Consider the following 144,179-nt stretch of genomic DNA (forward strand, 5'->3'; position numbering starts at 1 on the left):
ACATGTTTAAGGACTTGGCCCATTATATAGAAGAGAAGGTTTACTTTAGACACATTATAAAGCTGGTAGAAAGTTTAATTCACCTGCCAAAACCTGTGGCCTTTCCTATAACAGCAAGTTAATTTATTGTGGAAGTCAGTACCTAATAGGACTGGGACAAAGCCCATTTTCTCCTAATGTTAGCTTCCTGAGAAAGAACTCAGTGGGGACTTTTCAGGAAACCCTGCCTATAGGTTTTGCTGTCACCTGGCTGCCCTGCTACTGCCTCACAAACAGGCTTTAGCAACAAGTGGGAGAAACAGTCTCCCACCAACTTCTCTACCGGGGCACTATGCTTTCTGTACCCCAATTCCCTTAACATTTGCTTATATGAGACAGGATTCATAGATGGCAAAAATGAGCATCTCCCACGGGACATGTCCAACAGAACCTATAGAACTGAGGAGAGAAAGGATGGCCAGTGAGCATTCTGGGGGTGTCCACTGAGAGTACAAGGGACCCAGCCTGTTTCTGTAATGGTTATTATATCTGAGTTAAAGATCTCGGATGGAATTTCAACCCAGTCCCAACCACTCATGCTCTGGTCAAAATAGCAAGCTATTGAGCATCACTGGGACTCGGTTTTCTTTTCTAGGAGATGAATACTAGTACCAATGTTGGATGGATATTTTTATACATTCTGGCACAAATAGTTGGTGTTGCCTGAACTTGTGCAGATGTCTCCATCAGGCAAGATGTGTGGGAAGGATAGTGCTGAGTCTGTGAAGCTGACCATAAGAAGTTAACTTCTCTTTTCTTAGGTACAGATTAAAGATAGAAAAATGCTCCCACAAGTGCTTGGAACTTAAAATGTCCACATTGTACTCTTCAGGCCTCTCGGGTATCAACTCTATCTACACTGTGAGATTCACATTCTTAGAAAAAAATCACATGTGTTTGGAGCACATGGAAAGGATAACATATACTTTTTCTCCTTGGATTCCCTGATATGACTACAGCACTCAATTCTCCTTTATACCAGTCCTGCTTTCAGGAAAGTGCATCAGAATTAAAGCCTGCCTTATTGGCCACAAACTGAGCAAGGAGACCAGCTATAGGCTCAGAAACAAGTGGCTAACTGTCTCTGGGATTGCTCCTTATGGTATGTTATGTGAAAACTCATGGTCATGACTCTGGAACCTAATACAAGCTAAGTACTAGCCGATGACAAAATGAATGTAAGGACATAGATGTTAGTGTATATCTTTATCCTCTTTGATTCAAACTGTTCCTTCTCAACTGTTTTAGGACAAAGAATCACCTATATACTAAGTTTATCTTATGTTCTCTCTGAAGACATGAATTAGGGGGTCTTTTTCTTGCTCTCTTTCTCCTCTTCATCTTCTGAAATAAGATATCAATGACCACATTTGGGGGATTGAGGGAGGTCTGCCTGTGCAACCTAATGGTCCCTGACCTGTAAGTAGGTAGGTGTCAAGTTTAAACTAGATTAAAAGAACTTCTGTTCTACTTTTACTAACAGTATATTCTAGGCTAGTTAAGTCCTATTCACCTTCCAAAGGGGAGACACATTCCAGCATTCAATGCAAAGTGATATCCATTTCCTTCCAGATTGCTTTCACTTTTCTGTTAGGAGACAGTTAAGGTTCTGGAAAGAATTCCCCACAGTGAAGCACCTTAACACTGAGGTTAAACTGGGCTGGCATTCAGTGGACTATGACATTTGTAATGGAAGGGACTAAGGGATTAAAACGGGCTTTATCAATATCAGAAAGAGGACATAGAGGAAAGACAGGATGGACATTTTCTGTCCTCATATGGGAGACATTACACTAGGAACAGAAACCTACAGAGCAAGACAGATACATAGGGATTGCTGTGCTGTTTCTCTACAGCCTTGCCCATAGGGTCTGAGCATTCATGGGCAGTTTAGACATGGGATTGGATCAAGGTCTCCTCAGACAATGAGATGAAAGCTCAGGCTTTGATCATATTTCTTTGTTAATTGTGGTTTCCTGTGGAAAAACATTTTGTAAATAGTTTGCCTTCTCCTGTGCTGGACAGAGAGCTCTATACTGAGTAAATGGTTAAACTGCTGTGTAGTAATATTTCAAATATATAAATCCTAATGACACATTCCTGGTATTGTCCTCAAAGAACACACACACACACACACACACACACACACACACACACACACACACAGCATTTATATTTTGATATGCCTTAATCAGCACAATGGCTGAGGAACTTCCTCACTTACCTCCTATCAAAAACCCCGAGTTATTACAAACTAAATTCTATGCTTTATTATTAATCATTCTATTTGTTTACATTTCAAATGAGATCCCACTTTTCAATTACCCCTTCCACCAACCCTCGTTATCCCATGCTATCCCACTTCCTGGTTATCGCTCTTCCAGACCCCCCCTAACATCCACCTTCCCCCTTTTCTCAGCCTGTATGAGAATGCTCCCCCAAATATCCACACTCTTCCACCCCACTGCTCCAGCATCTCCCTATACTGGGGCATCAAGTCCCCCCAAGACCAAAGACCTCTCCTCCCATTGCTGTTAGGCAAGGTCATCCTCTGCGATCTATGTATCTGGAGCCATGGATTCCTCCAGGTATACTCCTTGGTTGGTGGTCTAGACTTTGTGAGAACTGGGTGGTCAGGCCAGACTGTGTTGTTCTTCCAATGGGGTTGTAATTCCCCTTTTCTCCCGCAGTCCATCTGCCAGCTCCTCCACCAGGTTGCCTGAGCTTTGTCTAATGATTGGCTGCAAGCATCCACATCTACATTCGTCAGTTGCTGCCCAGACTTCCTGAGGAACCACCACGTCAGGTTCCTGTCAGCAAGTACCTCTTGACCACTGCAACAGTTTGGTGTCTGCACAGATGATGGATCCCCAGGCGGGACAGTCCCTGGTTGTCCCTTTCTTCACTCTCTGTTCCATATTTTTCCCTGTTCTTCTTTTGGACAGACACAGTTCTCGGTTAAAAACTTTGAGATGGATGAGTATCCCCATCCCTTGACCCAGGTCCATGCCTATCTGCTGGAAGGGGTCACTATAGGATCTACCTCCCCTATCTCTGTGCATTCTGGCTAAAGAAATTCTTCTTGCGTCCTTGGAACCTCAGTGTTTACCTGGTGTGGGGGACACTCTGGGGGGGTAATCCCCACTTCCTCATCCCCCCAGCTATATATTTTTGTTCAGTTTCCTGACTTTCTGTACCTCTCTCACTTCTCTTCCTGATCCTGATGCTACCACCCTTATTTCCTCCCCTTCTCTCCCTAGCTCCCCTTTCCATCCACATCCCACAATCATCCTGTTCTCCACTCAATGCAGGACTGAAGCATCCACACAATGTTCTTCCTTTGTTAAATGCTCCATATGGTCTGTGGATTTATTGTGGGTATTGAACACCAATGGCTTATGCTTTAAGAGCAACAATCAACGAATGGGACCTCATAAAATTTAAACACTTTCGTAAAGCAAAGGAAACTATCATTCGACAAAACAGAAACCCACAGATTGAGAAAAGATATTTACCAACCTTACATCTAATAGAGGGCTAATATACAAAAATATACAAGGAACTCAAGAAGTTAGACTCCAGAGAAGCAAATAACCCTCTTAAAATGTGGATTGCAGATTTAAATAGAGAATTGTCAACTAAGGAATCTTGAATGGATAAGAACCACGTAAGGAAATGTTCAACATCTGGGACATGCAAATCAAAATGATTCTGAGATTCCATATCACACCAGTCAAAATGGCTAAGATAAAAAAATGCAGGTGACAGATGTTGGCAAGGATGTAGAAAAAGAGGAACACTCCTCCACTGCTAGTGAAACTGCAAGTTGGTAAAAGTACTTTGGAAATCACTATGACAGTTCCTGAGAAAATTGGAAATAATTCTACCTGAGAACCCAGCTATACCACTCCTGGGCATATGCCCAAACAATTCTCCAAAATATAACAAGGACACATGCTCCACCAGGTTTGTTGCAGCATTATTTCTAATAGCCAGAACTGGAAAGAACTCAAATGTCCCTCAACAGAATGGATAGGGAAAACGTGGTACATATACACAACGGAGTACTACTCAGATATTAAAAACAATGACTTTATGAAATTCCCAGGGAAATTATTGAACTAGAAAATATAATCCTGAGTGAGGTAACCCAGACACTGAAGAACAAACATGATATGTACTTACTAATAAGCAGGTATTAGACCAAAATCCCACAATGCTCATAAATTCTATATTCTATCTTGGCCACACTGGACCCAGAGAGGTGCCCAACTGGGCTGCACTCTCCCAGCTCCTGCACAGTTTGGCCACACCTCCCTGTCCTCCACTCCTCTCATGCAAGGTATCTCCTCACCTCCACCTCTCCTGGCTCCCCTGGCATTGTGGATCTCCTACTTCTTTCTCTACATCCCAAGCCCAGGAATGCAAAAAGTTCTGTCACTGTCTTCCTTGTCCAGCCATTGGCTGCCTGCATCTTTATTTACCAATCATAACCATATAGGGGACAGGGTCCCTTTGTGTCTTACATTTGGACATGTGAACTCTCTCCAGCAAACAATTTTTGTGACCCAAATTATCATAATACAAGCAGCATTGTGTCAAACCCCCTAAATTGAAATCTGGATTTCCTACCGGATTATTCATTTGGCTCTGTCTACCATCACACTCCAGTACTGTGTTGCATGATGGATAGATCTTATCCCTTACAAGAAGAACATTAAAAAGGATCTATCTAAGGCAGTGGTTCTCAACATTCCTAATAGTGCAAACTTTAATAATATTCCTCATGTTGGAGTGACCACAAAACATAAAATTACATTTGCTACTTCTCAACTCTCATTTTGCTAATACAATGTATGGTATTATAAACATTTGATATGCACATGGTCTTATGGACCCCTGTGAGAGGGTCATTTGATTCTCTGTGGAGTCACAATTCATAAATTGTGAAATGCTGCTCTAATGGCCTTTTTATTTTATTAATTATTTTATTTATTTACATCATCAATGCTGTTCCCACTTCTTGGTGCTCCCTACTTAGTTCTTCCCTCCATTTCCCCTCTGCTTCACCTCTAAGGGGATGCTTCCCCATTATCTCCAACCCTGAGGCATCAAGTATTTACAGGATTAGGTGCATGCTCTCCTACTGAGGCAATCCCCTCCAGTTCCTTCAAACCTCCCCTAACTCTTCCATAGGGGCCCCTGATCTCTGTCTTGATCTGCTTTGCTGTGAGTATTTACTGTTTTGATCATATGTTGGTAGGGCCTTTCAGAGAACAGCTGTGACAGATTCCTGTCTGCAAACACAATATAATATTGGTAATAGTGTCAGGAATTAATGTCTGCCTATGGGATGTATCCCAACTTGGGTGAGACTGTGGTTAGAAATTCCCTCAGTCTCTGTTCCAGTTTTGTCCCTGCATTTTTTTTTCAGACAGGAGTAATTTTTGTTCAAAAGTTTTGTAGGTAGATTGGTGTCCCCATCCCTCCACTGGGGGTCCTTTCTGGCTACTGGAGGTGGTATCTTCAGGTTCCACACTCCAAATGTTGAACATTTTGGCAAAGGTCACTCACATTGAGTCCTACGAGCTTCCCCAACCAAAGTCTCTGAGACTGTTGAGAGGTTCCCTGATCCTTACCCCTGAGAGCTGCACATTTCCATTCATTCTTCTGGTCCTCTAGGACCCTCTCCTATCTCTCCCCATAACTGATCCTGTTCTTTCCTTCCTCTCTCCCTCCTCCCTCCTACTCCAGTTCCACACTTCTTCTTTCTCCCATGAGCATTTTTTTCTTCCTTTTAATTGGGATTTAAACATCCTGACTGGATCCTTCCTTCTTTTTTGACTTCTTAGGGTCTGTGGGGTGTATCATGGGTCTGTACTTTTTAGCTAATATTCACTTTCAGTGAGTACATACAATGCTTGTCCTTTAGGTCTGGGTTACTTCACTCAAGATATTTTCTATGGCTCTCCATTTTCCTGCAAAATTCAATTTTTTTATATCTGAATAGTATTCAATTGTGTAAATGAACCACATGTTCTGTAGATATCATTTGGTATGTAACCTCAATTAGTTTCACTGTGTCTCTCTTTAGTTTTTGTTTCAGTGACATGCCTATTGGTCAGAGTGTGCTGTTGAAGTCTGCCACTAATATTTGTGGCATTCAATGTGTGCTTTGAGGTTTAGTAACATATTTTTACAAATATGGGTGCCCTTGCATTTGAGGCATAGATGACCATATTTCTCATGGTGAATTTTTTCTTTTGTGAATATAAAGTGTCCTTTCCAATCTCCCTTGATAACTTTTGATTGAAAGTCTGATTTATTGAATGTTAAGATGCCAACTCCAGCTTCTTTCTTGGGAACATTTGCTTGGATGATTTTCTCTAGCAATTTACTCTGAGGTGCTGTTTGTCTTTGTTATTGAGGTGTGTTTCTTGTATGCAGCAGAATGCTAGACCCTGTTTGTGCATCCAGTCTGATAGCTTATGTCTTTTTATTAGGGAATTGAATCCGTTGATATTTAGAGATATTGAAGACAGATGATTACTTCTTTTTATGTTTATTGTAGGTGGTATTATGTGTATGGGATTCTCCCCTTTGTTGTGAGGCTGTTAATATTTTGGTTCTTTCTTCAATATGGGTACCCTGCTTGTGTTGGAGTTTTCATTATAGAATCCTATGTAGGAGTGGATTCTAGATAATGTTTAAATTTGGTTTGTCCTGGAATATTTTGTTTTTTCCATCTTTGATGATTGAGAGTTTTACTGGGTATAAGAGCCTGGGATGACATTTGTGTTCTCTTTGAGTTTGCATGATCTCTGTCCAGTACTGCTTTTATATGTGACTTAGCCATTTTGCCTTGCATCTTTTAATAATCTTTCTTTGTTCTGTGCATTTAGTGTTTTTACCATCATGTGTCAAAAGTACTTCTTTGTTGTTCTATCTATTTTTTATACTAAGGATTCGTGTACATCTTTAGGTTGGGAATCTTCAGTCTTTTCTATTTCTAGTATTCTTATATTTGGTCTTTCCATTGTGTCATGAATTTCCTGGATGTTTTGAGTTAGGAGTTTTTGACGTTTAGAAATGTTTTTGACTCAGTGTCAATATTTTCTACACCTGAGAATCTCCTTTCTATGTCTTGTATTCTGTTCATTATACTTACATCTGTAATTCTGGATCTCTTTGGTAGGTTTTCCATTTTTGATTGCCTCCATTTGTGTTTTCTTTTTTGTTTCTACTTCCTCTTTTTGGCCTTTGACTGCTTTGTTTAATTATTTCACCGGTTGGATTGTGTTTTCTTGTATTTCTTTAAGGGATTTATTGGTTTCCTCTTTACGTGCTTCTACCTGTTTGCCTGTGTTTTCCTGTATTTTGTTTATTGTGTTATTTATATCCTTCTTAAAGGATTCTATTATCTTCATGAGTTAGGATTTTAGCTCAGCATCCTTGTTTTTAGGGTGTTGGTACATCCAGGGCTTGCAGTGATGGAAGTACTGCTTTCGGATGATGCCAATATATTTTAAATTCTCTTGTTTATCTCTGGACATCTACTTACCTCTGGTGCTAGCTGGTCTGGGTGTCTCTCTGAAGCCTGCCTCCCATGTCTCTAGGTTGCTCCAGGTCTCCTGGGAAGCCTGTGACTCTGGCTATAGTAGTCTGTCCCTACAGAAGGCACGGGTTGGATAGGGCATGGAGTTTGAGCTGGGGAGGGCATTGGGATGGGTCCCAAGTCCCCCAGGCTCCTCAGGGTTTCCAGGTACTGCTGTAGTTTGGGAGGGTGTCTTACGTGTTGTCCTACATGCAGCAGAACTGTGAAATTTTATACTGCGGGGTCTTCAGAGGAACAGGCAAGGTGATGATCTGCCCTGTGGAAGTTGCAGATAGGAAGAAGGCTGTGTATGTGCTTTAAAAACTATATCATCTTCATAGAACCTCTTTGGCAATTGGCATTTTTTGGTACTTGAAGTTGTCTAACCTTGCCTACTTTCACATGATCTCTCAATGAAACAGACACATTAAATATTTTTCATAGATGGGTATGTAAACTTAAAAATATGATTTTAAAATCTCAGTTCTACAGAAGTCCTCACTTCTATGAGAAACATAATAGTTGAGCCAGAGATAGACAGCAGAAGAAGTGAACCAGGAGTTGACGAGTCAGGGGAAAAGGATTCAATAAGAAAGGATTTCAGAGCAGATAGAAAAGATTTTGGTGAGGTGTAATGGGGAGGGGATGCACCAGACGGTAAGTATAATCAAGTCTAAGTGCTGTGTATTTCAAAATCTCTTAGAACAGCAGTTCTCGACCAGGGGCTTGCAAATTCACTGAGGAGCAAGTGATGATTTGGCAGGGGTACTATAAAAACATCTGCACATCTAATATTTAAAATACAATATATGATAGTACCAAAGTGACAGGTATAAAACACCAAATATAATTTTATGTTTAGTGGTTACATCAACATACAAAACATTATTAAGGCTTGTAGCACTAGGAAGGTTAAGAACTGCTGTCTTACATAATCCCCTTCACATATCCTTATTCATTTAAGAGATGAAGTTTTTGAGAGAGAAGATTGAGGAGTCCTGTAAGAAATCCAGATAGTAGTATTTATCCAGAATAGAGCTTATGACCAGGATAGGAGGAAGTAAACCATGTAAAATGTGTTTCTCTACAGGAAACCATAGTCAACAAGGAAACATAGCTTAACCCTGGCTTTCAAAGCATTGTTGTCAGGAAACACCTTGAGCCAATATCATCTCAAAGCTTCCCATGAATGTGTTGACTCTGTGGGCAAGGATATAGAAAAATATCTTGATGATTCACATTTATAAGTCTTTCTCTTCACGTTTCTGGTGCCAGTGAAATATCTCCAACATGAGGGCCGATAACTCCTTCTCCTTTCTACTGTTGTTTCTGCATCCCTTCCATGTGCTCAAATTGTGTATAAGAATGCGAATCTCACAATGCAGAGTTGATACCTCAAAGGCCAGAAGAGAATAATGTGGACATTTTATGTTCCAGCCACTGGATGGAGCATTTTGCTGCTTTTATCCTGAACCTGAGAAAGAAGAAGTCATCATTTTATGATCAGCTTCACTGACTAACCACACAGTTTGCCCAATGGAGACAACTGAACAGGAGTAGTCAACACCAGCTATTGGTATTGGGACTAACAGGCAGCAGGTCTGCCTTGCTGCTGTGCTACTTGGAGTCTTAGTGTCATGCTGCTCAAAGAAGAAAGAATGCTGTCCATAATGGGGTCCACAGTCAGTGTTTTGCCAGGTGGGACAAGGTGGAGTACGATACTCTTGCTGTGGTTCACAAACTCCTGTGTACTCAGAGGCTGCTGGTGTATATCTTGGATTTGGATCAGGGTCCTTGGCCCATGCTTTCCCCCAGGGTATCCACATGTGAGGCAGAAAGGGGAAGACATACCCAAGAATGGCCCTAAATGATGTGATTTTGAGTGAGTGTCAGGAGTATGGAGAGGCTGTAAGAGGGAAGGCTTTCTCTGGGAAATATAGACATGACTCTTGAAGACAAAGTACACCCCCTTGCTCCTTCAAGGTGATCTTTGATGAAGAGACAATTCTTGTTTGCTGAAAGTGCTTTATAAGATACAGCCTGTGAATGCAAAGGCCCTATTCAGTATGCTTAAATACTTTTTGCTGGAAAATGCCCACGAAGAGGAACTCATTGGCTGAACGTTTGGGGGTATATCTACATACCTCATTAGCATAGAATTTTATGCTATTTGACTGATTGCTATGATCCTCGGTAAGGTATTATAGTTATGTGTTCCAGAGTAGGTAGAGTTAGGCTGGGAGTTGGTCCTACTCCTACCATTCTGAATTCTGAGATTTACAGGGTTTGGGCCCAAACTTCTCAGTTCGTCTATCTGCTGACAAGGTCCAATTGCTACATAGACGACCTATACAAATATCCTTCCAGGTGTTGGGGATACAGCTCAGTGGTAGAGTGCTTGCCTAGCAAGCACAAAGCCCTGGGTTCGGTCCTCAGCTCAACAACAACAACAAAATACCCAAAACCAAAAACAAAACCTAAAAAAACAAAAACCAAACCACCATATATCCTTCCATATTTGGTCAGTAATATTCACCTCCCAGAGGAGAAAACTAAGTTCCAGAGATGCTAAATTGCTTGCTGTTATAGCCAGAGCATGAGTGTTGAGGAAAATCTTTCAATTCCAACCCAAAACTTTTACTCAGATAGGATGACTGTTGTGCTAACAGGCTAGGTCTCTTGTAGTCATTTGTTGTAGGCAATTCTAGAATGTTCACTTGCCATCACAGCTCTCCTCAGCTCTGCATGTTTTATTGGACATGTCCTGTGTCAGATGCTTATTTTTACCATATACTAATCCTGTCTCATATAGGCAAATGTGAGTTGGGGTACAGGAAGGCAAAGTGCCCTGATATGAACAAGTTGGTGGGAAATTGTTTCTCCTTGTTGCTAGAACTTGTTTATGGGACAGTAGCAGGGCAGTCAGGAAACAGCAGTTTCCTGAAACTTCTGACAGAATTTCCCGGAAAGACCCCACTGAGTTCTTTTCAGTAAGGTTACACAAGGAGAAAATGGACCTCGTCCCTTCCTCATTAGGTACTGAGTTTCACAATAAACCTGCTTTTATTGGAAAGGCCACAAGTCTTGGGCAGGTGAAGTAAACTTTCTGACAACATCATAATGAGTCTAAAAGAAGCCTTTTCTTTTACATGTCTGGCCATATTCTTAAATAGGTACCCAAAAATTCCTGTCCTGAAGATGTGTATACTTGGCCTAAGGGATAATGTAGGGGGAGAGTATCCCCCACCACCTCATTTCGAATGAAAGACTTGCATGTCATTGCCTGAGCTCTAGAGGAGCTCATAGGCTGAAAACAATATCAGGAGGATGTTCTTTAGAAGACAACGAAATGGTTTCTCTTCTAGAATCCATTCCCAGAAAACTATACCAAATTGTACTATCAACAATATTTGGGCACTCAATAGTAGGATGTCTTTGTAAAAGCCACCTAGTGTGTAGATACTGTTGACTCTTGCACAAAATGAATACTGTTTGCATGTTTTCAGTACACAAACCTCACCTGTGCCTCTCTTCTCACAGATGTCCAAGAAAACCTGCCTGAACAGATAAAGAAAGTATCTCAGCAGTGTCAAGAGATGTGAATGGGGATCTCTTTCTGGCCTCTATACTTGACCTCTTCAGAAGGAAAATGGACATGGGCAGAAAGTCCGGGGCTACTGTTAAAATAAATAAAGTAAGGTTAAGGTCATCCTATTGGACAATCTCTTAGTGATATTGAATAGATACTATTTACAAAAATCTTGGAGAACTTATTTAGAATTTCAGCATAATTACTTAAAATTTAATTCAGAAACTTCAATACATGACTGAGAGAAATCCAAATATGTATGAGCTCTTGGATGCCCACATTCCTATTCTTGATGTAAACAGTATTTACACTTCATCTATAGACTCAGTACAACCATTTTGATAGCCACACACCACTTTTAACAATCAACTGGGGATAAACCAAAAGGAGAAGAGAACAGTGGAGATTCCTAGAGGTCCTGCATTTCATTTTTCCAGTACATCCCACAAAGCCTCAGATATACAGAAAGTGCTACGGGAAAGTACAGAAAATGGACATATGAAATAGAACACAAAGCCCAGCAAGATATGTACCACAATCAGGTTAGATGATTTGGTCAAAGGCACCCAGGGAAAACAAAGAGAAAATGGTCTATCCACAAAGAAGACAGAAGCAGTATAGACAGGAAACAATAGGGAACCAACTGAAAAAGAGAACACAGTCAACATTGTTACAAGTGACTCCAAACCCAAATTCTATGATTTTCATGTAATAGTTACATAAGAGGTCTACAAGAGTTTATGTCTCATAAGGAGAAAGATCAGAAGGAGAATGGAGAAGATGAACTTTGAAAACAGAAGCCCTGATGCCACTAGCAATAAAATGCTGAAGCTAGACAGTTGCTGGAGCAGAAATCTCCCTAGTGACATCTAGAGGGAGTCTGGCACACAATATAACCCAGGAGACAACAAATCTGTGTTCTACCAGAGATTATGGTCCACTGTTTAGCAGCAGTAGAGGAATATCCTCTGACACTCATGCTTGTTCACCCATGCAACTGCAGATTACTCCATGAAAAGGCTATGGAAACAGAAGGATCACTATTCAAGCCTAGGTGATCAATGTCCATTTTGTTCTTGACTACAAAATTTCTCAGATCAATAGAGGGAAGAGGTTGAAAATGGAAAAGATATAGGACTTGATGGAGCTGAAGAGTCTCCATGCTGCTGCTCTTGGAGACTAGAAAGTTTAGAGCTGCAAGTGCCCATGAGTGCTTCACATAAGCTGCTAGATCTAAGTCCATGAAGAACCTACCACCTCATGCTGCTCCATGATCCATGCAAGGGAATAGTATGTACACTCCATATGCCTCCAGGCTACTGAATGTGAGGAACTGAGAAAGATTTGCCTCCTGCACACCCCATATACTCCTAGTTAATTAGCCTTGCCCTCACACTTTTATTCATTTCCTATACATACGTATACCAATGCTCCATACATAATGTAACCTCTCAGTTCTGTATGCTTCTCTCCCATTACCCTAGTCAACCCACACCAGTACGATTCAAGACCTGACAGATGTTTCCTCCTCAGATGCTGTGCTCAAACACCATTGCTAGTAATTGGAAAACCAAACACTCCACCCATGACATCACCACCCCAAAATCATGACCAAGAAACAGAAACAATGTAATTCCTCTCTCCCATAATGCTCCATTTACCACCATCCATCTCAGGCCCTGTTGATAACAATCATGCAGCCCTACACACCTCACTTTTCCTATTAATTAAAATTTTTATTCTCTTTGCTTCATGAATGCAGCACTGCCTCTCCTCCCAGTACCTTCCTTACAGAACCCTTTTTCCTCAGACTGCCCCATCTCTGAAAAAGGGAGGCCCCCTTGGTTATCAACCCACTGTGGCACATCAAGTCACTGCAGGACTAGGCTCATTCTCTCCCACTGAGGCCAGACAAGGGGCTCCCTCAGTCCTACATATATTTTGTATCAAATCTTGATAGACCACCATCCACACACCTCATATGCAGAGAAACTTCACAGTTCCTACTAACAAAATGGACCCTCATTACCACTCAATCGTCATTGGACAGGCCATGTAGAATGCACCTCTACTTCTACTTCTGCTTTTTACTTCATGTTGTGTGGGACCAGAGTAAAATGTGCTGAAGAGTCGGAAGCCTAGCAGTGTATATGGTGCAGAGAATACACAGTGCAGTGTATCTTGTGTGCAGTGTCAAGTATAAGCTGAAAACTCACACTGTAAGCATAGTGTGAGCTCTAGACATGACTAGCCACAAGATTGGATAGCCTAGAAGATTACATGGGAAGCAGGGGTAGTAACTTGGTGTATCCAATAAGGATTGAGAAATAGCAGTGTGTACTGAGTGATAGTGGTATCTAGTATTGATTGATGCATAGCCTTTTATGTTGAATGAAATAAATGTCTAAATAACCCTTCATTTACACCAAACATGCCACACACTTTCCCATATTCATATGGGGAAAATGTCACGTTCTTGTATTTATCTCTTCTATTACAACTATATATGACCTACTAGCTAGGTGTTGTGGCCTGCTAGGTAAGCTTTCCCCCACAGCAAAAGCCCAAGTTCACACACAACATGAACACACACACACACACACACACACTCATATAAAATAAATCATGAATTCAAGTCTGCAGGAACCCTCACTGGGCTTTGAGGTTCCACCTGATTTCCTCTAGTTCTGTGCCTGGAACTTTGTCTTTAGCGGAGGAGGGACAGACATAGCAGGCCACACCTAGCCATTTAAGTGTATAGGAATTTGACTCTAAGGGAAGGCCTATATTGCTATACATGGTACATAGTCTTGTTTGAATGTGGATGCTTTTACCTATGTGTATGTACTTATAGCTCCAAACCTAAAGCCAAATCCCTTATATACATATATGACTAAAAGTAATGTCTGCTAGATAAATTCTCCCTTACTCTGAAAGCCATACCTAAACAACTCCCAGAACCTGCTAGCTATATTCCTCTATATTCAAAGGCCTCCATACATAACTAAGTTTTATATCATCCTTAGTAACATCTTTCTTTCAGTAATATGCCAAACATACTCACGTGGCTGTGTATCACCTTATGCTATGTTCCGCTTCCCCAACAGTCAATGTTACACATAAACACTGAGATGGTGTTATGATGTGATGTCTGTCCTCCCACCTACAGAGTTCTCCATCTGTCCCTGTCACCCTCCTTCTCTTTCATTCAGTTATTTATAGATCGTATGTCAAGAAGATAGATTTGAGACTCCTGTTGAAGCTAGGGGAGGAAATAGAATTTATTTTCAGTTTGTTCAGAACCCACAAGTGGATACAACCAGAAAAGTGAAACCATCTAACTTGATAGGTAATCATGGAACATGTGAGTAGTAATGTTTTTCAGGCTCTTCTAGACACCTCTGCCACTTCCATGTAGAATCTAGGAGTTATCAGTCCTATATTGTTATTTTGGTCGAGATTCCAACGTTACATTCAATGATAGACCTCAAATCTTACCAGCATCCCACCATTCTGCTGTGCAATACATTAGTACACAAGGCTGGGTATAAATCATGGCTGCAAATTTGAAGGACTTTGGGGCAACAATACAGGTGAAAGAGTGAGGCTTCATACCATGCACAATATACAGCTCAAGACTAGAGGGTCTAGAAATATATAACATACAGCAGTGGATAGGGTCTCAGGTAGGTGTACAACAGGACTTGAAATCAAGCAGTATGTTCCAGGCATAAAGAAGGGGATGGAATGTTTAGGGTGCTAGATAAATAGTAGTGCACAAGGGTATTTTGCAACAAGATTGGAGGGGTCTAATAAAACCTATAGTGGGGGAAGATCCTGATACTGAGATAATTCTACGCAGGATTATCAAAGAGATATTCTGTAGTGTCTTATGAACACAGCAGTGTGTGTTGTGTGACAACTATAGGAGGATGTCTGGTTCCAGGACCACATGACACATAACAATAGCAGTTTATGTGGAACAGTGGTGATGATGTCAATGTTATACAGAGCAATGTGTGTGTGTGTGTGTTTGTGTGTGTGTGTGTGTGTGTGTGTGTGTGTGTGTGTATAACATGCTGACTTGCCTTCACCTGCAGTGAACGTGAAGTCTGGTGTATTGTAGATAGCAGGGCATTTTAGATTACATCAGTGAATTAATTTAGTGTTGTTTATATCCTGATATCAAGAAGTATATCCAAGCTTGGAAAGCAGTTGGATAGACTGTAGTCTGTGTGAATTTAGCTGTGTTTCTATGGAATATGAGCTGTCAAAGCCTGATAACTAGAAATTCATATGTATTTGAAAATACCCACATAAATTGCTAGGTTTCTCACAGCCATATTCATCCAGCACCTGCAATACTACATTCACTAAGTCATAGGCCCTCCGTCACAACAAACCACTGCTAAACCATAGTGTTCAGTATAAGCTCCATTTGTCATCTCTGGCACCAATGTGGATATATTACATTGTTCCCTGCTGAACAAATGCATCTCACATCTGTAGAACTTCACATATAATGGAATGTGGGGGACACACTTAGACTGGACTTTCTAGGTCCAGTATTCCCTGCTAGATAAAAGAACATACTGGAAACCACTGGTTGGCACATGTAGGCCCAGACGTAAATAGGTGTCAGTTTTTTCTAGTTGTTCTGTGCCTTAGAGGTAAAGCTGCAGATACACTACAATGGGTCAGGTCATGCTAATGTACCTCCTAAAACCAAATACTCATACAGGTCTAGGTAGCCAATTTCTCTCTGTCTGCCCCAACTCTAGTTAAAGCCACAAACAAATGACAATCAGGTTATCCTATATGTGCTCCTGTATTCAAAGACTTACATAAACTTCTAGGTATAAGGTACCTTCCACACAGTAAAACACACCCACACACACACACGTGCACACAAACACACACACACACACACAAACACACACACACACACACAAACATAAAGAACACATAGGCATCCCTTGCTTTAGTTCTTCGTACCTACTAGGTAGCCTCTTCTCTCTTACACCAAATGCCCAAAATACACATACAGTTCTGTGTATAAGATACTGCTACAAGATTTTCCCATCTATCTGAAACCCACATATAAATTATCAATCAGGTGTGAGAACCTTCTAACCCCTTCTTGAATATCATAGCTCTCCAAATTCATACAAGACAAAGGTCAGGTTTTCTTATTTCTTTCCTCCATTGTAAACAAAGCTTCACAGTACGGGCATGGTTCTGTGTTTGTTCCTACACAGTAGCCCATCCTCTACAACAAAAAAATCTATGATCACGTAATACACCAGTGTCTAGTCCTACTATGTGTCTCCTCAACTACAGTGTACCTCTCACTCACAGATGTGTCTGTTCCAGCTAGGAACATACTTCCCTATTATGGAAGCACATATACAGAAATTCTTATGCAGAAGGAGAGATGCTCTTATTGCAAGCTATCAGGTTGTGCTAGACACAAATTTCCTTGTAAATACACACATACATATCTAAAGACATGATTTCCTTTCTGGTCCTGTCTTGTACAAAGGTTTTCATAGACACACACATACCAACAAACAAACAAGTATACACACATACATATTCACAGGGAGGTATCAGTTACTGCTAGATAGATTCCCATTCAATTAATGTTCCACATTGGCATATAGATGGGGGTCTAGGTGTCTATTCCTCTGTATCTAAAAGTCTCATACAATAAATGTCTCTGTCTGCTTCTCTGTAGTGTTTCCTCCATAACAGCCAAAGACACATATAACATATACAGAGTTCAGGTTCAGCTCCTGCTAGTACCCCATTTTCTTACAGGAAATGCCTATATACCATTGCAAGCCTATTTATTTATTCCTGGTTGGTAGTCTCTACTCTACAGCAAAAAAGGTTAAAAATACAAAAAGCAGCGTCCAGTTGTCAAGTCCTGTTACTTAACCCCTCTACTATCTGTTCATCCATATTTTATATAAACATCTAATGATTGCTCTCTCTCTCTCTCTCTCTCTCTCTCTCTCTCTCTCTCTCTCTCTGTGTGTGTGTGTGTGTGTGTGTGTGTGTGTGTATGCAGAAAATATAAAATATTTATGGTGTTTTTCTGTGTATGTCTCTGCCACCTGAGTTAGTATAACGTTTTCCTCATGTATCCATTTACTGACAACCCTGGCTCACAAACTAAGAGGTTTAATTGGCTGAGTGTCTGAAAATAGGCTAAGAATTTGCAGTTAGTGGAGCGTTATAGGACCCATTGTCTTGATTAATGATATGGGAGATACCAGCCCGCCTTGAGTGGCTCCAACTCTTAAAGTTGGTCCAGAGTTGTATATTTATATGTAAAGCAACCCAGCCATGAATAGAAAGTGAGAAGCCAGCATTTCCTCTATGTTCTCTGCCTTTCCTCCTGCTTAAATCCCTGGCCCAACATCCATTAATGAAGGCATTGATCACCACAGGTAAGACAAATAAAAATAAAATCTTTAAGCCCCCCATTGATTTTTGTTATGATGTACAGATAAGGACAAACAATACCAGTCTCAATTTGGGAATCCTGTGCTCCAACATATGAGTGCTGGTTTACAGCTATATACTATAGCACTACATATATAAATAGAAATCTGAAGATGAAATAGATGTCCTGGTGAAAAATTAAGGTAAGTCAATTTCTTGGGAGAAAAGATTTACAGGGTGAGTATGCTTCTTTATTTCCATGCATTTTTATTTATGTCCTGATGGTTGTTTTCCCTCGCTTTTCTCCTCTCAATCTTACTTCCAAAATCCCTTCTTACCATGCCTACACACATTCTGTTTCTCTCCACAAAAGGCCAGCTTTCCTATATCAACCTGCCATGACAGGTTTCTGGCACTCCAGACAGAGTCACAGGTGAGCTCCCCCTCATAGCATGGATTTAAAGGTGAACCAGTCAAGGGTTCTTCATTCCCACAATATCTTTACCAACTTTAACCAGCCCATTCTTGTAAGCAAGACAAATTGAAGATTGAAGGTTTTATGGCTGGCTTGGTGTTCAATACCTACACTGCAAATTTTGGCTGGTTACTGGAGATAACCAGTTCAGGGTTTACATACTCATTCCTAAGACTCTTAGACAGAGTTACCCTCATGGATATCTGAGAGTTTCCATTGCCCTAGGATTCAAAATTGTCTCAGAGGTGAGCAAAGCTCCCATTCCAATGGTCTCTTTCAGTACTCTCTCCCTCAGTCCTCCCCACACCTGATCCTTCCTGTTCCCATCCCCAAACCTATACATACGCAGCTCACTTTCCTCATGGACCTGGTCTGTCTATTTTGGTTTCTCTTCTTAGTGAGAATCATGTGTCCCCAGGGGAGTCATCCTTGTTACTTAGGTCCTTTGGGTCTTTGGATAATAATATGGTTATTACTTTAAGGATAATATCCACTTACAAGTGACTAGTACCTTCTTTATTAGTGTTCATTCTTTTGCTGGCAAGTTTCATGTTGGTGTTGTTTTTAACAGTTGACTTATGCATCATTCGGTAAATTTACCATATTTCATTCATCCATCTTTCCATTGAGGGGAAATATAAGTGGTTTCCAGTTTCTGGGCATTATGAATAAAGCTGCTTTGAACAAGGTGAACAAGTGTCCTGATGGTATTGTAGAGTGTTATTTGTGTATATACATAGTAATGGTATACCTGGTCTTGAGGTAAATAAATTCCCAATTTTTTGAGAACATGCCATATTGATTTCCAAAGCGACAAGCACTAACATATATAGGATCCAATTTTTCTTAATATCCATTAGATGGTTTACCAGAGATTATTATCTTATGCGTATTTTGACTCTGTCCTCTTCCTCCAACCATTTTGAATCTTTATGCCCATAAATTTATTGTTTGTTACAAGTGTTCATATTGAAAATTTTGTGAAACCAGTTTCTCCTTATTTCTATTGATATGTGCTATCTCTGACCTTCAAGTTATAACTAATGCCAGATGAACTTTGATTGTTTCAATTCCTCATAGCAGTTGTGACTGCTATTATCCGTAAGTCTATTATCCATAAGTTGCTGACTGCTGGACCATTTGCTTTTAACATCACCTCTTTGATTTATCAGCTTTCTGCACAAGGTAGTGTTTCTACACTTAGGTAATTTATAGGAATACTTTCCCATCTTTTTTTGCTTCAAAATTAAGTGAAAATTCATTTTTAGATTGAGAGGATGCTTGTTACAATAAAACCTTTGATTTAAATATGGAAATGCTCTCAGGTATATTTATTTCCTTCTATTTTAGAAATTGGTAATTATTTGTATTAATGTATTTGTGATATATCACATATTTAATTGGAGTATGAATTATTGATAAGGCATTTTATTCAAAGCAAAATTATACTATGCCCTCAGTATTGTTTTGAAATGTTTCATGTACTTGAGAATTTGGCAGCTTGCTTTGGATACTTTTGAATTTTTTTTACTAAAAGATGCAGAGATAATATTTGTCTCTGATATAGTTGCATCACAATGAATGCAAAATGGAAGATGCAGCAGTACAAGAGTCTATGACAGAAAATACACAAATAAAGCAGACACAAATGTTGCAGAAAAGAAGTGTAGTGGTACAGATGCACTTGGGTAGATCTTACAAGGCAATGGACTGTCAACATTTTCTGAGTCTACTTGGAGAATAAATATGAACTAAATATCATGAAGATGCATCTATGTATGAACACATTCAGGCTTATGTTTCCCCTGTGAGAATGAAGGAATATCTTCCCTGACTGTACCTTTCTTCCCTTAGGAAAGATATAAGATTCTGACAGATTTGACTGTGAATATCTGCAGTTGAATACTTACATAAAAACTTTAATACATACATTTTAAAATCCATCTTGAAAAAATTGAAGGTATTTAAATCACTCTTTTAGCAATGTCTTCCAATCCATTTGCGGTGTTTCTAAAGTCTGATGCTTCATCAACAAGAGCCTATTAGTATGCAAGAATAAGCAGCACTCACAACAATACACTACCTTTCAAACATTTAATTAGAAGTCTACTTTAGACAAGATAGTTCCTGTCCAGAAGGCTAAAGCTCATACAAGCTTTATAAATAATAGCCAGAAATTGGAAAAAGCCTACATTTCCCCTCAGTGGAAAGATGGATAAAGAAAATGTGCCAAATTTATAGAAAGAAGCATAAGACAACTGTGAAAAACAACAACAACAAATTTGCCAGCAAAAGAATGGACACAGATAAAGAACATATTAGTCATTTATAAATGGATATTACCCTTAAAGAAAAGCCAACCATGATTTGTGTGTAGCAGAGATGGGGCAGACTTCGCCATTTAAGTGTAAATGAATTTGCCATTAAGGGAAGGACTATATTGCTATATGTGATAGGTAGTGCTGTTTGCAGGTGTGTGTTTTACCTATATGGAGGCGATACCAAACCAGTACTCACAACTCCAAACCTAAAGACATATCCCTCAAATACATATATGACTAAGAGTAAGATGTACTAGATAAATCATCCATTACTCTCATCTAGAGTGAGATGCAGCTTGGGTACTGTGTCCATTTGCTACCTTGTATTTCCAGATCCAAAGGACTGGGGCATACTTGTCAACTTGGACTTCAGTCAGCAGCTGAACAGGGAGGGGTGAGGAGGGCCACTGTTGCATGCTTGAGTGAGAGGCTGTGTTTACCCTGGTCTTTTTGACTGTGCTGAGACTATCTGCAGAAAGTGGATGGGTCGCGAGAACTCGAGTTTTCCATGGAAACACAATCCTGGGCACAGGTTGCAAAAGATTTCCTGACACCCTCGTGCTACTTTCCACCAGAACTTCCATCCAGATCAAGAGAGAGTGGCTCATGATCCTCCACTTGACCTACTTCCAGCAGTTCATAAAGGAGGAGCTCTGGAGGGACTGAGCGGGTTGCTTGAGTATATGTCTCTGCTTGGCATGGTTCTTCTGGCTGTGAAATTGGGGATGGTGGGATTCTCTGCAGGAGGTGGGCAGTTCACTAGAGCTCGAGTACTCCATGACCATACAACCTGCAGCAGCAAGTGGAAACAAGATATCCTGGGCTGCCTCATGATCCCTGCTACTGAGACCTCCAATGCCATATCCTGCACTGCTGAAGCAGGCAGATCTTGATCTAGAGCTCGGGCTTGCCGCGCTCTTCTGTTCTGAAACCATATGTGGATCGTGTCCTCAGGCAAACCTATCCTCTCACACAGCTGCTCCCTGGTAGCAAAGCCTGCCATCCCCATTGCTTCCAGCTTCCATTCTCCTAAGGATTCGATGCCAGGAGTCCTCAAACTGGAGAATATAGTCAGGACCGCTCCAGAGCAAGTGCAAGCTTCAGCAAATTCCAGTCGTAGGGCTGGGACCCCTGCCCTTAAATACATCTGCCTCTGCTCCAGGAGCTCCGCCGATGCAAAAGGAGCCGTGGGCTACAGACGTCCTCCAGAACTTTGAATCAAGGTCATGCCACGAAGCTCTACACCTGCCACGCCTCCCACCTGAGAACAGGAGACCAGGAACAAGACCTCAGGAAACCTATCAGACTCAGGAAAGTCTCTCCCAAAGTCTCGCAGTCCCTTGCATGCCATTCTGGACACAGAACAAGGAAGCACAAAAAATGTCCTAGGAATCAAGAATCCAGCAGAGAGATCGTCCAAGGAGGGAGCACCATAGGTCCTTCCTGGCTTTGGGCAGAGTATCCAGGAAATCGTAGAGGTGGTAAGCAGGCTTCAGAAGAGGAAGGCAGAGTGGAGTGTGACTTAGGTGGTGTCACTAGCAAAGTGGAATCAGTGCTGATCTCATCCCATCTGGATCTACACAGGTTGGAAAGAGAAGACCCCCCAACTGAGGATCCCAACCACTGGTCCTGAGACCCAAGGACATCACTTCCAGGGTTCATGCAAGTCATGGCACTTCGTTGCTGCTTGTAGGGCTATATGGTAGTTGGGAGCAACAGAACTCTATTGAACCGAGGGAAGAGAATAGCACATGCAGAAAGAAAGTCGTTTACATAGGCAAATAGGCCAAAAAACAATACTTCATGTAGAGATTCGGGAATGCGAATTCATGCATTTCCTGCCACACCCCTTGGTCCAGATTTTCAGGAATTCCCACAATTAACATGTTCCATGCAAACACAGGCACAAACAAACACACACAAACACACGCGCACACACACACAGACACACATACACATACAAATAACACAAATAGAAATAGCACACACACAACAAAGCACACACACGCACACAAACACACACACATACACACACAAATAACACAAATACAAATAACACACACAACACAAGCACACACACACAGAAACTCACACACACATGCAAACACACACACATATAACACAAATACAAATAACACACACATAAACACACAGACACACACACATACACACACACAAGCATACACAAAAACTCGGCCAGCAAGTCTGACATGTGAATATGGAACAAAAGACACAAAACTTGTGCTGAAAGAACTGTATAAACCCTATGCTCCTTGAGGAAATGTGCTGCATGCACCCAAGGCCAACTGCCTACCTCTAGGCAATTGCAGTCTTCAGGTGGGTTCGGAGGGACCTCACATTAGGGAATGCAGGGCTGTGCTAGGCTTGGGAAACTCAAGGTTAAAAGACGGATACCTGAGAGTGTGCGAGACACCTCACTGTGGGAGGAGGAAGGTATTCGGCTTGTCTGATTGAATCAGTGTCAATCCTGGAATGAATTGTTTACGATACTTTGGTTGCACTCCATTTCCAGGATGATGTTTGTTTACAGTTTTGGGGCCTTACACACATTCTTGTTTAAGTTGACATTTTCCCCACTTGTTTGCTTTAGCAAACACTGCCATGTCTGCATTGAACACTGATGAGCTTTCCTTGTTATTTCCCTTTCAGACCTCTCATCCCCCGTCACTGCCTTCCAAAGTCTTACCACCCTTTGAATTGGAAAGCTCATGCCTAAACCAAACAGCCTATTCAACCACACCAACAAACACACAAGCAAACAAGCAAGCAAACAAACAAACAAACAATGCAAATCTTTATTGAATACAATGGGAGATATAACAGAGCAAGACAAAACAAAACAAAAGTAAACTAAACAAATGTGCTAGGAGTACATATAGAATGGGTGGTTTGTTAGTCATCTCACAGCTAAGCATAAGGCATTGGTAAGAAGAGCAGCAGTTCTTAGCCCCAAGGAAGAAGTCTTCATAACTCCTTCATGGTTTAGTGTCCTGATGTGTAGCCTATACCTGGTGACCCATGAGATTTCCTGGAGTCTGATGGAGCCAGTCCAATGTTGTGTTCTGTCAGTTGGGCTTTTCATTAGACCTCCTTGTTGTTTTAGGAGTCCCTGGTGATCTTGCCCTCTGCCCCATCCGCAGAATCCCATGCTCAGAGCCCGGTTCCTCGTCCCAGGGTCCTCATGTAGGCACTGCACATGGAAAACCCACGTGCATTTCCTCCTTCTAGTAAGCAAGATGCTTTGCATCGAAATCAGCCACTGTAATAGTGTTTTGATGCATATACTTTTTGGGCTGTATACATTCTCAAGTGTGGATTGCGGGTGTCTTCTGGATAGGAGCTTCCAGGCTGGGACTCAGAGAATATTCAGGAGATCCTCATATTCTTCTTGAGAGAGAGGCAGCTAAGGTGTTGCATCCATTTGCTGCCCTGCACCTTCCAGATGTACAGGGCCTGGGGAGAGCGTCTCCACATGAACTTCCAGCAGCAGTTGATCCAGGAAGAGTTCCAAGGGGCCCGTGTTGCATCCCTGAGTGAGAGCCTGTTCTTGGCCTTGTCCTTCAGGCTGTGCCCATTGTGGTAGCTGAGACTCTCTGGAGAAATTGGTTGGGTCGCTATAACTCGAGGAATCCTTGGAAACACAGTCCGTGGCAGCCAGTTGCAAGATGGTTTCCTGGACACCCTCGTGCTCCTTGCCACCAGAATTTACATCCAGATCCACAGAGAATGGACTGTCACCCTCCACTTGGTCTTCTTCCAGCAGTTCATCAAGGAGGATTTCCAGAGGTCCTGCCTCGTATGCTTGAATCGCTGTCTGTGATGTGCCAGTTGGGGTTGCTGGGACTCTTTGTGGAAGTGGGGCTGGTCGCTGGAGCTCGAGTTCTCCATGCCCACACCTCCTGCAGCAGCCATCGGAAACAGGTTGTCCTGTGCTGCCTCATCCCTGCCACTGAGACCTCCAGTTTCCACATCCTGCACTTGTGAAGCATGCACATCTTGATCTGGGGCGCGGGCTTGCCGCGCTCTTCTGTTCTGAAACCATATGTGGATCGTGTCCTCATCAAACCTGTCCTCTGGCCCAGCTGCTCCCTGGTAGCAAAGCCTGGCAACGGGTTCCTCTCAAAGGCTTGCACTAGGATCCTGCGCTGTTGCAAGGTGAGTCGAGTGCGAGGCCTCCTGCTGTCCGAGGGCATGCTGCTATCTTGTGACCTGGAGCCAAACCCTTCCTCGAGCTGTTAGGAGGCTAGCGGAATGGAGCCTCTGCTGGACCGCTTTGGGCCGTGCCTCACCTCTCCAGTGTGACATCTTCGGTTCTGAACCACAATCGGATGCGGGACGCAGGGAGGTGTATTTGCCTGGCCAGTTCCTGCCTGTCCCAGAAGCTCGGGTATTGGTTCTTGCTGAAAGCTGATAACAGGGCCTTCTTTTGCCAGGCCTGACAAATCGTCTTCCTGCGCCGGGATTCCCGCAGCACACAGCTGCTCTCCACATTGCTGCCAGCTTCCATGCACCTAAGGATTCGATGCCAGGTGTCCTCAAGCTGGAGAATATAGTCAGGACCGCTCCAGAGCAAGCACAAACTTCAGCAAATGCCAGCCGTAGGGCTGGGACCCCTGCCCTTAAATACCTTTGCCTCTGCTCCCGGAGCTCCGCCCACTCGAAAGGAGCCGTGGGCTACAGTCGACTCCAGACCCTTGAATCAAGGTCATGCCACGACGCTTACACCTGCCACACCTCCCACCTGAGAACAGGAGACCCGGAACAAGACCTCAAGAAACCTATCAGACTCAGCAGAGTCTCTCCCAAAGTCTCGCAGTCCCTTGCATGCCATTCTGGACACAGAACAAGGAAGCACAAAAAATGTCCTAGGAATCAAGAATCCAGCAGACAGATGGTCCAAGGAGGGAGCACCATAGGTCCTTCCTGGCTTTGGGCAGAGTATCCAGGAAGTCGTGGAGGTGGTAAGCAGGCTTCAGAAGAGGAAGGCAGAGTGGAGTGCCTTAGATGGTGTCACTATCCAAGTGGAATTCGTGCTGATCTCATCCCATCAGGATCCACACAGGTTGGAAAGAGAAGACCCCCCAACTGAGGATCCCAACCACTTGTCCTGAGACCCAAGGACATCACTTCCAGGGGTCATGCAAGTGATGGCACTTCTTTACTTCTTGTAGGGCTAGGTGGTAGTTGGGAGCAACAGAACTCTATTAAACCGAGAGAAGAGAATAGCACATGCAGAAAGAAAGTCTTTAACAAAGGCAAATAGGCCAAAAACCACAATAGTTCATGTAGAGATTCGGGAATGCGCATTCATGCATTTCCTGTCAGAACAGTTGGGCCAGATTTTCAGGAATTCTCACCATTAACATGTTACATGCAAACACAGACGCAAACACACACACACACACACACACACACACACACACAAACGGACACACATATACACACAAATAACACAAATAGAAATAGAACACACACACAAAAAAGCACACACACACGCACACACAAACACACACACATACACACACAGAGATAACACAAATACAAATAACACACACACAAAACAAGCACACACACAGACACTCACACATGCACATGCAAACACACACAAATAACACAAATACAATTAACACACACACAAACACACACACACACACACACACACACATACACACACACGAGCATAAACAAAAACTCGGACAGCAAGTCTGACATGTGAATGTGGAACAAAAGACACAAAATTGTGCTGAAAGAACTGTATAAGCCCTATGCTCCTTGAGGCAATGTGGCTGCATGCACTCAAGGCCAACTGCCTACCTCTAGGCAATTGCAGTCTTCAGGTGGGTTCGGAGGGACCTCACATTAGGGAATGCAGGGCCGTGCTAGGCTTGGGAAACTCAAGGTTAAAAGACGGATACCTGAGAGTGTGCGAGACACCTCACTGTGGGAGGAGGAAGGTATTCGGCTTGTCTGATTGAATCAGTGTCAATCCTGGAATGAATTGTTCATGATACTTTGGTTGCACTCCATTTCCAGGATGATGTTCATTTACAGTTTTGTGGCCTTACACACATTCTTCTTTAAGTTGACATTTTCCCCGCTTGTTTGCTTTAGCAAACAGTGCCATGTCTGCATTGAACACTGATCAGTTTTCCTTGTTATTTCCCTTTCAGACCTCTCATCCCGCCTCACTGCCTTCCCAAGTCTTACCACCCTTTGAATTGGAAAGCTCATGCCTAAAACAAACAGCCAATTCAACCACCCATACAAACACACAAGCAAACAAGCAAGCAAGGAAACAAACAAACAATGCAAACCTTTATTGAATGCAATGGGAAGTAGAACAAAGCAAGACAAATCAAAACAAAAGTAAACTAAACAAATGTGCTAGGAGTACATATAGAATGGGTGGTTTGTTAGTCAACTCACAGCTAAGCATAAGGTATAGGTAAGAAGTGCAGCAGTTCTTAGTCCCAAGGAGGAAGTCTTCATAACTCCTTCCTGGTTCAGTGTCCTGAGATGTGTAGCCTATACCTGGTGACCCATGAGATTTCCTGGAGTCGGATGGAGCCCGTTCAATGGTGTGTTCTGTGACTTGGGCTTTTCATTAGGCCTCCTTGTTTTTAGGAGTCCCTGGTGATCTTGCCCTCTGCCCCTTCAGCAGAATCCCATTCTAGGAGCCAATTTCCTTGTCCCAGGGTCCTCAGGTAGGCAGTCCACATGGAAAACCCACGTGCATTTCCTCCTTCTACTAAGCAAGATGCCTTCCATAGAAAGCACCCACTGTAATAGGGATTTTGATGCATATACTTTTTGGGCTGTCTACATTCTCAAGTGTGGATTGCAGGTGTCTTCTGGATAGGAGCTTCCAGGCCTGGGACTCAGAGAATATCCAGCAGAGCCTCATATTCTTCTTGAGAGAGAGGCAGCTCAGGTGTTGCGTCTATTTGCAGAAATGCACCTTCCTGATGTACAGGGCCTGGGGAGAGCGTCTCCACTCGAACTTCCATCAGCAGTTGATCCAGGAAGAGTTCCAGAGGGCCCCTGTTGCATCCCTGAGTGAGAGCCTGTTCTTGGCCTTGTCCTTCAGGCCGTGCCCATTGTGGTAGCTGAGACTCTCTGGAGAAATTGGTTGGGTCGCTATAACTTGAGGATTCCTTGGAAACACAGTCCGTGGCAGCCAGTTGCAAGATGGTTTCCTGGCCACCCTCATGCTCCTTGCCACCAGGATTTCCATCCAGATCCACAGGGAATGGCCTGTCACCCTCCACTTGGTCTTCTTCCAGCAGTTCATCAAGGAGTCGTTCCAGAGGTCCTGGTTCGTATGCTTGAGTGATTGTCTGTGATTGGCCTCGTCCTTTGGGCAGTGCCACTTTGGGATGCTGGGACTCTTCGTGGAAGTGGGGTTGGTCGCTGGAGCTCGAGTTCTCCATGCCCACAACTCCTGCAGCAGCCATCGCTAACAGGTTGTCCTGTGCTGCCTCATCCTTGCCACTGAGACCTCCGGTTGCCACATCCTGCACTTGTGAAGCAGGCACTTCTTGATCTGGAGCGCGGGCTTGCCGCGCTCTTCTGTTCTGAAACCATATGTGGATCGTGTCCTCATTCAAACCTGTCCTTTGGCCCAGCTGCTCCCTGGTAGCAAAGCCTGGCAACGGGTTCCTCTCAAAGGCTTGCACTAGGATCCTGCGCTGTTGCAAGTTGAGTCGAGTGCGAGGCCTCCTGCTGTCCGAGGGCATGCTGCTACCTTGTGACTTGGAGCCAAACCCTTCCTCCTGTTGTTGGGAGGCTAGCGGAATGGAGCCTCTGCTGGACCGCTTTGGGCCGTGCCTCACCTCTCCAGTGCGACTTCTTTGGTTCTGAAACCACACTCGGATGCGGGACGCAGGGAGCTGTATTTGCATGGCCAGTTCCTGCCTGTCCCAGAAGCTCGGGTATTGGTTCTTGCTGAAAGCTGATAGCAGGGCCTTCTTTTGCCAGGCCTGCCAAACCGTCTTCCTGCGCCGGGATTCCCGCAGCACACAGCTGCTATCCACATTGCTTCCAGCTTCCATGCTCCTAAGGATTAGATGCCAGGAGTCCTCAAGCTGGAGAATATAGTCAGGACCGCTCCAGAGCAAGCGCAAGCTTCAGCAAATGCCAGCCGTAGGGCTGGGACCCCTGTCCTTAAATACCTTTGCATCTGCTCCCGGAGCTCCGCCCACTCGAAAGGAGCCGTGGGCTACAGTCGTCCTCCTTTAATCAAGGTCATGCCAGGAAGCTCTACACCTGCCATGCCTCCCACCTGAGAACGGGAGACCCGGAACAATACCTCAAGAAACCTATCAGACTCAGCAAAGTCTCTCCCAAAGTCTCGAAGTTCCTTGCATGCCATTCTGGACACAGAACAAGGAAGCACAAAAAATGTCCTAGGAATCAACCATCCAGGAGACAGATCGTCCAAGGCCGGAGCAACATAGGTCCTTCCTGGTTTTGAGCAGAGTATCCAGGAAATCGTGGAGGTGGTAAGCCGGCTTCAGAAGAGGAAGGCAGAGTGGACTGTGCCTTAGGTGGTATCACTAGCCAAGTTGAATCCGTGCTGATCTCATCCCATCTGGATCCACACAGGTTGGAAAGAGAAGACACCCAACTGAGGATCCCAACCACATGTTCTGAGACCCAAGGACATCACTTCCAGGGGTCATGCAAGTCATGGCACTTCCTTCCTCCTTGTAGGGCTAGGTGGTAGTTGGGAGCAACAGAACAATATTGAACCGAGAGAAGAGAATAGCACATGCAGAAAGAAAGTCTTTTACACAGGCAAATAGGACGAAAACCACAATAGTTCATGTAGAGATACGGGAATGCGTATTCATGTATTTCCTGTCAGACCAGTTGGGCCAGATTTTCAGGAATTCTCACAATTAACATGTTCCATGAAACACAGGCGCAAACACACACACACAAACACACACACACACACACAGACACACATATACACACAAATAACACATATAGAAATAGCACACACACACAACAAAGCACACACACACGCACACACAAACACACACACATACACACACAGAGATAACACAAATACTAATAACACACACACAAAACAAGCACACACACAGACACTCACACATGCACATGCAAATACACACAAATAACACAAATACAATTAACACACACACAAACACACACACACACACATACACACACACGAGCATACACAAAAACTCAGACAGCAAGTCTGACCTGAGAATGTGGAACAAAAGACACAAACTTGTGCTGAAAGAACTGTATAAGCCCTATGCTCCTTGAGGCAATGTGGCTGCATGCACTCAAGGCCAACTGCCTAACTCTAGGCAATTGCAGTCTTCAGGTGGGTTCGGAGGGACCTCACATTAGGGAATGCAGGGCTGTGCTAGGCTTGGGAAACTCAAGGTTAAAAGACGGATACCTGAGAGTGTGCGAGACACCTCACTGTGGGAGGAGGAAGGTATTCGGCTTGTCTGATTGAATCAGTGTCAATCCTGGATTGAATTGTTCACGATACTTTGGTTGCACTCCATTAACAGGATGATGTTCATTTACAGTTTTTTGGCCTTACACATATTCTTCTTGAAGTTGACATTTTCCCCGCTTGTTTGCTTTAGCAAACAGTGCCATGTCTGCATTGAACACTGATGAGCTTTCCTTGTTATTTCCCTTTCAGACCTCTCATCCCGCCTCACTGCCTTCCCAAGTCTTACCACACTTTGAATTGGAAAGCTCATGCCTAAAACAAACAGCCAATTCAACCACCCATACAAACACACAAGCAAAAAAGCAAGCAAGGAAACAAACAAACAATGCAAACCTTTATTGAATGCAATGGGAAGTAGAACAAAGCAAGACAAAACAAAACAAAAGTAAACTAAACAAATGTGCTAGGAGTACATATGGAATGGGTGGTTTGTTAGTCAACTCACAGCTAAGCATAAGGCATAGGTAAGAAGTGCAGCAGTTCTTAGTCCCAAGGAGGAAGTCTTCATAACTCCTTCCTGGTTCAGTGTCCTGAGATGTGTAGCCTATACCTGGTGACCCATGAGATTTCCTGGAGTCTGATGGTGCCCGTTCAATGGTGTGTTCTGGACTTGGGCTTTTCATTAGGCCTCATTGTTTTTAGGAGTCCCTGGTGATCTTGCCCTCTGCCCCTTCAGCAGAATCCCATTCTCAGAGCCAATTTCCTCGTCCCAGGGTCCTCAGGTAGGCAGTCCACATGGAAAACCCACGTGCATTTCCTCCTTCTAGTAAGTAAGATGCCTTCCATTGAAAGCACCCACTGTAATAGGGGTTTTGATGCATATACTTTTTGGGCTGTCTACATTCTCAAGTGTGGATTGCAGTTGTCTTCTGGATAGGAGCTTCCAGGCCTGGGACTCAGAGAATATCCAGCAGAGCCTCATATTCTTCTTGAGAGAGAGGCAGCTCAGGTGTTGCATCTATTTTCAGAACTGCACCTTCCTGATGTACAGGGCCTGGGGAGAGCGTCTCCACTCGAACTTCCATCAGCAGTTGATCCAGGAAGAGTTCCAGAGGGCCCCTGTTGCATCCCTGAGTGAGAGCCTGTTCTTGGCCTTGTCCTTCAGGCCGTGCCCATTGTGGTAGCTGAGACTCTCTGGAGAAATTGGTTGGGTCGCTATAACTTGAGGATTCCTTGGAAACACAGTCCGTGGCAGCCAGTTGCAAGATGGTTTCCTGGCCACCCTCGTGCTCCTTGCCACCAGGATTTCCATCCAGATCCACAGGGAATGGCCTGTCACCCTCCACTTGGTCTTCTTCCAGCAGTTCATCAAGGAGTCGTTCCAGAGGTCCTGGTTCGTATGCTTGAGTGATTGTCTGTGATTGGCCTCGTCCTTTGGGCAGTGCCACTTGGGGATGCTGGGACTCTTCCTGTAAGTGGGGCTGGTCGCTGGAGCTCGAGTACTCCATGCCCACAACTCCTGCAGCAGCCATCGCTAACAGGTTGTCCTGTGCTGCCTCATCCTGGCCACTGAGACCTCCGGTTGCCACATCCTGCACTTGTGAAGCAGGCACATCTTGATCTGGAGCGCGGGCTTGCCGCGCTCTTCTGTTCTGAAACCATATGTGGATCGTGTCCTCAGGCAAACCTGTCCTTTGGCCCAGCTGCTCCCTGGTAGCAAAGCCTGGCAACGGGTTCCTCTCAAAGGCTTGCACTAGGATCCTGCGCTGTTGCAAGTTGAGTCGAATGCGAGGCCTCCTGATGTTCGAGGGCATGCTGCTACCTTGTGACTTGGAGCCAAACCCTTCCTCCAGTTGTTGGGAGGCTAGCGGAATGGAGCCTCTGCTGGACCGCTTTGGGCCGTGCCTCACCTCTCCAGTGCGACTTCTTTGGTTCTGAAACCACACTCGGATGCGGGACTCAGGGAGCTGTATTTGAATGGCCAATTCCTGCCTGTCCCAGAAGCTCGGGTATTGATTCTTGCTGAAAGCTGATAGCAGGGCCTTCTCTTGCCAGGCCTGCCAAACCGTCTTCCTGCGCCGGGATTCCCGCAGCACACAGATGCTATCCACATTGCTTCCAGCTTCCATGCTCCTAAGGATTCGATGCCAGGAGTCCTCAAGCTGGAGAATATAGTCAGGACCGCTCCAGAGCAAGCGCAAGCTTCAGCAAATGCCAGCCGTAGGGCTGGGACCCCTGCCCTTATATACCTTTGCCTCTGCTCCCGGAGCTCCGCCCACTCGAAAGGAGCCGTGGGCTACAGTCGTCCTCTTTGAATCAAGGCCATGCCAGGAAGCTCTACACCTGCCACGCCTCCCACCTGAGAACGGAAGACCCGGAACAAGACCTCAAGAAACCTATCAGACTCAGCAAAGTCTCTCCCAAAGTTTCGCAGTCCCTTGCATGCCATTCTGGACACAGAACTAGGAAGTACAAAAAATGTCCTAGGAATCAAGAATCCAGCAGACAGATCGTCCAAGGAGGGAGCACCATAGGTCCTTCCTGGCTTTGGGCAGAGTATCCAGGAAATCGTGGAGGTGGTAAGCCGGCTTCAGAAGAGGAAGGCAGAGTGGACTGTGCCTTAGGTGGTATCACTAGCCAAGTTGAATCCGTGCTGATCTCATCCCATCTGGATCCACACAGGTTGGAAAGAGAAGACCCCCCAACTGAGGATCCCAACCACTTGTCCTGAGAACCAAGGATATCACTTCCAGGGGTCATGCAAGTGATGGCACTTCTTTCCTTCTTGTAGGGCTAGGTGGTAGTTGGGAGCAACAGAACTCTACTAAACCGAGAGAAGAGAATAGCACATGCAGAAAGAAAGTCTTTTACACAGGCAAATAGGCCAAAAACCACAATAGTTCATGTAGAGATTCGGGAATGCGCATTCATGCATTTCCTGTCAGAACAGTTGGGCCAGATTTTCAGGAATTCTCACCATTAACATGTTAAATGCAAACAAAGGTGCAAACACACACACACACACACACACACACACACGCAAATACACACACAGACACATACAAATAACACTAATAGAAATAGCACACACACAACAAAGCACACACACACGCACACACAAACACACACAGGCACACACAAACACACACACATACACACACAGAGATAACACAAATACAAATAACACACACACAAAACAAGCACACACACACAGACACTCACACATGCACATGCAAACACACACAAATAACGGAAATGCAAATAACACACACATACACATACACACACACACACACACACACACACACACACACACACACACGAGCATACACAAAAACCGGGTCAGCAAGTCTGACTTGTGAATGTGGAACAAAAGACCCAAAACCTGTGCTGAAAGACCTGTATAAGCCCTATGCTCCTTGAGGCAATGTGGCTGCATGCACCCAAGGACAACTGCCTACCTCTAGGCAATTGCAGTCTTCAGGTGGGTTTGGAGGGACCTCACATTAGGGAATGCAGGGCCGTGCTAGGCTTGGGAAACTCAGGATAAAAGACGGATACCTGAGAGTGTGGGATACACCTCACTGTGGGAGGAGGAAGGTATTCGGCTTGTCTGATTGAATCAGTGTCAATCCTGGAATGAATTGTTCACGATACTTTGGTTGCACTCCATTTCCAGGATGATGTTCATTTACAGTTTTGTGGCCTTACACACACTCTTCTTTAGGTTGACATTTTCGCTGCTTGTTTGCTTTAGCAAACACTGCCATGTCTGCATTGAACACTGATCAGCTTTCCTTGTTATTTCCCTTTCAGACCTCTCATCCTGCCTCACTGCCTTCCCAAGTCTTACCACCCTTTGAATTGGAAAGCTCATGCCTAAACCAAACAGCCAATTCAACGACCCATACAAACACACAAGCAAACAAGCAAGCAAGCAAACAAACAAACAATGCAAACCTTTATTGAATGCAATGGGAAGTAGAAGAAAGCAAGACAAAACAAAACAAAAGTCAACTAAACAAATGTGCTAGGAGTAAATATAGAATGGGTGGTTTGTTAGTCAACTCACAGCTAAGCATAAGGCATTGGTAAGAAGTGCAGCAGTTCTTAGTCCCAAGGAAGAAGTCTTCATAACTCCTTCCTGGTTCAGTGTCCTGAGATGTGTAGCCTATACCTGGTGACCCGTGAGATTTCCTGGTCTGCTGGTGCCAGTTCAATGGTGTCCTCTGTCAGTTGGGCTTTTATTAGGCCTCCTTGATGTTTTAGGAGTCCCTGGTGATCTTGCCCTCTGCTCCTTCAGCAGAATCCCATGCTCAGAGCCCGTTTCCTCATCCCAGGGTCCTCATGTAGGCACTGCACATGGAAAACCCACGTGCAATTCCTCCTTTTGGTAAGCAAGATGCCTTCCATCGAAAGCACCCACTGTAATAGGGGTTTTGATGCATATACTTTTTGGGCTGTCTACATTCTCAAGTGTTGATTGCGGGTGTCTTCTGGATAGGAGCTTCCAGGCTGGGACTCAGAGAATATCCAGCAGAGCCTCATATTCCTCTTGAGAGAGAGGCAGCTCAGGTGTTGCATCCATTTGCTGAACTGCACCTTCCAGATGTACAGGGCCTGGGGAGAGCGTCTCCACTCGAACTTCCATCAGCAGTTGATCCAGGAAGAGTTCCAGAGGGCCCCTGTTGCATCCCTGAGTGAGAGCCTGTTCTTGGCCTTGTCCTTCAGGCTGTGCCCATTGTGGTAGCTGAGACTCTCTGGAGAAATTGGTTGGGTCGCTATTACTTGAGGATTCCTTGGAAACACAGTCCGTGGCAGCCAGTTGCAAGATGGTTTCCTGGACAACCCCGTGCTCCTTGCCACCAGGATTTCCATCCAGATCCACAGGGAATGGCCTGTCACCCTCCACTTGGTCTTCTTCCAGCAGTTCATCAAGGAGGAGTTCCAGAGTTCCTGGCTCGTATGCTTGAGTGGCTGTCTGTGATTGGCCCCGTCCTTCGGGCAGTGCCACTTGGGGATGCTGGGACTCTTCGTGGAAGTGGGGCTGGTCGCTGGAGCTCGAGTTCTCCATGCCCACACCTCCTGCAGCAGCCATCAATAACAGGTTGTCCGGTGCTGCCTCATCCTTGCCACTGAGACCTCCAGTTGCCACATCCTGCACTTGTGAAGCAGGCACATCTTGATCTGGAGCGCGGGCTTGCCGCGCTCTTCTGTTCTGAAACCATATGTGGATCGTGTCCTCATTCAAACCTGTCCTTTGGCCCAGCTGCTCCCTGGTAGCAAAGCCTGGCAACGGGTTCCTCTCAAAGGCTTGTACTAGGATCCTGCGCTGTTGCAAGTTGAGTCGAGTGCGAGGCCTTCTGCTGTCCGAGGGCATGCTGCTACCTTGTGACCTGGAGCCAAACCCTTCCTCGAGCTCTTGGGAGGCTAGCGGAATGGAGCCTCTGCTGGACCGCTTTGGGCCGTGCCTCACCTCACCAGTGCGACTTCTTTGGTTCTGAAACCACACTCGGATGCGGGACGCAGGGAGCTGTATTTGCCTGGCCAGTTCCTGCCTGTCCCAGAAGCTCGGGTATTTGTTCTTGCTGAAAGCTGATAGCAGGGCCTTCTTTTGCCAGGCCTGCCAAACCGTCTTCCTGCGCCGGGATTCCCGCAGCACACAGCTGCTATCCACATTGCTTCCAGCTTCCATGCTCCTAAGGATTCGATGCCAGGAGTCCTCAAGCTGGAGAATATAGTCAGGACCGCTCCAGAGCAAGCGCAAGCTTCAGCAAATGCCAGCCGTAGGGCTGGGACCCCTGCCCTTAAATACCTCTCTCTCTGCTCCCGGAGCTCCGCCCACTCGAAAGGAGCCGTGGGCTACAGTCGTCCTCCTTGAATCAAGGTCATGCCAGGAAGCTCTACACCTGCCACGCCTCCCACCTGAGAACGGGAGACCCGGAACAAGACCTCAAGAAACCTATCAGACTCAGCAAAGTCTCTCCCAAAGTCTCGAAGTCCCTTCCATGCCATTCTGGACACAGAATAAGGAAGCACCAAAAATGTCCTAGGAATCAACCATCCAGCAGACAGATCGTCCAAGGCCGGAGCAACATAGGTCCTTCCTGGCTTTGGGCAGAGTATTCAGGAAATCGTGGAGGTGGTAAGCCGCCTTCAGAAGAGGAAGGCAGAGTGGACTGTGTGTGGTGGTATCACTAGCCAAGTTGAATCCCTGCTGATCTCATCCCATCTGGATCCACACAGGTTGGAAAGAGAAGACACCCAACTGAGGATCCCAACCACATGTTCTGAGACCCAAGGACATCACTTCCAGGGGTCATGCAAGTCATGGCACTTCCTTCCTGCTTGTAGGGCTAGGTGGTAGTTGGGAGCAACAGAACAATATTGAACCGAGAGAAGAGAATAGCACATGCAGAAAGAAAGTCTTTTACACAGGCAAATAGGACGAAAACCACAATAGTTCATGTACAGATACGGGAATGCGTATTCATGTATTTCCTGTCAGACCAGTTTGGACAGATTTTCAGGAATTCTCACAATTAACATGTTCCATGAAACACAGGCGCAAACACACACACACACACACACACACACACACACAAACAGACACACATATACACACAAATAACACAAATAGAAATAGCACACACACACAACAAAGCAGGCACACACAAACACACACACATACACACAGAGATAACACAAATACAAATAACACACACACAAAACAAGCACACACACAGACACTCACACATGCACATGCAAACACACACAAATAACACAAATACAAATAACACACACATACACACACACACTCACACACACCCACACACACACACACACGAGCATACACAAAAACCGGGCCAGCAAGTCTGACTTGTGAATGTGGAACAAAAGACCCAAAACCTGTGCTGAAAGACCTGTATAAGCCCTATGCTCCTTGAGGCAATGTGGCTGCATGCACCCAAGGACAACTGCCTACCTCTAGGCAATTGCAGTCTTCAGGTGGGTTCGGAGGGACCTCACATTAGGGAATGCAGGGCCGTGCTAGGCTTGGGAAACTCAAGGATAAAAGACGGATACCTGAGAGTGTGGGATACACCTCACTGTGGGAGGAGGAAGGTATTCGGCTTGTCTGATTGAATCAGTGTCAATCCTGGAATGAATTGTTCACGATACTTTGGTTGCACTCCATTTCCAGGATGATGTTCATTTACAGTTTTGTGGCCTTACACAAACTCTTCTTTAAGTTGACATTTTTCCCGCTTGTTTGCTTTAGCAAACAGTGCCATGTCTGCATTGAACACTGATCAGCTTTCCTTGTTATTTCCCTTTCAGACCTCTCATCCCACCTCACTGCCTTCCCAAGTCTTACCACCCTTTGAATTGGAAAGCTCATGCCTAAACCAAACAGCCAATTCAACCACCCATACAAACACACAAGCAAACAAGCAAGCAAGCAAACAAACAAACAATGCAAAACTTTATTGAATGCAATGGGAAGTAGAACAAAGCAAGACAAAACAATACAAAAGTAAACTAAACAAATGTGCTAGGAGTACATATAGAATGGGTGGTTTGTTAGTCAACTCACAGCTAAGCATAAGGCATTGGTAAGAAGTACAGCAGTTCTTAGCCCCAAGGAAGAAGTCTTCATAACTCCTTCCTGGTTCAGTGTCCTGAGATGTGTAGCCTATACCTGGTGACCCATGAGATTTCCTGGAGTCTGCAGGAGCCAGTTCAATGGTGTGTTCTGTCAGTTGGGCTTTTCATTAGGCCTCCTTTATGTTTTAGGGGTCCCTGGTGATCTTGCCCTCTGCCCCTTCAGCAGAATCCCATGCTCAGAGCCCGTTTCCTCATCCCCGGGTCCTCATGTAGGCACTGCACATGGAAAACCCACGTGCATTTCCTCCTTCTAGTAAGCAAGATGCCTTCCATCGAAAGCACCCACTGTAATAGGGGTTTTGATGCATATACTTTTTGGGCTGTACAAAGTTTCTACATTCTCAAGTGTTGATTGCGGGTGTCTTCTGGATAGGAGCTTCCAGGCTGGGACTCAGAGAATATCCAGCAGAGCCTCATATTCTTCTTGAGAGAGAGGCAGCTCAGGTGTTGCATCCATTTGCTGAACTGCACCTTCCAGATGTACAGGGCCTGGGGAGAGCGTCTCCACTCGAACTTCCATCAGCAGTTGATCCAGGAAGAGTTCCAGGGGGCCCGTGTTGCATCCCTGAGTGAGAGCCTGTTCTTGGCCTTGTCCTTCAGTCTGTGCCCATTGTGGTAGCTGAGACTCTCTGGAGAAATTGGTTGGGTCGCTATAACTTGAGGATTCCTTGGAAACACAGTCCGTGGCAGCCAGTTGCAAGATGGTTTCCTGGACACCCTCGTGCTCCTTGCCACCAGAATTTCCATCCAGATCCACAGGGAATGGCCTGTCACCCTCCACTTGGTCTTCTTCCAGCAGTTCATCAAGGAGGATTTTTAGAGGTCTTGCCTCGTATGCTTGAGTCGCTGTCTGTGATGTGCCACTTGGGGTTGTTGGGCCTCTTTGTGGAAGTGGGGCTGGTCGCTGGAGCTCGAGTTCTCCATGCCCACTCCTCCTGCAGCAGCCATCCGTAACAGATTGTCCTGTGCTGCCTCATGCCCGCCAGTGAGACCTCAAGTTGCCACATCCTGCATTGTGAAGCAGGCACATCTTGATCTGGAGCGCGGGCTTGCCCCGCTCTTTTGTTCTGAAACCACATGTGGATCGTGTCCTCAGACAAACCTGTCCTCTGGCCCAGCTGCTTCCTGGTAGCAAAGCCTGGCAACGGGTTCCTCTCAAGGCTTGCAGTAGGATCCTGCGCTTTTGCAAGGTGAGTCGAGTGCGAGGCTTTCTGCTGTCCGAGGGCATGCTGCTACCTTGTGACCTGGAACCAAACCCTTCCTCGAGCTGTTGGAGGCTAGCAGAATGGAGCCTCTGCTGGACCGATTTGGGCCGTGCCTCACCTCTCCAGTGCGACTTCTTCGGTTCTGAAACCACACTCGGATGCGGGACGCAGGGCGCTGTATTTGCCTGGTCAGGTCCTGCTTGTCCCAGAAGCTCGCGTATTGGTTCTTGCTGAAAGCTGATAGCAGGGCCTTCTTTTGCCAGGCCTGCCAAACCGTCTTCCTGCGCCGGGATTCCCGCAGCACACAGCTGCTCTACACATTGCTTCCAGCTTCCATGCTCCTAAGGATTCGATGCCAGGAATCCTCAAGCTGGAAAATATAGTCAGGACCGCTAAAGAGCAAGCACAAGCTTCAGCAAATGCCAGCCGTAGCGCTGGGACCCCTGCCCTTAAATACCTTTGCCTCTGCTCCCTGATCTCCGCCCACTCGAAAGGAGCCGTGGGGTACAGTCGTACTCCAGATCCTTGAATCAAGGTCATGTCACCACACTTTATACCTGCCACGCCTCCCACCTGAGAACAGGGGACACGGAACAAGACCTCAAGAAACCTATCAGACTCAGCAAATCTTTCCCAGAGTCTCGCAGTCCCTTGCATGCCATTCTGGACACAGAACAAGGAAGCACAAAAAGTGTCCTAGGAATCAAGAATCCAGCAGACAGATCGTCCAAGGAGGGAGCACCATAGCTCCTTCCTGGCTTTGGGCAGAGTATCCAGGAAATCGTGGAGGTGGTAAGCAGGCTTCAGAAGAGGAAGGCAGAGTGGAGTGTGCCTTAGGTGGTGTCACTATCCAAGTGGAATCCGTGCTGATCTCATCCCATCAATCCACACAGGTTGGAAAGAGAAGACCCCCCAACTGAGTATCCCAAGCACTTGTCCTGAGACCCAAGGACATCACTTCCAGGGGTCATGCAAGTCATGGCACTTCTTTCCTTCTTGTAGGGCTAGGTGGTAGTTGGGAGCAACAGAACTCTATTAAACCGAGAGAAGAGAATAGCACATGCAGAAAGAAAGTCTTTTACTCAGGCAAATAGGCCAAAAACCACAATAGTTCATGTAGAGATTCGGGAATGCCCATTCATGCATTTCCTGTCAGAACAGTTGGGCCAGATTTTCAGGAATTCTCACCATTAACATGTTACATGCAAACACAGACGCAAACAAACACACACACACACACACACACACACACGCAAACACACACACATACACATACAAATAACACAAATAGAAATAGCACACACACAAAAAAGCACACACACACGCACACACAAACACACACAGGCACACACAAACACTCACACATACCCACACACAAATAACACAAATCCAAATAACACACACACAACACAAACACACACACACAGACAGTCACACACGCACATGCAAACACACACCACACATATGACACCAATACAATTAACACACACACATACACACACACACACACACACACACATACACACACACAAGCATACACAAAAACCTGGCCAGCAAGTCTGATATGTGAATGTGGAACAAAAGCCCCAAAACTTGTGCTAAAAGAACTGTAAAAGCCCTATGCTCCTTGAGGCAATGTTCCTGCATGCACCGAAGGCCAACTGCCTACCTCTAGGCAATTGCATTCTTCAGGTGGGTTCAGAGGGACCTCACATTAGGGAATGCAGGGACATGCTAGGCTTGGGAAACTGAAGGTTAAAAGACGGATACGGGAAAGTGTGGGAAACACCTCACTGTGGGAGGAGGAAGGTATTCGGCTTGTCTGATTGAGTCAGTGTCAATCCTGGAATGAATTGTTCACGATACTTTGGTTGCACTCCATTTTCAGGATGATGTTTATTTACAGTTTTGTGGCCTTACACACATTCTTCTTTAAGTTGACATTTTCCCCGCTTGTTTGCTATGGCAAACACTGCCATGTCTGCATTGAACACTGATCAGCTTTCCTTGTTATTTCCCTTTCAGACCTCTCATCCCGCCTCACTGCCTTCCAAAGTCTTACCACCCTTTGAATTGGAAAGCTCATTCCTAAACCAAACAGCCTATTCAACCACCCATACAAACACACAAGCAAACAAGCAAGCAAGCAAACAAACAAACAAACAATGCAAATCTTTATTGAATACAATGGGAAGTAGAACAGAGCAAGACATAACAAAACAAAAGTAAACTAAAGAGATGTGCTAGGAGTACATATAGAATCGGTGGTATGTTAGTCATCTCACAGCTAAGCATAAGGCATTGGTAAGAAGAGCAGAGTACTTAGTCCCAAGAAAGAAGTCTTCATAACTCCTTCCTTGTTTAGTGTCCTGAATTGTGTAGCCTATACCTGGTGACCCGAGAGATTTCCTGGAATCTGATGGAGCCAGTCAATGGTGTGTTCTGTCAGTTGGGCTTTTCATGAGGCCTCCTTGTTGTTTTAGGAGTCCCTGGTGATCTTGCCCTCTGCCCCTTCAGCAGAATCCCATTCTGAGAGCCCATTTCCTCATCTCAGGGCCCTCAGGGAGGCACTCCACATGGAAAACCCACATGCATTTCCTCCTTCTACTAAGCAAGATGCTTTGCATCGAAATCAGCCACTGTAATAGGGGTTTTGATGCATATACTTTTTGGGCTGTCTACATTCTCAAGTGTGGATTGCGGGTGTCTTCTGGATAGGAGCTACCAGGCTGGGACTCAGAGAATATCCAGTAGAGCCTCATATTCTTCTTGAGAGAGACGCAGCTCAGGTTTGCATCCATTTGCTGCCCTGCACCTTCCAGATGTACAGGGCCTGGGGAGAGCGTCTCCACTCGAACTTCCATCAGCAGTTGATCCAGGAAGAGTTCCAGGGGGCCCGTGTTGCATCCCTGAGTGAGAGCCTGTTCTTGGCCTTGTCCTTCAGTCTGTGCCCATTGTGGTAGCTGAGACTCTCTGGAGAAATTGGTTGGGTCGCTATAACTCGAGGATTCCTTGGAAACACAGTCCGTGGCAGCCAGTTGCAAGATGGTTTCCTGGACACCCTCGTGCTCCTTGCCACCAGAATTTCCATCAAGATCCACAGGGAATGGCCTGTCACCCTCCACTTGGTCTTCTTCCAGCAGTTCATCAAGGAGGATTTTTAGGGGTCTGCCTCGTATGCTTGAGTCGCTGTCTGTGATGTGCCACTTGGGGTTGCTGGGACTCTTTGTGGAAGTGGGGCTGGTCGCTGGAGCTCGAGTTCTCCATGCCCACTCCTCCTGCAGCAGCCATCGCTAACAGGTTGTCTGTTGCTGCCTCATCCCCGCCAGTGAGACCTCCAGTTTCCACATCCTGCACTTGTGAAGCAGGCACATCTTGATCTGGAGCACGGACTTGCGTGCTCTTCTGTTCTGAAACCATATGTGGATCGTGTCCTCAGACAAACCTGTCCTCTGGCCCAGCTGCTCCCTGGTAGCAAAGCCTGGCAACGGGTTCCTCTCAAAGGCTTGCCCTAGGATCCTGCTCTGTTGCAAGGTGAGTCGAGTGCAAGGCGTTCTGCTGTCCGAGGGCATGCTGCTACCTTGTGACCTGGAGCCAAACCCTTCCTTGAGCTATTGGGAGGCTAGCGGAATGGAGCTTCTGCTGGGCCGCTTTGGGCGGTGCCTGACCTCTCCAGTGCGACTTCTTCGGTTCTGAAACCACACTCGGAGGCGGGACGCAGGGAGCTGTATTTGCCTGGCCAGTTCCTGCCGGTCCCAGAAGCTCGGGTATTGGTTCTTGCTAAAAGCTGATAGTAGGGCCTTCTTTTGCCAGGCCTGCCAAACCGTCTTCCTTCGCCGGGATTCCCGCAGCACACAGCTGCTCTACACATTGCTTCCAGCTTCCATGCTCCTAAGGATTCGATGTCAGGAGTCCTCAAGCTGGAGAATATAGTCAGGACCGCTAAAGAGCAAGCACAAGCTTCAGCAAATGCGAGCCGTAGCGCTGGGACCCCTGCCCTTAAATACCTTTGCCTCTGCTCCCGGAGCTCCACCCACTCGAAAGGAGCCGTGGGCTACAGTCGTACTCCAGATCCTTGAATCAAGGTCATGCCACCACACTTTATACCTGCCACGCCTCCCACCTGAGAACAGGAGACCCGGAACAAGACCTCAAGAAACCTATCAGACTCAGCAAAATCTCTCCCAGAGTCTCGCAGTCCCTTGCATGCCATTCTGGACACAGAACAAGGAAGCACAAAAAATGTCCTAGGAATCAAGAATCCAGCAGACAGATAGTCCAAGGTGGGAGCACCATAGTTCCTTCCTGGATTTGGGCAGAGTATTCAGGAAATCGTGGAGGTGGTAAGCAGGCTTCAGAAGAGGAAGGCAGAGTGGAGTGTGCCTTAGGTGATATCACTAGCCAAGTGGAATCCGTGCTGATCTCATCCCATCTGGATCCACACAGGTTGGAAAGAGAAGACCCCCCAACTGAGGATAACAACCACTTGTCCTGAGACCCAAGGACATCACTTCCAGGGGTCATGCAAGTCATGGCACTTCTTACCTTCTTGTAGGGCTAGGTGGTAGTTGGGAGCAACAGAACTCTATTAAACCGAGAGAAGAGAATAGCACATGCAGAATGAAAGTCTTTTACACAGGCAAATAGCCAAAAACCACAATAGTTCATGTAGAGATTCGGGAATGCCCATTCATGCATTTAAGTCAGAACAGTTGGGCCAGATTTTCAGGAATTCTCACCATAAACATGTTACATGAAAACACAGGCGCAAACACACACACACACACACATGCACACACACACAGGCAAATACACACACATACACATACAAATAACACAAATAGAAATACCACACACACAACAAAGCACACACACACGCACACACAAACACACACAGGCACACACAAACACACACACATACACACACACAAATAACACAAATACAAATAACACACACACAACACAAGCACACACACAGACACTCACACACGCACATGAAAACACACACCACACATATAACAAAAATACAAATAACACACACACACACACACACACATACACACACACACACAAGCATACACAAAAACCTGGCCAGCAATTCTGACATGTAAATGTGGAACAAAAGACAGAAAACTTGTGCTGAAAGAACTGTATAAGCCCTATGCTCCTTGAGGAAATGTGCCTGCATGCACCCGAGGCCTACTGCCTACCTCTAGGCAATTGCAGTCTTCAGGTGGGTTCAGAGGGACTTCATATTAGGGAATGCAGGGCCGTGCTAGGCTTGGGAAACTCAAGGTTAAAAGACAGATACAAGAGAGTGTGTGAAACACCTCACTGTGGGAGGAGGAAGGTATTCGGCTTGTCTGATTGAATCATTGGCAATCCTGGAAAGAATTGTTCACGATACTTGGGTTCCACTCCATTTCCAGGATGATGTTTATTTACACTTTTGTGGCCTTACACACATTCTTCCTTAAGTTGACATTTTCCCCGCTTGTTTGCTTTAGCAAACTCTACCATGTCTGCAATGAACACTGATCAGCTTTCCTTGTTATTTCCCTTTCAGACCTTCATCCCACCTCACTGTCTTCCAAAGTCTTACCACCCTTTGAATTGGAAAGCTCATGCCTAAAATAAACAGCCTATTCAATCACCCATACAAACACACAAGCAAACAAGCAAGGAAGCAAACAAAAAAAATGCAAATCTTTATTGAATACAATGGGAGGTAGAACAGAGCAAGACAAAACAAAACAAAAGTAAACAAAACAAATGTGCTATGATACATATAGAATGGGTGGTTTGTTAGTCATCTCACAGCTAAGCATAAAGCATTGGTAAGAAGAGCAGCAGTTCTTAGGCCCAAGGAAGAAGTCTTCATAACTCCTTCCTGGTTTAGTGTCCTGAGGTGTGTTTATCCTATACCTGGTGACCCATGAGATTTCCTGGAGTCTGATGGAGCCAGTCCAATGGTGTGTTCTGTCAGTTGGGCTTTTCATTAGGTCTCCTTGTTGTTTTTGGATTCCCTGGTGATCTTGCCCTCTGCCCCTTCAGCAGAATCCCATTCTGAGAGCCCATTTCCACGTCTCAGGGCCCTCAGGTAGGCACTCCACATGGAAAACCCACGTGCATTTCCTCCTTCTAGTAAGAAAGATGCTTTGCATCGAAATCAGCCACTGTAATAGGGTTTTGATGCATATACTTTTTGAGCTGTCTACATTCTCAAGTGTGGATTGCGGGTGTCTTCTGGATAGGAGCTTCCAGGCTGGGACTCAGAGAATATCCAGCAGAGCCTCATATTCTTCTTGAGAGAGAGGCAGCTCAGGTGTTGCATCCATTTGCTGCCCTCCACCTTCCAGATGTACAGGGCCTGGGGAGTGCGTCTCCACTCGAACTTCCATCAGCAGTTGATCCAGGAAGAGTTCCAGGGGGCCCGTGTTGCATCCCTGAGTGAGAGCCTGTTCTTGGCCTTGTCCTTCAGGCTGTGCCCATTGTGGTAGCTGAGACTCTCTGAAGAAAATGGTTGGGTCGCTATAACTCGAGGATTCCTTGTAAACACAGTCCGTGGCAGCCAGTTGCAAGATGGTTTCCTGGACACCCTCGTGCTCCTTGCTACCAGAATTTCCATCAAGATCCACAGGGAGTGGCCTGTCACCCTCCACTTGGTCTTATTCTAGCAGTTCATCAAGGAGGAGTTCCAGAGGTCCTGCCTTGTATGCTTGAGTCGCTGTCTGTGATGTGCCACTTGGGGTTGCTGAGACTCTTTGTGGGTGTGGCGGGTCGCTGGAGCTCGAGTTCTCCATGCCCACACCTCCTGCAGCAGCCATCGGTAACAGGTTGTCTGTGATGCCTCATCCCTGCCACTGAGACCTCCAGTTGCCACATCCTGCACTGTGAAGCAGGCACATCTTGATGTGGAGCGCGGGCTTGCCGCGCTCTTCTTTTCTGAAACCATATGTGGATCGTGTGCTCAGACAAACCTGTCCTCTGGCCCAGCTGCTCCCTGGTAGCAAAGCCTGGCAACGGGTTCCTCTCAAAGGCTTGCACTAGGATCCTGCGCTGTTGCAAGGTGCGTCGAGTGCAAGGCCTTCTGCTGTCCGAGGGCATGCTGCTACCTTGTGACCTGGAGCCAAACCCTTCCTTGAGCTGTTGGGAGGCTAGCGGAATGGAGCCTCTGCTGGACCGCTTTGGGCCGTGCCTCACCTCTCCAGTGCGACTTCTTCAGTTCTGAAACCGCACTCGGATGCGGGACGCAGGGAGCTGTATTTGCCTGGCCAGTTCCTGCCTGTCCCAGAAGCTCGGGTATTGTTTCTTGCTGAAAGCTGATACCACGGCCTTCTTTTCCAAGGCCTACCAAACCGTCTTTCTGCGCCGGGATTCCCGCAGCACACAGCTGCTCTACACATTGCTTCCAGCTTCCATGCTCCTAAAGATTCGATGCCCGAAGTCCTCAAGCTGGAGAATGTTGTCAGGACCGCTCCAGAGCAAGAGCAAGCTTCAGCAAATGCCAGCCGTAGGACTTGGACCCCTGCCCTTAAATACCTTTGCCTCTGCTCCCGGAGCTCCGCCCACTCTAAAGGAGCCGTGGGCTACAGTCGTACTCCAGACCCTTGAATCAAGGTCATGCCACAACGCTTTACACCTGCCACGCCTCCCACCTGAGAACAGGAGACCCGGAACAAGACCTCAAGAAACCTATCAGACTCAGCAAAGTCTCTCCCAAAGTCTCGCAGTCCCTTACATGCCATTCTGGACACAGAGCAAGGAAGCACAAAAAATGTCCTAGGAATCAACCATCCAGCAGTCAGATAGTCCAAGGAGGGAGCAACAAAGGTCCTTCCTGGATTTGGGCAGAGTATCCAGGAAATCGTGGAGGTGGTAAGCAGGCTTCAGAAGAGTAAGGCAGAGTGGAGTGTGCCTAGGTGGTATCACTAGCCAAGTGGAATCCGTGCTGATCTCATCCCGTCTGGATCCACACAGGTTAGAAAGAGAAGACCCCCCAACTGAGGATAACAACCACTTGTCCTGAGACCCAAGCACATCACTTCCAGGGGTCATGCAATTCATGGCACTTCTTTCCTTCTTGTAGGCCTAGGTGGTAGTTGGGAGCAACAGAACTCTATTAAACCGAGAGAAGAGAATAGCACATGCAGAATGAAAGTCTTTTACACAGGCAAATAGCCAAAAACCACACTAGTTCATGTAGAGATTCGGGAATGCCCATTCATGCATTTAAGTCAGAACAGTTGGGCCAGATTTTCAGGAATTCTCACAATTAACATGTTCCATGCAAACACAGGCACAAACACAAACACACACACAGACACACACACACACACACACGCAAATACACACACATACATACAAATAACACAAATAGAAATAGCACACACACAACAAAGCACACACACACACACACACAAACACACACACATACACACACAAATAACACAAATACAAATAACACACACAACACAAGCACACACACACAGACACTCACACGCATATGCAAACACACACACACATATAACACAAATACAAATAACACACACACATACACACACACACACACACACACACACATACACACACACAAGCATACACAAAAACCCGGCCAGCAAGTCTGATATGTGAATGTGGAACAAAAGACCCAAAACTTGTGCTGAAAGAAGTGTATAAGCCCTATGCTCCTTGAGGCAATGTTCCAGCATGCACCCAAGGCCAACTGCCTACCTCTAGGCAATTGCAGTCTTCATGTGGGTTCAGAGGGACCTCACATTAGGGAATGCAGGGCCATGCTAGGCTTGGGAAACTCAAGGTTAAAAGACGGATACGGGAGAGTGTGGGAAACACCTCACTGTGGGAGGAGGAAGGTATTCGGCTTCTCTAATTGAGTCAGTGTCAATCCTGGAATGAATTGTTCACGATACTTTGGTTGCACTCCATTTCAAGGATGATGTTTATTTACAGTTTTGTGGCCTTACACACATTCTTCTTTAAGTTGACATTTTCCCTGCTTGTTTGCTATGGCAAACACTGCCGTGTCTGCATTGAACACTGATCAGCTTTCCTTGTTATTTCCCTTTCAGACCTCTCATCCCGACTCACTGCCTTCCATAGTCTTACCACCCTTTGAATTGGAAAGCACATTCCTAAACCAAACAGCCTATTCAACCACCCATACAAACACACAAGCAAACAAGCAAGCAAGCAAACAAACAAACAAACAATGCAAATCTTTATTGAATACAATGGGAAGTAGAACAGAGCAAGACATAACAAAACAAAAGTAAACTAAAGAAATGTGCTAGGAGTACATATAGAATCGGTGGTATGTTAGTCATCTCACAGCTAAGCATAAGGCATTGGTAGGAAGAGCAGCAGTTCTTAGTCCCAAGAAAGAAGTCTTCATAACTCCTTCCTGGTTTAGTGTCCTGAGATGTGTAGCCTATACCTGGTGACCCGTGAGATTTCCTGGAATCTGATGGAGCCATTCCAATGTTGTGTTCTGTCAGTTGGGCTTTTCATTAGGCCTCCTTGTTGTTTTAGGAGTCCCTGGTGATCTTGCCCTCTGCCCCTTCAGCAGAATCCCATTCTGAGAGCCCATTTCCTCATCTCAGGGCCCTCAGGTAGGCACTCCACATGGAAAACCCACATGCATTTCCTCCTTCTACTAAGCAAGATGCTTTGCATCGAAATCAACCACTGTAATAGGGGTTTTGATGCATGTACTTTTTAGGCTGTCTACATTCTCAAGTGTGGATTGCGGGTGTCTTCTGGATAGGAGCTACCAGGCTGGGACTCAGAGAATATCCAGCAGAGCCTCATATAATTCTTGAGAGCGAGGCAGCTCAGGTTTGCATCCATTTGCTGCCCTGCACCTTCCAGTTGTACAGGGCTTGGGGAGTGCGTCTCCACTCGAACTTCCATCAGCAGTTGATCCAGGAAGAGTTCCAGGGGGCCCGTGTTGCATCCCTGAATGAGAGCCTGTTCTTGGCCTTGTCCTTCAGGCTGTGCCCATTTTGGTAGCTGAGACACTCTGGAGAAATTGGTTGGGTCGCTATAACTCGAGGATTCCTTGGAAACACAGTCCATGGCAGCCAGTTGCAAGATGGTTTCCTGGACACCCTCGTGCTCATTGATACCAGAATTTCCATCCAGATCCACAGGGAATGGCCTGTCACCCTCCACTTGGTCTTCTTCCAGCAGTTCATCAAGGAGGAGTTCCAGAGGTCCTGCCTCGTATGCTTGAGTGGCTGTCTGTGATTGGCCTCGTCCTTCGGGCAGTGCCACTTGGGGATGCTGAGACTTTTTGTGGAAGTGGGGCTGGTCGCTGGAGCTCGAGTTCTCCATGCCCACACCTCCTGCAGCAGCCATCGGTAACAGGTTGTCCTGTACTGCCTCATCCCTGCCACTGAGTCCTCCAGTTGCCACAATCTCCACTTGTGAAGCAGGCACATCTTGATCTGGAGCGAGGGCTTGCCTCGATCTTCTGTTCTGAAACCATATGTGGATCGTGTCCTCAGACAAACCTGTCCTCTGGCCCTGCTGCTCCCTGGTAGCAAAGCCTGGCAACGGGTTCCTCTCAAAGGCTTGCACTAGAATCCTGAGCTGTTGCAAGTTGAGTCGAGTGCGAGGCCTTCTGCTGTCCGAGGGCATGCTGCTACCCTGTGACCTGGAGCCAAACACTTCCTCGAGCTCTTGGGAGGCTAGCGGGATGGAGCCTCTGCTGGACCGCTTTGGGCCGTGCCTCACCTCTCCAGTGCGACTTCTTCGGTTCTGAAACCACATTCGGATGCGGGACGCAGGGAGCTGTATTTGCCTGGCCAGTTCCTGCCTGTCCCAGAAGTCTTTTACATAGGCACATAGGCGGAAAACCACTATAGTTCATGTAGAGATTCAGGAATGCATATTCATGCATTTCCTGTCAATCTTCAACACCCAATTCTCGTCAATAGACAGATCATAGAAACAGAAACTAAACAGAGACACAGTACAACTAACCACAGTTATGAACCAAATGGCCTTAATAGATTCTTATAGAACATTTCATCTTAAAACAAAAGAATATACCTTCTTTTCAGTACCTCATGTTTCCTTCTCCAAAACTGGCCATGTAATCAGTCATAAAACCGGCTTCAACAGTTACAAGAAGATGGAAATAATCCCATGCATCCTATCAGATCACCATAGACTTCAATAACAGCAAAAATCACATAGAGCACACATACACATGGAAGTTGAACAACTCTTTACTCAATGCTAACGTGGTCAAGGAAGAAATAAAGAAAGAAATTAAAGACTTTTTAGAATGTAATGAAAATGAAGGCACAACATAACCAATCTTATGGGACACAATGAAAGCAGTGCTAAGTGGAAAACTCATAGTTCTGAGTGCTTCGAAAAAGAAACCAGAGAGAACATACACTACTATCTTAACAGCATACCTAAAAGCTCTAGAACAAAAGATGCAAATACATCCAAGAGGAGTAGATCGCAGGATATAATCAAACTCATGGCTGAATTCAACCAAGTAGAAACAAAAAGATCTATACAAAGTTCTTTGTTGATTAACAAAACCAGGAACTGGTTCTTTGAGAAAATCAACAAGATAGGTAAACCCTTAGCCCGTCTAACCAGAGGGCATAGAGTATCTAAATTAGAGAAATTAGAAATGAAAAGGGAGACATACCAACAGATTCTGAGGAAATTAGTGCAAAAGCCTATATTCAGCAAACCTGGAAAATCTGGAAGAAATGGACAATTTTCTAGACAGATACCAGATTTCCAAGTTAAATCAGGATCAGATAAACCATCTAAACAGCAGCATAACTCCTAAAGAAATAGAAGCTGTTCTTAAAAGTCTCCCAAACAACAAAAGCACAGTAACAGATCAGTTTAGTGAAGAATTATATTAGACCTTTGTAGAAGACCTAGTACTAATAGTGTCCAAAGTTTTTCACAAAGTAGAAACAGAAGAAACACTACCAAATTCCTCCTATAAAGTCACAATTCAGCTTCTACCAGACCATACAAAAAGGAGAACTTCAGGCCATTGTGCCAAAACCAAACTACAGATTCGTTGCAATCTCCATCAAAATTCCAATTCTTCATGGCGTGAGAGCAATTTGCAAATTCATATGGAATAACACAAAAGCCAGGAGAGTGAAAACTATCCTCAAAAATAAAAGAACTTCTGGTGGAATCACTATCCCTGACCTCAAGCATTATTGCAGAGCAATAGTGATAAAACCGGTATGGCAACGGTACAGAGACAGGCAGGAAGATCAATTGGATAAAATTGTAGACCCAGAAATGAATCCGCACACCTATGGTCACTTGATCTTCGAGCTAAAACCATCTAGTGGAAAAAAGATAGCATTTTCAAGTAATGGAGCTGGTTCAACTGGAGGTCTGCAGGTAGAAGAATGCAAATGGATCCACTCTTGATATTTTTTTGGAGCTGGGGACCGAACACAGGGCCTTGTGCTTGCTAGGCAAGCGCTCTACCACTGAGCTAAATCCCCAACCCTTGGATCCATTCTTATTGCCTCATACAAGTGCAAGTGCAAGTGGATCAAGGACATTCACATAAAACCAGATACAGTGATACTAGTAAAAGAGAAAGTGGGGGAAAAGCCTAAAACACATGGGCACAGGGGATGTTTTCCTGAAGAGAACATGAATGGCTTAAGGTCAAGAATTGACAAATATGTCCCCCTAAAATTACAAAGTTTCTGGAAGGCAAAGGACACTGGCATTAGGACAAAATGGCAACCAGAAGATTGAGAAAAGATCTTTACCCATGCTACACCAATAGAGGGCTAATATCCAATATGTACATAGAACTCAAGAAGTTAGACTCCAGAAAATCACATAACCCTATTAAAAATGAGGTACCGAACTGAACAAAGAATTCTCAGCTGAGGAATATCAAATGACTGAGAAGCACCTAAGGAAATGTTCAACATCCTTAGTCAAAAGTGAAATGCAAATCAAAACAACCCCGAGATTACACCTCATGTAAGTCAGAATGACTAAGATAAAAACTCAGGTGACAACAGATGCTGGTGAGGATGAAGAAAGAGGAATACTCCTCCATTGTTGGTGGGATTACAAGCTGGTACAACCACTCTGGATGTCAGTCTGGAGGTTCCTCAGAAAACTCGACATCATACTACCTAAGTAACCAGCTATTTAACTCCTGGGCATATAACCAAGATATGCTCCAACATATAACAAGGACACATGTTCCACTATGTTCATAGCAGCCTTATTTATAATAGCCAGAACCTGGAAAGAACCCAGATGCCCTTCATCAAAGGAATTAATACAGAAAATGTGATATATCTACATAATGGAGTACTATTCAGCTATTAAAAACAATGACTTCATGAGATTTTTAGGTAAATGGATAGAACTAGAAAATATACTGAGTGAGGTAATCCAATCACAAAGACACATGGAATGCACTCACTGATAAATAGATATTAGTTCAAAACCTCAAATTACCCAAGATACAATCCCCAGACCACATCAAGCTCAAGAAGAAGGATTACCAATGTTTTGATTCTTCAGTCCTTCTTAAAAGGGGGAATAAAATATTTGTAGGAGGAGATATGGGACAAAGTTTGGACTAGAGACCAAAGGAATGGCCCTTCAGAGCCTGCTCCACCTGGGATTCCAACACATATACATACAGCCACCAAACTCAGAAAATATTGTTGATGCCAAGAAATGCATGCTGAAAGGAGCCTGATATAGCTCTCTCCTGAGAGGCTCTACGAGAGCATGACAAATACAGGGGCGAATGTTCACAGCCAATCATTAAACTGAGAATGGGGTCCCTATTGGAGGAGTTACAGAAAGGATTGAAGGAGCTGAAAGGGTTTGCAATGCCATAAGTACAACAATACCAACCAACCAGAGATCCCAGGGCCTAAACCACCATCCAAAGTGTACACACGAATAGATCCATGGCTCCAGCATATGTAGTAGATGATGATCTTGTTGGGCACCAAGGGGAGGAGAAGCCCTTGGTCCTGCTAAGGCTGGAGACCCCCCACCCCCAGTGTAGGGGAATGTCAGGGCAGACAGTTGGGAAGGGGTGGGTGGTTGGGTGGGGAACACCCTCATAGAGGAAGGTGAGAAAGGGTTGGAATAGGGGGGTTATGGATCAGAAATCAGGAAAGGGGATAACATTTAAAATACAAATAAATAATATCCAATAAAAATTAGGGTTAAGTTAGTTATGTTCAGGGTTAGTTTTGTATTAATATATTTAATAAATCCTAGCATGGATTTGTTTCCAGTTTTAATGATTCATGTTCCCAAATAAAAAACACATGTTCAGGGTTTATATTTAATATGCCTTATGTATCACAATAGCTGGGAAACTGCCAAGCTTCCATGTTGCTAGAATCTATCTCCTACTAATAATTTGAAGTTATTACTTACTAATGTCTATGCCCCATCTTGGCTGCTTCTGCCACAGTTGAGCAGCCATCTGTGCTGCACTCTCCTGGGCCCTTTTCATCGGGGCTCTATGTCTCTGTTCTGCATGTTCCTTAGGCATGGTGCCTCTCCTTTCTGTCCTCTCCCTCATGTTCCCAAACCAAGGAACCCTAAATCTTGCCACTCTCTTTCCTCCCCAGCTATTGGCTGTTGGCATCTTTATTTATGAATCAGAATTTGCAGGTTCCCATATAGCAGACCCTCTTGTGAAAAATAATTTGTTAGATCCAATTGCATTAGAAAACAAGCAGCTTCTTTTTGTCCAATTAAAAAGGCTCTTTACTCTCATATATACATTGAACACAGTTATAATAATTATACAAATTGTAAGGTATGATAGAACTTATAACATCTAATTCATGATGTTTGACAACTTAAATAAAATGTTCATCATCTATTCTAACCTAAAGAGTTTATAATTTTGTACCTCAGTTATGTTTAATTTTTAACTTACATTACCATCCTTTCAAATCTGGAACACCTTCCTTAATTTTAAACAGCTTAAGTTAAATTATGAGATTACAATTAGTCTTAAACCCCATCAAAGATCTGAGAGAATTAAATATTGCTTGAAAATGTAGGGAGTACAAAAACAAAGCTTGCAAAACTTGTACAGTTTGTAGAGATAGCTGACTTCCTGGAGAGTTCCCAATATTCCTGATACCGTTGAAGCATCTGTCTTCAACCTCTGGCCCATAATGATCTGACATACCTTAAGAGAAGCAGGAATTCTGAAGGACTAGATGACCCTGTATTGGCAGAGCTTAGCATGTATCCTTTAGTTTTTTTCTAAAACAGTATTTTGTCCAAAGATGAAATTAGGGTATTTCTTACCCAGTGGCTTGCTTCCACAATTTAAACAACTCCACCTGGAGGTAATGTTACTCAATATCTTCTTTGAAGTGGGATGGGGGTACTGGCAGGAGGAGACATATCTCCTAATCAACAGATATGTTAATAATAAAATGTTTTTAAAAGTCATATTTTGTGGCTCTCTGATGTTTTTGGAGACTGTCCGTAGATATATAGTATAACTAAATTGTTAAATATTGATTATTCTTAGCTATTTACTATATGAATAATCTTGAAAACATTTTATTGTAATTAATTCAGATTCTAATATGATCATGAGTTTATTATCTGAACATTAGCTTTATTTAATTATTCCAAATAGTTTTTAATAGCAGCTATTAGAAGGACTGGGTATAAGCTTTGTATTCTTTTTTTTTTAAATTTATTTAATACTTAATAATAATTCTTTGGTTTCCGGGCAAACATCCCCCTCCCCCTCCCCTTCCTTATGGGTGTTCCCCTCCCAACCCTCCCCCCATTGCCACCCTCCCCCCAACAGTCTAGTTCACTGGGGGTTCAATCTTAGCAGGACCCAGAGCTTCCCCTTCCACTGGTGCTCATACTAGGATATTCATTGCTACCTATGAGGTCAGAGTCCAGGGTCAGTCCATGTATAGTCTTTAGGTAGTGGCTTAGTCCCTGGAAGCTCTGGTTGCTTGGCATTGTTGTACATATGGGGTCTCGAGCCCCTTCAACCTCTTCCAGTTCTTTCTCTGATTCCTTCAACGGGGGTCCTATTCTCAGTTCAGTGGTTTGCTGCTGGCATTCGCCTCTGTATTTGCTGTATTCTGGCTGTGTCTCTCAGGAGCGATCTACATCCGGCTCCTGTCGGTCTGCACTTCTTTGCTTCATCCATATTGTCTAATTGGGTGGCTGTATATGTATGGGCCACATGTGGGGCAGGCTCTGAATGGGTGTTCCTTCAGTCTCTGTTTTAATCTTTGCCTCTCACTTCCCTGCCAAGGGTATTCTTGTTCCCCTTTTAGAGAAGGAGTGAAGCATTCACATTTTGATTATCTGTCTTGAGTTTCATTTGTTCTAGGCATCTAGGGTAATTCAAGCATTTGGGCTAATAGCCACTTATCAGTGAGTGCATACCATGTATGTCTTTCTGTGATTGGGTTAGCTCACTCAGGATGATATTTCTAGTTCCAACCATTTGCCTACGAATTTCATAAAGCCGTTGTTTTTGATAGCTGAGTAATATTCAATTGTGTAGATGTACCACATTTTCTGTATCCATTCCTCTGTTGAAGGGCATCTGGGTTCTTTCCAGCTTCTGGCTATTATAAATAAGGCTGCGATGAACATAGTGGAGCACGTGTCTTTTTTATATGTTGGGGCATCTTTTGGGTATATGCCGAAGAGAGGTATAGCTGGATCCTCAGGCAGTTCAATGTCAAATTTTCTGAGGAACCTCCAGACTGATTTCCAGAATGGTTGTACCAGTCTGCAATCCCACCAACAATGGAGGAGTGTTCCTCTTTCTCCAAATCCTCGCCAGCATCTGCTGTCACCTGAGTTTTTGATCTTAGCCATTCTCACTGGTGTGAGGTGAAATCTCAGGGTTGTTTTGATTTGCATTTCCCTTATGACTAAAGATGTTCAACATTTCTTTAGGTGTTTCTCAGCCATTCGGCATTCCTCAGCTGTGAACTGTTTGTTTAGCCCTGAACCCCATTTTTTAATAGGGTTATTTGTCTCCCTGCGGTCTAACTTCTTGAGTTCTTTGTATATTTTGGATATAAGGCCTCTATCTGTTGTAGGATTGGTAAAGATCTTTTCCCAATCTGTTGGTTGCCGTTTTGTCCTAACCACAGTGTCCTTTGCCTTACAGAAGCTTTGCAGTTTTATGAGATCCCATTTGTCGATTCTTGATCTTAGAGCATAAGCCACTGGTGTTTTGTTCAGGAAATTTTTTCCAGTGCCCATGTGTTCCAGATGCTTCCCTAGTTTTTCTTCTATTAGTTTGAGTGTGTCTGGTTTGATGTGGAGGTCCTTGATACACTTGGACTTAAGCTTTGTACAGGGTGATAAGCATGGATCGATCTGCATTCTTCTACATGTTGCCCTCCAGTTGAACCAGCACCATTTGCTGAAAATGCTATCTTTTTTCCATTGGATGGTTTTGGCTCCTTTGTCAAAAATCAAGTGACCATAGGTGTGTGGGTTCATTTCTGGATCTTCAATTCTATTCCATTGGTCTATCTGTCTGTCTCTGTACCAATACCATGCAGTTTTTATCACTATTGCTCTGTAATACTGCTTGAGTTCAGGGATAGTGATTCCCCCTGAAGTCCTTTTATTGTTGAGGATAGTTTTAGCTCTCCTGGGATTTTTGTTATTCCAGATGAATTTGCAAATTGTTCTGTCTAACTCTTTGAAGAACTGGATTGGTATTTTGATGGGGATTGCATTGAATCTGTAGATCGCTTTTGGTAAAATGGCCATTTTTACTATATTAATCCTGCCAATCCATGAGCATGGGAGATCTTTCCATCTTCTGAGGTCTTCTTCAATTTCTTTCTTCAGTGTCTTGAAGTTCTTATACAGATCTTTTACTTGCTTGGTTAAAGTCACACCGAGGTACTTTATATTATTTGGGTCTATTATGAAGGGTGTCATTTCCCTAATTTCTTTCTCGGCTTGTTTCTCTTTTGTGTAGAGGAAGGCTACTGATTTATTTGAGTTAATTTTATACCCAGGCACTTTGCTGAAGTTGTTTATCAGCTTTTGTAGTTCTCTTGTGGAACTTTTGGGATCACTTAAATAAACTATCTTATCATCTGCAAATAGTGATATTTTGACTTCTTCTTTTCTGATGTGTATCCCCTTGACCTCCTTTTGTTGTCTGATTGCTCTGGCTAGAACTTCAAGAACTATATTGAATAAGTAGGGAGAGAGTGGGCAGCCTTGTCTAGTCCCTGATTTTAGTGGGATTGCTTCAAGTTTCTCTCCATTTAGTTTAATGTTAGCAACTGGTTTGCTGTATATGGCTTTTACTATGTTTAGGTATGGGCCTTGAATTCCTGTTCTTTCCAGGACTTTTATCATGAAGGGGTGTTGAATTTTGGCAAATGTTTTCTCAGCATCTAATGAAATGATCATGTGGTTTTGTTCTTTCAGTTTGTTTATATAATGGATCACGTTGATGGTTTTCCGTATATTAAACCATCCCTGCATGCCTGGGATGAAGCCTACTTGATCATGGTGGATGATTGTTTTGATGTGCTCTTGGATTCGGTTTGCCAGAATTTTATTGAGTATTTTTGCGTCGATATTCATAAGGGAAATTGGCCTGAAGTTCTCTTTCTTTGTTGGGTGTTTGTGTGGTTTAGGTATAAGAGTAATTGTGGCTTCATAGAAGGAATTCGGGAGTGATCCATCTGTTTCAATTTTGTGGAATAGTTTGGATAATATTGGTATGAGGTCTTCTATGAAGGTTTGATAGAATTCTGCACTAAACCCGTCTGGACCTGGGCTCTTTTTGGTTGGGAGACCTTTAATGACTGCTTCTATTTCCTTAGGAGTTATGGGGTTGTTTAACTGGTTTATCTGTTCCTGATTTAACTTCGGTACCTGGTATCTGTCTAGGAAATTGTCCATTTCCTGTAGATTTTCAAGTTTTGTTGAATATAGGCTTTTATAGTAAGATCTGAAGATTTTTTGAATTTCCTCTGAATCTGTAGTTATGTCTTTCTTTTCATTTCTGATTTTGTTAATTTGGAAACACTCTCTGGGTCCTCTCGTTAGTCTGGCTAAGGGTTTATCTATCTTTTTGATTTTCTCAAAGAACCAACTTTTGGTTCTGTTGATTCTTTCTATGGTCCTTTTTGTTTCTACTTGGTTGATTTCAGCTCTGAGTTTGATTATTTCCTGCCTTCTACTCCTCCTGGGTGTATTTGCATCTTTTTGCTCTAGAGCTTTTAGGTGTGCTGTCAAGCAGCTGACATATGCTCTTTCCTGTTTCTTTTTGCAGGCACACAGTGCTATGAGTTTTCCTCTTAGCACAGCTTTCATTGTGTCCCATAAGTTTGGGTATGTTGTACCTTCATTTTCATTAAATTCTAAAAAGTTTTTAATTTCTTTCTTTATTTCTTCCTTGACTAGGTTATCATTGAGTAGAGCATTGTTCAATTTCCACGTATATGTGGGCATTCTTCCCTTATTGTTATTGAAGACCAGTTTTAGGCCGTGGTGGTCTGATAGCATGCATGGGATTATTTCTATCTTTCTGAACCTGTTTAGGCCCGTTTTTTTGACCAATTATATGGTCAATTTTGGAGAAAGTACCATGAGGAGCTGAGAAGAAGGTATATTCTTTTGCTTTAGGATAGAATGTTCTATAAATATCCGTTAAGTCCATTTGGCACATGACTTCTCTTAGTCTGTCTACGTCTCTGTTTAATTTCTGTTTCCATGATCTGTCCATTGATGAGAGTGGGGTGTTGAAATCTCCCACTATTATTGTGTGAGGTGCAATGTGTGTTTTGAGCTTTAGTAAGGTTTCTTTTACGTATGTAGTTGCCCTTGTATTTGGGGCATAGATATTTAGGATTGAGAGTTCATCTTGGTGGATTTTTCCTTTGATGAATATGAAGTGTCCTTCCTTATTTTTTTTTTGATGACTTTTTTTTTCAAAGCTTTGGACCACAATCAAACACAGCATCCTTTTCAACAGAAGCAGAAGCTCATCTGAATATGCTCAAGGATGCTGACATCAACATTTAATCATCTCCTCACTCATCCAGGAAGAAGGGGATATCAGTTACTACTGTACTTTATTGTGTTCAACCAAATCACCATGTTACAAAAATAGCAAGCTGCCATAATAAAAAATAAGGCTCCTCTATCCAGAACCAGAGAGCATCATTTTACTTTCAAGGCTAGAAATTGCACACTTGTATATAAACCAACCAAAGAGGAGGATTGAGAGTTCATCTTGGTGGATTTTTCCTTTGATGAATATGAAGTGTCCTTCTTTATCTTTTTTGATGACTTTTAATTGAAAATTGATTTTATTTGATATTAGAATGGCTACTCCAGCTTGCTTCTTCAGACCATTTGCTTGGAAAGTTCTTTTCCAGCCTTTCACTCTGAGGTAGTGTCTGTCTTTGTCTCTGAGGTGTGTTTCCTGTAGGCAGCAGAATGCAGGGTCCTCATTGCGTATCCAGTTTGTTAATCTATGTCTTTTTATTGGGGAGTTGAAGCCATTGATGTTGAGAGATATTAAGGAATAGTGATTATTGCTTCCTGTTATATTCATATTTGGATGTGAGGTTATGTTTGTGTGCTTTTCTTCTCTTTGTTTTGTTGCCAAGATGATTAGTTTCTTGCTTCTTCTAGGGTATAGCTTGCCTCCTTATGTTGGGCTTTACCCTTTATTATCCTTTGTAGTGCTGGATTTGTAGAAAGATATTGTGTAAATTTGGTTTTGTCATGGAATATCTTGGTTTCTCCATCTATGTTAATTGAGAGTTTTGCAGGATACAGTAACCTGGGCTGGCATTTGTGTTCTCTTAGGGTCTGTATGACATCTGTCCAGGATCTTCTGGCCTTCATAGTTTCTGGCGAAAAGTCTGGTGTGATTCTGATAGGTCTGCCTTTATATGTTACTTGACCTTTTTCCCTTACTGCTTTTAATATTCTTTCTTTATTTTGTGCGTTTGGTGTTTTGACTATTATGTGACGGGAGCTGTTTCTTTTCTGGTCCAATCTATTTGGAGTTCTGTAGGCTTCTTGTATGCCTATGGGTATCTCTTTTTTTAGGTTAGGGAAGTTTTCTTCTATGATTTTGTTGAAGATATTTACTGGTCCTTTGAGCTGGGAGTCTTCACTCTCTTCTATACCTATTATCCTTAGGTTTGATCTTCTCATTGAGTCCTGGATTTCCTGTATGTTTTGGACCAGTAGCTTTTTCTGCTTTACATTATCTTTGACAGTTGAGTCAATGATTTCTATGGAATCTTCTGCTCCCGAGATTCTCTCTTCCATCTCTTGTATTCTGTTGGTGAAGCTTGTATCTACAGCTCCTTGTCTTTTCTTTTGATTTTCTGTGTCCAGGGTTGTTTCCATGTGTTCTTTCTTGATTGCTTCTATTTCCATTTTTAATTCCTTCACCTCTTTAATTGTGTTTTCCTGGAATTCTTTCAGGGATTTTTGCGATTCCTCTCTGTAGGCTTCTACTTGTTCTCTAAGGGAGTTCTTTATGTCTTTCTTGAAGTCCTCCAGCATCATGATCAAATATGATTTTGAAACTACGTCTTGCTTTTCTGGTGTGTTTGGATATTCCGTGTTTGCTTTGGTGGGAGATTTGGACTCCGATGATGCCATGTAGTCTTGGTTTCTGTTGCTTGGGTTCCTGCGCTTGACTCTCGCCATCAGATTATCACTAGTGTTACTTTGTTCTGCTATTTCTGACAGTGGCTAGACTGTCCTATAAGCCTGTGTGTGAGGAGTGCTGTAGTCCTGTTTTCCTGTTTTCTTTCAGCCAGTTATGGGGACAGAGTGTTCTGCTTTCGGGCGTGTAGTTTTTCCTCTGTACAGGTCTTCAGCTGTTCCTGTGGGCCTGTGTCTTGAGTTCACCATGCAGGTTTCTTGCAGGGGAAAATTTGGTCCTACCTGTGGTTCCAAGGCTCAAGTTTGCTCGTGGGGTACTGCCTAAGTCCTCCCCGCGGCGGCAGCAACCGGGTAGATCTGTGCTGCTCTTTCCGGGAGCCTCCGTGCACCAGGGTTCCAGATGACGTTTGGTGTTTTCCTCTGGCATCTGGATGTGCACAGAGTGCAGTCTCTTCTGGTTTCCCAGGCGTGTCCGCCTCTCTGAAGGCTCAGCTCTCCCTCCCACGGGATTTGGGTGCAGAGAACTGTTTATCCAGTCTGTTTCCTTCAGGTTCCGGCGGTGTCTCAGGCGCAGGGGCCCTGCCGCTCCCGTGCCCTCCCCTACGGGAACCCAGAGGCCTTATACAGTTTCCTCTTGGTCCAGGGATGTGGACAGGGGTGGGCAGTGTTGGTGGTCTCCTCTGCTCTGCAGCCTCAGGAGTGCCCCTTTTGATGACTTTTAATTGAAAATTGATTTTATTTGTTATTAGAATGGCTACTCCAGCTTGCTTCTTCTGACCATTTGCTTGGAAAGTTGTTTTCCAGCCTTTCACTCTGAGGTAGTGTCTGTCTTTGTCTCTGAGGTGTGTTTCCTGTAGGCAGCAGAATGCAGGGTCCTCGTTGCGTATCCAGTTTGTTAATCTATGTCTTTTTATTGGGGAGTTGAGGCCATTGATGTTGAGAGATATTAAGGAATAGTGATTATTGCTTATTGTTATATTCATGTATGGATGTGAGGTTATGTTTGTGTGCTTTTCTTCTCTTTGTTTTGTTGCCAAGATGATTAGTTTCTTGCTTCTTCTAGGGTATAGCTTGCCTCCTTATGTTGGGCTTTACCCTTTATTATCCTTTGTAGTGCTGGATTTGTAGAAAGATATTGTGTAAATTTGGTTTTGTCATGGAATATCTTGGTTTCTCCATCTATGCTAATTGAGAGTTTTGCAGGATACAGTAACCTGGGCTGGCATTTGTGTTCTCTTAGGGTCTGTATGACATCAGTCCAGGATCTTCTGGCCTTCATAGTTTCTGGCGAAAAGTCTGGTGTGATTCTGATAGGTCTGCCTTTATATGTTACTTGACCTTTTTCCCTTACTGCTTTTAATATTCTTTCTTTATTTTGTGCGTTTGGTGTTTTGACAATTATGTGACGGGAGCTGTTTCTTTTCTGGTCCAATCTATTTGGAGTTCTGTAGGCTTCTTGTATGCCTATGGGTATCTCTTTTTTTTAGGTTAGGGAAGTTTTCTTCTATGATTTTGTTGAAGATATTTACTGGTCCTTTGAGCTGGGAGTCTTCACTCTCTTCTATACCTATTATCCTTATGTTTGATCTTCTCATTGAGTCCTGGATTTCCTGTATGTTTTGGACCAGTACCTTTTTCTGCTTTACATTATCTTTGACAGTTGAGTCAATGATGTCTATGGAATCTTCTGCTCCTGAGATTCTCTCTTCCATCTCTTGTATTCTGTTGGTGAAGCTTGTATCTACAGCTCCTTGTCTCTTCTTTTGGTTTTCTATATCCAGGGTTGTTTCCATGTGTTCTTTCTTGATTGCTTCTATTTCCATTTTTCATTCCTTCAACTGTTTGATTGTGTTTTCCTGGAATTCTTTCAGGGATTTTTGTGTCTCCTCTCTTTGGGCTTCTACTTGTTTATTTATGTTTTCCTGGAATTCTTTCAGGGATTTTTGTGTCTCCTCTCTATGGGCTTCTACTTGTTTATTAATGTTTTCCTGTGTTCCTCTAAGGGAGTTCTTCACATCTTTCTTGAAGTCCTCCAGCATCATGATCAAATATGATTTTGAAACTAGATCTTGCTTTTCTGGTGTGTTTGGATATTCCATGTTTATTTTGGTGGGAGAATAGGGCTCCGATGATGCCATGTAGTCTTGGTTTCTGTTGCTTGGGTTCCTGCACTTGCCTCTTGCCATCAGATTATCTCTAGTGTTACTTTGTTGTGTTATTTCTGACAGTGGCTAGACTGTCCTATAAGCCTGTGTGTCAGGAGTGCTGTAGACCTGTTTTCCTGTTTTCTTTCAGCCAGTTATGGGGACAGAGTGTTCTGCTTTTGGGCGTGTAGTTTTTCCTCTGTACAGGTCTTCAGCTGTTCCTGTGGGCCTGTGTCTTGAGTTCACCAGTCAGTTTTCTTGAAGCAGAAAATTTGGTCTTACCTGTGGTCCCGAGGCTCAAGTTCTCTCGTGGGGTGCTGCCCTCGGGCTCTCTGCAGCGGCAGCAACCAGGAAGACCTGTGCCGCCCCTTCCAGGAGCTTCAGTGCACCAAGGTTCCAGATGGTCTTTGGCTTTTTCCTCTGGCGTCTGAGATGTGTGTGCAGAGAACAGTCTCTTCTGGTTTCCCAGGCTTGTCTGCCTCTCTGAAGGTTTCGCTCTCCCTCACACGGGATTTGGGTGCAGAGAACTGTTTATCCAGTCTCTTTCCTTCAGGTTCCGGCGGTGTCTCAGGCAGCGGTGCTGCCGCTCCTGGGCCCTCCCCCACGGGAGCCCAGAGGCCTTATACAGTTTCCGCTTGGGCCAGGGATGTGGGCAGGGGTGAGCAGTGTTGGTGGTCTCTTCCACTCTGCAGCCTCAGGAGTCCGTCCTTCTCTTTCATTCAGTTATTTATAGATCGTATGTGAAGAAGATGGATTTGAGAGTCCTGTTGAAGCTAGGGGAGGAAATAGAATTTATTTATTTCAATATGTTCAGAACCCACAAGAGGATACAACCAGAAAAGTGAAACCATCTAACTTGAGATAGGTAATCATGGAACATGTGAGTAGTAATGTTTTTCAGACTCTTCTAGACACCCCTGCCACTTCCATGTAGAATCTAGGAGTTATCAGTCCTATATTGTCATTTTGGTCGAGATTCCAACGTTACATGCAATGATAGACCTCAAATCTTACCAGCATCCCACCATTCTGCTGTGGAATACATTAGTACACAAGGCTGGGTATAAATCATGGCTGCAAATTTGAAGGACTTTGGGGCAACAATACAGGTGAAAGAGTGAGGCCTCATACCATGCACAATATACAGCTCAAGACTAGAGGGTCTAGAAATATATAACATACAGCAGTGGATAGGGTCTCAGGTAGGTGTACAACAGGACTTGATATCAAGCAGTATGTTCCAGGCATAAAGAAAGGGATGGAGTGTTTAGGGTGCTAGATAAATAGTAGTGCACAAGGGTATTTTGCAACAAGATTGGAGGGGTCTAATAAAACCTATAGTGGGGGAAGATCCTGATACTGAGATAATTCTATGCAGGATTATCAAAGAGATATTCTGTAGTGTCTTATGAACACAGCAGTGTGTGTTGTGTGACAACTATAGGAGGATGTCTGGTTCCAGGACCACATGACACATAACAATAGCAGTTTATGTGGAACAGTGGTGATGATGTCAATGTTATACAGAGCAATGTGTGTGTGTGTGTGTGTGTGTGTGTGTGTGTGTGTGTGTGTGTGTGTGTATAACATGCTGACTTGCCTTAACCTGCAGTGAATGTGAAGTCTGGTGTATTGTAGATAGCAGGGCATTTTAGATTACATCAGTGAATTAATTTAGTGTTGTTTATATCCTGATATCAAGAAGTATATCCAAGCTTGGAAAGCAGTTGAATAGACTGTAGTCTGTGTGAATTTAGCTGTGTTTCTATGGAATATGAGCTGTCAAAGCCTGATAACTAGAAATTCATATGTATTTGAAAATACCCACATAAAATGCTAGGTTTCTCACAGCCATATGCATCCAGCACCTGCAATACTACATTCACTAAGTCATAGGCCCTCCATCACAACAAACCACTGCTAACACATAGTGTTCAGTATAAGCTCCATTTGTCATCTCTGGCACCAATGTGGATATATTACATTGTTCCTTGTTGAACAAATGCATCTCACATCTGTAGAACTTCACATGTAATGGAATGTGGGGGACACACTTAGACTGGAACTTCTAGGTCCAGTATTCCATGCTAGATAAAAGAACATACTGGAAACCACTGGTTGGGACATGTAGGCCCAGACGTAAATAGGTGTCAGTTTTTTCTAGTTGTTCTGTGCCTTAGAGATAAAGCTGCAGATACACTGCAATGGGTCAGGTCATGCTAATGTACCTCCTAAAACCAAGTACTCATACAGGTCTAGGTAGCCAATTTCTCTCTGTCTGCCCCAACTCTAGTTAAAGCCACAAACAAATGACTATCACGTTATCCTATATGTGCTCCTGTATTCAAAGACTTAGATAAACTTCTAGGTATAAGGTACCTTCCACACAGTAAAACACACACACACACACACACACACACACACAAACACACACACACACACACACACAAAGACCACATAGGCATCCCTTGCCTTAGTTCTTCGTACCTACTAGGTAGCCTCTTCTGTCTTACAACAAAAGCCCAAAATGCACATACAATTCTGTGTATAAGATACTGCTACAAGATTTTCCCATCTATCTGAAACCCACATATAAATTATCAATCAGGTGTGAGAACCTTCTAAACCCTTCTTGAATATCATAGCTCTCCAAATTCATACAAAACAAAGGTCAGGTTTTGTTATTTCTTTCCTCCATTTTAAACAAACCTTCAAGTACGGGCATGGTTCTGTGTTTGTTCCTACACAGTAGCCCATACTCTACATCAAAAAATCTATGATCACATAATATGCCAGTGTCTAGTCCTACTATGTATCTCCTCAACTACAGTGTACCTCTCACTCACAGATGTGTCTGTTCCAGCTAGGAACATACTTCCCTATTATGGAAGCACATATACAGAAATTCTTATGCAGAAGGAGAGATGCTCTTATTGCAAGCTATCAGGTTGTGCTAGACACAAATTTCCTTGTAAGGACACACATACATACCTAAAGACATGATTACCTTTCTGGTCCTGTTTTGTACAAAGGTTTTCATAGACACACACATACCAACAAACAAACAAGTATACACACATACATATTTACAGGGAGGTATCAGTTACTGCTAGATAGATTCCCATTCAATTAATGTTCCACATTGGCATATAGATGGGGTCTAGGTGTCTATTCCTCTGTATCTAAAAGTCTCATACAATAAATGTCTCTGTCTGCTTCTCTGTAGTGTTTCCTCCATAACAGCCAAAGACACATATAACATATACAGAGTTCAGGTTCAGCTCCTGCTAGTACCCAATTTTCTTACAGGAAATGCCTATATACCATTGCAATCCTAGTTATCCATTCCTGCTTGGTAGTCTCTACTCTACATCAAAAAAGGTTAAAAATACAAAAAGCAGCGTCCAGTTGTCAAGTCCTGTTAGTTAGCCCCTCTACTATCTGTTCATCCATATATTATATAAACATCTAATGATTGCTCTCTCTCTCTCTCTCTCTCTCTCTCTCTCTCTCTCTCTCTCTCTGTGTGTGTGTGTGTGTGTGTGTGTGTGTGTGTGTGTGTATGCAGAAAATATAAAATATTTATGGTGTTTTTCTGTGTATGTCTCTGCCACCTGTGTTAGTATAACGTTTTCCTCATGTATCCATTTACTGACAACCCTGGCTCACAAACTAAGAGGTGTAATTGGCTAAGTGTCTGAAAATAGGCTAAGAATTTGCAGTTAGTGGAGCGTTATAGGACCCATTGTCTTGATTAATGATATGGGAGATACCAGCCCGCCTTGAGTGGCTCCAACTCTTAAAGTTGGTCCAGAGTTGTATATTTATATGTAAAGCAACCCAGCCATGAATAGAAAGTGAGAAGCCAGCATTTCCTCTATGTTCTCTGCCTTTCCTCCTGCTTAAATCCCTGGCCCAACATCCATTAATGAAGGCATTGATCACCACAGGTAAGACAAATAAAAATAAAATCTTTAAGCCCCCCATTGATTTTTGTTATGATGTACAGATAAGGACAAACAATACCAGTCTCAATTTGGGAATCCTGTGCTCCAACATATGAGTGCTGGTTTACAGCTATATACTATAGCACTACATATATAAATAGAAATCTGAAGATGAAATAGGTGTCCTGGTGAAAAATTAAGGTAAGTCAATTTCTTGGGAGAAAAGATTTACAGGGTGAGTATGCTTCTTTATTTCCATGCATTTTTATTTATGTCCTGATGGTTGTTTTCCCTCCCTTTTCTCCTCTCAATCTTACTTCCAAAATCCCTTCTTACCATGCCTACACACATTCTGTTTCTCTCCACAAAAGGCCAGCTTTCCTATATCAACCTGCCATGACAGGTTTCTGGCACTCCAGACAGAGTCACAGGTGAGCTCCCCCTCATAGCATGGATTTAAAGGTGAACCAGTCAAGGGTTGTTCATTCCAACAATATCTTTACCAACTTTAACCAGCCCATTCTTGTAAGCAAGACAAATTGAAGATTGGAGGTTTTATGGCTGGCTTGGTGTTCAATACCTCCACTGCAAATTTTGGCTGGTTACTGGAGATAACCAGTTCAGGGTTTACATACTCATTCCTAAGACTCTTAGACAGAGTTACCCTCATGGATATCTGAGAGTTTCCATTTCCCTAGGATTCAAAATTGTCTCAGAGGTGAGCAAAGCTCCCATTCCAATGGTCTCTTTCAGTACTCTCTCCCTCAGTCCTCCCCACACCTGATCCTTCCTGTTCCCATCCCCAAACCTATACATACGCAGCTCACTTTCCTCATGGACCTGGTCTGTCTATTTTGGTTTCTCTTCTTAGTGAGAATCATGTGTCCCCAGGGGAGTCATCCTTGTTACTTAGGTCCTTTGGGTCTTTGGATAATAATATGGTTATTACTTTAAGGATAATATCCACTTACAAGTGACTAGTACCTTCTTTATTAGTGTTCATTCTTTTGCTGGCAAGTTTCATGTTGGTGTTGTTTTTAACAGTTGACTTATGCATCATTCGGTAAATTTACCATATTTCATTCATCCATCTTTCCATTGAGGGGAAATATAAGTGGTTTCCAGTTTCTGGGCATTATGAATAAAGCTGCTTTGAACAAGGTGAACAAGTGTCCTGATGGTATTGTAGAGTGTTATTTGTGTATATACATAGTAATGGTATACCTGGTCTTGAGGTAAATAAATTCCCAATTTTTTGAGAACATGCCATATTGATTTCCAAAGCGACAAGCACTAACATATATAGGATCCAATTTTTCTTAATATCCATTAGATGGTTTACCAGAGATTATTATCTTATGCGTATTTTGACTCTGTCCTCTTCCTCCAACCATTTTGAATCTTTATGCCCATAAATTTATTGTTTGTTACAAGTGTTCATATTGAAAATTTTGTGAAACCAGTTTCTCCTTATTTCTATTGATATGTGCTATCTCTGACCTTCAAGTTATAACTAATGCCAGATGAACTTTGATTGTTTCAATTCCTCATAGCAGTTGTGACTGCTATTATCCGTAAGTCTATTATCCATAAGTTGCTGACTGCTGGACCATTTGCTTTTAACATCACCTCTTTGATTTATCAGCTTTCTGCACAAGGTAGTGTTTCTACACTTAGGTTATTTATAGGAATACTTTCCCATCTTTTTTTGCTTCAAAATTAAGTGAAAATTCATTTTTAGATTGAGAGGATGCTTGTTACAATAAAAACTTTGATTTAAATATGGAAATGCTCTCAGGTATATTTATTTCCTTCTATTTTAGAAATTGGTAATTATTTGTATTAATGTATTTGTGATATATCACATATTTAATTGGAGTATGAATTATTGATAAGGCATTTTATTCAAAGCAAAATTATACTATGCCCTCAGTATTGCTTTAAATGTTTCATGTACTTGAGAATTTGGCAGCTTGCTTTGGATACTTTTGAATTTTTTTTACTAAAAGATGCAGAGATAATATTTGTCTCTGATATAGTTGCATCACAATGAATGCAAAATGGAAGATGCAGCAGTACAATAGTCTATGTCAGAAAATACACAAATAAAGCAGACATAAATGTTGCAGAATAGAAGTGTAGTGGTACAGATGCACTTGGGTAGATCTTACAAGGCAATGGACTGTCAACATTTTCTGAGTCTACTTGGAAATAAATATGAACTAAATATCATGAAGATGCATCTATGTATGAACACATTCAGGCTTATGTTTCCCCTGTGAGAATGAAGGAATACCTTCCCTGACTGTACCTTTCTTCCCTTAGGAAAGATATAAGATTCTGACAGATTTGACTGTGAATATCTGCAGTTGAATACTTACATAAAAACTTTAATACATACATTTTAAAATCCATCTTGAAAAAATTGAAGGTATTTAAATCACTCTTTTAGCAATGTCTTCCAATCCATTTGCGGTGTTTCTAAAGTCTGATGCTTCATCAACAAGAGCCTATTAGTATGCAAGAATAAGCAGCACTCACAACAATACACTACCTTTCAAACATTTAATTAGAAGTCTACTTTAGACAAGATAGTTCCTGTCCAGAAGGCTAAAGCTCATACAAGCTTTATAAATAATAGCCAGAAATTGGAAAGAGCCTACATTTCCCCTCAGTGGAAAGATGGATAAAGAAAATGTGCCAAATTTATAGAAAGAAGCATAAGACAACTGTGAAAAACAACAACAACAAATTTGCCAGCAAAAGAATGGACACAGATAGATAAAGAACATATTAGTCATTTTTAAATGGATATTACCCTTAAAGAAAAGCACAACCATGATTTGTGTGTAGCAGAGAGGGGGCAGACTTCGCCATTTAAGTGTAAATGAATTTGCCATTAAGGGAAGGACTATATTGCTATATGTGATAGGTAGTGCTGTTTGCAGGTGTGTGTTTTACCTATATGGAGGCGATACCAAACCAGTACTCACAACTCCAAACCTAAAGACATATCCCTCAAATACATATATGACTAAGAGTAAGATGTACTAGATAAATCATCCATTACTCTCATCTAGAGTGAGATGCAGCTTGGGTATTGTGTCCATTTGCTACCTTGTATTTCCAGACCCAAAGGACTGGGGCATACTTGTCAACTTGGACTTCAGTCAGCAGCTGAACAGGGAGGGGTGAGGAGGGCCACTGTTGCATGCTTGAGTGAGAGGCTGTGTTTAGCCTGGTATTTTTGACTGTGCTGAGACTATCTGCAGAAAGTGGATGGGTCGAGAGAACTCAAGTTTTCCATGGAAACACAATCCTGGGCACAGGTTGCAAAAGATTTCCTGACACCCTCGTGCTACTTGCCACCAGAACTTCCATCCAGATTAAGAGAGAGTGGCTCATGATCCTCCACTTGACCTACTTCCAGCAGTTCATAAAGGAGGAGCTCTGGAGGGACTGAGCGGGTTGCTTGAGTATATGTCTCTGCTTGGCATGGTTCTTCTGGCTGTGCCATTGGGAATGGTGGGATTCTCTGCAGGAGGTGGGCAGTTCACTAGAGCTCGAGTACTCCATGACCATACAACCTACAGCAGCAAGTGGAAACAAGATATCCTGGGCTGCCTCATGATCCCTGCTACTGAGACCTCCAATGCCATATCCTGCACTGCTGAAGCAGGCAGATCTTGATCTAGAGCTCGGGCTTGCCGCGCTCTTCTGTTCTGAAACCATATGTGGATCGTGTCCTCAGGCAAATCTATCCTCTCACACAGCTGCTCCCTGGTAGCAAAGCCTGCTATCCCCATTGCTTCCAGCTTCCATGCTCCTAAGCATTCGATGCCAGGAGTCCTCAAGCTGGAGAATATAGTCAGGACCGCTCCAGAGCAAGCACAAGCTTCAGCAAATGCCAGCCGTAGGGCTGGGACCCCTGCCCTTAAATACCTTTGCCTCTGCTCCCGGAGCTCCGCCCACTCGAAAGGAGACGTGGGCTACAGTCGACTCCAGACCCTTGAATCAAGGTCATGCCACGACGCTTTACACCTGCCACACCTCCCACCTGAGAACAGGAGACCCGGAACAAGACCTCAAGAAACCTATCAGACTCAGCAAAGTCTCTCCCAAAGTCTCGCAGTCCCTTGCATGCCATTCTGGACACAGAACAAGGAAGCACAAAAAATGTCCTAGGAATGAAGAATCCAGCAGACAGATCGTCCAATGAGGGAGCACCATAGGTCCTTCCTGGCTTTGGGCAGAGTATCCAGGAAATCGTGGAGGTGGTAAGCAGGCTTCAGAAGAGGAAGGCAGAGTGGACTGTGCCTTAGGTGGTATCACTAGCCAAGTTGAATCCGTGCTGATCTCATCCCATCTGGATCCACACACGTTGGAAAGAGAAGACCCCCCAACTGAGGATCCCAACCACTTGTCCTGAGAACCAAGGACATCACTTCCAGGAGTCATGCAAGTGATGGCACTTCTTTCCTTCTTGTAGGGCTAGGTGGTAGTTGGGAGCAACAGAACTCTATTAAACCGAGAGAAGAGAATAGCACATGCAGAAAGAAAGTCTTTTACACAGGCAAATAGGCCAAAAACCACAATAGTTCATGTAGAGATTCGGGAATGCGCATTCATGCATTTCCTGTCAGAACAGTTGGGCCAGATTTTCTGGAATTCTCACCATTAACATGTTCCATGCAAACAAAGGCGCAAACACACACACACACACACACACACACACACACACATGCAAACACACACACAGACACATACATATAACACAAATAGAAATAGCACACACACAACAAAGCACACACACAGGCACACACAAACACACACAGGCACACACAAACACACACACACATACACACACAGAGATAACACAAATACAAATAACACACACACAAAACAAGCACACACACAGACACTCACACATGCACATGCAAACACACACAAATAACACAAATACAAATAACACACACATACACACACACACACACTCACACACACACACACACACACACATGAGCATACACAAAAACCGGGCCAGCAAGTCTGACTTGTGTATGTGGAACAAAAGACCCAAAACCTGTGCTGAAAGACCTGTATAAGCCCTATGCTCCTTGAGGCAATGTGGCTGCATGCACCCAAGGACAACTGCCTACCTCTAGGCAATTGCAGTCTTCAGGTGGGTTCGGAGGGACCTCACATTAGGGAATGCAGGGCCGTGCTAGGCTTGGGAAACTCAAGGATAAAAGACGGATACCTGAGAGTGTGGGATACACCTCACTGTGGGAGGAGGAAGGTATTCGGCTTGTCTGATTGAATCAGTGTCAATCCTGGAATGAATTGTTCACGATACTTTGGTTGCACTCCATTTCCAGGATGATTTTCATTTACAGTTTTGTGGCCTTACACACACTCTTCTTTAAGTTGACATTTTCCCCGCTTGTTTGCTTTAGCAAACAGTGCCATGTCTGCATTGAACACTGATCAGCTTTCCTTGTTATTTCCCTTTCAGACTTCTCATCCCGCCTCACTGCCTTCCCAAGTCTTACCACCCTTTGAATTGGAAAGCTCATGCCTAAACCAAACAGCCAATTCAACGACCCATACAAACACACAAGCAAACAAGCAAGCAAGCAAACAAACAAACAATGCAAACCTTTATTGAATGCAATGGGAAGTAGAACAAAGCAAAACAAAACAAAACAAAAGTAAACTAAACAAATGTGCTAGGAGTACATATAGAATGGGTGGTTTGTTAGTCAACTCACTGCTAAGCATAAGGCATTGGTAAGAAGTGCAGCAGTTCTTAGTCCCAAGAAAGAAGTCTTCATAACTCCTTCCTGGTTCAGTGTCCTGAGATGTGTAGCCTATACCTGGTGACCCATGAGATTTCCTGGAGTCTGATGGAGCCAGTTCAATGGTGTGTTCTGTCAGTTGGTCTTTTCATTAGGCCTCCTTGATGTTTTAGGAGTCCCTGGTGATCTTGCCCTCTGCCCCTTCAGCAGAATCCCATGCTCAGAGCTCGTTTCCTCGTCCCAGGGTCCTCATGTAGGCACTGCACATGGAAAACCCACGTGCATTTCCTCCTTCTAGTAAGCAAGATGACTTCCATCGAAAGCACCCACTGTAATAGGGGTTTTGATGCATATACTTTTTGGGCTGTCTACATTCTCAAGTGTTGATTGCGGGTGTCTTCTGGATAGGAGCTTCCAGGCTGGGACTCAGAGAATATCCAACAGAGCCTCCTATTCTTCTTGAGAGAGAGGCAGCTCAGGTGCTGCATCCATTTGCTGAACTGCACCTTCCAGATGTACAGGGCCTGGGGAGAGCATCTCCACTCGAACTTCCATCAGCAGTTGATCCAGGAAGAGTTCCAGAGGGCCCCTGTTGCATCCCTGAGTGAGAGCCTGTTTTTGGCCTTGTCCTTCAGGCTGTGCCCATTGTGGTACCTGAGACTCTCTGGAGAAATTGGTTGGGTCGCTAAAACTTGAGGATTCCTTGGAAACACAGTCTGTGGCAGCCAGTTGCAAGATGGTTTCCTGGACAACCCCGTGCTCCTTGCCACCAGGATATCCATCCACATCCACAGGGAATGGCCTGTCACCCTCCACTTGGTCTTCTTCCAGCAGTTCATCAAGGAGGAGTTCCAGAGTTCCTGGCTCGTATGCTTGAGTGGCTGTCTGTGATTGGCCACGTCCTTCGGGCAGTGCCACTTGGGGATGCTGGGACTCTTCGTGGAAGTGGGGCTGGTCGCTGGAGCTCGAGTTCTCCATGCCCACACCTCCTGCCGCAGCCATCAATAACAGGTTGTCCGGTGCTGCCTCATCCTTGCCACTGAGACCTCCAGTTGCCACATCCTGCACTTGTGAAGCAGGCACATCTTGATCTGGAGCGCGGGCTTGCCGCGCTCTTCTGTTCTGAAACCATATGTGGATCGTGTCCTCATTCAAACCTGTCCTTTGGCCCAGCTGCTCCCTGGTAGCAAAGCCTGGCAACGGGTTCCTCTCAAAGGCTTGTACTAGGATCCTGCGCTGTTGCAAGTTGAGTCGAGTGCGAGGCCTTCTGCTGTCCGAGGGCATGCTGCTACCTTGTGACCTGGAGCCAAACCCTTCCTCGTGCTGTTGGGAGGCTAGCTGAATGGAGCCTCTGCTGGACCGCTTTGGGCCGTGCCTCACCTCTCCAGTGCGACTTCTTTGGTTCTGAAACCACACTCGGATGTGGGACGCAGGGAGCTGTATTTGCCTGGCCAGTTCCTGCCTGTCCCAGAAGCTCGGGTATTGGTTCTTGCTGAAAGCTGATAGCAGGGCCTTCTTTTGCCAGGCCTGCCAAACCGTCTTCCTGCGCCGGGATGCCCGCAGCACACAGCTGCTATCCACATTGCTTCCAGCTTCCATGCTCCTAAGGATTCGATGCCAGGAGTCCTCAAGCTGGAGAATATAGTCAGGACCGCTCCAGAGCAAGCGCAAGCTTCAGCAAATGCCAGCCGTAGGGCTGGGACCCCTGCCCTTAAATACCTCTCTCTCTGCTCCCGGAGCTCCGCGCACTCGAAAGGAGCCGTGGGCTACAGTCGTCCTCTATGAATCAAGGTCATGCCAGGAAGCTCTACACCTGCCACGCCTCCCACCTGAGAACGGGAGACCCGGAACAAGACCTCAAGAAACCTATCAGACTCAGCAAAGTCTCTCCCAAAGTCTCAAAGTTCCTTGCATGCCATTCTGGACACAGAACAAGGAAGCACAAAAAATGTCCTAGGAATCAACCATCCAGCAGACAGATCGTCCAAGGCCGGAGCAACATCGGTCCTTCCTGGCTTTGGGCAGAGTATCCAGGAAATCGTGGAGGTGGTAAGCCGGCTTCAGAAGAGAAAGGCAGAGTGGACTGTGCCTTAGGTGGTATCACTAACCAAGTGGAATCCGTGCTGATCTCATCCCATCTGGATCCACACAGGTTGGAAAGAGAAGACACCCAACTGAGGATCCCAACCACATGTTCTGAGACCCAAGGACATCACTTCCAGGGGTCATGCAAGTCATGGCACTTCCTTCCTGCTTGTAGGGCTAGGTGGTAGTTGGGAGCAACAGAACAATATTGAACCGAGAGAAGAGAATAGCACATGCAGAAGGAAAGTCTTTTACACAGGCAAATAGGACGAAAACCACAATAGTTCATGTAGAGATACGGGAATGCGTATTCATGTATTTCCTGTCAGACCAGTTGGGCCAGATTTTCAGGAATTCTCACAATTAACATGTTCCATGAAACACAGGCGCAAACACACACACACACACACACACACACACACACACAAACCGACACCTATATACACACAAATAACACAAATTGAAATCTCACACACACACAACAAAGCACACACACACGCACACACAAACACACACACATACACACACAGAGATAACACAAATACTAATAACACACACACAAAACAAGCACACACACAGACACTCACACATGCACATGCAAACACACACCACACATATGACACCAATACAATTAACACACACACATACACACACACATACACGCAAACACACACTCATACACATACAAATAACACAAATAGAAATAGCACACACACAAAAAAGCACACACACACGCACACACAATCACACACAGGCACACACAAACACTCACACATACCCACACACAAATAACACAAATCAAAATAACACACACAAAACACAATCACACACATTCAGACACTCACACGCATATGCAAACACACACACATATATAACACGAATACAAAAAACACACACACATACACACACACACACACACACACACACACACACACAAGCATACACAAAAACCCGGCCAGCAAGTCTGATATGTGAATGTGGAACAAAAGCCCCAAAACTTGTGCTGAAAGAACTGTATAAGCCCTATGCTCCTTGAGGCAATGTTCCTGCATGCACCCAAGGCCAACTGCCTACCTCTAGGCAATTGCAGTCTTCAGGTGGGTTCAGAAGGACCTCACATTAGGGAATGCAGGGCCATGCTAGACTTGGGAAACTCAAGGTTAAAAGACGGATACGGGAGAGTGTGGGAAGCACCTCACTGTGGGAGGAGGAAGGTATTCGGCTTGTCTGATTGAGTCAGTGTCAATCCTGGAATGAATTGTTCACGATACTTTGGTTGCACTCCATTTCCAGGATGATGTTTATTTACAGTTTTGTGGCCTTACACACATTCTTCTTTAAGTTGACATTTTCCCCGTTTGTTTGCTATGGCAAACACTGCCATGTCTGCATTGAACACTGATTAGCTTTCCTTGTTATTTCTCTTTCAGACCTCTCATCCCGCCTCACTGCCTTCCAAAGTCTTACCACCCTTTGAATTGGAAAGCTCATTCCTAAACCAAACAGCCTATTCAACCACCCATACAAACACACAAGCAAACAAGCAAGCAAACAAACAAACAAACAAACAATGCAAACCTTTATTGAATACAATGGGAAGTAGAACAGAGCAAGACATAACAAAACAAAAGTAAACTAAAGAGATGTGCTAGGAGTACATATAGAATCGGTGGTATGTTAGTCATCTCACAGCTAAGCATAAGGCATTGGTAAGAAGAGCAGCAGTTCTTAGTCCCAAGAAAGAAGTCTTCATAACTCCTTCCTGGATTAGTGTCCTGAGATGTGTAGCCTATACCTGGTGACCCATAAGATTTCCTGGAATCTGATGGAGCCAGTCCAATGGTGTGTTCTGTCAGTTGGGCTTTTCATGAGGCCTCCTTGTTGTTTTAGGAGTCCCTGGTGATCTTGCCCTCTGCCCCTTCAGCAGAATCCCATTCTGAGAGCCCATTTCCTCATCTCAGGGCCCTCAGGTAGGAACTCCACATGGAAAACCCACATGCATTTCCTCCTTAAACTATGCAAGATGCTTTGCATCGAAATCAGCCACTGTAATAGGGGTTTTGATGCATATACTTTTTGGGCTGTCTACATTCTCAAGTGTGGATTGCGGGTGTCTTCTGGATAGGAGCTACCAGGCTGGGACTCAAAAAATATCCAGTAGAGCCTCATATTCTTCTTGAGAGAGAGGCAGCTCAGGTTTTCATCCATTTGCTGCCCTGCACCTTCCAGATGTACAGGGCCTGGGGAGTGCGTCTCCACTCGAACTTCCATCAGCAGTTGATCCAGGAAGAGTTCCAGGGGGCCCGTGTTGCATCCCTGAGTGAGAGCCTGTTCTTGGCCTTGTCCTTCAGGCTGTGCCCATTGTGGTAGCTGAGACTCTCTGGAGAAATTGGTTGGGTCGCTATAACTCGAGGATTCCTTGGAAACACAGTCCGTGGCAGCCAGTTGCAAGATGGTTTCCTGGACACCCTCGTGCTCCTTGCCACCAGAATTTCCATCCAGATCCACAGGGAATGGCCTGTCACCCTCCACTTGGTCTTCTTCCAGCAGTTCATCAAGGAGGATTTTTAGAGGTCCTGCCTCGTATGCTTGAGTCGCAGTCTGTGATGTGCCACTTGGGGTTGCTGGGACTCTTTGTGGAAGTGGGGCTGGTCGCTGGAGCTCGAGTTCTCCATGCCCACACCTCCTGCAGCAGCCATCGGTAACAGGTTGTCCTGTGCTGCCTCATGCCCGCCAGTGAGACCTCCAGTTGCCACATCCTGCACATGTGAAGCAGGCACATCTTGATCTGGAGCGTGGGCTTGCCGCGCTCTTCTGTTCTGAAACCATATGTGGATCGTGTCCTCAGACAAACCTGTCCTCTGGCCCAGCTGCTTCCTGGTAGCAAAGCCTGGCAACGGGTTCCTCTCAAAGGCTTGCAGTAGGATCCTGCGCTTTTGCAAGGTGAGTCGAGTGCGAGGCTTTCTGCTGTCCAAGGGCATGCTGCTACCTTGTGACCTGGAACCAAACCCTATCTCGAGCTGTTGGGAGGCTAGCAGAATGGAGCCTCTGCTGGACCGATTTGGGCCATGCCTCACCTCTACAGTGCGACTTTTTCGGTTCTGAAACCACACTCGGATGCGGGACGCAGGGCGCTGTATTTGCCTGGCCAGGTCCTGCCTGTCCCAGAAGCTCGGGTATTGGTTCCTGCTGAAAGCTGATAGCAGGGCCTTCTTTTGCCAGGCCTGCCAAACTGTCTTCCTGCGCCGGGATTCCCGCAGCACACAGCTGCTCTACAAATTGCTTCCAGCTTCCATGCTCCTAAGGATTCGATGCCAGGAATCCTCAAGCTGGAAAATATAGTCAGGACCGCTAAAGAGCAAGCACAAGCTTCAGCAAATGCCAGCCGTAGCGCTGGGACTCCTGCCCTTAAATACCTTTGCCTCTGCTCCCGGAGCTCCGCCCACTCGAAAGGAGCCGTGGGGTACAGTCGTACTCCAGATCCTTGAATAAAGGTCATGCCACGACACTTTATACCTGCCACGCCTCCCATCTGAGAACAGGAGACCCGGAACAAGACCTCAAGAAACCTATCAGACTCAGCAAATCTTTCCCAGAGTCTCGCAGTCCCTTGCATGCCATTCTGGACACAGAACAAGGAAGCACAAAAAATGTCCTAGAAATCAAGAATCCAGCAGACAGATAGTCCAAGTTGGGAGCACCATAGTTCCTTCCTGGATTTGGGCAGAGTATTCAAGAAATCGTGGAGGTGGTAAGCAGGCTTCAGAAGAGGAAGGCAGAGTGGAGTGTGCCTTAGGTGATATCACTAGCCAAGTGGATTCCGTGCTGATCTCATCCCATGTGGATCCACACAGGTTGGAAAGAGAAGACCTCCCAACTGAGGATCCAAACCACTTGTCCTGAGACCCAAGGACATCACTTCCAGGGGTCATGCAAGTCATGGCACTTTTTTCCTTCTTGTAGGGCTAGGTGGTAGTTGGGAGCAACAGAACTCTATTAAACCGAGAGAAGAGAATAGCACATGCAGAAAGAAAGTCTTTTACACAGGCAAATAGGCCTAAAACCACAATAGTTCATGTAGAGATTCGGGAATGCACATTCATGCATTTCCTGTCAGAACAGTGGGCCAGATTTTAAGGAATTCTCACAATTAACATGTTCCATGCAAACACAAGCGCAAACAAAAACACACACACACACACACACACACATGCACACACACACACACAGGCAAATACACACACATACACATACAAATAACACAAATAGAAATACCACACACACAACAAAGCACACACACACGCACACACAAACACACACAGGCACACACAAACACACACACATACACACACACAAATAACACAAATCCAAATAACACACACACAACACAAGCACACACACAGACACTCACACACGCACATGCAAACACACACCACACATATAACACAAATACAAATAACACACACATACACACACACACACACACACACACACAGACACATACAAATAACACAAATAGAAATAGCACACACACAACAAAGCACACACACACGCACACACAAACACACACACATACACACACAAATAACACAAATACAAATAACACACACAACACAAGCACACACACACAGACACTCACACGCATATGCAAACACACACACACATATAACAAGAATACAAATAACACACACACATACACACACACACACACACACACACACACATACACACACACAAGCCTACACAAAAACCCGGCCAGCAAATCTGATATGTGAATGTGGAACAAAAGACCCAAAACTTGTGCTGAAAGAACTGTATAAGCCCTATGCTCCTTGAGGCAATGTTCCTGCATGCACCCAAGGACAACTGCCTACCTCTAGGCAGTTGCAGTCTTCAGGTGGGTTCAGAGGGACCTCACATTAGGGAATGCAGGGCCATGCTAGGCTTGGGAAACTCAAAGTTAAAAGACGGATATAGGAGAGTGTGGGAAACACCTCACTGTGGGAGGAGGAAGGTACTCGGCTTGTCTGATTGAGTCAGTGTCAATCCTGGAATGAATTGTTCACGATACTTTGGTTGCACTCCATTTCCAGGATGATGTTTATTTACAGTTTTGTGGCCTTACACACACTCTTCTTTAAGTTGACATTTTCCCCGCTTGTTTGCTATGGCAAACACTGCCATGTCTGCATTGAACACTGATCAGCTTTCCTTGTTATTTCCCTTTCAGACCTCTCATCCCGCCTCACTGCCTTCCAAAGTCTTACCACCCTTTGAATTGGAGAGCTCATTCCTAAACCAAACAGCCTATTCAACCACCCATACAAACACACAAGCAAACAAGCAAGCAAACAAACAAACAAACAAACAATGCAAAACTTTATTGAATACAATGGGAAGTAGAACAGAGCAAGACATAACAAAACAAAAGTAAACTAAAGAGATGTGCTAGGAGTACATATAGAATCGGTGGTATGTTAGTCATCTCACAGCTAAGCATAAGGCATTGGTAAGAAGAGCAGAGTTCTTAGTCCCAAGAAAGAAGTCTTCATAACTCCTTCCTGGTTTAGTGTTCTGAGATGTGTAGCCTATACCTGGTGACCCGTGAGATTTCCTGGAATCTGATGGAGCCAGTCAATGGTGTGTTCTGTCAGTTGGGCTTTTCATGAGGCCTCCTTGTTGTTTTAGGAGTCCCTGGTGATCTTGCCCTCTGCCCCTTCAGCAGAATCCCATTCTGAGAGCCCATTTCCTCATCTCAGGGCCCTCAGGTAGGCACTCCACATGGAAAACCCACATGCATTTCCTCCTTCTACTAAGCAAGATGAATTGCATCGAAATCAGCCACTGTAATAGGGGTTTTGATGCATATACTTTTTGGGCTGTCTACATTCTCAAGTGTGGATTGCGGGTGTCTTCTGGATAGGAGCTACCAGGCTGGGACTCAAAAAATATCCAGTAGAGCCTCATATTCTTCTTGAGAGAGAGGCAGCTCAGGTTTTCATCCATTTGCTGCCCTGCACCTTCCAGATGTACAGGGCCTGGGGAGTGCGTCTCCACTCGAACTTCCATCAGCAGTTGATCCAGGAAGAGTTCCAGGGGGCCCGTGTTGCATCCCTGAGTGAGAACCTGTTCTTGGCCTTGTCCTTCAGGCTGTGCCCATTGTGGTAGCTGAGACTCTCTGGAGAAATTGGTTGGGTCGCTATAACTCGAGGATTCCTTGGAAACACAGTCTGGGGCAGCCAGTTGCAAGATGGTTTCCTGGACACCCTCGTGCTCCTTGCCACCAGAATTTCCATCAAGATCCACAGGGAATGGCCTGTCACCCTCCACTTGGTCTTCTTCCAGCAGTTCATCAAGGAGGATTTTTAGAGGTCCTGCCTCGTATGCTTCAGACGCTGTCTGTGATGTGCCACTTGGGGTTGCTGGGACTCTTTGTGGAAGTGGGGCTGGTCGCTGGAGCTCGAGTTCTCCATGCCCTCACCGCCTGAGATAGCCATCGATAACAGGTTGTCCTGTGCTGCTTCATCCCTGCCACTGAGAACTCCAGTTGCCACATCCTGCACTTGTGAAGCAGGCACATCTTGATCTGGAGCACGGGCTTGCCGCGCTCTTCTGTTCTGAAATCATATGTAGATCGTGTCCTCAGACAAACCTGTACTCTGGCCCAGCTGCTCCCTGGTAGCAAAGCCTGGCAACGGATTCCTCTCAAAGGCTTGCACTAGGATACTGCGCTGTTGCAAGGTGAGTCGTGTGCGAGGCCTTCTGCTGTCCGAGGGCATGCTGCTACCTTGTGACCTGGAGCCAAACCCTTCCTCGAGTTGTTGGGAGGCTAGCGGAATGGAGGTTCTGCTGGACCGATTTGGGCCGTGCCTCACCTCTCCAGTGCGACACCTTCGGTTCTGAAACCACACTCGGATGCGGGACGAAGGGAGCTGTATTTGCCTGGCCAGTTCCTGCCTGTCCCAGAGCTCGGGTATTGGTTCTTGCTGTAAGCTGATAGCAGGGCCTTCTTTTGCCAGGCCTGCCAAACCGTCTTCCTGCGCCGGGATTCCCGCAGCATACAGCTGTTATCCACATTGCTTCCAGCTTCCATGCTCCTAAGGATTAGATGCCAGGAGTCCTCAAGCTGGAGAATATAGTCAGGACCGCTCCAGAGCAAGCGCAAGCTTCAGCAAATGCCACCCTTAGAGCTGGGACCCCTGCCCGTAAATACCTTTGCCTCAGCACCCGAAGCTCTGCCCACTCAAAAGGAGCCGTGGGCTACAGTCGTACTCCAGACCCTTGAATCAAGGTCATGCCACGACCCCTTACACCTGCCACGCCTCCCACCTGAGAACAGGAGACCCGGAACAAGACCTCAAGAAACCTATCAGACTCAGCAAAGTCTCTCCCAAAGACTCCCAGTCCCTTGCATGCCATTCTGGACACAGAACAAGGAAGCACAAAAAATGTCCTAGGAATCAACCATCCAGCAGACAGATCGTCCAAGTGGGAGCACCATAGGTCCTTCCTGGCTTTGGGCAGAGTATCCAGGAAATCGTGGAGGTGGTAAGCAGGCTTCAGAAGAGGAAGGCAGAGTGGAGTGTGCCTTAGGTGGTATCACTAGCCAAGTGGAATCCGTGCTGATCTCATCCCATCTGGATCCACACAGGTTGGAAAGAGAAGACCCACCAACTGAGGATCCCAACCACTTGTCCTGAGACCCAAGGACATCACTTCCAGGAGTCATGCAAGTCATGGCACTTCCTTCATGCTTGTAGGGCTAGCTGGTAGTTGGGAGCAACAGAACTCTATTAAACCGAGGGAAGAATATAGCACATGCCGAAAGAAAGTCTTTTATATAGGCAAATAGCCCAAAAACCACAATAGTTCATGTAGAGATTCGGGAACGCACATTCATGCATTTCCTGTCAGAACAGTTGAGCCAGATTTTCAGGAATTCTCACAATTAACATGGTCCATGCAAAAACAGGCACAAACACACACAGACACACACACACACACACGCAAACACATACACATAGCCATACAAATAACACAAATAGAATAACCACACACACAACAAAGCACACACACAGACACACACACACACACACGCAAACACACACACATACCCATACAAATAACACAAATAGAAATACCACACACACAACAAAGCAGACACACATACACACAAAAACATACACACATACACACACAAATAACACAAATACAAATAACACACACAACACAAGCACACACACACACAGGCACTCACACACGAACATGCAAACACACACACATATAACAAAAATACAAATAACACACACACATACACACACACACACAAACACACACACACTAACACATACACATACACAAGCATACACAAAAACCCGGCCAGCAAGTCTGACCTGTGAATGTGGAACAAAAGACCGAAAACCTGTGTTGAAAGAATTGTATAAGCCCTATGCTCCTTGAGGAAATGTGGCTGCATGCACCCAAGGCCAACTGCCTACCTCTAGGCAATTGCAGTCTTCAGGTGGGTTCAGAGGGACCTCACATTAGGGAATGCAGGGCCGTGCTAGGCTTGGGAAACTCAAGGTTAAAAGACGGATACGGGAGATTGTGGGAAACACCTCACTGTGGGAGGAGGAAGGTATTCAGCTTGTCTGATTGAATCAGTGTCAATCCTGGAATGAATTGTTCACGATACTTTGGTTGCACTCCATTTCCAGGATGATGTTTATTTACAGTTTTGTGGCCTTACACACATTCTTCTTTAAGTTGACATTTTCCCCGCTTGTTTGCTTTAGCAAACACTGCCATGTCTACATTGAACACTGATCAGCTTTCCTTGTTATTTCCCTTTCAGACCTCTCATCCCGCCTCACTGCCTTCCAAAGTCTTACCACCCTTTCAATTGGAAAGCTCATGCCTAAACCAAACAGCCTTTCAACCACCCATACAAACACACAAGCAAACAAGTAAGCAAGCAAACAAACCAACAATGCAAATCTTTATTGAATACAATGGGAAGTAGAACAGTGCAAGACAAAACAAAACAAAAGTAAACTAAACTAATGTGCCAGGAGTACATATAGAATGGGTGGATTGTTAGTCATCTCACAGCTAAGCATAAGGCATTGGTAAGAAGAGCAACAGTTCTTAGTCCCAAGGAAGAAGTCTTCATAACTCCTTCCTGGTTTAGTGTCCTGAGATGTGTAGCCTATACCTGGTGACCCATGAGATTTCCTGGAGTCTGATGGAGCCAGTCCAATGTTGTGTTCTGTCAGTTGGCCTTTTCATTAGGCCTCCTTGTTGTTTTAGGAGTCCCTGGTGATCTTGCCCTCTGCCCCTTCAGAAGAATCGCATCCTGAGAGCCCATTTCCTCGTCTCAAAGCCCTCAGGGAGGCACTCCACATGGAAAACCCACGTGCATTTCGTCTTTCTAGTAAGCAAGATGCTTTGCATCGAAATCAGCCACTGTAATAGGGGTTTTGATGCATATACTTTTCGGGCTGTCTACATTCTCAAGTGTGGACTGCAGGTGTATTCTGGATACGAGCTTCCAGGCTAGGAATCGGAGAATACCCAGCAGAGGCTCATATTCTTCTTGAGAGAGAGGCAGCTCAGGTGTTGCATCCATTTGCTGCCCTGCACCTTCCAGATGTACAGGGCCTGGGGAGTGCCTCTCCACTCGAACGTCCATCAGCAGTTGAACAAGGAAGTTTTCCGGGGGTCCCGTGTTGCATCCCTGAGTGAGAGCCTGTTCTTGGCCTTGTCCTTCAGGCTGTGCCCATAGTGGTAGCTGAGACTCTCTGGAGAAATTGGTTGGGTCGCTATAACTCGAGGATTCCTTGGAAACACAGTCCGTGGCAGCCAGTTGCAAGATGGTTTCCTGGACACCCTCGTGCTCCCTGCCACCAGAATTTCCATCCAGATCCACAGGGAATGGCCTGTCACCCTCCACTTGGTCTTCTTCCAGCAGTTCATCAAGGAGGAGTTCCAGAGGTCCTGCCTCGTATGCTTGAGTCGCTGTCTGTGATTGGCCTCGTCCTTCGGGCAGTGCCATTTGGGGTTGCTGGGACTCTTTGTGGAAGTGGGGCTGGTCGCTGGAGCTCGAGTTCTCCATGCCAACACCTCCTGCAGCAGCCATCGTTAACAGGCTGTCCTGTTCTGCCTCATCCCTGCCACTGAGTCCTCCAGTTGCCACATCCTGCACTTGTGAATCAGGCACATCTTGATCTGGAGCGCGGGCTTGCCGCGCTCTTCTGTTCTGAAACCATTTGTGGATCGTGTCCTCAGAAAAACCTGTCCTCTGGCCCAGCTGCTGCCTGGTAGCAAAGCCTGGCAACGGGTTCCTCTCAAAGGCTTGCACTAGGATCCTGCGCTGTTGCAAGTTGAGTCGAGTGCGAGGCCTTCTGCTGTCCGAGGGCATGCTGCTACCTTGTGACCTGGAGCCAAACCCTTCCTCGAGCTGTTGGAATGCTAGCGGAATGCAGGCTCTGCTGGACTGCTTTGGGCCGTGACTCACCTCTCCAGTGAGACTTCTTCGGTTCTGAAACCACGCTCGGATGCGGGACGCAGGGAGCTGTATTTGCCTGGCCAGATCCTGCCTGTCCCAGAAGCAGGGTATTGGTTCTTGCTGAAAGCTAATAGCAGGGCCTTCTTTTGCCAGGCCTGCCAAACCGTCTTCCTGCGCCGGGATTCCCGCAGCACACAGCTGCTATCCACATTGCTTCCAGCTTCCATGCTCCTAAGGATTCGATGCCAGGAGTCCTCAAGCTGGAGACTATAGTCAGGACCGCTCCAGAGCAAGCGAAAGCTTCAGCAAATGCCAGCCATAGGGCTGGGTCCCCTGCCCTTAAATACCTCTGCCTCTGCTCCCGGAGCTCTACCCACTCGAAAGGCGTGGTGGGCTACAGTCGTACTGCAGACCCTTGAATCAAGGTCATGCCACGACGCTTTACACCTGCCACGCCTCCCACCTGAGAATAGGAGACCCGGAACAAGACCTCAAGAAAACTATCAGACTCAGCAAAGTATCTCCCAAAGTCTCGCAGTCCCTTGCATGCCATTCTGGACACAGAACAAGGAAGCACAAAAACCGTCCTAGGAATCAACCATCCAGCAGACAGATCGTTCAAGGAGGGAGCACCATAGGTCCTTCCTGGCTTTGGACAGAGTATCCAGGAAATCGTGGAGGTGGTAAGCAGGCTTCAGAAGAGGAAGCCAGAGTGGAGTGTGCCTTAGGTGGTATCACTAGCCAAGTGGAATCCGTGCTGATCTCATCCCATCTGGATCCACACAGGTTGGAAAGAGAAGACCCCCCAACTGAGTATCCCAACCACTTGTCCTGAGACCCAAGGACATCACTTCCAGGTGTCATGCATGTCATGGCACTTCTTTTCTGCTTGTAGTGCAAGGTGGTAGTTGGGAGCATCAGAACTCAATTAAACCTAGAGACGAGAATAGCACATGCAGAAAGAAAGTCTTTTACATAGGCATATAGGCCAAAACCCACAATAGTTCATGTAGAGATTCGGGACTGTGCATTTATGCATTTCCTGTCAGAACAGTTGGGCCAGATTTTCAGGAATTCTCACAATTAACATGTTCCATGCAAACACGCACACGCACACACACACACATACACACACACAAGCAAACACACACACATTCACATACAAATAACACAAATAGAAATAGCACACACACAACGAAGCACACACACACACGCACACACAAACACACACACATACACAAATAACACAAATACAAATAACACACACACAACACAAGCACACACACACAGACACTCACACACTCACATGCAAACACACACCACACATATAACACAAATACAAATAACATACACACATACACACACACACACAAACACACATACACACACACAAGCATACACAAAAACCCGGCCAGCAAGTCTGAGCTGTGAATGTGGAACAAAAGACCCAATACTTGTGCTGAAAGAACTGTATAAGCCCTATGCTCCTTGAGGAAATGTGGCTGCATGCACCCAAAGCAAACTGCCTACCTCTAGGCAATTGCAGTCTTCATGTGGGTTCAGTGGGACCTCACATTAGGGAATGCAGGGCCGTGCTAGGCTTTGGAAACTCAAGGTTAAAGACGGATAGGGGAGAGTGTGAGAAATACCTCACTGTGGGAGGAGGAAGGTATTCGGCTTGTCTGATTGAATCAGTGTCAATCCTGGAATGAATTGTTCACGATACTTTGGTTGCACTCCATTTCCAGTATGATGTTCATTTACAGTTTTGTAGCCTTACACAAATTCTTCTTTAAGTTGACATTTTCCCTGCTTGTTTGTTTAAAAACACTGCCATGTCTGCATTGAACACTGATCAGCTTTCCTTGTTATTTCCCTTTCAGACCTCTCATCCCGCCTCACTGCCTTCCAAAGTCTTACCACCCTTTGAATGGGAAAGCTCATGCCTAAACCAAACAGCCAATTCAACCACACTTACAAACACACAAGCAAGGAAGCAAGCAAGCAAACAAACAAACAATGCAAATCTTTATTGAACGCAATGGGAAGTAGAACAAAGCAAGAAAAAGTAAAACAAAAGTAAACTAAACAAATGTGCTAGGAGTACATATAGAATGGGTGGTTTGTTAGTCATCTCACAGCTAAGCATAAGGCACTGGTAAGAAGAGCAGCAGTTCTTAGTCCCAAGTTAGAAGTCTTCATAACTCCTTCCTGGTTTAGTGTCCTGAGATGTGTAGCCTATACCTGTTGACCCATGAGATTTCCTGGAGTCTGATGGAGCCAGTCCAATGGTGTGTTCTGTCAGTTGGGCTTTTCATTAGGCCTCCTTGTTGTTTTAGGATTCCCTGGTGATCTTGCCCTCTGCCGCTTCAGTAGAACCCCATTCTCAGAGCTCATTTCCTCATCTCAGGACCCTCACTAAGGCACTCCACATGGAAAACCCACGTGCATTTCCTCCTTCTAATAAGCAAGATGCCTTCCATCGAAAGCAGCCACTGTAATAGGGGTTTTGATGCATATACTTTTTCGGCTGTCTACATTCTCAAGTGTTGATTGCGGGTGTCTTCTGGATAGGAGCTTCCAGGCTGGGACTCAGAGAATATCCAGCAGAGCCTCATATTCTTCTTGAGAGAGAGGCAGCTCAGGTGTTGCATCCATTTGCTGCCCTCCACCTTCCAGATGTACAGGGCCTGGGGAGTGTGTCTCCACTCGAACTTCCATCAACAGTTGATCCAGGAAGAGTTCAAGAGGTCCCGTGTTGCATCCCTGAGTGAGAGCCTGTTCTTGGCCTTGTCCTTCAGGCTGTGCCCATTGTGGTAGCTGAGACTCTCTGGAGAAATTGGTTGGGTCGCTATAACTCGAGGATTCCTTGGAAACACAGTCCGTGGCAGCCAGTTGCAAGATGGTTTCCTGGACACCCACGTGCTCCTTGCCACGAGAATTTCCATCCAGATCCACAGGGAATGGCCTGTCACCCTCCACTTGGTCTTATTCCAGCAGTTTATCAAGGAGGAGTTCCAGAGGTCCTGCCTCGTATGCTTGAGTGGCTGTCTGTGATTGGCATCGTCCTTTGGGCAGTGCCACTTGGGGATGCTGAGACTTTTGTGGAAGTGGGGCTGGTCGCTGGAGCTCGAGTTCTCCATGCCCACACCTCCTGCAGCAGCCATCGGTAACAGGTTGTCTTGTACTGCCTCATCCCTGCCACTGAGTCCTCCAGTTGCCACAATCTCCACTTGTGAAGCAGGCACATCTTGATCTGGAGCGGGGGCTTGCCTCGATCTTCTGTTCTGAAACCATATGTGGATCGTGTCCTCAGACAAACCTGTCCTCTGGCCCTGCTGCTCCCTGGTAGCAAACCTGGCAACGGGTTCCTCTCAAAGGCTTGCACTAGAATCCTGAGCTGTTGCAAGTTGAGTCGAGTGCGAGGCCTTCTGCTGTCCGAGGGCATGCTGCTACCCTGTGACCTGAAGCCAAACACTTCCTTGAGCTGTTGGGAGGCTAGCGGAATGGAGCCTCTGCTGGACCGCTTTGCGCCGTGCCTCACCTCTCCAGTGCGACTTCTTCGGTTCTGAAACCACATTCGGATGCGGGACGCAGGGAGCTGTATTTGCCTGGCCTGTTCCTGCCTGTCCCAGAAGCTCGGGTATTGGTTCTTGCTGAATGCTGTTAGCAGGGCCTTCTTTTGCCAGGCCTGCCAAACGGTCTTCCTGCGCCGGGATTCCTGCAGCACACAGCTGCTATCCACATTGCTTCCAGCTTCCATGCTCCTAAGGATTCGATGCCAGGAGTCCTCATGCTGGAGAATATAGTCAGGACCGCTCCAGAGCAAGCGCAAGCTTCAGCAAATGCCAGCCGTAGGGCTGGGACCCCTGCCCTTAAATACCTCTGCCTCTGCTCCCGGAGCTCTGCCCACTCGGAAGGAGCTGTGGGCTACAGTCGTCCTCCAGATCCTTGAATCAAGGTCATGCCACGAAGCTCTACTCCTGCAACGCCTCCCACCTGAGAATAGGAGACCCGGAACAAGACCTCAAGAAACCTATCAGACTCAGCAAAGTATCTCTCAAAGTCTCGCAGTCCCTTGCATGCCATTCTGGACACAGAACAAGGAAGCACAAAAAATGTCCTAGGATTCAAGCATCCAGCAGACAGATGGTCCAAGGACGGAGCACCATAGCTCCTTCCTGGCTTTGGACAGAGTATCCAGGAAATCGTGGAAGTGGTAAGCAGGCTTCAGAAGAGGAAGGCAGAGTGGAGTGTGCCTTAGGTGGTATCACTAGCCAAGTGGAATCCGTGCTGATCTCATCCCATCTGGATCCACACAGGTTGGAAAGAGAAGACCCCCCAACTGAGGATCCCAACCACTTGTCCTGAGACCCAAGGACATCACTTCCAGGGGTCATGCATGTCATGGCACTTCTTTTCTGCTTGTAGTGCAAGGTGGTAGTTGGGAGCAACAGAACTCTATTAAACCTAGAGGCGAGAATAGCACATGCAGAAAGAAAGTCTTTTACATAGGCAAATAGGCCAAAACCCACAATAGTTCATGTAGAGATTCGGGACTGTGCATTTATGCATTTCCTGTCAGAACAGTTGGGCCAGATTTTCAGGAATTCTCACAATTAACATGTTCCATGCAAACACAGGCACAAACACGCACACGCACACACACACACATACACACACACAAGCAAACACACACACATTCACATACAAATAACACAAATAGAAATAGCACACACACAACGAAGCACACACACACACGCACACACAAACACACACACATTCACACACACAAATAATACAAATACAAATAACACACACACAACACAAGCACACACACAGACACTCACACACTCACATGCAAACACACACCTCACATATAACACAAATACAAATAACACACACACATACACACACACACACACATACACACACACAAGCATACACAAAAACCGGGCCAGCAAGGCTGACTTGTGAATGTGGAACAAAAGACACAAAATTTGTGCTGAAAGACCTGTATAAGCCCTATGCTCCTTGAGGCAATGTGGCTGCATGCACCAAAGGACAACTGCCTACCTCTAGGCAATTGCAGTCTTCATGTGGGTTCAGTGGGACCTCACATTAGGGAATGCAGGGCCGTGCTAGGCTTGGGAAACTCAAGGTTAAAGACGGATAGGGGAGAGTGTGAGAAATACCTCACTGTGGGAGGAGGAAGGTATTCGGCTTGTCTGATTGAATCAGTGTCAATCCTGGAATGAATTGTTCACGATACTTTGGTTGCACTCCATTTCCAGGATGATGTTCATTTACAGTTTTGTAGCCTTACACAAATTCTTCTTTAAGTTGACATTTTCCCTGCTTGTTTGCTTTAAAAACACTGCCATGTCTGCATTGAACACTGATCAGCTTTCCTTGTTATTTCCCTTTCAGACCTCTCATCCCGCCTCACTGCCTTCCAAAGTCTTACCACCCTTTGAATGGGAAAGCTCATGCCTAAACCAAACAGCCAATTCAACCACCTTTACAAACACACAAGCAAGGAAGCAAGCAAACAAACAAACAAACAATGCAAATCTTTATTGAACGCAATGGGAAGTAGAACACAGCAAGAAAAAGTAAAACAAAAGTAAACTAAACAAATGTGCTAGGAGTACATATAGAATGGGTGGTTTGTTAGTCATCTCACAGCTAAGCATAAGGCACTGGTAAGAAGAGCAGCAGTTCTTAGTCCCAAGTTAGAAGTCTTCATAACTCCTTCCTGGTTTAGTGTCCTGAGATGTGTAGCCTATACCTGTTGACCCATGAGATTTCCTGGAGTCTGATGGAGCCAGTCCAATGGTGTGTTCTGTCAGTTGGGCTTTTCATTAGGCCTCCTTGTTGTTTTAGGAGTCCCTGGTGATCTTGCCCTCTGCCCCTTCAGTAGAACCCCATTCTCAGAGCTCTTTTCCTCATCTCAGGACCCTCACTAAGGCACTCCACATGGAAAACCCACGTGCATTTCCTCCTTCTAATAAGCAAGATGCCTTCCATCGAAAGCAGCCACTGTAATAGGGGTTTTGATGCATATACTTTTTCGGCTGTCTACATTCTCAAGTGTTGATTGCGGGTGTCTTCTGGATAGGAGCTTCCAGGCTGGGACTCAGAGAATATCCAGCAGAGCCTCATATTCTTCTTGAGAGAGAGGCAGCTCAGGTGTTGCATCCATTTGCTGCCCTCCACCTTCCAGATGTACAGGGACTGGGGAGTGTGTCTCCACTCGAACTTCCATCAGCAGTTGATCCAGGAAGAGTTCAAGAGGTCCCGTGTTGCATCCCTGAGTGAGAGCCTGTTCTTGGCCTTGTCCTTCAGGCTGTGCCCATTGTGGTAGCTGAGACTCTCTGGAGAAATTGGTTGGGTCGCTATAACTCGAGGATTCCTTGGAAACACAGTCCGTGGCAGCCAGTTGCAAGATGGTTTCCTGGACACCCACGTGCTCCTTGCCACGAGAATTTCCATCCAGATCCACAGGGAATGGCCTGTCACCCTCCACTTGGTCTTATTCCAGCAGTTTATCAAGGAGGAGTTCCAGAGGTCCTGCCTCGTATGCTTGAGTGGCTGTCTGTGATTGGCATCGTCCTTTGGGCAGTGCCAATTGGGGATGCTGAGACTTTTTGTGGAAGTGGGGCTGGTCGCTGGAGCTCGAGTTCTCCATGCCCACACCTCCTGCAGCAGCCATCGGTAACAGGTTGTCCTGTACTGCCTCATCCCTGCCACTGAGTCCTCCAGTTGCCACAATCTCCACTTGTGAAGCAGGCACATCTTGATCTGGAGCGGGGGCTTGCCTCGATCTTCTGTTCTGAAACCATATGTGGATCGTGTCCTCAGACAAACCTGTCCTCTGGCCCTGCTGCTCCCTGGTAGCAAACCTGGCAACGGGTTCCTCTCAAAGGCTTGCACTAGAATCCTGAGCTGTTGCAAGTTGAGTCGAGTGCGAGGCCTTCTGCTGTCCGAGGGCATGCTGCTACCCTGTGACCTGGAGCCAAACACTTCCTTGAGCTGTTGGGAGGCTAGCGGAATGGAGCCTCTGCTGGACCGCTTTGCGCCGTGCCTCACCTCTCCAGTGCGACTTCTTCGGTTCTGAAACCACATTCGGATGCGGGACGCAGGGAGCTGTATTTGCCTGGCCAGTTCCTGCCTGTCCCAGAAGCTCGGGTATTGGTTCTTGCTGAAAGCTGTTAGCAGGGCCTTCTTTTGCCAGGCCTGCCAAACGGTCTTCCTGCGCCGGGATTCCTGCAGCACACAGCTGCTATCCACATTGCTTCCAGCTTCCATGCTCCTAAGGATTCGATGCCAGGAGTCCTCATGCTGGAGAATATAGTCAGGACCGCTCCAGAGCAAGCGCAAGCTTCAGCAAATGCCAGCCGTAGGGCTGGGACCCCTGCCCTTAAATACCTCTGCCTCTGCTCCCGGAGCTCTGCCCACTCGGAAGGAGCTGTGGGCTACAGTCGTCCTCCAGATCCTTGAATCAAGGTCATGCCACGAAGCTCTACTCCTGCAACGCCTCCCACCTGAGAATAGGAGACCCGGAACAAGACCTCAAGAAACCTATCAGACTCAGCAAAGTATCTCTCAAAGTCTCGCAGTCCCTTGCATGCCATTCTGGACACAGAACAAGGAAGCACAAAAAATGTCCTAGGATTCAAGCATCCAGCAGACAGATGGTCCAAGGACGGAGCACCATAGCTCCTTCCTGGCTTTGGACAGAGTATCCAGGAAATCGTGGAAGTGGTAAGCAGGCTTCAGAAGAGGAAGGCAGAGTGGAGTGTGCCTTAGGTGGTATCACTAGCCAAGTGGAATCCGTGCTGATCTCATCCCATCTGGATCCACACAGGTTGGAAAGAGAAGACCCCCCAACTGAGGATCCCAACCACTTGTCCTGAGACCCAAGGACATCACTTCCAGGGGTCATGCATGTCATGGCACTTCTTTTCTGCTTGTAGTGCAAGGTGGTAGTTGGGAGCAACAGAACTCTATTAAACCTAGAGGCGAGAATAGCACATGCAGAAAGAAAGTCTTTTACATAGGCAAATAGGCCAAAACCCACAATAGTTCATGTAGAGATTCGGGACTGTGCATTTATGCATTTCCTGTCAGAACAGTTGGGCCAGATTTTCAGGAATTCTCACAATTAACATGTTCCATGCAAACACAGGCACAAACACGCACACGCACACACACACACATACACACACACAAGCAAACACACACACATTCACATACAAATAACACAAATAGAAATAGCACACACACAACGAAGCACACACACACACGCACACACAAACACACACACATTCACACACACAAATAATACAAATACAAATAACACACACACAACACAAGCACACACACAGACACTCACACACTCACATGCAAACACACACCACACATATAACACAAATACAAATAACACACACACATACACACACACACACACATACACACACACAAGCATACACAAAAACCGGGCCAGCAAGGCTGACTTGTGAATGTGGAACAAAAGACACAAAATTTGTGCTGAAAGACCTGTATAAGCCCTATGCTCCTTGAGGCAATGTGGCTGCATGCACCAAAGGACAACTGCCTACCTCTAGGCAATTGCAGTCTTCATGTGGGTTCAGTGGGACCTCACATTAGGGAATGCAGGGCCGTGCTAGGCTTGGGAAACTCAAGGTTAAAGACGGATAGGGGAGAGTGTGAGAAATACCTCACTGTGGGAGGAGGAAGGTATTCGGCTTGTCTGATTGAATCAGTGTCAATCCTGGAATGAATTGTTCACGATACTTTGGTTGCACTCCATTTCCAGGATGATGTTCATTTACAGTTTTGTAGCCTTACACAAATTCTTCTTTAAGTTGACATTTTCCCTGCTTGTTTGCTTTAAAAACACTGCCATGTCTGCATTGAACACTGATCGGCTTTCCTTGTCATTTCCCTTTCAGACCTCTCATCCCGCCTCACTGCCTTCCAAAGTCTTACCACCCTTTGAATGGGAAAGCTCATGCCTAAACCAAACAGCCAATTCAACCACCTTTACAAACACACAAGCAAGGAAGCAAGCAAACAAACAAACAAACAATGCAAATCTTTATTGAACGCAATGGGAAGTAGAACACAGCAAGAAAAAGTAAAACAAAAGTAAACTAAACAAATGTGCTAGGAGTACATATAGAATGGGTGGTTTGTTAGTCATCTCACAGCTAAGCATAAGGCACTGGTAAGAAGAGCAGCAGTTCTTAGTCCCAAGTTAGAAGTCTTCATAACTCCTTCCTGGTTTAGTGTCCTGAGATGTGTAGCCTATACCTGTTGACCCATGAGATTTCCTGGAGTCTGATGGAGCCAGTCCAATGGTGTGTTCTGTCAGTTGGGCTTTTCATTAGGCCTCCTTGTTGTTTTAGGAGTCCCTGGTGATCTTGCCCTCTGCCCCTTCAGTAGAACCCCATTCTCAGAGCTCATTTCCTCATCTCAGGACCCTCACTAAGGCACTCCACATGGAAAACCCACGTGCATTTCCTCCTTCTAATAAGCAAGATGCCTTCCATCGAAAGCAGCCACTGTAATAGGGGTTTTGATGCATATACTTTTTCGGCTGTCTACATTCTCAAGTGTTGATTGCGGGTGTCTTCTGGATAGGAGCTTCCAGGCTGGGACTCAGAGAATATCCAGCAGAGCCTCATATTCTTCTTGAGAGAGAGGCAGCTCAGGTGTTGCATCCATTTGCTGCCCTCCACCTTCCAGATGTACAGGGACTGGGGAGTGTGTCTCCACTCGAACTTCCATCAGCAGTTGATCCAGGAAGAGTTCAAGAGGTCCCGTGTTGCATCCCTGAGTGAGAGCCTGTTCTTGGCCTTGTCCTTCAGGCTGTGCCCATTGTGGTAGCTGAGACTCTCTGGAGAAATTGGTTGGGTCGCTATAACTCGAGGATTCCTTGGAAACACAGTCCGTGGCAGCCAGTTGCAAGATGGTTTCCTGGACACCCACGTGCTCCTTGCCACGAGAATTTCCATCCAGATCCACAGGGAATGGCCTGTCACCCTCCACTTGGTCTTATTCCAGCAGTTTATCAAGGAGGAGTTCCAGAGGTCCTGCCTCGTATGCTTGAGTGGCTGTCTGTGATTGGCATCGTCCTTTGGGCAGTGCCAATTGGGGATGCTGAGACTTTTTGTGGAAGTGGGGCTGGTCGCTGGAGCTCGAGTTCTCCATGCCCACACCTCCTGCAGCAGCCATCGGTAACAGGTTGTCCTGTACTGCCTCATCCCTGCCACTGAGTCCTCCAGTTGCCACAATCTCCACTTGTGAAGCAGGCACATCTTGATCTGGAGCGGGGGCTTGCCTCGATCTTCTGTTCTGAAACCATATGTGGATCGTGTCCTCAGACAAACCTGTCCTCTGGCCCTGCTGCTCCCTGGTAGCAAACCTGGCAACGGGTTCCTCTCAAAGGCTTGCACTAGAATCCTGAGCTGTTGCAAGTTGAGTCGAGTGCGAGGCCTTCTGCTGTCCGAGGGCATGCTGCTACCCTGTGACCTGGAGCCAAACACTTCCTTGAGCTGTTGGGAGGCTAGCGGAATGGAGCCTCTGCTGGACCGCTTTGCGCCGTGCCTCACCTCTCCAGTGTGACTTCTTCGGTTCTGAAACCACATTCGGATGCGGGACGCAGGGAGCTGTATTTGCCTGGCCAGTTCCTGCCTGTCCCAGAAGCTCGGGTATTGGTTCTTGCTGAAAGCTGTTAGCAGGGCCTTCTTTTGCCAGGCCTGCCAAACGGTCTTCCTGCGCTGGGATTCCTGCAGCACACAGCTGCTATCCACATTGCTTCCAGCTTCCATGCTCCTAAGGATTCGATGCCAGGAGTCCTCATGCTGGAGAATATAGTCAGGACCGCTCCAGAGCAAGCGCAAGCTTCAGCAAATGCCAGCCGTAGGGCTGGGACCCCTGCCCTTAAATACCTCTGCCTCTGCTCCCGGAGCTCTGCCCACTCGGAAGGAGCTGTGGGCTACAGTCGTCCTCCAGATCCTTGAATCAAGGTCATGCCACGAAGCTCTACTCCTGCAACGCCTCCCACCTGAGAATAGGAGACCCGGAACAAGACCTCAAGAAACCTATCAGACTCAGCAAAGTATCTCTCAAAGTCTCGCAGTCCCTTGCATGCCATTCTGGACACAGAACAAGGAAGCACAAAAAATGTCCTAGGATTCAAGCATCCAGCAGACAGATGGTCCAAGGACGGAGCACCATAGCTCCTTCCTGGCTTTGGACAGAGTATCCAGGAAATCGTGGAAGTGGTAAGCAGGCTTCAGAAGAGGAAGGCAGAGTGGAGTGTGCCTTAGGTGGTATCACTAGCCAAGTGGAATCCGTGCTGATCTCATCCCATCTGGATCCACACAGGTTGGAAAGAGAAGACCCCCCAACTGAGGATCCCAACCACTTGTCCTGAGACCCAAGGACATCACTTCCAGGGGTCATGCATGTCATGGCACTTCTTTTCTGCTTGTAGTGCAAGGTGGTAGTTGGGAGCAACAGAACTCTATTAAACCTAGAGGCGAGAATAGCACATGCAGAAAGAAAGTCTTTTACATAGGCAAATAGGCCAAAACCCACAATAGTTCATGTAGAGATTCGGGACTGTGCATTTATGCATTTCCTGTCAGAACAGTTGGGCCAGATTTTCAGGAATTCTCACAATTAACATGTTCCATGCAAACACAGGCACAAACACGCACACGCACACACACACACATACACACACACAAGCAAACACACACACATTCACATACAAATAAAACAAATAGAAATAGCACACACACAACGAAGCACACACACACACGCACACACAAACACACACACATTCACACACACAAATAACACAAATACAAATAACACACACACAACACAAGCACACACACAGACACTCACACACTCACATGCAAACACACACCACACATATAACACAAATACAAATAACACACACACATACACACACACACACACATACACACACACAAGCATACACAAAAACCCGGCCAGCAAGTCTGACCTGTGAATGTGGAACAAAAGACCCAATACTTGTGCTGAAAGAACTGTATAAGTCGTATGCTCCTTGAGGAAATGTGGCTGCATGCACCCAAAACCAACTTAATACCTCTAGGCAATTGCATTCTTCATCTGGGTTCAGTGGGACCTCACATTAGGGAATGCAGGGCCGTGCTAGGCTTGGGAAACTCAAGGTTAAAAGACGGATAGGGGAGAGTGTGGGAAATACCTCACTGTGGGAGGAGGAAGGTATTCGGCTTGTCTGATTGAATCAGTGTCAATCCTGGAATGAATTGTTCACGATACTTTGGTTGCACTCCATTTCCAGGATGATGTTTATTTACAGTTTTGTGGCCCTACACACATTCTTCTTTAAGTTGACATTTTCCCTGCTTGTTTGCTTTAAAAACACTGCCATGTCTGCATTGAACACTGATCAGCTTTCCTTGTTATTTCCCTTTCAGACCTCTCATCCCGCCTCACTGCCTTCCAAAGTCTTACCACCCTTTGAATGGGAAAGCTCATGCCTAAACCAAACAGCCAATTCAAACACCTTTACAAACACACAAGCAAGGAAGCAAGCAAACAAACAAACAAACAATGCAAATCTTTATTGAACGCAATGGGAAGTAGAACAAAGCAAGAAAAATTAAAACAAAAGTAAACTAAACAAATGTGCTAGGAGTACATATAGAATGGGTGGTTTGTTAGTCATCTTACAGCTAAGCATAAGGCATTGGTAAGAAGAGCAGCAGTTCTTAGTCCCAAGTTAGAAGTCTTCATAACTCCTACCTGGTTTAGTGTCCTGAGATGTGTAGCCTATACCTGTTGACCCATGAGATTTCCTGGAGTCTTATGGAGCCAGTCCAATGGTGTGTTCTGTCAGTTGGGCTTTTCATTAGGCCTCCTTGTTGTTTTAGGAGTCCCTGGTGATCTTGCCCTCTGCCCCTTCAGTAGAATCCCATTCTCAGAGCTCATTTCCTCGTCTCAGGATCCTCACTAAGGCACTCCACATGGAAAACCCACGTGCATTTCCTCCTTCTAATAAGCAAGATGCCCTGCATCGAAAGCAGCCACTGTAATAGGGGTTTTGATGCATACACTTTTTGGGCTGTCTACATTCTCATGTAGATTGCGGGTGTCTTCTGGATAGGAGCTTCCAGGCTGGGACTCAGAGAATATCCAGCAGAGCCTCATGTTCTTCTTGAGAGAGAGGCAGTTCAGGTGTTGCATCCATTTGCTGCCCTCCACCTTCCAGATGTACAGGGCCTGGGGAGTGCGTCTCCACTCTAACTTCCATCAGCAGTTGATCCAGGAAGAGTTCAAGAGGTCCCGTGTTGCATCCCTGAGTGAGAGCCTGTTCTTGGCCTTGTCCTTCAGGCTGTGCCCATTGTGGTAGCTGAGACTCTCTGGAGAAATTGGTTGGGTCGCTATAACTCGAGGATTCCTTGGAAACACAGTCCGTGGCAGCCAGTTGCAAGATGGTTTCCTGGACACCCACGTGCTCCTTGCCACGAGAATTTCCATCCAGATCCACAGGGAATGGCCTGTCACCCTCCACTTGGTCTTATTCCAGCAGTTTATCAAGGAGGAGTTCCAGAGGTCCTGCCTCGTATGCTTGAGTGGCTGTCTGTGATTGGCCTCGTCCTTCGGGCAGTGCCACTTGGGGATGCTGAGACTTTTTGTGGAAGTGGGGCTGGTCGCTGGAGCTCGAGTTCTCCATGCCCACACCTCCTGCAGCAGCCATCGGTAACAGGTTGTCCTGTACTGCCTCATCCCTGCCACTGAGTCCTCCAGTTGCCACAATCTCCACTTGTGAAGCAGGCACATCTTGATCTGGAGCGAGGGCTTGCCTCGATCTCCTGTTCTGAAACCATATGTGGATCGTGTCCTCAGACAAACCTGTCCTCTGGCCCAGCTGCTCCCTGGTAGCAAAGCCTGGCAACGGGTTCCTCTCATAGGCTTGCACTAGAATCCTGAGCTGTTGCAAGTTGAGTCGAGTGCGAGGCCTTCTGCTGTCCGAGGGCATGCTGCTACCCTGTGACCTGGAGCCAAACACTTCCTCGAGCTGTTGGGAGGCTAGCGGAATGGAGCCTCTGCTGGACCGCTTTGCGCCGTGCCTCACCTCTCCAGTGCGACTTCTTCGGTTCTGAAACCACATTCGGATGCGGGACGCAGGGAGCTGTATTTGCCTGGCCAGTTCCTGACTGTCCCAGAAGTCTTTTACAAAGGCACATAGGCGGAAAACCACAATAGTTCATGTAGAGATTCAGGAATGCATATTCATGCATTTCCTGTCAATCTTCAACACCCAATTCTTGTCAATAGACAGATCATAGAAACAGAAACTAAACAGAGACACAGTACAACTAACCACAGTTATGAACCAAATGGCCTTAATAGATTCTTATAGAACATTTCATCTTAAAACAAAAGAATATACCTTCTTTTCAGTACCTCATGTTTCCTTCTCCAAAACTGGCCATATAATCAGTCATAAAACCGGCTTCAACAGATACAAGAAGATGGAAATAATCCCATGCATCCTATCAGATCACCATAGACTTCAATAACAGCAAAAATCACATAGAGCACACATACACATGGAAGTTGAACAACTCTTTACTCAATGCTAACGTGGTCAAGGAAGAAATAAAGAAAGAAATTAAAGACTTTTTAGAATGTAATGAAAATGAAGGCACAACATAACCAATCTTATGGGACACAATGAAAGCAGTGCTAAGTGGAAAACTCATAGTTCTGAGTGCTTCGAAAAAGAAACCAGAGAGAACATACACTACTATCTTAACAGCATACCTAAAAGCTCTAGAACAAAAGATGCAAATACATCCAAGAGGAGTAGATCGCAGGATATAATCAAACTCATGGCTGAATTCAACCAAGTAGAAACAAAAAGATCTATACAAAGTTCTTTGTTGATTAACAAAACCAGGAACTGGTTCTTTGAGAAAATCAACAAGATAGGTAAACCCTTAGCCCGTCTAACCAGAGGGCATAGAGTATCTAAATTAGAGAAATTAGAAATGAAAAGGGAGACATACCAACAGATTCTGAGGAAATTCGTGCAAAAGCCTATATTCAGCAAAACTGGAAAATCTGGAAGAAATGGACAATTTTCTAGACAGATACCAGATTTCCAAGTTAAATCAGGATCAGATAAACCATCTAAACAGCCGCATAACTCCTAAAGAAATAGAAGCTGTTCTTAAAAGTCTCCCAAACAACAAAAGCAGAGTAACAGATCAGTTTAGTGAAGAATTGTATTAGACCTTCGTAGAAGACCTAGTACTAATAGTGTCCAAAGTTTTTCACAAAGTAGAAACAGAAGAAACACTACCAAATTCCTCCTATAAAGTCACAATTCAGCTTGTACCAGACCATACAAAAAAGAGAACTTCAGGCCATTGTGCCAAAAGCAAACTACAGATTCGTTGCAATCTCCATCAAAATTCCAATTCTTCATGGCGTGAGAGCGATTTGCAAATTCATATGGAATAACACAAAAGCCAGGAGAGTGAAAACTATCCTCAAAAATAAAAGAACTTCTGGTGGAATCACTATCCCTGACCTCAAGCATTATTGCACAGCAATAGTGATAAAACTGGTATGGCAACGGTACAGAGACAGGCAGGAAGATCAATTGGATAAAATTGTAGACCCAGAAATGAATCCGCACACCTATGGTCAATTGATCTTCGAGCTAAAACCATCTAGTGGAAAAGAGATAGCATTTTCAAGTAATGGAGCTGGTTCAACTGGAGGTCTGCAGGTAGAAGAATACAAATGGATCCACTCTTGATATTTTTTTTGGAGCTGGGGACCGAACCCAGGGCCTTGTGCTTGCTAGGCAAGCGCTCTACCACTGAGCTAAATCCCCAACCCTTGGATCCATTCTTATTGCCTCATACAAGTGCAAGTGCAAGTGGATCAAGGACATTCACATAAAACCAGATACAGTGATACTAGTAAAAGAGAAAGTGGGGGAAAAGCCTAAAACACATGGGCACAGGGGAAGTTTTCCTGAAGAGAACATGAATGGCTTAAGGTCAAGAATTGACAAATATGTCCCCCTAAAATTACAAAGTTTCTGGAAGGCAAAGGACACTGGCATTAGGACAAAATGGCAACCAGAAGATTGAGAAAAGATCTTTACCCATGCTACATCCAATAGAGGGCTAATATCCAATATGTACATAGAACTCAAGAAGTTAGACTCCAGAAAATCACATAACCCTATTAAAAATGAGGTACCGAACTGAACAAAGAATTCTCAGCTGAGGAATATCAAATGACAGAGAAGCACCTAAGGAAATGCTCAACATCCTTAGTCAAATGTGAAATGCAAATCAAAACAACCCCGAGATTACACCTCATGTAAGTCAGAATGACTAAGATAAAACCTCAGGTGACAACAGATGCTGGTGAGGATGTGAAGAAAGAGGAATACTCCTCCATTGTTGGTGGGATTACAAGCTGGTACAACCACTCTGGAAGTCAGTCTGGAGGTTCCTCAGAAAACTCAACATCGTAGTACCTGAGTAACCAGCTATTTCACTCCTGGGCATATAACCAAGATATGCTCCAACATATAACAAGGTCACATGTTCCACTATGTTCATAGCAGCCTTATTTATAATAGCCAGAACCTGGAAAGAACCCAGATGCCCTTCAACAAAGGAATTAATACAGAAAAATGTGATATATCTACATAATGGAGTACTATTCAGCTATTAAAAACAATGAATTCATGAGATTTTTAGGTAAATGGATAGAACAAGAAAATATACTGAGTGAGGTAATCCAATCACAAAGACACATGGAATGCACTCACTGATAAATAGATATTAGTTCAAAACCTCAAATTACCCAAGATACAATCCCCAGACCACATCAAGCTCAAGAAGAAGGATGACCAAAGTTTTGATTCTTCAGTCCTTCTTAAAAGGGGGAATAAAATATTTGTAGGAGGAGATATGGGACAAAGTTTGGACTAGAGACGAAAGGAATGGCCCTTCAGAGCCTGCTCCACCTGGGATTCCAACACATATACATACAGCCACCAAACTCAGAAAATATTGTTGATGCCAAGAAATGCATGCTGAAAGGAGCCAGATATAGCTGTCTCCTGAGAGGCTCTACGAGAGCATGACAAATACAGGGGCGAATGTTCACAGCCAATCATTAAACTGAGAATGGGGTCCCTATTGGAGGAGTTACAGAAAGGATTGAAGGAGCTGAAAGGGTTTGCAATGCCATAAGTACAACAATACCAACCAACCAGAGATCCCAGGGGCTAAGCCACCATCCAAAGTGTACACACGAATAGATCCATGGCTCCAGCATATGTAGTAGATGATGATCTTGTTGGGCACCAAGGGGAGGAGAAGCCCTTGGTCCTGCTAAGGCTGGAGACTCCCCCACCCCCAGTGTAGGGGAATGTCAGGGCAGACAGTTGGGAAGGGGTGGGTGGTTGGGTGGGGAACACCCTCATAGAGGAAGGTGAGAAAGGGTTGGAATAGGGGGGTTATGGATCAGAAATCAGGAAAGGGGATAACATTTAAAATACAAATAAATAATATCCAATAAAAATTAGGGTTAAGTTAGTTATGTTCAGGGTTAGTTTTGTATTAATATTTTTAATAAATCCTAGCATGGATTTGTTTCCAGTTTTAATGATTCATGTTCCCAAATAAAAAACACATGTTCAGGGTTTATATTTAATATGCCTTAGGTATCACAATAGCTGGGAAACTGCCAAGCTTCCATGTTGCTAGAATCTATCTCCTACTAATAATTTGAAGTTATTACTTACTAATGTCTATGCCCCATCTTGGCTGCTTCTGCCACAGTCGAGCAGCCATCTGTGCTGCACTCTCCTGGGCCCTTTTCATCGGGGCTCTATGTCTCTGTTCTGCATGTTCCTTAGGCATGGTGCCTCTCCTTTCTGTCCTCTCCCTCATGTTCCCAAACCAAGGAACCCTAAATCTTGCCACTCTCTTTCCTCCCCAGCTATTGGCTGTTGGCATCTTTATTTATGAATCAGAATTTGCAGGTTCCCATATAGCAGACCCTCTTGTGAAAAATAATTTGTTAGATCCAATTGCATTAGAAAACAAGCAGCTTCTTTTTGTCCAATTAAAAAGGCTCTTTACTCTCATATATATATTGAACACAGTTATAATAATTATACAAATTGTAAGGTATGATAGAACTTATAACATCTAATTCATGATGTTTGACAATTTAAATAAAATGTTCATCATCTATTCTAACCTAAAGAGTTTATAATTTTGTACCTCAGTTATGTTTAATTTTTAACTTACATTACCATCCTTTCAAATCTGGAACACCTTCCTTAATTTTAAACAGCTTAAGTTAAATTATGAGATTACAATTAGTCTTAAACCCCATCAAAGATCTGAGAGAATTAAATATTGCTTGAAAATGTAGGGAGTACAAAAACAAAGCTTGCAAAACTTGTACAGTTTGTAGAGATAGCTGACTTCCTGGAGAGTTCCCAATATTCCTGATACCGTTGAAGCATCTGTCTTCAACCCCTGGCCCATAATGATCTGACATACCTTAAGAGAAGCAGGAATTCTGAAGGACTAGATGACCCTGTATTGGCAGAGCTTAGCATGTATCCTTTAGTTTTTTTCTAAAACAGTATTTTGTCCAAAGATGAAATTAGGGTATTTCTTACCCAGTGGCTTGCTTCCACAATTTAAACAACTCCACCTGGAGGTAATGTTACTCAATATCTTCTTTGAAGTGGGATGGGGGTACTGGCAGGAGGAGACATATCTCCTAATCAACAGATATGTTAATAATAAAATGTTTTTAAAAGTCATATTTTGTGGCTCTCTGATGTTTTTGAAGACTGTCCGTAGATATATAGTATAACTAAATTGTTAAATATTGATTATTCTTAGCTATTTACTATATGAATAATCTTGAAAACATTTTATTGTAATTAATTCAGATTCTAATATGATCATGAGTTTATTATCTGAACATTAGCTTTATTTAATTATTCCAAATAGTTTTTAATAGCAGCTATTAGAAGGACTGGGTATAAGCTTTGTATTCTTTTTTTTAAATTTATTTAATACTTAATAATAATTCTTTGGTTTCCGGGCAAACATCCCCCTCCCCCTCCCCTTCTTATGGGTGTTCCCCTCCCAACCCTCCCCCCATTGCCACCCTCCCCCCAACAGTCTAGTTCACTGGGGGTTCAATCTTAGCAGGACCCAGAGCTTCCCCTTCCACTGGTGCTCATACTAGGATATTCATTGCTACCTATGAGGTCAGAGTCCAGGGTCAGTCCATGTATAGTCTTTAGGTAGTGGCTTAGTCCCTGGAAGCTCTGGTTGCTTGGCATTGTTGTACATATGGGGTCTCGAGCCCCTTCAACCTCTTCCAGTTCTTTCTCTGATTCCTTCAACGGGGGTCCTATTCTCAGTTCAGTGGTTTGCTGCTGGCATTCGCCTCTGTATTTGCTGTATTCTGGCTGTGTCTCTCAGGAGCGATCTACATCCGGCTCCTGTCGGTCTGCACTTCTTTGCTTCATCCATATTGTCTAATTGGTGGCTGTATATGTATGGGCCACATGTGGGGCAGGCTCTGAATGGGTGTTCCTTCAGTCTCTGTTTTAATCTTTGCCTCTCACTTCCCTGCCAAGGGTATTCTTGTTCCCCTTTTAGAGAAGGAGTGAAGCATTCACATTTTGATTATCTGTCTTGAGTTTCATTTGTTCTAGGCATCTAGGGTAATTCAAGCATTTGGGCTAATAGCCACTTATCAGTGAGTGCATACCATGTATGTCTTTCTGTGATTGGGTTAGCTCACTCAGGATGATATTTCTAGTTCCAACCATTTGCCTACGAATTTCATAAAGCCGTTGTTTTTGATAGCTGAGTAATATTCCATTGTGTAGATGTACCACATTTTCTGTATCCATTCCTCTGTTGAAGGGCATCTGGGTTCTTTCCAGCTTCTGGCTATTATAAATAAGGCTGCGATGAACATAGTGGAGCACGTGTCTTTTTTATATGTTGGGGCATCTTTTGGGTATATGCCGAAGAGAGGTATAGCTGGATCCTCAGGCAGTTCATGTCAAATTTTCTGAGGAACCTCCAGACTGATTTCCAGAATGGTTGTACCAGTCTGCAATCCCACCAACAATGGAGGAGTGTTCCTCTTTCTCCAAATCCTCGCCAGCATCTGCTGTCACCTGAGTTTTTTGATCTTAGCCATTCTCACTGGTGTGAGGTTAAATCTCAGGGTTGTTTTGATTTGCATTTCCCTTATGACTAAAGATGTTCAACATTTCTTTAGGTGTTTCTCAGCCATTCGGCATTCCTCAGCTGTGAACTGTTTGTTTAGCCCTGAACCCCATTTTTAATAGGGTTATTTGTCTCCCTGCGGTCTAACTTCTTGAGTTCTTTGTATATTTTGGATATAAGGCCTCTATCTGTTGTAGGATTGATAAAGATCTTTTCCCAATCTGTTGGTTTTCGTTTTGTCCTAACCCCAGTGTCCTTTGCCTTACAGAAGCTTTGCAGTTTTATGAGATCCCATTTGTCGATTCTTGATCTTAGAGCATAAGCCATTGGTGTTTTTTTCAGGAAATTTTTTCCAGTGCCCATGTGTTCCAGATGCTTCCCTAGTTTTTCTTCTATTAGTTTGAGTGTGTCTGGTTTGATGTGGAGGTCCTTGATCCACTTGGACTTAAGCTTTGTACAGGGTGATAAGCATGGATCGATCTGCATTCTTCTACATGTTGACCTCCAGTTGAACCAGCACCATTTGCTGAAAATGCTATCTTTTTTCCATTGGATGGTTTTGGCTCCTTTGTCAAAAATCAAGTGACCATAGGTGTGTGGGTTCATTTCTGGGTCTTCAATTCTATTCCATTGGTCTATCTGTCTGTCTCTGTACCAATACCATGCAGTTTTTATCACTATTGCTCTGTAATACTGCTTGAGTTCAGGGATAGTGATTCCCCCTGATGTCCTTTTATTGTTGAGGATAGTTTTAGCTCTCCTGGGTTTTTTGTTATTCCAGATGAATTTGCAAATTGTTCTGTCTAACTCTTTGAAGAATTGGATTGGTATTTTGATGGGGATTGCATTGAATCTGTAGATCGCTTTTGGTAAAATGGCCATTTTTACTATATTAATCCTGCCAATCCATGAGCATAGGAGATCTTTCCATCTTCTGAGGTCTTCTTCAATTTCTTTCTTCAGTGTCTTGAAGTTCTTATTATACAGATCTTTTACTTGCTTGGTTAAAGTCACACCGAGGTACTTTATATTATTTGGGTCTATTATGAAGGGTGTCATTTCCCTAATTTCTTTCTCGGCTTGTTTCTCTTTTGTGTAGAGGAAGGCTACTGATTTATTTGAGTTAATTTTATACCCAGGCACTTTGCTGAAGTTGTTTATCAGCTTTTGTAGTTCTCTTGTGGAACTTTTGGGATCACTTAAATAAACTATCTTATCATCTGCAAATAGTGATATTTTGACTTCTTCTTTTCTGATCTGTATCCCCTTGACCTCCTTTTGTTGTCTGATTGCTCTGGCTAGAACTTCAAGAACTATATTGAATAAGTAGGGAGAGAGTGGGCAGCCTTGTCTAGTCCCTGATTTTAGTGGGATTGCTTCAAGTTTCTCTCCATTTAGTTTAATGTTAGCAACTGGTTTGCTGTATATGGCTTTTACTATGTTTAGGTATGGGCCTTGAATTCCTGTTCTTTCCAGGACTTTTATCATGAAGGGGTGTTGAATTTTGGCAAATGTTTTCTCAGCATCTAATGAAATGATCATGTGGTTTTGTTCTTTCAGTTTGTTTATATAATGGATCACGTTGATGGTTTTCCGTATATTAAACCATCCCTGCATGCCTGGGATGAAGCCTACTTGATCATGGTGGATGATTGTTTTGATGTGCTCTTGGATTCGGTTTGCCAGAATTTTATTGAGTATTTTTGCGTCGATATTCATAAGGGAAATTGGCCTGAAGTTCTCTTTCTTTGTTGGGTGTTTGTGTGGTTTAGGTATAAGAGTAATTGTGGCTTCATAGAAGGAATTCGGGAGTGATCCATCTGTTTCAATTTTGTGGAATAGTTTGGATAATATTGGTATGAGGTCTTCTATGAAGGTTTGATAGAATTCTGCACTAAACCCGTCTGGACCTGGGCTCTTTTTGGTTGGGAGACCTTTAATGACTGCTTCTATTTCCTTAGGAGTTATGGGGTTGTTTAACTGGTTTATCAGTTCCTGATTTAACTTCGGTACCTGGTATCTGTCTAGGAAATTGTCCATTTCCTGTAGATTTTCAAGTTTTGTTGAATATAGGCTTTTATAATATGATCTGATGATTTTTTGAATTTCCTCTGAATCTGTAGTTATGTCTTTCTTTTCATTTCTGATTTTGTTAATTTGGACACACTCTCTGGGTCCTCTCGTTAGTCTGGCTAAGGGTTTATCTATCTTGTTGATTTTCTCAAAGAACCAACTTTTGGTTCTGTTGATTCTTTCTATGGTCCTTTTTGTTTCTACTTGGTTGATTTCAGCTCTGAGTTTGATTATTTCCTGCCTTCTACTCCTCCTGGGTGTATTTGCTTCTTTTTGCTCTAGAGCTTTTAGGTGTGCTGTCAAGCAGCTGACATATGCTCTTTCCTGTTTCTTTTTGCAGGCACACAGCGCTATGAGTTTTCCTCTTAGCACAGCTTTCATTGTGTCCCATAAGTTTGGGTATGTTGTACCTTCATTTTCATTAAATTCTAAAAAGTTTTTAATTTCTTTCTTTATTTCTTCCTTGACTAGGTTATCATTGAGTAGAGCATTGTTCAATTTCCACGTATATGTGGGCATTCTTCCCTTATTGTTATTGAAGACCAGTTTTAGGCCGTGGTGGTCTGATAGCATGCATGGGATTATTTCTATCTTTCTGTACCTGTTGAGGCCCGTTTTTTGACCAATTATATGGTCAATTTTGGAGAAAGTACCATGAGGAGCTGAGAAGAAGGTATATTCTTTTGCTTTAGGATAGAATGTTCTATAAATATCCGTTAAGTCCATTTGGCACATGACTTCTCTTAGTCTGTCTACGTCTCTGTTTAATTTCTGTTTCCATGATCTGTCCATTGATGAGAGTGGGGTGTTGAAATCTCCCACTATTATTGTGTGAGGTGCAATGTGTGTTTTGAGCTTTAGTAAGGTTTCTTTTACGTATGTAGTTGCCCTTGTATTTGGGGCATAGATATTTAGGATTGAGAGTTCATCTTGGTGGATTTTTCCTTTGATGAATATGAAGTGTCCTTCCTTATTTTTTTTTTGATGACTTTTTTTTTCAAAGCTTTGGACCACAATCAAACACAGCATCCTTTTCAACAGAAGCAGAAGCTCATCTGAATATGCTCAAGGATGCTGACATCAACATTTAATCATCTCCTCACTCATCCAGGAAGAAGGGGATATCAGTTACTACTGTACTTTATTGTGTTCAACCAAATCACCATGTTACAAAAATAGCAAGCTGCCATAATAAAAAATAAGGCTCCTCTATCCAGAACCAGAGAGCATCATTTTACTTTCAAGGCTAGAAATTGCACACTTGTATATAAACCAACCGAAGATGAGGATTGAGAGTTCATCTTGGTGGATTTTTCCTTTGATGAATATGAAGTGTCCTTCTTTATCTTTTTTGATGACTTTTAATTGAAAATTGATTTTATTTGATATTAGAATGGCTACTCCAGCTTGCTTCTTTAGACCATTTGCTTGGAAAGTTCTTTTCCAGCCTTTCACTCTGAGGTAGTGTCTGTCTTTGTCTCTGAGGTGTGTTTCCTGTAGGCAGCAGAATGCAGGGTCCTCATTGCGTATCCAGTTTGTTAATCTATGTCTTTTTATTGGGGAGTTGAGGCCATTGATGTTGAGAGATATTAAGGAATAGTGATTATTGCTTCCTGTTATATTCATATTTGGATGTGAGGTTATGTTTGTGTGCTTTTCATCTCTTTGTTTTGTTGCCAAGATGATTAGTTTCTTGCTTCTTCTAGGGTATAGCTTGCCTCCTTATGTTGGGCTTTACCCTTTATTATCCTTTGTAGTGCTGGATTTGTAGAAAGATATTGTGTAAATTTGGTTTTGTCATGGAATATCTTCGTTTCTCCATCTATGTTAATTGAGAGTTTTGCAGGATACAGTAACCTGGGCTGGCATTTGTGTTCTCTTAGGGTCTGTATGACATCTGTCCAAGATCTTCTGGCCTTCATAGTTTCTGGCGAAAAGTCTGGTGTGATTCTGATAGGTCTGCCTTTATATGTTACTTGACCTTTTTCCCTTACTGCTTTTAATATTCTTTCTTTATTTTGTGCGTTTGGTGTTTTGACTATTATGTGACGGGAGCTGTTTCTTTTCTGGTCCAATCTATTTGGAGTTCTGTAGGCTTCTTGTATGCCTATGGGTATCTCTTTTTTTAGGTTAGGGAAGTTTTCTTCTATGATTTTGTTGAAGATATTTACTGGTCCTTTGAGCTGGGAGTCTTCACTCTCTTCTATACCTATTATCCTTATGTTTGATCTTCTCATTGAGTCCTGGATTTCCTGTATGTTTTGGACCAGTACCTTTTTCTGCTTTACATTATCTTTGACAGTTGAGTCAATGATGTCTATGGAATCTTCTGCTCCCGAGATTCTCTCTTCCATCTCTTGTATTCTGTTGGTGAAGCTTGTATCTACAGCTCCTTGTCTTTTCTTTTGATTTTCTGTGTCCAGGGTTGTTTCCATGTGTTCTTTCTTGATTGCTTCTATTTCCATTTTTCATTCCTTCAACTGTTTGATTGTGTTTTCCTGGAATTCTTTCAGGGATTTTTGCGATTCCTCTCTGTAGGCTTCTACTTGTTCTCTAAGGGAGTTCTTTATGTCTTTCTTGAAGTCCTCCAGCATCATGATCAAATATGATTTTGAAACTAGGTCTTGCTTTTCTGGTGTGTTTGGATATTCCGTGTTTGCTTTGGTGGGAGAATTGGACTCCGATGATGCCATGTAGTCTTGGTTTCTGTTGCTTGGGTTCCTGCGCTTGCCTCTCGCCATCAGATTATCACTAGTGTTACTTTGTTCTGCTATTTCTGACAGTGGCTAGACTGTCCTATAAGCCTGTGTGTCAGGAGTGCTGTAGTCCTGTTTTCCTGTTTTCTTTCAGCCAGTTATGGGGACAGAGTGTTCTGCTTTCGGGCGTGTAGTTTTTCCTCTGTACAGGTCTTCAGCTGTTCCTGTGGGCCTGTGTCTTGAGTTCACCAAACAGGTTTCTTGCAGGGGAAAATTTGGTCCTACCTGTGGTTCCAGGGCTCAAGTTTGCTCGTGGGGTACTGCCTAAGTCCTCCCCGCGGCGGCAGCAACCGGGTAGATCTGTGCTGCTCTTTCCGGGAGCCTCGGTGCACCAGGCTTCCAGATGACGTTTGGTGTTTTCCTCTGGCACCTGGATGTGCACAGAGTGCAGTCTCTTCTGGTTTCCCAGGCGTGTCCGCCTCTCTGAAGATTCAGCTCTCCCTCCCACGGGATTTGGGTGTAGAGAACTGTTTATCCAGTCTGTTTCCTTCAGGTTCCGGCGGTGTCTCAGGCGCAGGGTTCCTGCCGCTCCCGTGCCCTCCCCTACGGGAACCCAGAGGCCTTATACAGTTTCCTCTTGGTCCAGGGATGTGGGCAGGGGTGGGCAGTGTTGGTGGTCTCCTCCGCTCTGCAGCCTCAGGAGTGCCCCTTTTGATGACTTTTAATTGAAAATTGATTTTATTTGTTATTAGAATGGCTACTCCAGCTTGCTTCTTCTGACCATTTGCTTGGAAATTTCTTTTCCAGCCTTTCACTCTGAGGTAGTGTCTGTCTTTGTCTCTGAGGTGTGTTTCCTGTAGGCAGCAGAATGCAGGGTCCTCGTTGCGTATCCAGTTAGTTAATCTATGTCTTTTTATTGGGGAGTTGAGGCCATTGATGTTGAGAGATATTAAGGAATAGTGATTATTGCTTCCTGTTATATTCATATTTGGATATGAGGTTATGTTTGTGTGCTTTTCTTCTCTTTGTTTTGTTGCCAAGATGATTAGTTTCTTGCTTCTTCTAGGGTATAGCTTGCCTCCTTATGTTGGGCTTTACCCTTTATTATCCTTTGTAGTGCTGGATTTGTAGAAAGATATTGTGTAAATTTGGTTTTGTCATGGAATATCTTCATTTCTCCATCTATGTTAGTTGAGAGTTTTGCAGGATACAGTAACCTGGGCTGGCATTTGTGTTTTCTTAGGGTCTGTATGACATCACTCCAGGATCTTCTGGCCTTCATAGTTTCTGGCGAGAAGTCTGGTGTGATTCTGATAGGTCTGCCTTTATATGTTACTTGACCTTTTTCCCTTACTGCTTTTAATATTCTTTCTTTATTTTGTGCGTTTGGTGTTTTGACAATTATGTGACGGGAGCTGTTTCTTTTCTGGTCCAATCTATTTGGAGTTCTGTAGGCTTCTTGTATGCCTATGGGTATCTCTTTTTTTTAGGTTAGGGAAGTTTTCTTCTATGATTTTGTTGAAGATATTTACTGGTCCTTTGAGCTGGGAGTCTTCACTCTCTTCTATACCTATTATCCTTATGTTTGATCTTCTCATTGAGTCCTGGATTTCCTGTATGTTTTGGACCAGTACCTTTTTCTGCTTTACATTATCTTTGACAGTTGAGTCAATGATGTCTATGGAATCTTCTGCTCCTGAGATTCTCTCTTCCATCTCTTGTATTCTGTTGGTGAAGCTTGTATCTACAGCTCCTTGTCTCTTCTTTTGGTTTTCTATATCCAGGGTTGTTTCCATGTGTTCTTTCTTGATTGCTTCTATTTCCATTTTTCATTCCTTCAACTGTTTGATTGTGTTTTCCTGGAATTCTTTCAGGGATTTTTGTGTCTCCTCTCTTTGGGCTTCTACTTGTTTATTTATGTTTTCCTGGAATTCTTTCAGGGATTTTTGTGTCTCCTCTCTATGGGCTTCTACTTGTTTATTAATGTTTTCCTGTGTTCCTCTAAGGGAGTTCTTCACATCTTTCTTGAAGTCCTCCAGCATCATGATCAAATATGATTTTGAAACTAGATCTTGCTTTTCTGGTGTGTTTGGATATTCCATGTTTATTTTGGTGGGGGAATTGGGCTCCGATGATGCCATGTAGTCTTGGTTTCTGTTGCTTGGGTTCCTGCACTTGCCTCTTGCCATCAGATTATCTCTAGTGTTACTTTGTTGTGCTATTTCTGACAGTGGCTAGACTGTCCTATAAGCCTGTGTGTCAGGAGTGCTGTAGACCTGTTTTCCTGTTTTCTTTCAGCCAGTTATGGGGACAGAGTGTTCTGCTTTCGGGCGTGTAGTTTTTCCTCTGTACAGGTCTTCAGCTGTTCCTGTGGGCCTGTGTCTTGAGTTCACCAGGCAGCTTTCTTGCATCAGAAAATTTGGTCTTACCTGTGGTCCCGAGGCTCAAGTTCTCTCGTGGGGTGCTGTCCACGGGCTCTCTGCAGCGGCAGCAACCAGGAAGACCTGTGCCGCCCCTTCCAGGAGCTTCAGTGCACCAAGGTTCCAGATGGTCTTTGGCTTTTTCCTCTGGCGTCGGAGATGTGTGTGCAGAGAACAGTCTCTTCTGGTTTCCCAGGCTTGTCTGCCTCTCTGAAGGTTTCGCTCTCCCTCACACGGGATTTGGGTGCAGAGAACTGTTTATCCAGTCTCTTTCCTTCAGGTTCCGGCGGTGTCTCAGGCAGCGGTGCTGCCGCTCCTGGGCCCTCCCCCACGGGAGCCCAGAGGCCTTATACAGTTTCCTCTTGGGCCAGGGATGTGGGCAGGGGTGAGCAGTGTTGGTGATCTCTTCCGCTCTGCAGGCTCAGGAGTCCCTCCTTCTCTTTCATTCAGTTATTTATAGATCGTATGTGAAGAAGATGGATTTGAGACTCCTGTTGAAGCTAGGGGAGGAAATAGAATTTATTTATTTCAATATGTTCAGAACCCACAAGAGGATACAACCAGAAAAGTGAAACCATCTAACTTGAGATAGGTAATCATGGAACATGTGTGTAGTAATGTTTTTCAGACTCTTCTAGACACCCCTGCCACTTCCATGTAGAATCTAGGAGTTATCAGTCCTATATTGTCATTTTGGTCGAGATTCCAACGTTACATGCAATGATAGACCTCAAATCTTACCAGCATCCCACCATTCTGCTGTGCAATACATTAGTACACAAGGCTGGGTATAAATCATGGCTGCAAATTTGAAGCACTTTGGGGCAACAATACAGGTGAAAGAGTGAGGCCTCATACCATGCACAATATACAGCTGAAGACTAGAGGGTCTAGAAATATATAACATACAGCAGTGGATAGGGTCTCAGGTAGGTGTACAACAGGACTTGAAATCAAGCAGTATGTTCCAGGCATAAAGAAGGGGATGGAGTGTTTAGGGTGCTAGATAAATAGTAGTGCACAAGGGTATTTTGCAACAAGATTGGAGGGGTCTAATAAAACCTATAGTGGGGGAAGATCCTGATACTGAGATAATTCTATGCAGGATTATCAAAGAGATATTCTGTAGTGTCTTATGAACACAGCAGTGTGTGTTGTGTGACAACTATAGGAGGATGTCTGGTTCCAGGACCACATGACACATAACAATAGCAGTTTATGTGGAACAGTGGTGATGATGTCAATGTTATACAGAGCAATGTGTGTGTGTGTGTGTGTGTGTGTGTGTGTGTGTGTGTGTGTGTGTGTGTATAACATGCTGATTTGCCTTAACCTGCAGTGAATGTGAAGTCTGGTGTATTGTAGATAGCAGGGCATTTTAGATTACATCAGTGAATTAATTTAGTGTTGTTTATATCCTGATATCAAGAAGTATATCCAAGCTTGGAAAGCAGTTGAATAGACTGTAGTCTGTGTGAATTTAGCTGTGTTTCTATGGAATATGAGCTGTCAAAGCCTGATAACTAGAAATTCATATGTATTTGAAAATACCCACATAAAATGCTAGGTTTCTCACAGCCATATTCATCCAGCACCTGCAATACTACATTCACTAAGTCATAGGCCCTCCATCACAACAAACCACTGCTAACACATAGTGTTCAGTATAAGCTCCATTTGTCATCTCTGGCACCAATGTGGATATATTACATTGTTCCTTGCTGAACAAATGCATCTCACATCTGTAGAACTTCACATGTAATGGAATGTGGGGGACACACTTAGACTGGACCTTCTAGGTCCAGTATTCCATGCTAGATAAAAGAACATATTGGAAACCACTAGTTGGGACATGTAGGCCCAGACGTAAATAGGTGTCAGTTTTTTCTAGTTGTTCTGTGCCTTAGAGATAAAGCTGCAGATACACTGCAATGGGTCAGGTCATGCTAATGTACCTCCTAAAACCAAGTACTCATACAGGTCTAGGTAGCCAATTTCTCTCTAATATCATGAAGATGCATCTATGTATGAACACATTCAGGCTTATGTTTCCCCTGTGAGAATGAAGGAATATCTTCCCCCACTGTACCTTTCTTCCCTTAGGAAAGATATAAGATTCTGACAGATTTGACTGTGAATATCTGCAGTTGAATACTGACATAAAAACTTTAATACATACATTTTAAAATCCATCCTGAAAAAATTGAAGTTATTTAAATGACTCTTTTAGCAATGTCTTCCAATCCATTTGCGGTGTTTCTAAAGTCTGATGCTTCATCAACAAGAGCCTATTAGTATGCAAGAATAAGCAGCACTCACAACAATACACTACCTTTCAAACATTTAATTAGAAGTCTACTTTAGACAAGATAGTTCCTGTCCAGAAGGCTAAAGCTCATACAAGCTTTATAAATAATAGCCAGAAATTGGAAAGAGCCTACATTTCCCCTCAGTGGAAAGATGGATAAAGAAAATGTGCCAAATTTATAGAAAGAAGCATAAGTCAACTGTGAAAAACAACAACAACAAATTTGCCAGCAAAAGAATGGACACAGATAAATAAAGAACATATTAGTCATTTTTAAATGGATATTACCCTTAAAGAAAAGCACAACCATGATTTGTGTGTAGCAGAGAGGGGGCAGACTTCGCCATTTAAGTGTAAATGAATTTGCCATTAAGGGAAGGACTATATTGCTATATGTGATAGGTAGTGCTGTTTGCAGGTGTGTGTTTTACCTATATGGAGGCGATACCAAACCAGTACTCACAACTCCAAACCTAAAGACATATCCCTCAAATACATATATGACTAAGAGTAAGATGTACTAGATAAATCATCCATTACTCTTATCTAGAGTGAGATGCAGCTTGGGTATTGTGTCCATTTGCTACCTTGTATTTCCAGATCCAAAGGACTGGGGCATACTTCTCAACTTGGACTTCAGTCAGCAGCTGAACAGGGAGGGGTGAGGAGGGCCACTGTTGCATGCTTGAGTGAGAGGCTGTGTTTAGCCTGGTCTTTTTGACTGTGCTGAGACTATCTGCAGAAAGTGGATGGGTCGCGAGAACTCGAGTTTTCCATGGAAACACAATCCTGGGCACAGGTTGCAAAAGATTTCCTGACACCCTCGTGCTACTTGCCACCAGAACTTCCATCCAGATTAAGAGAGAGTGGCTCATGATCCTCCACTTGACCTACTTCCAGCAGTTCATAAAGGAGGAGCTCTGGAGGGACTGAGCGGGTTGCTTGAGTATATGTCTCTGCTTGGCATGGTTCTTCTGGCTGTGCCATTGGGAATGGTGGGATTCTCTGCAGGAGGTGGGCAGTTCACTAGAGCTCGAGTACTCCATGACCATACAACCTACAGCAGCAAGTGGAAACAAGATATCCTGGGCTGCCTCATGATCCCTGCTACTGAGACCTCCAATGCCATATCCTGCACTGCTGAAGCAGGCAGATCTTGATCTAGAGCTCGGGCTTGCCGCGCTCTTCTGTTCTGAAACCATATGTGGATCGTGTCCTCAGGCAAACCTATCCTCTCACACAGCTGCTCCCTGGTAGCAAAGCCTGCTATCCCCATTGCTTCCAGCTTCCATGCTCCTAAGGATTCGATGCCAGGAGTCCTCAAGCTGGAGAATATAGTCAGGACCGCTCCAGAGCAAGCACAAGCTTCAGCAAATGGCAGCCGTAGGGCTGGGACCCCTGCCCTTAAATAACTTTGCCTCTGCTCCCGGAGCTCCGCCCACTCGAAAGGAGCCATGGGCTACAGTCGACTCCAGACCCTTGAATCAAGGTCATGCCACGACGCTTTACACCTGCCACACCTCCCACCTGAGAACAGGAGACCCGGAACAAGACCTCAAGAAACCTATCAGACTCAGCAAAGTCTCTCCCAAAGTCTCGCAGTCCCTTGCATGCCATTCTGGACACAGAACAAGGAAGCACAAAAAATGTCCTAGGAATCAAGAATCCAGCAGACAGATCGTCCAAGGAGGGAGCACCATAGGTCCTTCCTGGCTTTGGGCAGAGTATCCAGGAAATCGTGGAGGTGGTAAGCAGGCTTCAGAAGAGGAAGGCAGAGTGGACTGTGCCTTAGGTGGTATCACTAGCCAAGTTGAATCCGTGCTGATCTCATCCCATCTGGATCCACACAGGTTGGAAAGAGAAGACCCCCCAACTGAGGATCCCAACCACTTGTCCTGAGAACCAAGGATATCACTTCCAGGGGTCATGCAAGTGATGGCACTTCTTTCCTTCTTATAGGGCTAGGTGGTAGTTGGGAGCAACAGAACTCTATTAAACCGAGAGAAGAGAATAGCACATGCAGAAAGAAAGTCTTTTACACAGGCAAATAGGCCAAAAACCACAATAGTTCAGGTAGAGATTCGGGAATGCGTATTCATGCATTTCCTGTCAGAACAGTTGGGCCAGATTTTCAGGAATTCTCACCATTAACATGTTAAATGCAAACAAAGGCGCAAACACACACACACACACACACACACACACACACACGCAAACATACACACAGACACATACAAATAACACAATTAGAAATAGCACACACACAACAAAGCACACACACACTGGAGTTCCAGAGTTCCTGGCTCGTATGCTTGAGTGGCTGTCTGTGATTGGCCTCGTCCTTCGGGCAGTGCCACTTGGGGATGCTGGGACTCTTCGTGGAAGTGGGGCTGGTCGCTGGAGCTCGAGTTCTCCATGCCCACACCTCCTGCAGCAGCCATCAATAACAGGTTGTCCGGTGCTGCCTCATCCTTGCCACTGTGACCTCCAGTTGCCACATCCTGCACTTGTGAAGCAGGCACATCTTGATCTGGAGCGCGGGCTTGCCGCGCTCTTCTGTTCTGAAACCATATATCGAACATGTCCTCATTCAAACCTGTCCTTTGGCCCAGCTGCTCCCTGGTAGCAAAGCCTGGCAACGGGTTCCTCTCAAAGGCTTGTACTAGGATCCTGCGCTGTTGCAAGTTGAGTCGAGTGCGAGGCCTTCTGCTGTCCGAGGGCATGCAGCTACCTTGTGACCTGGAGCCAAACCCTTCCTCGAGCTCTTGGGAGGCTAGCGGAATGGAGCCTCTGCTGGACCGCTTTGGGCCGTGCCTCACCTCTCCAGTGCGACTTCTTTGGTTCTGAAACCACACTCGGATGCGGGACGCAGGGAGCTGTATTTGCCTGGCCAGTTCCTGCCTGTCCCAGAAGCTCGGGTATTGGTTCTTGCTGAAAGCTGATAGCAGGGCCTTCTTTTGCCAGGCCTGCCAAACCGTCTTCCTGCGCCGGGATTCCCGCAGCACACAGCTGCTATCCACATTGCTTCCAGCTTCCATGCTCCTAAGGATTCGATGCCAGGAGTCCTCAAGCTGGAGAATATAGTCAGGACCGCTCCAGAGCAAGCGCAAGCGTCAGCAAATGCCAGCCGTACTGCTGGGACCCCTGCCCTTAAATACCTCTCTCTCTGCTCACGGAGCTCCGCCCACTCGAAAGGAGCCGTGGGCTACAGTCGTCCTCCTTGAATCAAGTTCATGCCAGGAAGCTCTACACCTGCCACGCCTCCCACCTAAGAACGGGAGACCCGGAACAAGACCTCAAGAAACCTATCAGACTCAGCAAAGTCTCTCCCAAGTCTCGAAGTCCCTTGCATGCCATTCTGGACAAAGAACAAGGAAGCACAAAAAATGTCCTAGGAATCAACCATCCAGCAGACAGATCGTCCAAGGCCGAGGCACCATAGGTCCTTCCTGGCTTTGGGCAGAGTATCCAGGAAATCGTGGAGGTGGTAAGCCGGCTTCAGAAGAGGAAGGCAGAGTGGACTGTGCCTTAGGTGGTATCACTAGCCAAGTTGAATCCGTGCTGATCTCATCCCATCTGGATCCACACAGGTTGGAAAGAGAAGACACTCAACTGAGGATCCCAACCACATGATCTGAGACCCAAGGACATCACTTCCAGGGGTCATGCAAGTCATGGCACTTCCTTCCTGCTTGTAGGGCTAGGTGGTAGTTGGGAGCAACAGAACAATATTGAACCGAGAGAAGAGAATAGCACATGCAGAAAGAAAGTCTTTTACACAGGCAAATAGGACGAAAACCACAATAGTTCATGTAGAGATACGGGGATGCATATTCATGTATTACCTGTCAGACCAGTTGGACCAGATTTTCAGGAATTCTCACAATTAACATGTTCCATGAAACACAGGCGCAAACACACACACACACACACACACACACACACAAACAGACACACATATACACACAAATAACACAAATAGAAATAGCACACACACACAACAAAGCACACACACACGCACACACACACACACACACAGAGATAACACAAATACAAATAACACACACACAAAACAAGGACACACACAGACACTCACACATGCACATGCAACCACACACAAATAACACAAATACAAATAACACACACATACACACACACACACTCACACACACACACACACACACACACACACACACACACACACACGAGCATACACAAAAACCGGGCCAGCAAGTCTGACTTGTGAATGTGGAACAAAAGACCCAAAACCTGTGCTGAAAGACCTGTATAAGCCCTATGCTCCTTGAGGCAATGTGGCTGCATGCACCCAAGGACAACTGCCTACCTCTAGGCAATTGCAGTCTTCAGGTGGTTTCGGAGGGACCTCACATTAGGGAATGCAGGGCCGTGCTAGGCTTGGGAAACTCAAGGATAAAAGACGGATACCTGAGAGTGTGGGATACACCTCACTGTGGGAGGAGGAAGGTATTCGGCTTGTCTGATTGAATCAGTGTCAATCCTGGAATGAATTGTTCACGATACTTTGGTTGCACTCCATTTCCAGGATGATGTTCATTTACAGTTTTGTGGCCTTACACATACTCTTCTTTAAGTTGACATTTTCCCAGCTGGTTTGCTTTAGCAAACAGTGCCATGTCTGCATTGAACACTGATCAGCTTTCCTTGTTATTTCCCTTTCAGACCTCTCATCCCGCCTCACTGCCTTCCCAAGTCTTACCACCCTTTGAATTGGAAAGCTCATGCCTAAACCAAACAGCCAATTAAACCACCCATACAAACACACAAGCAAACAAGCAAGCAAGCAAACAAACAAACAATGCAAACCTTTATTGAATGCAATGGGAAGTAGAACAAAGCAAGACAAAACAAAACAAAAGTAAACTAAACAAATGTGCTAGGAGTACATATAGAATGGGTGGTTTGTTAGTCAACTCACAGCTAAGCATAAGGCATTGGTAAGAAGTGCAGCAGTTCTTAGTCCCAAGGAAGAAGTCTTCATAACTCCTTCCTGGTTCAGTGTCCTGAGATGTGTAGCCTATACCTGGTGACCCATGAGATTTCCTGGAGTCTGATGGAGCCAGTTCAATGGTGTGTTCTGTCAGTTGGGCTTTTCATTAGGCCTCCTTGATGTTTTAGGAGTCCCTGGTGATCTTGCCCTCTGCCCCTTCAGCAGAATCCCATGCTCAGAGCCCGTTTCCTCGTCCCAGGGTCCTCATGTAGGCACTGCACATGGAAAACCCACGTGCATTTCCTCCTTCTAGTAAGCAAGATGCCTTCCATCGAAAGCACCCACTGTAATAGGGGTTTTGATGCATATACTTTTTGGGCTGTCTACATTCTCAAGTGTTGATTGCGGGTGTCTTCTGGATAGGAGCTTCCAGGCTGGGACTCAGAGAATATCCAGCAGAGCCTCATATTCTTCTTGAGAGAGAGGCAGCTCAGGTGTTGCATCCATTTGCTGCCCTCCACCTTCCAGATGTACAGGGCCTGGGGAGAGCGTCTCCACTCGAACTTCCATCAGCAGTTGATCCAGGAAGAGTTCCAGAGGGCCCCTGTTGCATCCCTGAGTGAGAGCCTGTTCTTGGCCTTGTCCTTCAGGCTGTGCCCATTGTGGTATCTGAGACTCTCTGGAGAAATTGGTTGGGTCGCTATAACTTGAGGATTCCTTGGAAACACAGTCCGTGGCAGCCAGTTGCAAGATGGTTTCCTGGACAACCCCGTGCTCCTTGCCACCAGGATTTCCATCCAGATCCACAGGGAATGGCCTGTCACACTCCACTTGGTCTTCTTCCAGCAGTTCATCAAGGAGTAGTTCCAGAGTTCCTGGCTCGTATGCTTGAGTGGCTGTCTGTGATTGGCCTCGTCCTTCGGGCAGTGCCACTTGGGGATGCTGGGACTCTTCGTGGAAGTGGGGCTGGTCGCTGGAGCTCGAGTTCTCCATGCCCACACCTCCTGCAGCAGCCATCAATAACAGGTTGTCCGGTGCTGCCTCATCCTTGCCACTGAGACCTCCAGTTGCCACATCCTGCACTTGTGAAGCAGGCACATCTTGATCTGGAGCGCGGGCTTGCCGCGCTCTTCTGTTCTGAAACCATATGTGGATCGTGTCCTCATTCAAACCTGTCCTTTGCCCCAGCTGCTCCCTGGTAGCAAAGCCTGGCAACGGGTTCCTCTCAAAGGCTTGTACTAGGATCCTGCGCTGTTGCAAGTTGAGTCGAGTGCGAGGCCTTCTGCTGTCCGAGGGCATGCTGCTACCTTGTGACCTGGAGCCAAACCCTTCCTCGAGTTGTTGTGAGGCTAGCGGAATGGAGCCTCTGCTGGACCGCTTTGGGCCGTGCCTCGCCACTCCAGTGCGACTTCTTTGGTTCTGAAACCACACTCGGATGCGGGACGCAGGGAGCTGTATTTGCCTGGCCAGTTCCTGCCTGTCCCAGAAGCTCGGGTATTGGTTCTTGCAGAAAGCTGATAGCAGGGCCTTCTTTTGCCAGGCCTGCCAAACCGTCTTCCTGCGCCGGGATTCCCGCAGCACACAGCTGCTATCCACATTGCTTCCAGCTTCCATGCTCCTAAGGATTCGATGCCAGGAGTCCTCAAGCTGGAGAATATAGTCAGGACCGCTCCAGAGCAAGCACAAGCTTCAGCAAATGCCAGCCGTAGGGCTGGGACCCCTGCCCTTAAATACCTCTCTCTCTGCTCCCGGAGCTCCGCCCACTCGAAAGGAGTCGTGGGCTACAGTCGTCCTCCTTGAATCAAGGTCATGCCAGGAAGCTCTACACCTGCCACGCCTCCCACCTGAGAACGGGAGACCCGGAACAAGACCTCAAGAAACCTATCAGACTCAGCAAAGTCTCTCCCAAAGTCTCGAAGTTCCTTGCATGCCATTCTGGACACAGAACAAGGAAGCACAAAAAATGTCCTAGGAATCAACCATCCAGCAGACAGATCGTCCAAGGCCGGAGCAACATAGGTCCTTCCTGGCTTTGGGCAGAGTATCCAGGAAATCGTGGAGGTGGTAAGCCGGCTTCAGAAGAGGAAGGCAGAGTGGACTGTGCCTTAGGTGGTATCACTAGCCAAATGGAATCCGTGCTGATCTCATCCCATCTGGATCCACACAGGTTGGAAAGAGAAGACACCCAACTGATGATCCCAACCACATGTTCTGAGACCCAAGGACATCACTTCCAGGGGTCATGCAAGTCATGGCACTTCCTTCCTGCTTGTAGGGCTAGGTGGTAGTTGGGAGCAACAGAACAATATTGAACTGAGATAAGAGAATAGCACATGCAGAAAGAAAGTCTTTTACACAGGCAAATAGGACGAAAACCACAATAGTTCATGTAGAGATACGGGAATGCGTATTCATGTATTTCCTGTCAGACCAGTTGGGCCAGATTTTCAGGAATTCTCACAATTAACACGTTCCATGAAACACAGGCGCAAACACACACACACACACACACACACACACACACACAAACAGACACACATATACACACAAATAAAACAAATAGAAATAGCACACACACACAACAAAGCACACACACGCACACACAAACACACACATACACACACAGAGATAACACAAATACAAATAACACACACAAAACAACCACACACACAGACACTCACACATGCACATGCAAACACACACAAATAACACAAATACAAATAACACACACATACACACACACCCTCACACACACACACACACACACACACACACACACACACGAGCATACACAAAAACAGGGCCAGCAAGGCTGACTTGTGAATGTGGAACAAAAGACACAAAATTTGTGCTGAAAGACCTGTATAAGCACTATGCTCCTTGAGGCAATGTGGCTGCATGCACCCAAGGACAACTGCCTACCTCTAGGCAATTGCAGTCTTCAGGTGGGTTCGGAGGGACCTCACATTAGGGAATGCAGGGCCGTGCTAGGCTTGGGAAACTCAAGGATAAAAGACGGATACCTGAGAGTGTGGGATACACCTCACTGTGGGAGGAGGAAGGTATTCGGCTTGTCTGATTGAATCAGTGTCAATCCTGGAATGAATTGTTCACGATACTTTGGTTGCACTCCATTTCCAGGGTGATGTTCATTTACAGTTTTGTGGCCTTACACACACTCTTCTTTAAGTTGACATTTTCCCCGCTTGTTTGCTTTAGCAAACAGTGCCATGTCTGCATTGAACACTGATCAGCTTTCCTTGTTATTTCCCTTTCAGACCTCTCATCCCGCCTCACTGCCTTCCCAAGTCTTACCACCCTTTGAATTGGAAAGCTCATGCCTAAACCAAACAGCCAATTCAACCACCCATACAAACACACAAGCAAACAAGCAAGCAAGCAAACAAACAAACGATGCAAACCTTTATTGAATGCAATGGGAAGTAGAACAAAGCAAGACAAAACAAAACAAAAGTAAACTAAACAAATGTGCTAGGAGTACATATAGAATGGGTGGTTTGTTAGTCAACTCACAGCTAAGCATAAGCCATTGGTAAGAAGTGCAGCAGTTCTTAGTCCCAAGGAAGAAGTCTTCATAACTCCTTCCTGGTTCAATGTCCTGAGATGTGTAGCCTATACCTGGTGACCCATGAGATTTCCTGGAGTCTGATGGAGCCAGTTCAATGGTGTGTTCTGTCAATTGGGCTTTTCATTAGGCCTCCTTGATGTTTTAGGAGTCCCTGGTGATCTTGCCCTCTGCCCCTTCAGCAGAATCCCATGCTCAGAGCCCGTTTCCTCGTCCCAGGGTCCTCATGTAGGCACTGCACATGGAAAACCCACGTGCATTTCCTCCTTCTAGTAAGCAAGATGCCTTCCATCGAAAGCACCCACTGTAATAGGGGTTTTGATGCATATACTTTTTGGGCTGTCTACATTCTCAAGTGTTGATTGCGGGTGTCTTCTGGATAGGAGCTTCCAGGCTGGGACTCAGAGAATATCCAGCAGAGCCTCATATTCTTCTTGAGAGAGAGGCAGCTCAGGTGTTGCATCCATTTGCTGAACTGCACCTTCCAGATGTACAGGGCCTGGGGAGAGCGTCTCCACTCGAACTTCCATCAGCAGTTGATCCAGGAAGAGTTCCAGAGGGCCCCAGTTGCATCCCTGATTGAGAGCCTGTTCTTGGCCTTGTCCTTCAGGCTGTGCCCATTGTGGTAGCTGAGACTCTCTGGAGAAATTGGTTGGGTCGCTATAACTTGAGGATTCCTTGGAAACACAGTCCGTGGCAGCCAGTTGCAAGATGGTTTCCTGGACAACCCCGTGCTCCTTGCCACCAGGATTTCCATCCAGATCCACAGGGAATGGCCTGTCACCCTCCACTTGGTCTTCTTCTAGCAGTTCATCAAGGAGGAGTTCCAGAGTTCCTGGCTCGTATGCTTGAGTGGCTGTCTGTGATTGGCTTTGTCCTTCGGGCAGTGCCACTTGGGGATGCTGGGACTCTTCGTGGAAGTGGGGCTGGTCTCTGGAGCTCGAGTTCTCCATGCCCACACCTCCTGCAGCAGCCATCAATAACAGGTTGTCCGGTGCTGCCTCATCCTTGCCACAGTGACCTCCAGTTGCCACATCCTGCACTTGTGAAGCAGGCACATCTTGATCTGGAGCGCGGGCTTGCCGCGCTCTTCTGTTCTGAAACCATATGTGGATCGTGTCCTCATTCAAACCTGTCCTTTGGCCCAGCTGCTCCCTGGTAGCAAAGCCTGGCAACGGGTTCCTCTCAAAGGCTTGTACTAGGATCCTGCGCTGTTGCAAGTTGAGTCGAGTGCGAGGCCTTCTGCTGTCCGAGGGCATGCTGCTACCTTGTGACCTGGAGCCAAACCCTTCCTCGAGCTCTTGGGAGGCTAGCGGAATGGAGCCTCTGCCTGACCGCTTTGGGCCGTGCCTCAACTCTCCAGTGCGACTTCTTTGGTACTGAAACCACACTCGGATGCGGGACGCAGGGAGCTGTATTTGCCTGGCCAGTTCCTGCCTGTCCCAGAAGCTCGGGTATTGGTTCTTCCTGAAAGCTGATAGCAGGGCCTTCTTTTGCAAGGCCTGCCAAACCGTCTTCCTGCGCCGGGATTCCCGCAGCACACAGCTGCTATCCACATTGCTTCCAGCTTCCATGCTCCTAAGGATTCGATGCCAGGAGTCCTCAAGCTGGAGAATATAGTCAGGACCGCTCCAGAGCAAGCACAAGCTTCAGCAATTGCCAGCCGTAGGGCTGGGACCCCTGCCCTTAAATACCTCTCTCTCTGCTCCCGGAGCTCCGCCCACTCGAAAGGAGCCGTGGGCTACAGTCGTCCTCCTTGAATCAAGGTCATGCCAGGAAGCTCTACACCTGCCACGCCTCCCACCTGAGAACGGGAGACCCGGAACAAGACCTCAAGAAACCTATCAGACTCAGCAAAGTCTCTCCCAAAGTCTCGAAGTTCCTTGCATGCCATTCTGGACACAGAACAAGGAAGCACAAAAAATGTCCTAGGAATCAACCATCCAGCAGACAGATCCTTCAAGGCCGGAGCAACATAGGTCCTTCCTAGCTTTGGGCAGAGTATCCAGGAAATCGTGGAGGTGGTAAGCCGGCTTCAGAAGAGGAAAGCAGAGTTGACTGTGCCTTAGGTGGTATCACTATCCAAGTTGAATCCGTGCTGATCTCATCCCATCTGGATCCACACAGGTTGGAAAGAGAAGACACCCAACTGAGGATCCCAACCACATGATCTGAGACCCAAGGACATCACTTCCAGGGGTCATGCAAGTCATGGCACTTCCTTCCTGCTTGTAGGGCTAGGTGGTAGTTGGGAGCAACAGAACAATATTGAACCGAGAGAAGAGAATAGCACATGCAGAAAGAAAGTCTTTTACACAGGCAAATAGGACGAAAACCACAATAGTTCATGTAGAGATACGGGAATGCGTATTCATGTATTTACTGTCAGACCAGTTGGGCCAGATTTTCAGGAATTCTCACAATTAACATGTTCCATGAAACACAGGCGCAAACACACACACACACACACACACCCACACACACAAACAGACACACATATACACACAAATAACACAAATAGAAATAGCACACACACACAACAAAGCACACACACACGCACACACAAACACACACACATACACACACAGAGATAACACAAATACAAATAACACACACACAAAACAAGCACACACACACAGACACCCACCAATGCACATGCAAACACACACAAATAACACAAATACAAATAATACACACATACACACACACACTCACACACACACACACACACACACACACACACGAGCATACACAAAAACCGCGCCAGCAAGTCTGACTTGTGAATGTGGAACAAAAGACCCAAACCTGTGCTGAAAGACCTGTATAAGCCCTATGCTCCTTGAGGCAATATGGCTGCATGCACCCAAGGACAACTGCCTACCTCTAGGCAATTGCAGTCTTCAGGTGGGTTCAGTGGGACCTCACATTAGGGAATGCAGGGCCGTGCTAGGCTTGGGAAACTCAAGGATAAAAGACGGATACCTGAGAGTGTGGGATACACCTCACTGTGGGAGGAGGAATTATTCGGCTTGACTGATTGAATCAGTGTCAATCCTGGAATGAATTGTTCACGATACTTTGGTTGCACTCCATTTCCAGGATGATGTTCATTTACACTTTTGTGGCCTAACACACACTCTTCTTTAAGTTGACATTTTCCCCGCTTGTTTGCTTTAGCAAACAGTACCATGTCTGCATTGAACACTGATCAGCTTTCCTTGTTATTTCCCTTTCAGACCTCTCATCCCGCCTCACTGCCTTCCCAAGTCTTACCACCCTTTGAATTGGAAAGCTCATGCCTAAACCAAACAGCCAATTCAACCACCCATACAAACACACAAGCAAACAAGCAAGCAAGCAAACAAACAAACGATGCAAACCTTTATTGAATGCAATGGGAAGTAGAACAAAGCAAGACAAAACAAAACAAAAGTAAACTAAACAAATGTGCTAGGAGTACATATAGAATGGGTGGTTTGTTAGTCAACTCACAGCTAAGCATAAGGCATTGGTAAGAAGTGCAGCAGTTCTTAGTCCCAAGGAAGAAGTCTTCATAACTCCTTCCTGGTTCAATGTCCTGAGATGTGTAGCCTATACCTGGTGACCCATGAGATTTCCTGGAGTCTGATGGAGCCAGTTCAATGGTGTGTTCTGTCAATTGGGCTTTTCATTAGGCCTCCTTGATGTTTTAGGAGTCCCTGGTGATCTTGCCCTCTGCCCCTTCAGCAGAATCCCATGCTCAGAGCCCGTTTCCTCGTCCCAGGGTCCTCATGTAGGCACTGCACATGGAAAACCCACGTGCATTTCCTCCTTCTAGTAAGCAAGATGCCTTCCATCGAAAGCACCCACTGTAATAGGGGTTTTGATGCATATACTTTTTGGGCTGTCTACATTCTCAAGTGTTGATTGCGGGTGTCTTCTGGATAGGAGCTTCCAGGCTGGGACTCAGAGAATATCCAGCAGAGCCTCATATTCTTCTTGAGAGAGAGGCAGCTCAGGTGTTGCATCCATTTGCTGAACTGCACCTTCCAGATGTACAGGGCCTGGGGAGAGCGTCTCCACTCGAACTTCCATCAGCAGTTGATCCAGGAAGAGTTCCAGAGGGCCCCAGTTGCATCCCTGATTGAGAGCCTGTTCTTGGCCTTGTCCTTCAGGCTGTGCCCATTGTGGTAGCTGAGACTCTCTGGAGAAATTGGTTGGGTCGCTATAACTTGAGGATTCCTTGGAAACACAGTCCGTGGCAGCCAGTTGCAAGATGGTTTCCTGGACAACCCCGTGCTCCTTGCCACCAGGATTTCCATCCAGATCCACAGGGAATGGCCTGTCACCCTCCACTTGGTCTTCTTCTAGCAGTTCATCAAGGAGGAGTTCCAGAGTTCCTGGCTCGTATGCTTGAGTGGCTGTCTGTGATTGGCTTTGTCCTTCGGGCAGTGCCACTTGGGGATGCTGGGACTCTTCGTGGAAGTGGGGCTGGTCTCTAGAGCTCGAGTTCTCCATGCCCACACCTCCTGCAGCAGCCATCAATAACAGGTTGTCCGGTGCTGCCTCATCCTTGCCACTGTGACCTCCAGTTGCCACATCCTGCACTTGTGAAGCAGGCACATCTTGATCTGGAGCGCGGGCTTGCCGCGCTCTTCTGTTCTGAAACCATATGTGGATCGTGTCCTCATTCAAACCTGTCCTTTGCCCCAGCTGCTCCCTGGTAGCAAAGCCTGGCAACGGGTTCCTCTCAAAGGCTTGTACTAGGATCCTGCGCTGTTGCAAGTTGAGTCGAGTGCGAGGCCTTCTGCTGTCCGAGGGCATGCTGCTACCTTGTGACCTGGAGCCAAACCCTTCCTCGAGTTGTTGTGAGGCTAGCGGAATGGAGCCTCTGCTGGACCGCTTTGGGCCATGCCTCGCCACTCCAGTGCGACTTCTTTGGTTCTGAAACCACACTCGGATGCGGGACGCAGGGAGCTGTATTTGCCTGGCCAGTTCCTGCCTGTCCCAGAAGCTCGGGTATTGGTTCTTGCAGAAAGCTGTTAGCAGGGCCTTCTTTTGCCAGGCCTGCCAAACCGTCTTCCTGCGCCGGGATTCCCGCAGCACACAGCTGCTATCCACATTGCTTCCAGCTTCCATGCTCCTAAGGATTCGATGGCAGGAGTCCTCATGCTGGAGAATATAGTCAGGACCGCTCCAGAGCAAGCGCAAGCTTCAGCAAATGCCAGCCGTAGGGCTGGGACCCCTGCCCTTAAATACCTCTGCCTCTGCTCCCTGAGCTCTGCCCACTCGAAAGGAACTGTGGGCTACAGTCGTCCTCCAGATCCTTGAATCAAGGTCATGCCACGAACCTCTACTCCTGCAACGCCTCCCACCTGAGAATAGGAGACCCGGAACAAGACCTCAAGAAAACTATCAGACTCAGCAATCTCTCTCCCAAAGTCTCGCAGTCCCTTGCATGCCAATCTGGACACAGAACAATGAAGCACAAAAAATGTCCTAGGATTCAAGCATCCAGCAGACAGATGGTCCAAGGACAGAGCACCATAAGTCCTTCCTGGCTTTGAGCAGAGTATCCAGGAAATCGTGGAGGTGGTAAGCAGGCTTCAGAAGAGGAAGGCAGAGTGGAGTGTGCCTTAGGTGGTATCCCCAGCCAATTGGAATCTGTACTGATCTCATCCCATCTGGATCCACACAGGTTGGAAAGAGAAGACACCCAACTGAAGATCCCAACCACTTGTCCTGAGACCCAAGGACATCACTTCCAGGGGTCATGAAAGTCATGGCACTTCGTTCCAGCTTGTAGGGCTAGGTGGTAGTTGGGAGCAGCAGAACTCTATTGAACCGAGAGAAGAGAATAGCACATGCAGAAAGAAAGTCTTTTACACAGGCACATAGGCGGAAAACCACAATAGTTCATGTAGAGATTCAGGAATGCATATTCATGCATTTCCTGTCAATCTTCAACACCCAATTCTCGTCAATGGACAGATCATAGAAACAGAAACTAAACAGAGACACAGTACAACTAACCACAGTTATGAACCAAATGGCCTTAATAGATTCTTATAGAACATTTCATCTCAAAACAAAAGAATATACCTTCTTTTCAGTACCTCATGTTTCCTTCTCCAAAACTGGCCATATACTCAGTCATAAAACCGGCTTCAACAGATACAAGAAGATGGAAATAATCCCATGCATCCTATCAGATCACCATAGACTTCAATAACAGCAAAAATCACAGAGAACACACATACACATGGAAGTTGAACAACTCTTTACTCAATGCTAACGTGGTCAAGGAAGAAATAAAGAAAGAAATTAAAGACTTTTTAGAATGTAATGAAAATGAAGGCACAACATAACCAATCTTATGGGACACAATGAAAGCAGTGCTAAGTGGAAAACTCATAGTTCTGAGTGCTTCGAAAAAGAAACCAGAGAGAACATACACTACCATCTTAACAGCATACCTAAAAGCTCTAGAACAAAAGATGCAAATACATCCAAGAGGAGTAGATCGCAGGATATAATCAAACTCATGGTGAATTCAACCAAGTAGAAACAAAAAGATCTATACAAAGTTCTTTGTTGATTAACAAAACCAGGAACTGGTTCTTTGAGAAAATCAACAACATAGGTAAACCCTTAGCCCGTCTAACCAGAGGGCATAGAGTATCTAAATTAGAGACATTAGAAATGAAAAGGGAGACATACCAACATATTCTGAGGAAATTAGTGCAAAAGCCTATATTCAGCAAAACTGGAAAATCTGGAAGAAATGGACAATTTTCTAGACAGATACCAGATTTCCAAGTTAAATCAGGATCAGATAAACCATCTAAACAGCCGCATAACTCCTAAAGAAATAGAAGCTGTTCTTAAAAGTCTCCCAAAGAACAAAAGCACAGTAACAGATCAGTTTAGTGAAGAATTGTATTAGACCTTCGTAGAAGACCTAGTACTAATAGTGTCCAAAGTTTTTCACAAAGTAGAAACAGAAGAAACACTACCAAATTCCTCCTATAAAGTCACAATTCAGCTTGTACCAGACCATACAAAAAAGAGAACTTCAGGCCATTGTGCCAAAAGCAAACTACAGATTCGTTGCAATCTCAATCAAAATTCCAATTCTTCATGGCGTGAGAACAATTTGCAAATTCATATGGAATAACACAAAAGCCAGGAGAGTGAAAACTATCCTCAAAAATAAAAGAACTTCTGGTGGAATCACTATCCCTGACCTCAAGCATTATTGCAGAGCAATAGTGATAAAACCGGTATGGCAACGGTACAGAGACAGGCAGGAAGATCAATTGGATAAAATTGTAGACCCAGAAATGAATCCGCACACCTATGGTCACTTGATCTTCGAGCTAAAACCATCTAGTGGAAAAGAGATAGCATTTTCAAGTAATGGAGCTGGTTCAACTGGAGGTCTGCAGGTAGAAGAATGCAAATGGATCCATTCTTGATATTTTTTTTGGAGCTGGGGACCGAACCCAGGGCCTTGTGCTTGCTAGGCAAGCGCTCTACCACTGAGCTAAATCCCCAACCCTTGGATCCATTCTTATTGCCTCATACAAGTGCAAGTGCAAGTGGATCAAGGACATTCACATAAAACCAGATACAGTGATACTAGTAAAAGAGAAAGTGGGGGAAAAGCCTAAAACACATGGGCACAGGGGAAGATTTCTCGAAGAGAACATGAATGGCTTAAGGTCAAGAATTGACAAATATGTCCCCCTAAAATTACAAAGTTTCTGGAAGGCAAAGGACACTGGCATTAGGACAAAATGGCAACCAGAAGATTGAGAAAAGATCTTTACCCATGCTACATCCAATAGAGGGCTAATATCCAATATGTACATAGAACTCAAGAAGTTAGACCCCAGAAAATCACATAACCCTATTAAAAATGAGGTACCGAACTGAACAAAGAATTCTCAGCTGAGGAATATCAAATGACTGAGAAGCACCTAAGGAAATGCTCAACATCCTTAGTCAAAAGTGAAATGCAAATCAAAACAACCCCGAGATTACACCTCATGTAAGTCAGAATGACTAAGATAAAAACTCAGGTGACAACAGATGCTGGTGAGGATGTGAAGAAAGAGGAACACTCCTCCATTGTTGGTGGGATTACAAGCTGGTACAACCACTCTGGAAGTCAGTCTGGAGGTTCCTCAGAAAACTCGACATCGTAGTACCTGAGTAACCAGCTATTTCACTCCTGGGCATATAACCAAGATATGCTCCAACATATAACAAGGACACATGTTCCACTATGTTCATAGCAGCCTTATTTATAATAGCCAGAACCTGGAAAGGTCCCAGATGCCCTTCAACAAAGGAATTAATACAGAAATTGTGATATATCTACATAATGGAGTACTATTCAGCTATTAAAAACAATGACTTCATGAGATTTTTAGGTAAATGGATAGAACTAGAAAATATACTGAGTGAGGTAATCCAATCACAAAGATACATGGAATGCACTCACTGATAAATAGATATTAGCTCAAAACCTCAAATTACCCAAGATACAATCCCCAGACCACATCAAGCTCAAGAAGAAGGATGACCAAAGTTTTGATTCTTCAGTCTTTCTTAAAAGGGGGAATAAAAGATTTGTAGGAGGAGATATGGGACAAAGTTTGGACTAGAGACCACAGGAATGGCCCTTCAGAGCCTGCCCCACCTGGGATTCCAACACATATACATAGCCACCAAACTCAGAAAATATTGTTGATGCCAAGAAATGCATGCTGAAAGGAGCCTGATATAGTTGTCTCCTGAGAGGATCTATGAGAGCATGACAAATACAGGGGCAAATGTTCACAGCCAATCATTAAACTGAGAATGGGGTCCCTATTGGAGGAGTTACAGAAAGGATTGAAGGAGCTGAAAGGGTTTGCAATGCCATAAGTACAACTATACCAACCAACCAGAGATCCCAGGGCCTAAACCCCCTCCAAAGTGTACACACGAATAGATCCATGGCTCCAGCATATGTAGTAGATGATGATCTTGTTGGGTACCAAGGGGAGGAGAAGCCCTTGGTCCTGCTAAGGCTGGACACCCCCCCACCCCCAGTGTAGGGGAATGTCAGGGCAGAGAGTTGGGAAGCGGTGGGTTGTTGGGTGGGGGAACACCCTCATAGAGGAAGGTGAGAAAGGGTTGGAATAGGGGGGTTATGGATCAGAATTCAGGAAAGGGGATAACATTTAAAATATAAATAAATAATATCCAATAAAAATTAGGGTTCAGTTAGTTATGTTCAGGGTTAGTTTTGTATTAATATTTTTAATAAATCCTAGCATGGATTTGTTTCCAGTTTTAATGATTCATGTTCCCAAATAAAAAACACATATTCAGGGTTTATATTTAATATGCCTTATGTATCACAATATCTGGGAAACTGCCAAGCTTCCATGTTGCTAGAATCTATCTCCTACTAATAATTTGAAGTTATTACTTACTAATGTCTATGTCCCATCTTGGCTGCTTCTGGCACAGTCGAGCAGCCATCTGTGCTGCACTCTCCTGGACCCTTTTCATCGGGGCTCTATGTCTCTGTTCTGCATGTTCCTTAGGCATGGTGCCTCTCCTTTCTGTCCTCTCCCTCATGTTCCCAAACAAAGGAACCCTAAATCTTGCCACTCTCTTTCCTCCCCAGCTATTGGCTGTTGGCATCTTTATTTATGAATCAGAATTTGCAGGTTCCCATATAGCAGACCCTCTTGTGAAAAATAATTTGTTAGATCCAATTGCATTAGAAAACAAGCAGCTTCTTTTTGTCCAATTAAAAAGGCTCTTTACTCTCATATATACATTGAACACATTTATAATAATTATACAAATTGTAAGGTATGATAGAACTTATAACATCTAATCCATGATATTTGACAATTTAAATAAAATGTTCATCATCTATTCTAACCTAAAGAGTTTATAATTTTGTACCTCAGTTATGTTTAATTTTTAACTTACATTACCATCCTTTCAAACCTGGAACACCTTCCTTAATGTTAAACAGCTTAAGTTAAATTATAGAATTAGAATTAGTCTTAAACCCCATCAAAGATCTGAGAGAATTAAATATTGGTTGAAAATGTAGGGAGTACAAAAACAAAGCTTGCAAAACTTGTACAATTTGTAGAGATAGCTGACTTCCTTGAGAGTTCCCAATATTCCTGATACCGTTGAAGCATCTGTCTTCAACCTCTGGCCCATAATGATCTGACATACCTTAAGAGAAGCAAGAATTCTGAAGGACTAGATGACCCTGTATTGGCAGAGCCTAGCATGTGTCCTTTAGTTTTTTTCTAAAACAGTATTTTGTCCAAAGATGAAATTAGGGTATTTCTTACCCAGTGGCTTGCTTGCCACAATTTAAACAACTCCACCTGGAGGTAATGTTACTCAATATCTTCTTTGCAGTGGGATGGGGGTACTGGCAGGAGGAGACATATCTCCTAATCAACAGATATGTTAATAATAAAATGTTTTTAAAAGTCATATTTTGTGGCTCTCTGATGTTTTTGAAGACTGTTCATAGATATATAGTATAACTAAATTGTTAAATATTGATTATTCTTAGCTATTTACTATATGAATAATCTTGAAAACATTTTATTGTAATTAATTCAAATTCTAATATGACCATGAGTTTATTATCTGAACATAAGCTTTATTTAATTATTCCAAATAGTTTTTAATAGCAGCTATTAGAAGGACTGGGTATAAGCTTTGTATTCTTTTTTTTAAAATTTATTTAATACTTAATAATAATTCTTTGGTTTCCGGGCAAACATCCCCCTCCCCCCTCCCCTTCCTTATGGGTGTTCCCCTCCCAACCCTCCCCCCATTGCCACCCTCCCCCCAACAGTCTAGTTCACTGGGGGTTCATTCTTAGCAGGACACAGGGCTTCCCCTTCCACTGGTGCTCTTACTAGGATATTCATTGCTACCTATGAGGTCAGAGTCCAGGGTCAGTCCAGGTATAGTCTTTAGGTAGTGGCTTAGTCCCTGGAAGCTCTGGTTGCTTGGCATTGTTGTACATATGGGGTCTCGAGCTCCTTCAAGCTATTCCAGTTCTTTCTCTGATTCCTTCAACGGGGGTCCTATTCTCAGTTCAGTGGTTTGCTGCTGGCATTCGCCTCTGTATTTGCTGTATTCTGGCTGTGTCTCTCAGGAGCGATCTACATCCGGCTCCTGTCAGTCTGCACTACTTTGCTTCATCCATCTTGTCGAATTGGGTGGCTGTATATGTATGGGCCACATGTGGGGCAGGCTCCAAATGGGTGTTCCTTCAGTCTCTGTTTTAATCTTTGCCTCTCTCATCCCTGCCAAGGGTATTCTTGTTCCCCTTTTAGAGAAGGAGTGAAGCATTCACATTTTGATCATCTGTCTTGAGTTTCATTTGTTCTAGGCATCAAGGGTAATTCAAGCATTTGGGCTAATAGCCACTTATCAGTGAGTGCATACCATGTATGTCTTTCTGTGATTGGGTTAGCTCACCCAGGATGATATTTTCCAGTTCCAACCATTTTCCTACGAATTACATAAAGCCGTTGTTTTTGATAGCTGAATAATATTCCATTGTGTAGATGTACCATATTTTCTGTATCCATTCCTCTGTTGAAGGGCATCTGGGTTCTTTACAGCTTCTGGCTATTATAAATAAGGCTGAGATGAATATAGTGGAGCACGTGTCTTTTTTATATGTTGGGGCATCTTTTGGGTATATGCCCAAGAGAGGTATAGCTGGATCCTCAGGCAGTTCAATGTCCAATTTTCTGAGGAACCTCCAGACTGATTTCCAGAATGGTTGTACCAGTCTGCAATCCCACCAACAATGGAGGAGTGTTCCTCATTCTTCGCATCCTGGCCAGCATCTGCTGTCACCTGAGTTTTTGATCTTAGCCATTCTCACTGGTGTGAGGTGAAATCTCAGGGTTGTTTTGATTTGCATTTCCCTTATGACTAAAGATGTTGAACATTCCTTTAGGTGTTTCTCAGCCATTCGGCATTCCTCAGCAGTGAATTCTTTGTTTAGCTCTGAACCCCATTTTTTAATAGGGTTATTTGTCTACCTGCCGTCTAACTTCTTGAGTTCTTTGTATATTTTGGATATAAGGCCTCTATCTCTTGTAGGATTGGTAAAGATCTTGTCCCAATCTGTTGGTTTCCGATTTGTCCTAACCACAGTGTCCTTTGCTTATAGAAGCTTTGCAGTTTTATGAGATCCCATTTGTCGATTCTTGATCTTAGAGCATAAGCCATTGGTGTTTTGTTCAGGAAAATTTTTCCAGTGCTCATGTGTTCCAGATGCTTCCCTAGTTTTTATCTATTAGTTTGAGTGTGTCTGGTTTGATGTGGAGGTCCTTGATCCACTTGGACTTAAGCTTTGTACAGGGTGAAAAGCATGGATCAATCTGCATTCTGCTACATGTTGACCTCCAGTTGAACCAGCACCATTTGCTGAAAATGCTATCTTTTTTCCATTGGATGTTTTTGGCTCCTTTGTCAAAAATCAAGTGACCATAGGTGTGTGGGTTCATTTCTGGGTCTTCAATTCTATTCCATTGGTCTATATGTCTGTCTCTGTACCAATACCATGCAGTTTTTATCACTATTGCTCTGTAATACTGCTTGAGTTCAGGGATAGTGATTCCCCCTGAAGTCCTTTTATTGTTGTGGATAGTTTTAGCTATCCTGGGTTTTTTGTTATTCCAGATGAATTTGCAAATTGTTCTTTCTAACTCTTTGAAGAATTGGATTGGTATTTTGATGGGGATTGCATTGAATCTGTAGATCGCTTTTGGTAAAATGGCCATTTTTACTATATTAATCCTGCCAATCCATGAGCATGGGAGATCTTTCCATCTTCTGAGGTCTTCTTCAATTTCTTTCTTCAGTGTCTTGAAGTTCTTATTGTACAGATCTTTTACTTGCTTGGTTAAAGTCACACCGAGGTACTTTATATTATTTGGGTCTATTATGAAGGGTGTCGTTTCCCTAATTTCTTTCTCGGCTTGTTTCTCTTTTGTGTAGAGGAAGGCTACTGATTTATTTGAGTTAATTTTATACCCAGCCACTTTGCTGAAGTTGTTTATCAGGTTTAGTAGTTCTCTGGTGGAACTTTTGGGATCACTTAAATAAACTATCATATCATCTGCAAATAGTGATATTTTGATCTCTTCTTTTCTGATCTGTAATCCCTTGACCTCCTTTTGTTGTCTGATTGCTCTGGCTAGAACTTCAAGAAGTATATTGAATAAGTAGGGAGAGAGTGGGCAGCCTTGTCTAGTCCCTGATTTTAGTGGGATTGCTTCAAGTTTCTCTCCATTTAGTTTAATGTTAGCAACTGGTTTGCTGTATATGGCTTTTACTATGTTTAGGTATGGGCCTTGAATTCCTATTCTTTCCAGGAATTTAATCATGAAGGGGTGTTGAATTTTGTCAAATGCTTTCTCAGCATCTAATGAAATGATCATGTGGTTTTGTTCTTTCAGTTTGTTTATATAATGGATCACGTTGATGGTTTTCCATATATTAAACCATCCCTGCATGCCTGGGATGAAGCCTACTTAATCATGGTGGGTGATTGTTTTGATGTGCTCTTGGATTCGGTTTGCCAGAATTTTATTGAGTATTTTTGCGTCGATATCCATAAGGGAAATTGGTCTGAAGTTCTCTTTCTTTGTTGGGTCTTTGTGTGGTTTAGGTATAAGAGTAATTGTGGCTTCATAGAAGGAATTCGGGAGTGATCCATCTGTTTCAATTTTGTGGAATAGTTTGGATAATATTGGTATGAGGTCTTCTATGAAGGTTTGATAGAATTCTGCACTAAACCCGTCTGGAACTGGGCTCTTTTTGGTTGGGAGACCTTTAATGACTGCTTCTATTTCCTTAGGAGTTATGGGGTTGTTTAACTGGTTTATCTGTTCCTGATTTAACTTCGGAACCTGGTATCTGTCTAGGAAATTGTCCATTTCCTGCAGATTTTCAAGTTTTGTTGAATATAGGCTTTTATAGTAAGATCTGAAGATTTTTTGAATTTCCTCTGAATCTGTAGTTATGTCTCCCTTTTCATTTCTGATTTTGTTAATTTGGACACACTCTCTGGGTCCTCTCCTTAGTCTGGCTAAGGGTTTATCTATCTTGTTGATTTTCTCAAAGAACCAACTTTTGGTTCTGTTGATTCTTTCTATGGTCCTTTTTGTTTCTACTTGGTTGATTTCAGCTCTGAGTTTGATTATTTCCTGCCCTCTACTCCTCCTGGGTGTATTTGCTTCTTTTTGCTCTAGAGCTTTTAGGTGTGCTGCCAAGCTGCTGACATATGCTCTTTCCTGTTTCTTTCTGCAGGCACACAACACTATGAGTTTTCGTCTTAGCACAGCTTTCATTGTGTCCCATAATTTTGGGTATGTTGTACCTTCATTTTCATTAAATTCTAAAAAGTTTTTAATTTCTTTCTTTATTTCTTCCTTGACTAGGTTATCATTGTGTAGAGCATTGTTCAATTTCCACGTATATGTGGGCATTCTTCCCTTATTGTTATTGAAGACCAGTTTTAGGCCGTGGTGGTCTGATAGCACGGATGGGATTATTTCTATCTTTCTGTACCTGTTGAGGCCTGTTTTTTGACCAACTATATGGTCAATTTTAGAGAAAGTACCATGAGGAGCTGAGAAGAAGGTATATCCTTTTGCTTTAGGATAGAATGTTCTGTAAATATCCGTTAAGTCCATTTGGCTCATGACTTCTCTTAGTCTGTCTACGTCTCTGTTTAATTTCTGTTTCCATGATCTGTCCATTGATGAGTGTGGGGTGTTGAAATCTCCCACTATCATTGTGTGAGGTGCAATGTGTGTTTTGAGCTTTAGTAAGGTTTCTTTTACGTATGTAGGTGCCCTTGTATTTGGGGCATAGATATTTAGGATAGAAAGTTCATCTTGGTGGATTTTTCCTTTGATGAATATGAAGTGTCCTTCCTTATCTTTTTTGATGACATTTAATTGAAAATTGATTTTATTTGATATTAGAATGGCTACTCCAGCTTGCTTCTTCTGACCATTTGCTTGGAAAGTTGTTTTCCAGCCTTTCACTCTGAGGTAGTGTCTGTCTTTGTCTCTGAGGTGTGTTTCCTGTAGGCAGCAGAATGCAGGGTCCTCCTTGCATATCCAGTTTGTTAATCTATGTCTTTTTATTGGGGAGTTGAGGCCATTGATGTTGAGAGATATTAAGGAATAGTGATTATTGCTTCCTGTTATATTCATGTATGGATGTGAAGTTATGTTTGTGTGCTTTTCTTCTCTTTGTTTTGTTGCCAAGACGATTAGTTTCTTGCTTCTTCTAGGGTATAGCTTGCCTCCTTATGTTGGGCTTTACCCTTTATTATCCTTTGTAGTGCTGTATTTGTAGAAAGATATTGTGTGAATTTGGTTTTGTCATGGAATATCTTGGTTTCTCCATCTCTGTTAGTTGAGAGTTTTGCAGGATACAGTAACCTGGGCTGGCATTTGTGTTCTCTTAGTGTCTGTATGACATCTGTCCAGGATCTTCTGGCCTTCATAGTTTCTGGTGAAAAGTCTGGTGTGATTCTGATAGGTCTGCCTTAATATTTTACTTGACCTTTTTCCCTTACTGCTTTTAATATTCTTTCTTTATTTTGTGCGTTTGGTGTTTTGACTATGATGTGACAGGAGGTGTTTCTTTTCTGGTCCAATCTATTTGGAGTTTTGTAGGCTTCTTGTATGCCTATGAGTATCTCTTTTTTTAGGTTAGGGGAGTTTTCTTCTATGATTTTGTTGAAGATATTTACTGGTCCTTTGAGCTGGGAGTCTTCACTCTCTTCTATACCTATTATCCTTAGGTTTGATCTTCTCATTGAGTCCTGGATTTCCTGTATGTTTTGGACCAGTTGCTTTTTCCGCTTTACATTATCTTTGAGAGTTGAATCAATTATTTCTATGGAATCTTCTGCTTCCGAGTTTCTCTCTTCCATCTATTGTATTCTGTTTGTGAAGCTTGTATCTACAGCTCCTTGTCTCTTCTTCTGGTTTTCTATATCCAGGGTTGTTTCCATGTGTTCTTTCTTGATTGCTTCTATTTCCATTTTTAATTCCTTCAACTGTTTGATTGTGTTTTCCTGGAATGCTTTCAGGGATTTTTGCGATTCCTCTCTGTAGGCATCCACTTGTTTATTAATGTTTTCCTGTGTTCTTCTAAGGGAGTTCGTCACATCTTTCTTGAAGTCCTCCAGCATCATGATCAAATATGATTTTGAAACTAGATCTTGCTTTTCTGGTGTGTTTGGATATTCCATGTTTATTTTGGTGGGAGAATTTGGCTCCGATGATGCCATGTAGTCTTGGTTTCTGTTGCTTGGGTTCCTGCACTTGCCTCTCGCCATCAGATTATCTCTAGTGTTACTTTGTTCTGCTATTTCTGACAGTGGCTAGACTGTCCTATAAGCCTGTGTGTGAGGAGTGCTGTAGACATGTTTTCCTGTATTCTTTCAGCCAGTTATGGGGACAGAGTGTTCTGCTTTCGGGCGTGTAGTTTTTCCTCTCTACAGGTCTTCAGCTGTTCCTGTGGGCCTGTGTCTTGAGTTCACCAGGCAGGTCACTTGCAGTAGAAAAGTTGGTCTTACCTGTGGTCCCGAGGCTCAAGTTTGCTCTCGGGGTGCTGCCCACGAGCTCTCTGCAGCGGCAGCAACCAGGAAGATCTGCGCCCTCCTTTCCCTGAGCTTTCGTGCACTAGGGTTCCAGATGGTGTTTGGTGTTTTCCTCTGGCGTCCGAGATGTGTGTGCAGAGTGCAGTCTCTTCTGGTTTCCCAGGCGTGTCTGCCTCTCTGAAGGTTTAGCTCTCCCTCCCACGGGATTTGGGTGCAGAGAACTGTTTATCCAGTCTGTTTCCTTCAGGTTCCAGCGGTGTCTCAGGCGCAGGGATCCTGCCGTTCCTGGGCCCTCCTCTACGGGAACCCAGAGGCCTTATACAGTTTCCTCTTGGGCCAAGGATGGGGGCAGGGGTGGGCAGTGTTGGTGGTCTTCTCTGCTCTGCAGCCTCGGGAGTGCCCTCCTGGCCAGGCGGTGAGGTCTCTCTCCCACGGTGTTTGGGAGCAGAGAGCTGCTGCGGGCCGGGATCCGCAGGTGTGATCCACAGGTGTGGGACTTCCGGTAAACACAGGAAGTGCCCGGTCCTAGAGGAATTTTGCCTCTGTGTGTGCTGAGTTCACCAGGCAGGTTTCTTGCACCAGAAATGTTGGTCTTACCTGTGGTTCCGAGGCTCAAGTTTGCTCATGGGGTACTGCCTAAGTCCTCTCTGCGGCGGGAGCAACCGGGAAGATCTGCGCTGCTCTTTCCAGGAGCCTCCGTGCACCAGGGTTCCAGATGGCATTTGGTGTTTTCCTCTGGCGTCTGGATGTGTGCAGAGTGCAGTCTCTTCTGGTTTCCCAGGCGTGTCTGCCTCTCTGTAGGTTTAGCTCTCCCTCCCACGGGATTTGGGTGCAGAGAACTGTTTATCCGGTCTGTTTCCTTCAGGTTCCGGCGGTGTCTCAGGCGCAGGGATCCTGCCGCTCCTGGGCCCTCCCCTACGGGAACTCAGAGGCCTTATACAGTTTCCTCTTGGGCCAGGGATGTGGGCAGGGGTGGGCAGTGTTGGTGGTCTCCTCCGCTCTGCAGCCTCAGGAGTGCCCACCTGACCAGGTGGTGACGTCTCTCTCCCACCGCTTTGTATTCTTAAATGAAGTGCATACATATTACACCTATCTAAAAGTAACAAAATTAGTATTAAATTTTGTATCATTATACCAATGTTTATGTCAATGAAAATCTTAAATCTGTAAGAATATCTAAATTTTGTACCAATGTAAGAAAATACTTTAATTCTGCATTAAATATAAAGATTTCTATCAGTAGAATATATAAATGTAAAAACATTTAAGAATAAATTTAGCAATCCATCTCTCTATATATATATATGTATATATATACATAATTTTGTATAATTCAAACCTCATTTTTTTCTTTTCAACCACTTTCCTTTACTAAAGAAAGAAAGCCTAAAATAGAGGAAAGGAAATATAGAAATACCCCAAGTTTAAGGTCTATAGTTTCCTCCCTGTCCGAAATTATGACTTTCTTCCTAATTATCTGTTGAATGACAACCTATCTGTAATTTATACAATATAATCAGATACCCCAAATCCAAGAGATATTCAAAATTTCTTCCTGTTGAATTGGAGCAAAGAATTCCTTTTGAGAGACTCAAAAGAAAGCAGGAAAGACTGGAACTGTCTGAAAGGCTAGGTAAACTGAGGTCATTGGGAATCAACAACCATTCCTGAAGCTGCTCTCAGAGCAAGTCTGTGAGAACAGCATCAGCTGAGGCAGGGAGCTGGCAGAACAGGTGTTACAGTATCCCCAAGGATGAATCTTGTCAGAGCCCCATGTTGGTGTTTCATTCTGTAATATAGGAATCTTATGACCAAATTTTTAGTTCTATAAAGATATTTGTATGGACTGTGCAAGGTCAACAGATCCATTAATGATGAATTTGTTTTTCTTCGTTTATTTGAGCATGTAAAAGACAATTCTCTTTTTTATGCTTTAGTTTAATCAATAACCAAATTGTAATAAATTTCATTCATGCCATATGAAGGAAGGCATGATGAATTTTAAAGATTCTGTAACCAGTAAGATCTATTGGCTAAACTTAGCTAAGATTTTGGCTAGAGATATTCGTTTATTTCTAAGCCAGTTTTAGGATTATTCCCATGTGGAGTGATCAGCAATTCATTTTACTTCTTCTGTTTGGTCTTCTTGAATTTTTCTTTCCTGTATCTAGATAATATCTTTAGGATATTTTCTTCTATCATATGTGATCATATTACTTTGGAAGGGGTCCAAAGCCTTCTCTCCTCTCTTGTTAACATAAATTTAGAGCCTCTCTCATAAAGTATCATCTCCTTTATCTGGCGTTCTGAAATCAATAGATTCAATTTAGCAGCTTCTTATTTATTAGGGCCTGTCCTACTCTGACATTGCCTCTAGAGGATTAGTAATGTCACTAATACCACCAAACTTATAACCACTTTCATTTTGATATTTAAAACTGTCAAAACAATTAACACAATTTTTAATAATTATTACTATTTATTGGGATAGAGTTTCAGATACCTGCAGTACACTGATGGAGAAATGCAGCAACATCATACTCTGATAAGGACAACTCATTCATCAGTCTCTGACTCCTGATAGCCATTCAGAATTAAATTAAGGAGTTGCAAGACACTAATCAGCAAGCTCAATTAATCCTTGCTCTCTGCCAAACCAATCATCAGAAATCCTTGACTCTGGGTTTGCTATTTAGAAGCCATGGAATTAGGACAGGTCTAGGAAGTAGAGGTCTGCCTTAACCAGGGACATAGGTGAGACCCTTGCCCCAATACCCAGGAACTGTTAGTGTACATGTTTAAGGACTTGGCCCATTATATAGAAGAGAAGGTTTACTTTAGACACATTATAAAGCTGGTAGAAAGTTTAATTCACCTGCCAAAACCTGTGGCCTTTCCTATAACAGCAAGTTAATTTATTGTGGAAGTCAGTACCTAATAGGACTGGGACAAAGCCCATTTTCTCCTAATGTTAGCTTCCTGAGAAAGAACTCAGTGGGGACTTTTCAGGAAACCCTGCCTATAGGTTTTGCTGTCACCTGGCTGCCCTGCTACTGCCTCACAAACAGGCTTTAGCAACAAGCAGGAGAAACAGTCTCCCACCAACTTCTCTACTGGGGCACTATGCTTTCTGTACCCCAACTCCCTTAACATTTGCTTATATGAGACAGGATTCATAGATGGCAAAAATGAGCATCTCCGACAGGACATGTCCAACAGAACCTATAGAACCGAGGAGAGAAAGGATGGCCAGTGAGCATTCTGGGGGTGTCCACTGAGAGTACAAGGGACCCAGCCTGTTTCCGTAATGGTTATTATATCTGAGTTAAAGATCTGGGATGGAATGTCAACCCAGTCCCAACCACTCATGCTCTGGTCAAAATAGCAAGCTATTGAGCATCTCTGGGACTCGGTTTTCTTTTCTAGGAGATGAATACTAGTACCAATGTTGGATGGATACTTTTATAGATCCTGGCACAAATAGTTGGTGTTGCCTGAACTTATGCAGATGTCTCCATCAGGCAAGATGTGTGGGAAGGATAGTGCTGAGTCTGTGAAGCTGACTATAAGAAGTTAACTTCTCTTTTCTTAGGTACAGATTAAAGACAGAAAAATGCTCCCACAAGTGCTTGGAACTTAAAATGTCCACATTGTACTCTTCAGGCCTCTTGGGTTTCAACTCTATCTACACTGTGAGATTCACATTCTTGGAAAAAAATCACACGTGTTTGGAGCACATGGAAAGGATAACATATACTTTTTCTCCTGGGATTCCCTGATATGGCTACAGCAATCAAGTCTCCTTTATACCAGTCCTGCTTTCAGGAAAGTGCATCAGAATTAAAGCCTGCCTTATTGGCCACAAACTGAGCAAGGAGACCAGCTATAGGCTCAGAAACAAGTGGCTAACTGTCTCTGGGATTGCTCCTTATGGTAGGTTATGTGAAATCTCATGGTCATGACTCTGGAACCTAATACAAGCTAAGTACTAGCTGATGACAAAATGAATGTCAAGACATAGATGTTAGTGTATATGTTTATCCTCTTTGATTCAAACTGTTCCTTATCAACTGCTTTAGGACAAAGAATCACC

The 144,179-nt window shown here is 44.6% G+C and overlaps 1 protein-coding gene across 1 annotated transcript; it reads right to left on the reverse strand.

Annotated features, from left to right (window-relative positions):
- Nucleotides 1–45,079: 45,079 nt before the first annotated feature.
- LOC134483947 (double homeobox protein 4-like protein 4) lies at nt 45,080–121,433 on the reverse strand (the record flags this gene model as incomplete). The annotated part of the gene is made up of 5 exons (XM_063279686.1): nt 45,080–45,317; nt 54,034–54,110; nt 76,734–76,840; nt 77,095–77,116; nt 120,612–121,433. Coding segments are annotated over 5 exons (1,266 nt in total), but the record flags the coding sequence as incomplete, so codon positions are not given.
- Nucleotides 121,434–144,179: the final 22,746 nt, after the last annotated feature.

Source organism: Rattus norvegicus, chromosome 20 (genome assembly GCF_036323735.1).
Source record: "Rattus norvegicus strain BN/NHsdMcwi chromosome 20, GRCr8, whole genome shotgun sequence".
In the NCBI taxonomy this organism is placed as follows: Eukaryota; Metazoa; Chordata; class Mammalia; order Rodentia; family Muridae; genus Rattus; species Rattus norvegicus.